Genomic DNA, 112,846 nt, shown 5'->3' with positions numbered 1-112,846 from the left:
CCCAGCTGGCTTGAGCTGCCTGTGAATTCCCAACAGCTGGGGGGATCCCCTTCCAGCCTGAACATTCAATGCTTTCTCCTTGTCACCGTGTCACTCTGAAAGCTTTACAGCTTTCCGGGGTGAACGGATTTTAATTTACCGGTAAACAAGGAATATCCACCCTCTGACAGTCAAACCTCTGTGTGCTGACAGGCACCATCCGCATTTGAAACACTGATTTGCATCTTTTTGTAAATGAGTTTGCTGAGGCTAGGCTTGTGCAGTGTGCTTTCAGTGTGGGAGGAAGCTTTACCTGAATATAAAAATATTTGGTGCAAATGAGTTTCAGAGATGCATGTTGCTCTGCTTACAGAAACCAATTTTAATGTGACCCTTCAGCAGTCACAGCAGGATCTGAAAAATGCTGAAATACAGTATTTTTTAAATAAAAAAATTTCATGGGGTATGTAATCAAAACTTTAAAACTGACCATTTTCTGTCAGGCTCAAGATAGGGTTATTAAAAAAAATAAACCAACCTAAAACCAAACCCTAAAAGAAAAACAAACAAACAAATAAAAAACCCTTGTCCTTAATATCTCTGTTCTAACAAACTTTTGAGACTGCATGTTTTGAGACATCAATAGTTTTCACTAAAATGAATAACAGCAAGTCTGTGGGCTCTGGGTGGTTCTGTTTCCTTGACTCTATTTGCATGCTTATCCAGTCAGGGAAGACAAACAATTGCTCATGACAGGTCTGACCCATCACCACCAAACACCTCAGTTGCAAGGCTGAATGTTAACTACTGCCTGTTTACAGGGAATGCAGCAGCAGTCTCGGGAGCTTGGATCGCTCCAAAGGGTGACAGAGCCCTCGGCAGAAGAGTGGGTGTGAATAAATTCCCACTAAGGAGCTCTTTTTGCTTTGGTCCTGCTGCTAACAGCTGAGCCTTGGGTTGCCATTACACATGTGCTGGGAGCAGGGTAAAGCAAGATCCTTGCTAGACTCCTAGATTTAAAATCGTGCCTCAGACTTTTCTGAGAGTTTTCTGAGATTTCATAAACACCATTCAACCCCACACATCTCCCAGCTCATTTATCTCACGCTCTGTGCCTTGGGGCCTGGCTTGGTACCATGTAAAACACACTGGAGAGACTCTGCACAGCCCTGTCTTTAGTTTATCTTCAGCCACTGACATTTTCACTCTGAAATTCAGCTGCAGCAAGAAACTGTGGTAAAGAGGTCCCGAGTCCAGTTCTGGTATGGATCTCCCTATCCAACATCTGCTCAGGAATCTTGTGTTCAAGAGGCACTAGGAAAAAAACCAATTATGCAGGTCAAGCTTTAGTCCCACATGTCATCACCTGTCTGTCCTTTGTGCTTTGAAGGCTTCCCATTCCCTCCCTGCACCTCCCTTCCTCATCAGGAGCACTGCAAAGGCCTCTTAAAAGTGTGGAAGAAGGAAAAGGAAGGAAGGGACCCTGGCAAACACCGTCATGGCACAGCAACACAAAAAGACCATTCTCCTTTCTTTAGTAGTGAAAAATGCCTTGTAATTCCAAAATTTTTTCACTACAGCAGCTGAGACATCAGTATTGTTTCACTGGGTTTCTCTGCCCAGGGTCCTGACAACATTCAGAAATTTGCCTGGAAGCAATAAACTGAGCCAAAAAAATTGCAGCACAAGTGAAAGGCACAATTGAAAGTCACATCCAAACAGGCAAGGCACAGTGCCAAAGCAGTCAGCAGCTCGGTGGATATTTCAGGCTATTTAATCCTTCCAATATGTGCCAAATATCTACCTGCAAGTCCTCAGCAGGCAGCTTTGCTTCAGTGAGGGGTTCACTCCAAAAGAAGGTAAATGTTGGCGCCTTCCTTTCACTGGAGCTTCTAATAACATCAAGTTAAATAATTGTTTAATACTAATAATTGCAATACAACACAAATAATTGGATCCCTAACAATCCTGTTTTGGGGAGGCTGGAACAGCACGTAGTCCCCCATCCATGAAGCTGAATTACTTTGTGAGGAAGTCGCCTGTGTTTGAGGTCTGCTCCTGGGGGCTGGGGCACGACGGTGGTGATGGCACAGGGGGAAGAGAGGCGGTTTGTCCACATGCCATGAATAAAATTCACTCTCAGGGGAAGGATCCCTCCACAAGGCTTTTGCCTTGGCTGAGCAAGAGGGACCCAGCATTTTGCACGCTCTATTTTCTTTCCAGCCCAGAGCAGGACTTGGGGCACAGATGTCAATCTGAGCTGCTTTTCGCCTTCCTTGCGAATCTTTATCTGCTCCATTGTCCTTCTGCCGGGCAGCTGACCGCAGAGAGGTGCTGGTGCAGAGCACAGCCCGTAAGGACAGAGCTCTCCTTGCGTTCCTCAAGTGCAGCAGCGGCGCAGGGCCGAGCCCTCGGCAGTGCCCCGGGGGAACACGCACCCACCACCCGCAGGCTGCTCACGGTAATACAGAGGAGGATTTGTCTCCCCGTTTTGGTCGCAGCCGCAGGGTTTCGCGGCGATGTTTTCTTCTGATCTCTGCTGCCCTCTGGTGACGCGCAGCCGAGGCAGAGAAAAGCGATCAGAGGAACCAAAGCCTCCGTCTTTTGCAGCAAAATCTCGCTCTCCCCCTCATTAAAACCCCAACATGGGCACAGCTGGTTTGATTCTTACTTGTTCCCAACACAAAACCTTAGGTCATTCGATGAAGGATTTCTTTATAACAGCATCACGAGGAATTCACTGAGAAGTTAATTCATCCTTATTTCCTCACGTCAGATAAATACTGGTTTAATCAATTTACAGACTTCAGTATTAATTAAAAAAAAAAAAAGGTAGGATGAGGGTTAAAGATACTTGAATTTCTCTCTGCATCAGGAGCCGTTCTGAGAAACTTAGCCCTGCCCCATCCACTGCTACTTACAACCCCACATTTAGATCAGGCATCTATTTTTTCCATCAGCAACTCAGAGAAGGGGCTGCCTCTCACAGGCTCTTGCCCAGACTCTGTGCAGAGCTCTGGGGAAAACCCAGGATAGGATATTCTCTAATCTCTGCCTGATGTGTTTTCCGAATAAGTTAAGACAACATCTGCCTTTCTTATAGAAATGAACGCTGTGACAAGCAAGCAGGGATGGACTCAGACTGCTGCATATTCCAACAGGCTTCATTTTCTCCTGAACGCTGTTCCCATCACCTGCTGCAAAACAGATTTTTAAACCACGCACAGACTGCTCTGCCTCTGCTGCATGTGCAGAGACCAGTAGAGAGGAGAGAAACACAAAAACCACTAGCCAGGCTCCTGGCTGAAGAGGCAGACCCGCTTCCAGCCTGCTCCTCCGCTGCCTCTCGGCTGCCTCCTGGACAATCTCCATGGCTCAGCGCTGCTCCGCGGGGCCCAGAGGGAAATGCTTCCCTAAAGCACCCGCCAGAGAGCTGAAAACTGCCAGCAGGCTCTTCCTATGCCACTGCACTTGGTCACGGTAGGGAGGCAATGCAGCCCTATGGATCGCACACCGACCCAGAGATCCAGACCCTTGTTTCTCTGCTCCATCTCTAGGAACGACCGCTCCATTCCTCGATGCTTGAATTTCTGCCTCTGCAAAGGGAGGGCATCATTCCCACTGTAAAGCAGCGTGCGAGCTGTTGGTAACAAGATTTATGATTATTGAGGGGTTATTTAGTGCAGCTTTCAGATCCTGCTCCATTGATTTTGCTTCACAGACTCTGTGGCTCCTGCCGCTATTACCGGTTAACTCACACCGGCCCTCTGGTACCTTCTGGCTGGGGTGTTTCTGGAGGAGGATCCTGGCACTCAGAGCTGCACAGAGAGCCATGATCACCAGGGGATTTACTGTCTAAATTAGAGCTTGAATATAACCTTGTTTCTTTGCGTTAGCCCCTTGGAGCAGGTGCTTGCAACAAGCATAAACCACAACCACCTGTGTCATATTTAACCCATGTGATAATTAAGAGGGTGAAGCAGCTTTCTCTGATAAGCCTTGTGAAAAGTAAGCTGTGAATATAGATCTTAAAGCAGGTTATTCCTCATCAGTCCTGTTGCTTCCATGGCTTAGGACCAGTTCAACACCTCTTGTGAACTCTGCAGTCCCAGGGAAGTGATGGGCTGTGCAGTGGAGGGTTTCTCTGAGCTGATGCATATTTTGATCCATAATGAGTCATTTTAAACAACTGTGCTGCAGGGCAAAGGGAGGTGCCTTGTCCAGGTTATGGTGTTTGGGTTGAGGTGAGGAGTGAGGTTAATAGCAGTTAAATGCACCTTTCGCTTCCAAGACTGTTCCAGGCTGCATTATTTGGATAGCAACAAGCAATTTCCCCCTTCAGTAAAGTCTATACCATTTGGCTCAGTGGGATTAACAACTAATAATTAAAAAAAATAAAATAAAAGAAGCAAGCCAATGTGGCAGAAGCAGACTGCCTGAACATCCTTTGTGTGTGGATGTGTCTGAGCACAGAAGGGACCAAGGGCCTGAGTCACTGAAGGGGAAGGTCTCGGGAAACCCATGTCAACATCAAATCATTCAGCAGCACTTCTGCTTTGTTTAGGCAGTTGTCATTTGGCCTCAGTCACAAAACTAAGTCTCCCTTCAAGTAGCTGAGCTGCCAGTTTGTGGTCCACTATGAAACAGCACAAACTCAGGGTCAGTGCTCCCTGTGCTTTGCCTCCCTGGTCCCCCATATCGGAATTTAACTGGGTAAGTTGGGGGGCAGTGTTGCAGGATTTTCCATTTCCTAATCCTAGCAGAGACAGCAAGCCAGCCCCAAACACATCATCCTACCCTACATTGACTTTTAAACGCAAATCAAAACCCAAACTGGAGGTCAGTGCCCCAAAAGCCACGTTTCCATTCAAACACTTTTGTTTTACTCCAGATCCCATTCAAAAAGCCGTGTTGGACAGACAGTGTCTGCAGACAGGAGACATGAAAATACCTTCTCAGTGTGGGGAGTTTGTGGACATTGGAGCCTCTCTACAGCACCACTGGGCCCTTTGCTGTTCAGGGTGCAAATAATCATTACTGAACTGCACTGACAGATTCGGATTTTCATTTACTTGGAGAGAATGGCCAGTTCTTAATAAGGTAATTAAAGGTGCTCTCTAATAAACCAGCGCAAGACATTTTATATCTCCCAGCTAGTGCTCAATGTAGCTGAAGTTCAGATAAACACACTGACAAAGAAACATCCATTTTACCTAATGTTTATTGACCAGACTTTAAAAGCAGTAGGCTGCTGCAGGAATCCTCCTGAGAGCTCACTGTTGCTGTGCTGCTGGGGGCTGGCTCCACGTTTTGGCTCGCTCTGCTCTGCCGGCATCCGGAGAGCGCCTTCACAGCCTCCCATCTCTCCAGTGAGAGATCAGAGCTTCTCCAGCTTTCTCTTCACAGCCTCCCATCTCTCCAGTGAGAGATCAGAGCTTCTCCAGCTTTCTCTTCACAGCCTCCCATCTCTCCAGTGAGAGATCAGAGCTTCTCCAGCTTTCCACCTTCCGCTTCCATCCCTTACTGCGACAGGGGCTAAGGGCTCAGTGTGAGCCAGCTTGCCTGGAAACGCACAGAAAGGCTCGGCTTATCGCCGCTGAAACAGCGCTCTGCGCTCCTCGTTAGGGTGCTGCACTAATTAATATATCAGAGGGGGCTGTGGGCAGCACACGCTGATTAACTGTGAGCCCGGTGGAGAGGGGCTGGGGGAAGTGTGATACTGAAGCTGGTTTCTTTATTTAACTCCAGATCTTTTTGCCTCCCTTCAGCAGCAGCTTTCTGCCTGCGCTTCTCTAACGCTCTCTGTCACAGCCCCAGGCATCACAACAACTTTGATTTCGTAAAGACAGACACAAATTATATTTGTACTGAATTATTTTTACCCACCGACATCACAGATGTGAAGACAGTACAAGAAGTGAGAGTGTCTTAACAAAACCAACCTGTCACACTCAGCTCCAGCACTTCAAGATGCTTGTGAATAATCTGGAGATTTCAGGTCAACCAAAAGGCTGTTAAATTATATCCACGAGGATCTCTTTCTGAATTTCTGGTGTAGCTGGATGGCAAAAGTGCCGTGGCCTCTCTCCTGCTGTCATTTTTGTTGGAAAACCGTCTCTCAGTTTCTGCTACCTGCTGTCATCCTTCTTTTAGCTTTGCTTTATCCCTCATGCACTGCCTCACCACAACAACTGAAATCTATTTCATCTGCCTTCTTTCACCTCTTTTCTGCATCTCTACGTCTCCAAGCCTGCACCTCATCCTGGCTTCCCCTTCCTGGACAGGCACCATGCTGGTTTTCTCCTCCACTCTAAGAGGTGTTTCTACTACATCACTTCCAGCTCTGTATGCTTCTCCCTCTTGCATCTGCCTCTTCAACCCCATGGAATATCTTCATTTTTTGGCCCTGCTTTTACTAAAACAGGCAATATTCCCACACTGGAGGAAGTGCTCAGCACAGTTCTTGGGCACGGTTTTGAATTGCCATTGCTCACAGAGTCTCCTTCAGTTATCCAAAAGAGAGCTCAGCAGATAAGGTTTCAGCTGCCAGAGAGCAAAAGTCCTCAGGAGGATTCTCTATTTCTGTCAAGAGCTTCTCCATTGCTGCCACCACATACCCAGATCATATATCCTAATATTTTTCCATGGGAAAAGACAAGTCAGCCAGAACCTTGTGACTTTGAAAAAGCAATCACTGATTATCTCACAGTTGCAACCAGGAATGCCTCGAGGAAACTTGTACTTCTGAATGCAGCCAGGGCACACGCAAAGATTTCTTGTTGGCAGGATTAAAATCTGCACTTGTGCTGCCAAAATGCAAATGTCACTGTGGGCCAGCTGAGAGCACACGGCTAGTTCCAACCTTTTAAATAATCCAGATGTGTGATTGATTGGCATTGCTCACTTTGTGTGTTGGGTTTACACCTGCAGTTCAGACCAGCAGGATGCACCTGGAGCTTGTGTCAACACCAACCTACACATGTTTAGCAGGGGCTGATGGCACACAGGAGGAAGCTGGTTTGACAATTGCCACCACGTGGTATTCCTGAAAAGTCAAGTACCACATACTGCACTTCCTTTGGGGAGTTTAAAATCTCTGATCCTTACAGCTCCACAGAGCCTTGGGAGCTGGGGAAGGGAAAGCACAGAGCGCAGAAAAACCACCCATCACTGCTTTTGTAAGGTGCTCCATGCAGTTTGGCCTGCAGCTCTTCTTTCCTAGCTCTGGGTTTGACCATGCTCTGCAGACAAGAGGAAGCACAATGCTCCAAGGCCAGAAAATCAGCACAAAGTGAAATGATCGTGGCTTCGTGCTTCCAAGGAAGCTCAAGACTCCCACCTTTGTAAGGGTGGTGGCTCCTAAAGGTCTGTGCTCTGTGGGACCAGACCAGCTCCATCACAGGGCTCAAAGCTGGTTAGATTTGGCCCCTCCTGCTCTCACTTGCTGCAATTGCCAAGATCTGTCTCCATTTTGTGCCAGCACTGGAGGACGAGGACACACAGCTTTGGGAACTCAAGTCACCCCTGTGGCCAGCACGGTGCAGGCGAGAGGCTGGAGTGGGTGGCAGCGTGGCAAACCACACACAAGGACTTGGTGAGCTGTGACAGCACAGTAACTTCAGCTGGAAATTGCAGCATTGCCTTCCAGTGGAAGGAGATCTGCCATGAGCATTTGCCAGAGCCCTGGATCTCTGCTCTTCTGCACTAACACCTGCTCCAGCGAGTGCAGTAAAGTCAATGTTACCACAGAGGAAGGTGCATCTTTGCAATCACCCCCATATGCCTGAGCTTCACCTCCCTTTAAGGGAAGGTGTGATCCCAAGGGTGACAAGGATAACAGACATCTCAAAACTGCCTGGGTTGGATCAGGCTCTGTTTGCTCAACTACATACCTTGAAAATGTACTAAGAAAATCCCTTCTCGAGATTGGCTGCAAACTGCCATATACATAATCTCCATTTACATATGCGTATAAAAGCTTAATATATATATAAACTATATTTACATACAAACATATGTTAAAGCCTTTGGTAGGGTTGAATGATCCCTACAGGCTGAGCTATTTGAATTTCTCAGGCAAAGACTTAGGCTGCACTAGGGATGTTCAGCTTATGATATTTATATGAAAAAATAATCATTCTTTTCAATAGTTGAAATTCTTAAGGCCTTAATCAGGTTAGAGGGATTTAGAAGTTAGATCAATATCTCATCACACGGAATATAGAACTGGCTTCTTTCTAACTGCCTACAATAATGATTTGAAAAGGAAAGAAAATCCTACCATTTTAGCAGACTTCTCCAAGTCCACACAAGGCACACTCTGGCAGCTGTGTGCCATCCTTCTGGTTTCCAAGGGCTCTGTGGCATTCCAAGGCATTACTGCAGAAAACAGATGTATTTTTATGGTAATCGTTTTAACACCTTTGACATTGTTTTGTAACTACCTTGGATCCCAGTATGCTTCACAAAGCTGCAGAGAGAGGTGAGGGCTGACGAATCTAAATTTAAGGAGCAGGAAACCTGACTCACTGCTGGCACTGCCACCGGCTCCCTGCAGGAATGGGTAAATCACCCAGGGTGTCTGTGCAGCACCTCAGCCTCCCCCAGGAGCTCTTGTCCTCTCAGCCGTCAGCTTCAGGAGACATTTCCAGGGGGCAGGTGAGGATGAGAAAGCTGGTAGCATTCCTGAATGTCTCCATCACCTGCTGCAGTGTGTCCTCACCCACCTTCCATTGCCACACAAGGAACTGTCATCTTTTGGTCAGGCTGACAAAAGATCAGTGTGACAATGTTGTGTGGGCAGGCCAAACCTAAACTTGGTGCTTTGCTTTAGGCAGTCAGTTCTAAATAATAGTGAAAACTAACCCTTCAAAACAAGCAAATAGCCTTTTCAAGCACAATTAAAAATCTGGGAGTATTCTTAATTTCGGCACCACGTATTCTGCATTTCTAATGGTAAACTAGGAAAGGGGAGAGTATATAGAGACACCTAGGTTTTGATAAAAAGTCGTATTTAATTTTCAGAGAACCGGGTGTTTGTTTAGTAACCTCTGAAAACGCACTGCTATTGAAAATGGAAACATTTGAATGATCATTTTTAAAAGACCATGAAAAATCTAGAGATGCCTTTCCTCTGTCCCTGCCCTCAGCTGGGACAGTCCCTGACTGCCTGGGAGAGTTGTGGAGCATCACCCTACAAGCAGGCACATAGCCTCTGGGTCATTGTATGTCCCAGTGGCAGTGTTTGTATCTGACAAATTCCATGAGATCCACATGTCATGGTGATCCTTTTCTACGCTAAGAGCAATAATCAGAGAAGCCTTTCTGGAGGGAGGAAACTGGTGGTGAGGGAAGGATAACATCTGCAAGGTGACGTTGCTGTTCTAGGATTTCTGCACTGTGACTTCTGCCACATCCAGAGCCAGCAGGGCTCCTTGGAGACAGACTCCTCCAAAGCCATCTGCCTGTGAGGGTGATACACCTCACACACCTCAGAGGGAACAAACAGAAATCCACCACAGCTCCCCTGCCCCCCTGGCTGACAACCCAGGGCCAATAAAGGCTAAGCCCAGCCAAGGAATTAAATATCATGCTGGAAGGCCAAAGCTCTCACTCCCCTGAAACAGAAGGTAAATATCTCTAGTATTTACAGTACCAAAGTTATATTGGAGAATGCTCCCACAGAGACACTGATTCAAAGGAAAATGTTGTCAGGGTTTTGGCTGGCACGTGGATTTAGTCCCAGCTGCAAAGCCATGAGAACAGGAGGGCCTGGGACAGCCAGGTTCATACAGCCCCCTGGCTGAGGAGCTGCAGAACATTAGGAAGAGCTGGAGGGGAAAATAAAAGAGAAGGACAAAAAAAAAAAAAAAAGCGCAAATTCCATCTTGTCATTAATATATTAAAGAAAAAAACCCCAAACAAACAAAAGCCAAACTAAAACAAACAAACAGAGCCCCCAAAAAACACTCAACCACCATTTTGTCCTTAGTAAAACAAGACCAGGTTATACTTTGGGGGTGCATCCTTGCTCCATCAACTCCACCCCTCTCCTGCTGCCAAATCCTTGACATACTGGAATAGCCCCGAGGCATGGGGCCTTGCCACCCCAGTACAGGGATTTCCTTGGGAACATCAGTTTTGCTCCACAAACAGGGGGATGGCTAGTTTGGATTCACACTTCTTGCTGTCAGTAATCCAGGTCTGTCCCACGGCTTGGCTGAACATTGGACATGGAAGCAGGAATAATCTGAGGCTGAAATGATGCTGCTGGTAACAGAGAGAAAAGCAATGATTTTGCCCTCACTAGCTACATCCTCAGTCCTCTGCTACCCTGATTTGCTGTAGCTCCAGGCCCTGTGATGGTTTAAACCCCTGTGGGCTACAATGGAGCTGCAGGCACTGAGCATCAGATCAGTTTTTCCCAGAGTGCTCCTGACTCAGTCTCAAGATGCAGCACCAGGCAGACAGAAGCTGCCTTGCCCAGCATTGCGAGCTGCCTTCCCTAGGAACCTTCTCCTAAATGACGCAATTCCTGAATCTCTTCAAATTATCAAACTTCAGGAGGAAAGCGAGAAAGAAATGCCTTGTGGGATTCATTTTGTTTCTGGGGAAATCAAAGGCAGCGAGGCACCAACAAGACAAATCCCCTTCGTGTTAGCACAGAACTCTGCTCCGCACGCAGAGTCCTTCCCACAGCACAGCTCATCCCCGGTGACTCGGGAGCAGCTGAGGTTGTGCCGCCTGTCCTGAGACAGCTCCCTTCCACGCACAAAGCATCCTGCCCTCCCCAGTGCCACAGCAGTTTCTTTCACCCCTTAGAATGTAGCTGAATGTTTTCAGCTGCCTGTTTCACGGCAGTTCTCCAAAATCCTGTCTGCAGATCTCGACAGCTCCATCCTCCTCTAGGGTAGGGACTGCCTGCTGTTGCCAGCACTGTATCTGCACTGTTTCTGGGTTTCAGCCCTGGAAGAGGCACAGGACAGTCTGAACCCAGGGGAGTTCTCCCACCAAACACTGGGAGCAACAGCCACAGAGTCTGTTTGTATCCCCAGTGCTGGAACAGAGTGCAATCTCTTCTCCATCCTCTTTTGCCCTGGAATGCTGGCTGCAGGAGTAGGGCTGCAAGGGTGGTGGTGAAGTAGCATGGCAGGGGGAGGTCCTCAGGGCAGTCACCAGAATAGCCTTCCCATCAATGTGAGCAGAGAAAGAAAGGGAAAATACCTTTTTTCATTCTGATGTACAAACAAAGCCTTCCTAGATTTAGAGCTTCTTGACCCATTTCGCTCCTTGGACCCACTCCAGAGCTTTCAGCCTGTCTTTGAGAGTTGGAATTCAGCTCAGCCCACCTCCAATAGCCCTCATTTTTGATGGCTTCTAATCATGTCCCAGCTACCAGTTCATCCTACACTGGGTGGAAAGCAGTGGATCCCTTGACATATACACACACACTCCACCCCCAGCTCTGCCTTCCCCTTCTGCTACTCAGCACATCTGGTCAGCAAAGGAACCCTTTGAGTTTCCCTACTTGGTGTGGAAGAACTTGATTTGTGTCTCATTTTTCTGCAGAACTGAGCGTAGGTGCTTTCTCATTGCCATCCACCCCCTCAGCCTTCCCAAGGGGATATTCCTGTCCCCTGAGCCTGCTCTGTGCAGTGAGCCCTCAGACACCAGCAGCAGCCTGAGCATTTGTCATTAATAACATGATTTCCTGGGGATTGGAGAGGGAAGGTAACCCAGAGCACCATATGAATAAACACAGCTCTGAAACGATGAATCAGAAAAGCAGGCACTCATTAAACATCTCAGTTCCTGCTCTAACAGCCTCCTTTAAATCAAAAAACAGCTCTTAGAAACTATACCTGGCCTTCCTGTCCATCCATAGAGAGCCAAGGAGCCTACAAGTACTGACCAGGGCTAGATTTAGAAAAATGGAAGAATTTGTCTTAAAAGCCACCCCTTTTATGGTCTTCAGTTGTATTTCAGTCTACAGTATTTTGGCCCAGAGCTGTCTGACCACCAAGACTTGCAACAGTCTCTGAACCTGACCTCCCTTCCCTAGACTGAATATATGCCTCAGGCAGATAGAGATGCTGAGGAGACAGAAGCTGCAGCAAAACCAGAAATGTTGCACTGCTTGAAAAAAATTCAACTTCCAATAACTCACCAAAAGCAGCTAGATCACCACTAAAACCATTCATTTCCCTCGCTCTTCCCTAAGTATCAGTGAATAGCTGCATTTGATGTTTTGTAGTTGCTCCCAGCCTGAAAGCCCACTTTGCAAATTCCAACCCAGAGAGAATTTCCACTGCTGAGTAACGAACCCTGAAATTGGACAGCAGGACTTGTGACTGTGATAGAAACAATGGCACTGCCTCGACTCAAAGGGAACAGGACCAGAGCTCATAAATACCTTCAAGGTGACAGTACATGAGAAAGCTGGAAATTATTCATCACTTTAGCAGAGCTGGAGACAGAACATTCACTTGCAGGTAGTAATGAAGGAAAATACCTTCCCTTGTGGGAAGTTTTTTGGCAGGAAAGCTGTAAAGAGCTCAACAATGTGAAAAACTCATTGGAGAGAAAGAAACTCTGCCTGGCTCAAGCACAGTCTACATTCCCTGGGCCTGTTTCCCCTCACTCAGCTGATATACAGGATGGCCATAAGTAATGAGGTCAGATCCCTTGTGGCCACACCAGAGCTCAGACTTATAACCCAGCAAAGCTAAATTAGAAAAGAGGGCCACGAGCTGCCCAAACCTCTTCACAAATGCCATTAACTTTGTTCAGCTTCTGACTAAAGGTATCAATACCTGTGACCAGTAGAAGTTTGTTTTTTCTCCTCCATGCAGAGCAGCAAAAACGCATCTCTAGCCATTTCCAGCACATGAAGAAACTGGAGGGGCGGGAGACTGAATGGCTGCTGCTAATTTATTACAGTCAAGTGAACAGCATCCCAATCTGCCATTGCATTTGCAGGCTGCTGGAAGAACAGGAGAATAAAGGAGAGTTATCAGACATTTCCTTGGTGAGCTCTGCACCACCTCCCTGCTGCTGTCAAACATTCTGACCTATGCAAACCTTCCTCAGCCCACAAACGTGTGACCCACTCATGTTGTGAAGCGCTGGCACCTCCCTGCCTCTGGGAAAACACTGGAAAAGATCACATTCCCTTTTTGTGACTTAACAGGTTCCTTCTATTTCTTTGCAGCTTCTTCAGTTTGCAGCTGCAACAACAGCCTTCAGCAGCAGCACAGCAGCCTCCGGGCCCAGTTCAAATCTCTGATTTCCTTCAGAATTTTCCACAGCAATGCTTCCCGCTGTCAGTTTGTGTCTGCATCCCCATCAGGATGCACTGGGCAGGAGAGAACGGCTGGGACAATATTTCCAGCCGCCCTTGGCTTCCTAAGGAGCTCTGAGACTGCTTATTTCAGTGCTGCTTCAATGTTTCTCTCCTGTTTGAGAGTCTCAATACATGATGCTCTACTTTGGGTAATTAATTTTTAAAGAAGCTGTGTATATTAATGCAAATTCTATTAGCGATGCCTCTTGGCAGCCTGGGTATTAAATACAATGCCAGTAGCATGACAACACTTGACAGTCTCCACAGTGGTAAATTACATATATTATTATTTTATGCCACTTTTTATGCTTTTAAGACACATCCTTAAAATAAACTGGAATTGTTAGTATGCTTGTACTAAAGCACAAAAATATTCCTTCTTAATTTAGCCAAGCGTATGTTCCTATTAGAGCTGGAGATGCCAGATAAGAGCTGGCACACACCATGTGTGGTGTGAAGTGGTGGAGCTGTGTTGCCTTCTGAGGGACTGAAGAGGCTGATACCAATGAAGGCTCTGACTTGCGGTTCCTTTGGAGCCATAACGTGATATTCCACACTGGATGATTACCATCAAGGGACAATCACAGCAAGCCCAACTGCTCTGCAAACTGTTTTGGTGATGGAAATTCATAGATCCCTGCTGGTGTGCTGGCCACTAGAGAGGGACAGAGGAAGATGCTTTGCAAGTGCAAATCCCTGCTTGGAAGAGTTTATAATGCAGAGTGCAGTGGCAGCACTGTCTGTGTTGGATTCAGCCTTTCCACGAGGAAGGAGAAAAATCTGCTGACAGGTTATATTCCATAGCAAATAAATTGTGCTGACTGCTCACAACTGAGCAGGAGTTTGCCACAGGAAGGGCACTGTGCAGGATACAAGCAAAGCTGGGTCTTGCACAGCACAAGGTATGATGGAGAGAAGAGAGAACTAACCAGGCCACCACGTGCCTGACACTTCACTGCTCTACTAGTCCATGAAGCAAAATAAAGCTAATCAGAAGCCCCAAGTGGGTGCTAAATGCAATGCCACAAAACAGGACAGATGGATTTCTGGTTCTTTCCCCCCCCCCCCCACTTTTTTTTTTTTTTTTTCCCCAAAAGCAGCACACAGAAGACATGGAAGCAGTTAAGCTCTCAAAAGCTGGGATGCAGCAGAAGCAAGACTGCACAAATAACCTGAACTCAACATTATAACGAAACCTGGAGCTGACCAGTTGCACTCTGATCTTGTTCACAGCTTCACTTCACTGTGCAGGAGGGGTAACATGGCAGGAGCTGAAGTTCTGCTCCAGAAAATACTGTTTTCCTTCTCCTACCTTTGGCTCCATAACCTCAGCATCCTTCAAATGCAAGGGACACATCCACTGATAAGGTCAGGCTGCTCTCTGCCCCCAAGGTATTTACTGCTGCTCGGCTGAGTTCACCTGGCTAGCTGCACAGAAGGGAAAAGGTGCTGGCTGACAGAACCCAGTCAAAAGGCACCAAGAGCCCTCATGGAAAGGATCTGTGATGGGATAGCATTTTGCCTGTGTCAGGAGCCAGCAAGGCAAAATAGGTCAGATGGGTTTTGTGGCCAAGTCGTGCTACAGATGGGACCTTGTGAAGATGTTGCTGCCTGCAGACATTTTGGGCTCTGCACGTGGTGCTTTTGTTTCCCTCTGCAGTGCGTCAGCTGGGACAAGGCACGTCTGCAAACACCAGGATGCACCGGTCAGTGCACGCACACTGTGCCCCCATGGGGGTAGCTGATCTTGCAGCAGGGAGGCTGCTGGGAATGGCCACTTCTGTCCACCCTCACCTGCACATTCTCCAGCCCCTGCCTCACTGAGAAAGTAAAACAAAACACACGCTTTGATATGGAATTAGGCAGCAGCACCAATGTCCTTCTTCACTGATGACTACCAGAAGATGAGCACCAAGAGGCCTTGTCACTGCCTGCTGGAAAACATCATTGGAAAATCCCAGTACTCCTTAAAGTCCGCCAGTGCCTCCTCTTGTGTGGGCCGTGAAAGAGGCACTGAACATCTCTTGGAGTAAACCTAACACAGCACCACCAGTGCTCCAGTGATGCTGGGAGAGCCCCATGGGCTCAGGCAGCTGCTTGTAGTCCCCTTAAAGAAGGGTCTTTTCAGATTCTTATTTCCATCAACGGAAGGCTCAAAGCAGCTTGGAGGTAGTGGTCACTAAAGGAAAGGATGAGGAGGGTGCAAGGGAGCACTTAGGGCTTGGGCATGGTTCTTTAAGCCTCAGATCCCAATTCTTTAAATGAGATATTTTGTTCAAGGTCAAAAGCCTTGTTCAACCCCAGACAGCTTTCCTCACATCCTTCCTCACCCGTGCCTTCATTCCTCCAGAAAACAGACGGAAAGGAGCAGGGAAAAAAAAAGCATTGGCACAGCTCTGCCTTGGACTACCATATGGTCCTCTGAATCGCCTCTTGTCCTCTGAATAACCAGTTTCTGCTCTCTCCACTCTCTCACAAGCAGATGCAAACATCCATGCTTTCCTCAGCCATATCACCTGATGTTTGAAAAGCCAGCCCCTGGCCCTTCCCTCACCCCGCTGGCACAGACCACATTTCTCTTCCCCACTCACTGAGATTTGGTTGGTGGTGACGAGAGACTTTGGCAAAACATCCTATTCCAAAGCACACGGCACCATATGAGAGATCAGTGGCAATCATCCCATCCATAATGTCAGAATCTAAAGAGAGATTTAATCCTATGATATTCAAAGACTTCACAAGAACAAGTCTCCTTTTTTTTTTAATGCGACTGGGATTTCCTGTGACAGAAATAACGATCTTCAAATTATCCTTTCCTGTTGAAAGGAAAGTTTTGCCATACAAAACATAGAGCAAGGCCTCAAAGCAGTTCTCATCTCCTAGGAACAAAAGGTCAACACAAGAAAAAGTGCAGGAAGCAGAAATTGCACATTGCAAGGATCAAATATAGGTCAGCTCGGGCCTGCTTTGAATTTTTTTTTTCCTCTGCACTGAACAAAGAGGTTAATTCCACCCCAGGCCAGACCACTCTGGGAGGGAGAGTGGGTCTCCTCCACCTCTCAGCTCCTCCCTAGGCTGCAGTTCAAGCCAGTCCCAAGAATCAGGAGTGTAACAGAAATGTTTATAAGATTATGGGAGTCTTGCTGGAATTTTTATAGGAGGCAGAGTAGGTTTGTTCTCAATGATAGTAGTGCCATTCTCATATATTAACTGGAGCTAACTGGGACACCAGAGCTCTGGTTAAAATTCACACGTTATCCTGCAGGTATCAATTCCCCCTGCAAAGCCAGCTCTAACCTCAGTGCACTGAACTGGCCTTCTGCAGACTTTGCCCCATCCCTGCAATGAAACGAGCTTTTGGCACTGCAGCGAAGGACCCCAGGGACTCACTGAAGGCAACTTCTGCTCGTCCATACAGAGAGAGATAAGGCTTTAGCAGCTGCAGTCAGGAACACTTGCCAACAGCCCATCCACAAGCCCCATGAAGCAGGGGAGAAGCTTTCACCAGCACTGAAGACAGCCAGTGTCAACTCTGATTTGCTAAAAAGCAGGTGAGCCTTGAAGCCTCAACAGTGGTGTATGGGGAGAGTAGTCAAGAGGGCTGAGCCAATCATCCACTTTGTGAAACCACCTTGTACAAAGAGCATAGCAAACCACAGCTCCAACGGTGCAGAAGCAATTTGTTCTCTCACAAAAGGCAGGAGGGAAAACAAAAACCAACAGGGGGAGGGAAAGAACAGAAGACTTCAACAAGCTCAGCTTAAAATCCAAAGAGAATTATAGGAAACTCTCTATAAACGAAAGCAAAGGAAAACGCATTCCTGGATGCCAGACGTGACTTCATGGCAGGGAGACTTGTGATTTTCCAAGACGGAAAGGATTTTACCTTGGCAGGACAGATCTAAGGACAAAGCAATCCAACTTTTTGTGATAGCTCACCCTGCCATTGGTTCCACCCTGCAGGTGCCCAACACCCTCTCTGCAGTTAACCTTGGTGCCAGTCACTCCAGGGGGATGAGTCTGTTCCTACCAAACCACAGGTGGGAAAGTCTCCACACACCTTGTTCATCACCAGAGATGACAAAAGGGGCAGAGGGAGGAGGCAACTTCCTCTTCAGATCAAAACCTGAGTGTGTAAAGGCAGAACTTCCTCCGTGGAACGATCACATTCGGAACACGACTCCCATAAAACAGAGTTCCATTTGGGTATCACCAAGTTGTACCCCAAGGTACCATGCCCTAACCTTTCATGCACCTCAGAAGGTTGTGTTGGCACCTGCCTGCCACAGCCCCCAGCCATCCTGCAAGGCCTTTCCCCGCTCCTCTTGCACTCTCTGTGGCACACAAACACGGGGGCTGCAGCAGAACCCCAACACTCAAAGTGCTGATGGACAGAGAGGGAAAACCCCTCCTCCAGCTGCTTTGAATTTATTGCACCAAGGAAGACGAGGCAACTTTCCTCATTCTGCCAGTGCCCTCTGTGCTCAAACCTCACTGAGCCTTCCCGGGTGTCTGTCAGCAGACAAGGAAATTTTTCTTGAAGTGCAGCTTACAGATTGCTGCACAAAAATAGTTTATTTGCTTACAGTGCCCGGGATGCAGCATTAGGGATGCTCTCAAGTCACTCCAAGCATAGTATGACTACAATACAAGCTACTGGAGCAGAAAGCCTGGAAGGGGGAAGGGAGGCCAAGGAAAAGAAAAATATTTTTTCAGGCTGTCTTGAATGCTATAAGCTTTGCTTTTTTGGTTTTGGTTTTTTGCTTTGGTTTTTTTTCCTTGCCTAATGTGACACAGAAAGCTGCTTGGCAGACCAGAGAAACAAACAATTCCTATATGGCCCACTTTAATGAAGTATTGATTAAGGCAAAATTAAAACTGCATTTGTAAAGCCCAAATAATAAATGCTGCATTGCATTTATAGCACAAACCTCAAGCTCAAAGATCTTTCATGGATGTCTTAGTCACTTGCAAAATGGCTTTTGAGGAAGGTTCTAGACGCTATGTGAAGCCCCAGATCATCACGAATTAGGGCTGCCTACAAGGTAAAATTATGCTCATCAACTGAGTCAGCACTGGAACAAGTTTAGCAATAACAACACTTGATAGACAATAACAAGACAAATTTAAGGTACTGCAAAAAGTTTATTACAATGTAGATGTTCTGTGCAATGGCTGTCACTAGAAAAATTACTACAGTACGTAGCTAATAGCTAATTTTCAAAAACGTTTTGCAGCAACTTTGAGCATTCAAATAAAAAGGGGGTGTTGTGAAAGTGAAAGCATTTTAAGCCAAATTTTGCTCTTAGATCTGCTGTTATTGCAACTCCTAATGAGATTTCATCTTATAGCCAAGACTGAGAACAGTAACATGCAATTATTTGTTTGTTTGGTTTTTTTTTTTACTGAAATAATGTTGCTTCAGAGCTTGGTGAAGGAGTCTAGTTATTTAAAGGTTCTAGAATTTTTAATTTATTTTTTTTACACCTATATATTTGCAGCAGCTAGGCTTTCATGAAATAAAACTGAGGTTAAATTGAGCAGTACCTCTTTCCCTAAGTGACCCCCTGCATCACTTCCTCCCCCACTTGCCATTCAGCTCCTTTCTCCAAAGCTGCTCCATGCTTTGGTAGTATTTTAATCCAAGTTTAGCCATATCCTGTGTGGCCACTGACAATCAGTTCCCCAGACTTCTCCTGGCAGAGCTAAATACATTTGTGCTATAGGAAAAAACAACACCATATGGCAGTTGTTTGATCTCTAAGCAGAAGCTGTTTTTTTGAAAGCTGATGAGCTCCACCTGTCTAGAAAGTTTCATTTCCCTCACAGACACTGCAAAAAACTTCCTTGCACACTGCACATGTCCCCAGCATCCAGGATAAAGAAACTTTAGAGAACTCTTTTGGACTGTCTAGATTAGGAGTAATACCTGACAATCTGCAGTGTCACTATTGTCTTCAGAGATGACCAGAGACTGGATTTTCCCCACCAGGGACACTGCCAATCTTTGATACTCTGACATTGGCAGCTGATGGGAATTCCCTGTGCATTTCCTGGGGTGATGAGCCCAGCTGCAGCCCCTACATTTGCACATAACCTCAGGTACATGTATGCAGTTACATAAGGCTGACACACCACGTCATCAGCCTGCCTTGAAGAGCCTCTGACATTATCTTGGATTAATTCCGCAGGCCAGTAATTCTTCAATGTATCTGTGACATTTATATCTACTCTCAAAGCACTTCAGGACATAAAATGGGTTCAGCCTTTCATGGGACACAAAGTCTTCACTCTGACCTGCAACTGATGCCGATTAGAGAGCAACAAATACCTAGTTTGGCACATTCCATTGTGCCATGATGTGGCCTGGATGCATCCATAGGTAAAAAAAAACCCCACAAAAACAACAAACCAACAAAAACCAAAAACAAACAAACAAACCCAAAAAAACCCAACAACAACAACAACAACAACAACAAAAAAGCCCCCCAAAGCCCTAGGAAAGAGGTATGAAGAAGGGGAGAATAAGCATCATCTCCCCATGCAAGATGCTGGCTCTGCTTTCTTTCTTCATGCTGTGAAACTATTTGCTAAAGGAAATAATTTCACTCCACTTCCTTCGTGAAATTACTCTATAAGTGCTGATTCTCCATCTGGTGCACAGCTCCAGATTTTGAAAGATATTTAGGGATCTAGCTCCCAATTTCAAAGAGATGTCTAACATGTTTTAAAAATCAAATTTCTATCTTTACACGCAACAATACACAAGTGTAACCCTTAATTTTTAAGCTGGGGGAAACGAATTGTAAGAGGAGAGTGAATTAAGAAAACCACACTTGACCTTGAAGCAAGATGCAAACTTTGATGTGAAAAGAAGGTTATGGACCACATCTGGGTCTCACACACAACAAAACCAACCATGTGCTACACCAAAGAGTTGACTGGTTCGCAACAGTCTCTCGAGTGCGAAAATAAAAGTTAAACTTTCTTCACATCACACACACTTCAGTAAAGGGCTCACTTTACACTCACTTACCACTAACATCTGACTCCCAGGGCGCTTGGCAGGGAGCCCTGCATGAGGTGCCCGCTCCCACACCGTCTCACCAATGCCTGCTCCACGGAGGGGAAATGGAAAAGAGCCTTGCTTAGGAGTTTTGTTCCTGTAGGGAGCTGCCTCTCCAAGCTCCAGGGAGCCAGCCATCACACTTGGGGGTCAGACACAGCACCACCAGGCAGGGCAGAAAGCAGCATTCTGATCCTCAACATGGCTCCTACACATCCACCAGCCAACCCCACCCACCCCACATCCACTTCAGCCCCCTGACACATCTGCATGCCACAGACAAGGAAGATTCCTTCACAATAAGAGTTCCCTTGATAAGCCTGAGCTGCTGGCTGCTTGCACATTTTCTCCTTGTTGGTAACTTGAAAACTTTGCTAATAATTTTTCCAGACTGTTAATTCTTAACTAGGCTTTTTTTATATATATCCATACACTCATACCACACTGAAATACACATTTGCCTTTTTTAAGAATCCTTCTGATTTTCTCATTCAAAGGAAGTTATTTTAAAGAGACTCAAAAAAGGAAATTTTTTGAGTCATCCATCCCTAAAATGTTTTCACTATCATGAGTCTATCCACCAAGGACTCCAAGTGACACCAAACCCAAAATGTACAGTTATCCTAAACCACTTTTGAATTATAAGCAATAATTGCAGACCAACCCGATTTTTTTCAGTCTAGGAAAAAATGCTGTATAACTGATTTGAAATGTGAGCCAGTCTCCCAATAGATGAAGGCTTCAAACAGCGTTTTTGGTTTTCAGATAAAGACTAAGCCAGGATATCATGGCAAAGATAATGTGTTTAACACAAGACATGTAACAAATCAGTTTAAGTCAGTCATATATTCTACTCTTACTGTCACTATGGGATCTTCCAGAAAATCGTAGTCTGGCTGGAAAGCCTTGCTTGGTGCTTCATTTCTTATTGCAGTGCCAACAAATAGCCAGGCAGGTGATATGTGAGGGCTGCAAATCCTCCACTGAAGTCAGTGGCATGACACCAACTCAAAGCAAAGGTAAGTCAAGCCCATCTTTCACGCTGTTTAAAAATTAAGGCTCAGCACACTGCCAAGTCTCCTTCTTAGACACACTGATGTCTGAGAAGTTTGCTTCGAGAAACAATTAAGTGTCCCATTCATCCTGAAAGCTGTTCATTCAGGAACCAAATGACTGCCCTCCTTTGTATTAGCCAAGATTCCTGCTCTCACATCTCAGGATAGCACTCTGCAGCAGCCTGAAGAACCACTTAAAATGATGTATTCATTATTCATTTCCAGAGTTCATTAAATAATCTTTCATATTTGTTTTCTTTGTACTTTTGCCACAACAGAGTGCAAATAAGCTAACTGCTGGGTCTCAGAGGAGAAGATCAAGGATGCTGATTACCTCAACATACAGCCTGTGTTGTGCTGGAGCTTACAGAAGAGCTTTGCTGCTCCTGGAAGCCCCAGAGCACACCCTGGGTAAGCAGCAGTCACTGCCTGCAGTCCACATCACCTGGGCACATCACCAGTCTGGGAAGGGCTCTGACAGCCCTCACCAGGGCTCTGGCAAGAGTGGAGCATAAGCCAGAAATCAGCAATTTCCCTTAGAAACAAGCAGCAGGCAAAAGCAATCCTTAGGGAAGGCAGAGAACCAAAAATCCACCCATGGGAGACCATCCCCAGAGAGCAAAGAGTACAACTTCCATCCCAAGCACCAGGCAGATGTCTTCCTGAAAGCAGTACAGAACTGATTGATGCAGAAATCCTGCTGAGGTAGAACCACTGCTATTGGAAATAGTCAAAGTATTAGGTAAAAAGATTATCCCTATCTAGACTGATTTTCATTCAGAAAGAGATCCTCGCTCTTCTCCTCACACCCACTTCTGTCACAAGATGGATGAATTTTGCAAACCAGGAGAAATACATTCCCCCTTACTGGCATTTGAGGCAGGACCAGGCAGTTTCCAACCAAGCTGGAGCCTGCTGGCCACTGTGTGAGCTGCTTTTATCCTGCTGTCCTCAGAAGCCTTTACACAGTCACTGCATCTGCTCCCTGGGGCTCTGGGGGAGGAATAAGCAGCATCAGTGGCCTGAGGGACTCCCACAGTTGTTTTGCAGAAGCTCAGACTGTTATTTAACTACTGCATCCTCAGATGATAGACTGAGGTTATGGCAAGCACTAGAGACTCCCAGTTGCCAGAAGGGCAGCGCTGCAGGAAAAGCAGCCTTGACTTTGACAGGCTGGAAGGGGAAGGAGAGGGCTGAGGCTGCAGTGAACTGGCCTGGGAACCCTCTCCCAGGTCAGTGCCTCACAGGATTAGCTCCTTCCTGAGAAATTCTGCACTTTGGAGAGAATCAGAAAATCCCTAAGGACAGGTAGCACCTCCCAATAGGTGGTGTTTAAAGAGAGCTCTTCCTCCCCCTCCAGCTGCTCATACCTCCCCCTCAGCACTAGGAAAATAGACTTAATCAAATGGCCACTGCTGAACACAGCACTGGATCAAAGAGTACAAAGGAGCACTGGAACCTGTGCCAAGCCAGGGCAGCAGCAGATGCTGCCACATGGCAGAGATGTGTTGATCCTGCTGCTGTGTGGGTTTCCCACCCATAGCAGCACCAGCTCTGCTGATATTTATCGTGTTTTCTCCATGGGGCCCCTGGTTAGTAGAGCTTTAATTTTTTGTTTTTTAACTTGTTAATGTGATTGCTCAGTGAGGTGAAATACAGAGGTCCTGAATGTATCTGTTCAGATGAGTTTTGTTAGCAGGGTACACTGCTCCTCTCATCAGCTGCCTCCCACCTCATTTCCTTCCCCCGCACAACATCCCCTGCTCTTTAGGCACTAATGAAGGCAACAAAATAGTTATAGGACTCTGGGGATCCGGTATCAGGAATTCTGCACCTATGTTAAAGGCCTGCTTTATTCACAAATGTAAGGATTTCTCTCCTAAGGATACTCCTCAGAAACTAATCCACTTGAGAGAAGGGAGAACATGCAAGTGAAAAGTAAAGTGCTGTCTTTTTGCTGAATTACCTCAAAGAGATAATCAATATTTACCTGCAAACTTTCTCACCACCCTAGAGGACAGCTGCTCCAACACAAGGGCAGAAATGAGTGTAAAAGAAGGGAAAATATTGCTAAATCCACTCCCATCCCCTTAAGAGGGCAAATGCAACTATTGAAAAGGCAAAAGGGACACTCTTTAATAAGTGCAGTTGTAGACAGGTGCCACATTCACCATGTACCTGTGCCCAGGTGAGCAGAGCAGGGGCACTGCTGAGCTTCACCCTCAGACCATCACTTGGAGCAGCATGAAGTTGCTTTTGGTAAAGCATCTTGTAGACACTTAAGGAATTTACTATGAGAGTAGCCTTTGGCACTGTGCTCCCTGTAGGAGAGTCAGATCCTCAGAATGTGGGTAACTTCAGGAGACAGCAGTTATACCCACGGACATATACCAGGATTTTGAGATCCTCTGCCAAACTGGACCCAGGACTAGACACAGCTGTCTGGAAGATTTAAGGCCCCAGCTGGCTGGAAAGCTCAGCCTCACAGCCCACCATGCCTGGGGGTTTGGTTGCCTCAGGCCCAGAGGAAGCTGCAGGTTTATCAGCCTTGTCCTCTGAAAGAGACAGATGTCAAACATTGGATACTATCACTCTGCTGGTTCTCAAGACTGATTCGGTCTGATCTAGAGGCAAAGATCTGGTTCAGCAAGAGGAGACTGGAGTTCAGCTGTGTGTAAGCAAACACAAGGCCTGGTTAGCCTACACAGCACAGGGGCCTTCAGCATCTCTTCTGACACAGATGAAGAGCCAAGCTACCAAGTGCCTTTGCCCAGAGACATGATACAAGCCACCTTCATTGCCACCTGTGCAGCTCCTCTTAAGCCAGCAGAAACTATCCCAGCATATTCATTCCTCTTTTCAGTAGGACACTAATATTCCAGACCTTCTATGCCATCATAATGTGGGGGTGTTCTGTAAAGGAAACAGATGTTGAAAGGAGTTGGTAGCAGGAGTGGGATCATTCACCTGTGACAACATTCCAGCTGTCCAAGGTCACTGATGAAATTATCTGAAGGTAATTGAGACATTCACGCCACAGAAAGATTCATCACCAGCCTTGGCTGGCTCTGGGAGAGGCTTAGAGCTAAAGGGGACTCTCCTCACTTTATGGCTTCAGAAGGACTAGGGTAAAACATGTTGGCAGAGAACAATGACAAAGAATCCAACACCACATCCCTCCCTCAGGAAGGTGGCCATTCCCTTCCTAGGCATCTTTTTGTCAGTCTATATCCCACTCCACATCATCTGAAGGATTAAAGAGCTTCTCTTGCTCGAAGAGGGAACAAAGCAATGGGCTTGTTCAGACCATGCTGCTTCCAAAGACTCTGCAACTGAAGTAATCCATGTGGGCTGCTCCACTGGACCCTAGGGAACACAGACACCTCTGTTGGCTACACCAGGAGCACTTCAGAGACAGACACGAACGAATAGGAAACTGCCAAGAATAGAAGTCACGGAAAGAGATGCTGTTGTGATGGCTCTTCCCCAGAAAGAAAACTTAAGAGTGATTCTGTCCCAATACCAGCTAGAAACTGCCAATAATAATATCAGTCCCTTCATACTGGGTTGAAACCTGCCATTAAGGATTCATTCAGGGTCAGATCTCTAATTAGTTTCTCTCATGTGATATACCCTGGGAACCACAGAGGACTCTGGAAAAATAATGCTGGAGGAGGAGTCACTTGGGTTGTTTCCTGTTGTGGCAAGAGGTGCAAGGGAAGAGAAGGAGGAAAAATACTTGCTCTGCCATTAGAAGAAGAGATCTTAAGGGTGTTATACTCCATATTGACTGGATTTGCTTTCTGAAATTCGACTTAATAAAACTAGGCTCTCTGAAGCAGCCAGCTGCTGCCTGCCTTCTCCCCCACACCTGTACAAAAGCAATACAGAGTGGGCTAAGTTACTGCAGCATCTTCTCTTGCTTTGTTTTATTTTTAACTCTGTGTCTTCCTCCAGTTCTCAGAACAGCTCCTGCACAGCCCTGTCATTTCAGACTCATTTCCCCCAGTGGATTTCAGACTCTTGCGATATTTCAAGTATCCATAGATGAGATGTCAGGACAGATTTTTTTTGTTGATCTCACTACCCCTTTCATTATTTATTTTCACTAGGCTTCTGAAAAGTAGTTGTTTTTCTGAAAAAAATGGGGCCAGCAGGGCCTTGTACACACAGTCCTGTTCCTTCTGACCTGAGTTTTGGTGCTTGTTAGGCCATGCTGCTACAGCACAAGTTAAACCAAAGTCAATCCCTTAACACAAGCCAACAAATCAGTCTTGGCCCACATGCTCCAAGAATGGCAAAGATAACATGTTTGGACTTCTTCCATCAAATAAATAATGCCTTGGAATCGAAGATAATGGGGCAAGTTACAATTTTTAGCTCACTTGCACCTGGGATTTTTTTATCCCATTATCTACTGTTTATATCATTTCTCATTAGAGCACCCTTGTGTCTTATGAAGAAGTCAGCATGTCCCCTGAGGCAGGCTTCAAGGTATATTCAATGTAATATTCCTAGTTGGTTTTGACTCATGGAAGAGCAAAAGGCACCACCTGAAAAACAATAAGCCTGCCACCAAGCAACCTCTGCTCTCATAACCATCACTGCTGTGTCTCACACTTTTCCCTGGAGCACTGTAGGAGATGTGCCACAGTCCCTATCAAACACCAGGCTTCAAAGCCTGGGGGAAAATGACAAGGAAAGACAACAGCAGTACCCACAAGTACCAGGCTATGCAGTGTTTTGCCTTTTAACCATACTGTGTCTCACAGGAGAGGAACAGCTGTAACAACTCACCACAAATACATCCTTTGAATCTCTCCAGCCTCCTGCTGAGACAAGATGAGACCATTACTGTACAAGTTCTCCTTTTCATGGAGGAAATAGCAACCTCTGCCCAAGCAAGACAGTCCCTGTCACAGTGCTGTCTGATAAGGCAGCTCAGAGAATTCCTCTTCTCGCTGATTTTTCTGTCTCAAAAGTTCATTAAACTGGTGGAAGATGAGGACTTAATCCCAGGTTGCCATCAAAAAAGTAGTGAGTTCAGATGGAAAATATCCTCTCATGAGTTACTGTCTTCCTCTAGAAAAAAAAGCAGTGATTTTTACCTATTTTTAATGTATAATCAAGCCAAACTAAGCTATTTGTTCTGAACAATCTTTGCCTCCACTTTTGAGGAGTAACACCCAAGCACACCCCCTTCCCCCAACTCCTCCCCTCCATCAATGCATCATTGCTGTTTTTTCTTTAGATCCAAGGATTCCACAATATCAAGACACATTTTTTTGCCCGACCTCTAATGAAGTCTATGAAGACAAAACTGAGCATGTTCCTGCTTTGCCTGCTCTCTCCCAGACCCCAGAACTTTTCTGTAGAAAAATAACCAGATGTGAACATCCAGTTTCCTACTCAGAAAGACCAGAGGATACTGCCACATCCCCACTGAAAGTCTTCACGTTTCACTTTTTATGATACACTTCTGTTCTCCACCTATTTTACATTTCCTGATATCTTGCAGTATGTCAAGAGCTCTCATCTTTTGCTGCACAGAGAACCCAGCTCAAACTTTTTAAAAATTAAAAACAAAATAATTGCTGTGTCCACTGAATCCAGGAGTCCTGGGAGAACAAAATTGAAAACTTTGCAGTGCACAGGCGAATTCCCCAAACCAGAGCTCTGAATTTCAATTGCACACAATGATCAGGTATTTCATCTTCAGTCAAGATGTGCAAAATAATGAAAACAAAGGCTTTAGATCTCAAGAGAGAAATCTAATCACTATTTCTCAGATGACAAAAGGTAATCCACATGTAGAGAGATTTACCTGCAAAGCCTGTTGCAGCAGCACTGGAATCTCATCACCTCATTTCTCCCATTGCCTTGCAGTTTCCACAGGGAATGAAGGCAGTTTGGAGCCCAATCCTGACCTGTTTCACTGCTCCAGGAAAGGAGTCATCAGAAAGAGTTTGTACTTTATTGGTCTCAGTAACCACTGAGAATTCAGGGGGTTCATTTACATGGTTTGACTACGCAGCACCTATAGAGGCTCAAGTGAAAACTGCCAGATCTAACAATGAAAAATATTACAAGATTAGGGAAAAAAAATGTTATGTAAGTGAATCACAGTTTGTCCTGCCAAACCAGGTTCTTGAAAATTGCTTTGAGAACTGTGAATGAATCTCATGCCTTTGTTAGCATGGACTTTTCCTACAAAAAATCTTGCCCAGTTTGGATATTGTTTTCCCTTCCTTCGCCTCACCTACACTGAGCTATTGATACTTGCACATATCCACGCAGAGCCAAACCCCAGTGATCCATGTAAGCAGCCTTTTGGAGCACCTGAGTTCATAGCAAAATTGCTAATGGCTCTTGGAGCAGGCCTCCCAGTCTGCACATTGGCTCTGAGCTGCCACAGCAAAGTACTGTCACTCCACACGTTTGGGCTCTGAAGCCCACAGGACAGTCTTCGTTAAATCTGACATTTTTAAGTGCAAGGGCCATTAGGAGATTCCCCAGTGTTTCTCTTCATGGTGTTTATTGGGTGACCTGAGCTATTGCTCACCACAAAACTGCTTCTGATTGCTGTTTTATGCCCTATTCTGATGTGCTGCTGCATCTTAACCCAAGGGGCTGCCTGGGTCCTGGCTGGTGCCTGCACTGTCCTGTTATGTGTGCCCATGACAGGACACCTATCCATACCACACTGGTGGCAGCCCTGCCCCAGATGCCAAGCAGGATCTGGAATGAGGAGATGTGCAGTGCTTTATCTTCCCATCATCTCCCCAGTTAGGCAGCTACAAGATTGTCTCAAGCAAAAAAAGAAAAAAAATCAAGATCAAAATCAATAATCTCTTCCACAGAGAGAGTCTGAATTATGATCTGAAGCATATCAGTTTAAATTTAAATACCTCCCAGGTCTTTGGATTAATCATAACCATTACCTTGCACAATCTTGGAGTTGTCAGCATACAGGGAAAACTTAGTGAAAGCAGAAAAGCAGAGAGGAGAAATGGCTATTTTCTACTGCCTTTTGCCAGTCTTGCCTGTTTTAGACCACAAACTCATTGGGGCATGAATATCTTCATCGTTATATAGTACAAGAGAGGACGGGATTGGCCTTGCTTTAGGCACTACTGTCATGTTAATTTAAAATTGACAGGGTTATATTCAAATTATGATGCACCCACCGCTCCCAAAAGCCCTTCTTGGAAAAGGCTATATACCAGGAAAAGAAAAAAAAATATTTCTATAGAATGTTTTAAAAAATGAACTTATAAAACTCAGTAGCTGAACTGTAATGCTAAGATTCAGATAATGGCCTGCTAATTCAGATGCTGTCCCACAAGCACTGCAAAACTACAGTTTAGCTCTACAGAATGGGTTTAGAGAAAAAAAAAAAATACACCAAAGAGAAAATAAGAGGCTTCTAGCACAAGTTCTTCGCTGCAGTCTGATTTCCAGTGCAGGCAGGTGGAGCTGAGGGCTCCAGCCAGCACGCAGTATTCTGCTGGCTGGGGATGCAGCAGTCTGCACAGTGATTGCTCAGTGTGCAGAGATGCTGGCAGATCGGTTCTGAAAGATCTTTAATACAACCAAAAGGAGAGAATTCATTTACCCAGAAAAGGTAGAAAAGACCTTTTGCAATAATATCAATAAAATCTCACTCAATCCCTGTTCCCCAAAATCCTCACTGCAAATTTAAAACTGATATATCATCAGCTGGCTGAGACGAGCAATTAAAACAGAACATTAGAAGAGACTTAGGTGAATTCGGCACCGTGTGTGGATATGTGGCAATAAATCTGTTCCCTGGCAGTGTGTGGGAGAATTCCTCCCTGCTGTGGATTCATATCCAGTATCAGGCAAGGCCTCACTTGCTTATTGCCAAATAAGCACTGGGACTGGTGCATAGGATGGCAGCATCCCAAGCTCTGTATGCGGGAAGAAAACAGTGCCAGGGCTGACTCTTTATACAGGTAAGCCACATTTCCACAAGGAAATGTCATGCCAGCTATTAATTCACGCAGGTTGCTCCCTCCTTCAGCCTGTGCTGTGTTATTATCTGTTTATGGAGGAAGGTAAAAACAACAGATTGTACAGAACCTTAACCCTCCCCCCAGCAAAACCAATCAATGTCACCGAGCAGATCAATTGAAAGAGAAAAGCTCCAGTACCTTTATCACACCCAGAAGTTTCTCCAGCTTTCAATGTGAATAAGGCTGTGTTATGAATGGCCATCTATGTAATAGAGTAGTAACAGCTGGGAGTTTTGGATAGCCCCTACAGCAACACAAGAGGGCACAGAAATGCTGCCCTATCCATGCAGGGCCACATTCCGGCTCCTATCAGGAGCACATGTGTGGGGAGCAGGGAAAAAATGGAAAATTGCTGGGAGGAGCCTCCAAAGCTTAGGAGGCAGCATATGATCCAACTCCCCCGACAGCAGCCGGGCAGCTCCTACTCTGCCAAGCTCTGCACTGTGACTATCTTTGGTCCATTTTCTACCAGCTGTGGCTGGAGGTGTAAGTGCTGGAAGCACAGCTTTCAAGTAGCTGAAAGCTAGAAAGCAAATATGTACTCCAAAGGGATTATTTTTAATTTCCTTGAGTACCACTTATTTGGGGCTGGACTCCCAATGAATTCAAGTAGCTGAGGCTACCAACAAGCCAGTGCTCCTAAAACCACCCAAATGAAGAGCTCCTACCTTGAAAGGACCTTGGCTCCAGCACAAAGCTATTTCTGTCTTAGCATGATCAATTCTGGGCTTTTTGTGCAGGAGAGCTCAGATCAGCCAGAGGGTTCCTTCTGCAGAGAAGCTCCGGTGCTGACACAGAGAACATCACCCTGTGAGGCATCAGGGCCACGTGCCAGGTGACTCACAGGAGCAAGGGACATTCAGAAACCAAATCAAATCACAGAACCACAGGGTTTTCTGGGTTGGAAGGGACCCACAAAGATCAAAGCCCAACTCCTGGCTCCTCACAGGACATGCCCAAGAATGCCATCATGTGCCTGAGGGTGTTATCCAAATGCTCCTTGAACTCCGGCAGCCTTGGTGCTCTGACCACTTCTCTGGGGAGTCTGTTCAGTCCCCCAATCACCTTCTGGGTGAAGAGGCTTGAGAGTGAAGAGCTTAACCAGCCTCTGTGGGCCTTCCCTGCAGACCTTTCCTACTCCATGAAAGCTGCTTTCCAAGGGTCCTGCCTGCTGGGAACAGGAGCAGCTCTGCTCCCTGCTGTTCTGCCAGCCAGAGGCTCTGCACCACGCTGGGGAAAAGCTGGGGAGGCAGGAGGAGCATCCTGACCATTGAGGAATACAGTCAGGGCAGGTAGCTCAGGGTGCAGCTGCAGACTGGGCTGAGGGGCACAGGGGCCCAAGGGAAGAGGCCTTAAGAGGCTGATCCATCCAGAGCTCAATCTACAGCGTCACCATGAGCTACCTGCCCTGAATCAACCTGCCTGTGCCCCTCAGCACTGGCATAACAGGCACAAAAGACAAGTTGTAACAAAGCTGTTTGTTTTTATGTCCAGACTCATCTTGCATGTGGCTCTGGATATTGCTCACCTGCTTCTGGGGCAGGCAGAAGCTTCTCCTTTTCCTTGAACTATTGAAAACAAGAGTCAGATGTAAACCTCAGCACATCTTGATCCTGTTTGCATGCTGTGTGATTGAAACCACCCCAGGAATAATTTACTCCCATAAAATACTTGGATGGCTGCTTGGGATGCTCTGACAGGTAAGTGCTCACAAAGTTTGGGGCAAGGGTAAGGCAAAAGCCAACACTGGAGCACATCAAGTGAGGCAGAATTAGCACCCCAGGTGAAGCCCCTGAGCAGGTAACACACACAACTCCCAGCCCAACCACTGTGTCATGGCAAAGACCGCAAGAATTTGCTTGACTGGGTGTTCTTTGCAATCAGATCTCAAAGCTTCAACTCAGTCGCTCATACAGGGCTCTGCTCCACCCTCAATCCTTCACCTCTTCCTGCCTCTCCTCAAATGCTCCCCTGCACAAACCTCAGCCTGATACCAGCAGCAAAGTCCCAGCAGCCTGTACTCGGAAGCCAAGAGTTAGCCTAGACATTAAACCTTCATTTTAACCTTCCCTGAGCTTCCTGAGGGAAAAAATAACTGGTCACCAGTCACACTGCAAAGGGTTAACCTCCATCCTCCAGGTGCAGGAAAAGTCAAACAGCAAACCATGACTGCAGACTGGGGTGGGACAGAAGCCACCACAGAGGGGACATCAGCTCCATTTTCCTTGTGCCTTTGCTTCCACCAAAGCTCACGTTGCCTGCAGAGAAGAACACAAGGAGCTCCCATCTCCTGTGCTCAGCCTCAGCCAAACCAACAGCCCAGCTCCCAGCAGAGCAATCCCCAGCATCCCTCGAGACCATAACAGCAAAGAGAATGCCAGAGGCAACGGCCTATTTTAATCTCCCTGTTATCTGGATCATCCTGGTTATGAGGAACATTACATTGTTTCAGCTGTAGCAGCCACACTAAATTACAAGATAATAAACAATTAAAATAGATTATTATTTCACTTGTCATATTTTAAATCCATCCCTTCACCCCGGAAAGGTTCTGGGACCTCATGAGTAACACCAAGTCTCTGGACATCTTTCAAAAGCATTTTTGATGAGTCAGAGACAAAAAATGCCACAGGCCTGCTCTGAGGCCCACAGCAAGAAAGGAAGCACTGCTGTAGGCACTGACAGGATCTGGAAAGGCAGTTGAGCCTGATAAGGGCTGTAATGGGCTTAACAGAGGTCCCAGGGTAGGCTTCATCCTCACCTGGGGGTGCTCAGCTGTGGTCTGGGCTGGCTCTGAGAGATTCCTTAATAAAGGGTCTCTTTTTTTGGCAAGTGTTAGAGCTACTGTCTGACTGGTGGGTGGGTTGCTCAGACAGTCTTCAAGTAATGAGGATGTTTTGCTGCATAAGAGAGAATCTCTAGGGAACTATTTATAAGTGATCCAACAGGAATCCATGTTATCCTTCAGCCCAAAGCTGTCTGCAGACCTGCATTAAAGCCCACAGGAAATTTTGGATCAGGTCTCCAGATTCTCCACTCCTTCCCTTTCATTTTCTTACACTGCAAGAGCACACCCTGAGGAGGCAACAGGAAAGCAGCTCCTCAGCATGGCAACACACCCAGGCCTGACCCACAACACCTCCTGCCACACCAGCACCAGGCTTCACAGCAGTGCAGGTGGTCAAGTGTTATCACACTCCAGTGTTTGAGACTCGGATGAAAAATGGAGATTCAGCAGTAAACTGACACCTCAGATTCAGCTTCATATTATGCATATACCTCATCTGAGAAAAAGGCTCACTAATTACTCAGGAGAAGCCCATAATCTTGCATATTTTAGAAATAGGCAGGTCAAAAAACTCTCCCTAAACTACCTTAAAAACACCAAGAATTAGGCTGAGAGAAGGAGAATTTTCTACAGAGCAGCACTGGTTTCTCAAAATATTTTGAACATTTGTAATTTAAGGAAGAAAAAACAACACTCCACTTTCAGAAGCTGGGGAGCCCTTGACAGATTTGTTTCCCTCACTTGTAATTTTCAGCAAGTTTATCAATTTAAAAAAAATATAAATTATCTGCAGAACACTAGGAGGGGAAATTGAAATAACTCCCAGGAAGGTACCAGGACAGTTTTTACTCTCATTTTAGAGATATATGAAGACATTGACCCATAAATCCTCAGAGAGTGTATTCCTGATAGATTAAGGATGCATTAGACTTCTTTTTGCCTCAAACAAGGCTGAGGAATACTGCCAGGAGCAATTTTAACCTACTGCAATGTGTATGGAATCTGAGGAACAAAAAGGGTTAACACCTTCAGCTACATATTTGTCTGGTCTATCTTAAAACTCAGTCCTGTTGTATAGGATGGTCACCTGAATTATCCCAGATGCACATTCCGTGTGACAAAGTTGACATCACAGCCCAGATGAACACTGGCCACTTCCCCTGGAGTGGGTTCCCTGTCTGATGTAGTCCCTTTTTGGGCAGAGATTAAACAGACACCTCCAGCTTTCCCAAGAGCCCTTAGGGACAGAAATGGGTCTCCAAAACGATCAGCAAGCTTCTGCCTTGCCTTTACCTACAAACACAAACCTCCTCTCCAGGCAGTTGCCCTGGTGGCTTTCCGGGCTCTCCTTGGAGAGGTAAATTGCAGAGGCAGCACCAAGTCCCACTGGGAAGATGTCTACTAAACACTATGTGAATGGAAATATTTACATCCTTAACAGGGAGGAAGAATCAACAGGAAGAAAGGCAGATTCAACCCCAGTTTCAACAGGGAAAGAGCAGCATGTTCAGAAAAACCAAGGACTGTGCCAGGCATTGCTCATGGGGGGCTGATGCTTTTGTAGCTCAGCCCAAAATACCAATTTTCAAGGTGGGAGTGACTTTTTCTAGAAAGGCAAAGCTACTGAATATCCAGGCTAGGAGCAAACCCCAGGTCCCTGCCCTTCCTCTAGAGCTTGGTCTCTTCCTCCACTCTGCACAGCAAATAACAAGAGAATTTACTGAGGTGAGAGAACGTTTTCTTGCTCAGCACAGTGAAAACTGCAACAAAAGGCATTACCCAAAAGTCAAAACTGAACCCCTGCAACAATAATCTTGTGATGGACATTAAGACTGATAGGCTCTATAAGGAACAGCAAACCCACCTGTCTGACATACTCCATATTAATTATCTATGTTGTGGAGAAGCTAATGGTGAGCAGTACAGTCCTAGGGTCTGTAAATCCTGGATCTCAAACCAAAACACAGACAGAATGTTATGCCTGTCCATAAAAGGCCTCAGCTACTGAGTCTCCTAATCCTGGAAGTCCTCTAACACCACACCTGGAACCAGACTCCAACTCCCTCCTAAGAGAACCACTTGACTTAGCAAACAGTTTTTCATTGAAAGCAGCAGATAACGGCCCTGACAAAATGAGGCCCTGGGGGCAAAAGAATCCCTGGGCCTGCCCCAACATTAAAAAAATGTAGAATTGTATGCTTGACTGGACTGCACATCTCTAGTTTTGTCTAACTGAGGGTGAGCTGAAGTCCTGTTGTGTTGCAGGCAGCTCACAGATGGAGACTTAATGAGTGAGGAAGCCTTTCTTTTTTTCTGAATCAATCCTATGGATGCCCAAGGTTATTGCAAGTTATTGCATCAACACTGAATCACTCCCTCTTTGGCATATTTAATTCATTTAATTCATCCCCTTCATAAATTTTTTTCATTCCACTGAACTAAAAAAAAAAAAAGTGTGAAAGGGAGAGGAAAAAGCCCAATACACTGACTTTCAGCATCCCAAGTCACTTAGCCTCAACTTGAATTTTAGCTATACAACCAGACAGCAGCACTAGTTGTTACATCAGGAGTTTGGAAGCAAAGGGAAAGGAGCAGGTGAAGCAAGCCCAGGAGATATCCAAAAGGAAAATATCTTTAAAGCTCCACTGAATTAGTGACACTTACCTGTTTGTTCCATTTTGTGCCTCTGGGTTTCTCTGAAATAGAGAAAAGCAATTATGAAGTGACCCATTTTCCTCCTGTTTAGAGTAAGGAGGAAACAGAGGGAAGGGAAAGAAGGGGAGGAGAGGGAGAGTTGCAGAAAGATAATATCAAAGGGTAGAGAAGGAAAAAAACCCCAAACCCTTACAGCAGGTAGGAGGGTAAATTGTGATGACCCAGTTTAAAGGAAGACCAGGAACTAGACCTACCAACAGTCAACACCTTCCCACGCACTCTAAGGAGAGGAAACAGCAAGGGAGAAGAAAAAACTTGGTGCTTACAGCTCCTCTTTGAGCTACAAATTCACTCCTCTGGGTTAAAGTTCATGCAAGGGAAGTCTCATGCCAAAAGAGACTATCACTCACCAGCCCTTTTACCTGTGTAAGAGATGGGTGGAACTACAGCCACATCCTGGTTGGGATGGAGCAAATCAGGGCCAGGTGCAAAAAATTAAGGTGAAAAGAGCTCAGCCAGTTTGCATTAGCTGAAGCTGCCTCACAGGTGAGGGTGGGAGACACATCAAGTTGCCAGGGAAATGGTCGATGTTTCTCCTTGTAAAAGAGCCAAGAAGTGGCATGACATGCTGAAGTCAGAGGAAGTCACCATGATGGCATGGTCTGAGGTCACCATGATGGCAGCTCTAGTCTTCACTCTGGGGTGGGCCAGCAGCTTCAGGAGATCCTCACGTGCTGTGGCTTTCACCATTTGCTGTGACAGCTGGTGGCCCTGAACCAACACCTCTGTGGGGGACCCTAAGGGCTGTCTATCTTATGGACAGAAACCAGTATCTGGGAGAGAAGGAATGTTCTGGTTTGCTTTATGTTTTTGTCTTTTGCTTCAATATTAGTGAGGTTTCTGTTTCCCTTCTTAAGTCCCATTTACTCACTCAGTATAATCAGACACAAGTGGAATGAAGTTAGTACTCATGCACCACTTCATAGCATTCAAAAATGATTCAATAAATACTTTAACAAAAACACGTTTTGTGCAGTTGGCAATTATAACCATAAAGGAAGGAGCAGCCATACCCTGATCTCCAGGTGGATTATTAAAAATCACAATTCAGCTTGTTGAACTCATCACAGCTCCACTGATTTCAAAGCCTCTGCACACAAAAAGAATTGCACTTCTCAGTTCCAAAAGTCCCAGTTTTAAATAGTCTGTGTTTCCTGTAAACAAGCAATAGCCCCTAAAAGCATGGCCTTGTTAAAAGTGTGGATTAAAACCAGGACTTTAATTTGCACTCAAAGATTAGTTGTCAGAGTATATGGCTAAAATCATATAGGGAAGTGCAAGTAAATGACATTGTGTGCTAATATATTGGTGTGTGCCACTGTGGTTTCGTGCTCACCGAAAAGTTAGGCAAAAGAAACAGGAGACTGCAGCACCAAACAGCAGTTCACATCTCTCAGTTAAGCCTGTGTCCTGCTTTGTGGGACCTCTGTCCTTTCCTAATTCAGCTTTCAGGTGGGTTTTTGAAATGGTTCCCAAATGAAGGTCACACACGCAGGAGGAGAATTAAAGTCCGGTGATGGTTTGGTTTACTAAATCAGGATTGCTTTAAATTAAAAACTGGAGTTTGATCCTTACCTGCTGTCCCTCTCACAGGAACATAGAGAAAGGTGTTTCTCTATCTTCTTTCCTCTATGTAATATAGATCAAGTGGCTGTAGCCCTTCTTCCTCTGTGTCCAATACCTCTGTGACTTTCTTGGGCAGAGTTTTCTTCTCACAAAAGCTGATCTGGGCTTAAAATTCCCATTGACAACCTTTCTGGAGACCTCAGAGCAGTCCTACCCTCCATACCAGATGATAATCCTCAGAGATGTGGTTATGTTGACTACTTCTCATTTGCATATGGGATAATAAATGCTAAAGTCTGCATTGCAGGAAATGACACAGTTATAGTGTAGCTGTGAGAAGGACTCAGCCAAGGCAGGAGGAGGTGGAGGCAACAGTGGAACCCAGACTCACCAAATATTTAAGCCCTGGTTGCTTTTTAAGCAACTAGTCAGGAATCAGGTACAAAAACACCCTTGGAGATCTGGCTATGCACATCTAAAAGAGTGATCAGGAAATCGGTGAGGACTCATTTCCAAGGGTTTTTGTTACAATCATTTTTTAAATCTCTCTATTTTTGAGCATAAGCCTCAGAGGAATCTTGGCTTGGCCTAAACTGGAGCACCCGATCACAGACAGGTCCTTAAAAAAGCCCACAGCTTTTTTTCAGGATCTAGAGATCCTGAAAATGCAGAGAAAAATTAGGCCCAGTCATTCCCTCAGATTTAATCAGAAGCAGCCTGGGGCACATAGATGTTGATGGTCAAAATTCAGAGTTACATAAAGAGCAGTGAATGGCAGAAGGTAATTAGGAGTTCTGCATAAAGGGCTCCATCCTCAAACTGTTCTTATTTCCCAGCCTGTATCAGATTGGGTCATGCCTTGGTATCTCAGCCTGGGCAGAGGGAGAAATCAGAGAGGCTGGGAATTGTTCAGTGCCAAAGCAAGTACATTTTCCCTCTTATTTGTTTTATGCTTAGTTCAATTTCTTGAGCCGCATTTGGATAAACAAGATATTTCCCTCTCTGCTGAAAAAAGAAAAAAAAAAAAAAGGAAATGTCTGAGGAAGGTGCAGAGAATCAAGGCATTCTTTGTGTTACAAGTGGGTCTAAGAGAGCCCAGGAAATAACATCCAGGATCTGGTGGCACTGTCAGCCTTTTGGTGCTTCCCTCACTTGGCTGCCTCACAGCCCAGCTTTGCAGCACACAGGGGTGCGAGTTGGAGGCTGAAGGTGATGCTGTGAGCACTCAGGAAGCTTCCACTGCCCACAGATTTCAAAGCACAGATAAAACAGGGGTTGTTCTCTCCCCTCTTAACCTGCTGCAGGCTCTGCCTGTTCTGCCCCTCTCTGACTCTTGGCCAGCAATGTGGGAACACACATCATGCTGCTCTCATGCAGGAGAGCATGTTCCCTGCCTCATTATTCATGGGCTGTGCCCACAGGTACTGCTTGTTAAGCCTGCTGAATATTTCCCTGAATAATTAAGAAGGAGCTGAATCATTCTTAGACCAAATTCCGGTTTTCTCTCTCCTCCTGCTTCATTTATAGGTTTCTCTTCTCACATATCCCCTATACACAGTGTGAAATGAATGTTCAAATACTACCAGACAGAGTCAATAAACCTCCCCATGTTCTTTTTTTTTTTTTTTTTTTTTTTTTTTTTCAATTATCCTTAAAAGATGCTGAAGGATCAGTTACAATTGCTAAATCGCACTTATTGCGACAGAAATCCCGGTGCTGCGGTGCCAAAGCCTGCCCCCCTCTGCCTCTCCCAGGATAGAGGCATCCATAGTCCTGAACAGCACAGGATCCATCCCTTCCCTCACTCATTTGCAGAATAACTGTGTGAAAGGTAGTTGTTCCTACTAAGCTTATTGGGCAGTGTTTGTGATCTATTTCATGATTCTGCCCTCTGTTGTTTTATTAAACTACGTGATTTCTGCTGCAGCAGAGCTGGAAAATGAATCTTAAATCGAACCTAGTTTTCTCACTGGAAAACTACCTCTTATCCTCCTCCCACTCCCTCTCTGCTTTCTCTTCCTTTTACCATTCCTTACATCTCTCTCCCCAAGTTATGCTGCATTTTATTTTGCCTTCACTGCATTTTCCTCCCCGACTTTTGATGCAAGGAGCCAAATTCGTCCCTGCTGGTATCCAATGGACTGAAATTCTTCTCCGAGGCGTTATTGGGCTGAATCCAAACCCAGCCAGCATTTTGCAGTGCTGATGGCTTAGCCAAAACAACAGTTTCTAATCTCTCTTTTCCTTCCCTTATCTACCGTTAATATGAATTATTAATAAGTACTAGTATTGCTCTCCCGAAAATCATACTTATTTCTGAAGCACCTATCAGCCAAGCTGTCTGACTGAGAATTCCTTTTTAACTTTCCGTGTGTGCTAGGAAGTTGCACGATGCATGCACACGGACAGCCTGAATTCCAGAGCAGGGCTCACGCTGGGATTCCTCCTGCCATCCGCAGTGCACACCTAACCCGAGTGCTGGGCACGATTAACCCCTGCGGGAACCGGCCCGTAAAGGTTTGTTTTGCCAAACTGCCGTTTAGGACGCTAAATGCGTTTCCCAATCCGGCTGCTGTTCCGGATCCCTCACCTGGAGGGGGGGAGTGTCTGCACAGTGTTAATCTCAGGCTGTGTTTACAGCCCGGGAACATGACGGGTTCTCTCCTTCCCTGCGGTTTCCGTGTGCACAGCTCATTAGATGCTCTAATGCAGCAGGAAGCCCCTCTCGGCTGAGAATTCCTTCTCGTATATTTAGCAAACTTTTGACGGCTTCCTTTCAAAAGAGACTGAAGGACATATTTTCGTAGGAAGAGGGTGAGACTCACAAAGCACGATCTACAGTCACGTTTTTCTGTGGGGAACTACAGAGCAGGGGAGGAGGAATCACCCGCAATTCTCTCTCCTTCTCCCCCGCGCCTCCCTCCCCTCCCCTCCCCGTCCCTCCCCCACGCCCATACAACCATAACACGAGATGAACGCGCTCCAAAATACAGCTGCATCGCCTTCCCTCTCTTCCGGTTTTCTTCGCCTTGGCAAAAGGGGGGGGGGGGGGGCAAGAAGAGAGGATGAGGATGGAATTATGGCTAATGTGGGAACTGGTATTTTGACTCGGCCCTCCGCAGACTGTTCAGAAAAGCCTGCACGCACGGTGTCCGAGTTACACCCGGCCAGGGCTCACTGAGCAGGAGAGGCTCAGACAGGGAAGAGGGAGGCACCGCTGCTCATCTCCTGGTCTGGATGGTTCCATAAATGAAAGCGCTAAGGCTTGTGGAGTGAAAGGGAAAGGATGACTGAAGTTACGAAAGAGAGCATCGCACTTCTACTGCAAACCCCAACCTTCATTAAGATCCCCACGAAGAAATAAATTTTACAAACATACACCGTTTTGTATGAAATGAAAGGATTTCCTCCCCATTAGAAATCATACTGGAGACAGCTCCATTTGCTCCAAATTAGGTACTCTCAGAATAACTATTTTAATTAATTCATGATAAATAAGCCAGGCACTTTCCTCGAATAGAGTTACCGTTTCCTCCCTCGGCAGCAGTGGGATGTGCTCACTGTGTTCTGTGTGTGTTCACGTACTTGTCCAGGCTTTGTTTTTGATTTCTCTCTTTCATTTTTGAACTGTCCCTCAAATGATCAGTTACAACACGCGTCCTTAACCACGGATTTCCTCATGTTTGGCAGCTCCGATTTACGAGAGGGGAGGGAGGAGAGGGAGAATAAACAGATTAACACACCCAGACCCCTGGCAGGATGTTCTGAGAAATAAAAAGAGGGGAGAGAAGGAAGAATTCACACATAAAAATAGAAGCCCACGTAGGTTGGCCATATATGGAGTACCGGGGACTTCAGAGGGATACCCTCTTCGGACCACCCCTTTGGCGGAGGAAATCGCTGCTGCGGGAGGGCCCCTGCCCCCCTGCCCCCCTGCCCGCCCGCAGCCGCCCTCAGCCCCCTGCCCCGACCCCGGCCCCGGGGCGGCGGGAGGCGGCGGGCGGCGGCGGGAGGCGGCGGGGCGGCGGAGCAGCGGTGCGGCGGCGATGACTCAAAGCCGCCCGGCCCGCTCTGCCCCCTCCCGCTCCCCCCGCCGGGGAGGGCTATTAAAAGCTGCTGACGTAGGAGCGGACGGCCATCTTTGATGAGGGCACGGCTCCCGATCCATTGAAGAAGGAGACCCGCGGAGGTCAGCAGCCTCCTGTCCTTGCCTCCCATCCAGCTGCGGCACCGACCCATCGACCCCGCCGCGCCGCGCTTCGCCAGCCCAGGTAAAGGTGGGAGACCACCGCGGGCACCGGCTCAGCGGGGGGAGACGGGGTATTGACGATAATGAAATGGGAAAAAGGATATATTTAAAGTGGGACCCGTTCGGCTTTTTGTCTCCAGCCTCTGGGCTGCTGCGGGGACAGAGAAACGCAGGGAGAAGGGGGTGATTTCTCCGCCAGCCTCATCCCCGGCGGGAGCCAGGGGAGACAGCCGGGCCGTGCCTCTCGGCAGTGCGGGCGGCAGGAGGCCGACGGAGAACGGAAGGTCGGAGGAGAAGGGGAACCAGCGCCATTCCCAGCTCCGAGCGGGAGAAGGGTCTACGGGCGTTCTGCGCCGCTGGGCCGGACCGGGCTGTGCCGCCCGAGGCACTGCAGCAGCCGCACCGCGCCGGGCTGCGGCGGAGCATCAGCACCGCGGAGAGCGCCAGGCCCGAGCGGGACGGGGAGGGGACGCGTGTGTGTCTGTGTGTCTGTCCGTGTGTCCGTGTGCGTGTTCAGAACCGCGGACAGCGCCGGGGCCCGCGCCGGGACCGGGGAGTGCGGGGCGTCTGTGTGTGTCTGTGCGTGTCTGTGTCCGTGTGTCTGTGTGTGTCCGTGTGTCTGTGTCCGTGTGTCTGTGCGTGCTCAGCACCGCGGCCGCGGCAGCCGTGGCGGTGCCCCCGCGGCGGCAGCGGAGGCGGCCGTGCTGCAGCGCCCTGCGGCTCCGCGCCCCCCGCCCCGGGGCTGCCCCCCCGGACACGGGACTGGGGAGCGATTCCCGACTGGCAAGCGCCGGTGCTCCCTCATTCCGGGACAGGACCGCGGGCAAGAGCAGTTGTGGCTGTGCAGCTCACAGTGAGAAGAAAGGAGAAATAAAATTTTTAAAAAGCCTAAACAAACAAACAACAACAAAAAAGGCAAATAGCATCACTTCCTGCAATTAATCGGCGCTTGGCACTTCGGCCCCTCTCCTGGAGAGGTGTTCGTGCAGGGAAGGCGGGGGTTACATAACGCCAGCCCGCTGGGTCTCCCCGGGGCCGGTCAGCGCCCGTAAGGACCGCCGGCAGCCCCCGGGGCTTCCCCGCGGCCGCGCTCCATCCCCCGGCGGGGCGGTCCACGGGCGCCGCGGTGCCGTGACACGGCGGGGCTCAGCCCGTGCGGCCCCCCCGCCCCGCTCTCCGCGCTGCGGAGCGGTGCGGAGCCGCCGCCTTATGTAACGCGGGCTGCCCCGTCACGGCTCCTGGCCCCGGCTCTCCCGACGCCGGCGGTGTTCCCTCCGCCCGTCCTTTCCGCTTCCCGGCACCCCAACCCCCCAAACCCTTCGGTGCCGTTCCAAGTTGGTAACTTCGCTGGTGTTTTTTTTTTTTTTTTTTTTTTTTTTTTTTTCTGCGAGGCGAATAAACAAGGGGAGAAAGGGGGATTGGGCTGCGTGTCCAGACACTGCGCTGCGTAGCTGCGTCAAACCGGAGCCGCGGGATCTGCCAGATTTACGTGCTTGGCTTGAATAATTGCTGCTGGTTTCGTTCCCAGCTGAAGACCGGGGGTGGGGGGGGTAAGTGGGGGGCCGGTCTGCAGCGCTGCCCGGGGGTGGCAGAGCAGCCCCTTAACCCAGACCCGTCTGCTTCCAGCCCTGGCAGCAGCATCTGCAAGGACATGCCTGTCCCACACCCCCACCTCATCCTAGCTGTGCGCATGGAGCAACTCCCCCATCGATCGGCACGGGGATGGTGTGGGGCAGCCACCCCTCTGCGTGGCAAGGGAAGGGACGGAGCCATCTGGGAGATGAGTGCTCCAGCCACCTGCACATCCCTGCAAAGAAGCCAGTCTAGGAAAAAGCAGCGGTGGTTTTCCATTGCTGCTGCATCGCGCAGAAAGGGTCAGCCAGGAGGTGACCACGGAAGAGTTTGGTTCCTAGGATGAGTGCCAAAAAGATAACAAAGTGACCAAAGCAAAGATGCAGGCAGGCCTGATTGACAAAAGCAAAAGCTTGAGGCTGCCTCTAAAGTCAAGAGGAGTTGCAGAAACTCAGCACGTTACAGAACCGAATGCAGCTAGACAGCAACCCCCAAATAAATGCAGCTTAACTTTCTTTCCACAGCTAACTGGAAAATGAGAGTGGCATTTACAAGAGCTCTCGGGACCAGGCTGTGTGTCCATTGAACTCATGGGGGCAGTGAAAGAAACAGCAGAATCCAGCCAGTATGAACCCTCGAAATACATCTAATGAGATGCAGCTCCACTTCCCAGATTTATTGCACTGGAGGTGGGAGCTGCTTTTCAGGTCAAGGGAAAGCTTTTCATTTTTCTCCCTATGCTTTAGGTATGGCAACAAATAGCAAGATTAAAGTGCTAAGACAAATAAAGCACGGTCTCTACCTAGTGCTTGCACAGAACACTTTTCCTGTCAGTGTGAACAACTTCAGCGATTTTTATGTCTGTGTGTCACAAGGCTACAGCTGCTGCATTTGTAGCAACCCTCAGGGAAAAATAGAAAGTATATGGCACGGTGTAGGGCTCAGTTTGGTAATGATTTCTTCTCTCAGGAGCGAAGAGCAGAAGCTGTTTTCCCTTTACCTTGGCTTGTTGTCATAACGCTGACTCTTTTTCTTGCTGTTTTTTTCTCCCCAAATCTCTACCATAACGTTTTATAACATAAGGAGAGTACTTTCATCTGTACCAGTTTATACCCCCCCACACACTGATTTCAGACATTTCTAGGGCTCTAAGCTGGGTAAGACCACAACAGAAGCAGGCTGACTTTGCAGCATTCATTGTGCAGAGTGCGTTTTCCTGTCTGTGGAGTTTCATGCCCTGCTACCAATGCAGTCACCTTTGGGCTGGGCCGGTGCCAGGTAATCTGTAACGACAGGCTTGTTGAAGCATTTCAGAGCTTTACAGTCTAAGGCAGACAAGAATAATGTGTTGCTGGAGAGCTGCTGCAGGATGCACTTCTCAGGCAGATCATGATTACCTCTAGGAACCTGGGCTTTGGAGAGGGCATAGGGCTTGTCTATCGACTCCTGGGAATGCTGGATTATAGTTTGTCAAGGCTGTGAGTTGTCAAGGAAGAGTTTATTTTTTTAGCTTATTATTTTCGGGCCTCCAATGGTGTCTTTTTGCTTAGTTTCAATAAACTCTGACCTTGCAGATTCAGCTTGCTGCATTGTATTGCAACAAGCACTTTCTCCAAAACACGCAAGTTATATTCCTAGTTCTTGTCTGTCGCCCCTTTGTTACTTCCTCCACAAATGCTCAGACACACACAAACTCCCACCAGCAAAATCTGCCTCTTATCTGATCACGATTTTCAATATGCTGTTCCACATCCCACTAACTTTTCTAGGACTTTCCACCAAGCACAACTACATAGGTTCACAATTGTTCTTTCATGCTTTGTGATGGCCTCAAGGCTGACATTTCAAGACTCGAAAGTGGATCTGAATGGCCTAGAGGAAATATTTGAACCACTTGCCCTGCTATTTTAGAAGGAAATTCAGCTTTGTTCTTCTATCTTTCATCTTGTTCACTTGCTATTTCATCATCACCTCATGCTCACCTAAAATCCTCATTTGATTCCTACTAAAGATCACCAGGATGAAAGAAACACATCAGGGGCATTAGGACCCTGATGTGAAGGGTGATGAGTGTTGCCTTCTGATTTTGATTACTCCAGCAGGTCAAATCCAAAGTCAGTTGGAATCAAGGAAAATACTTCCCTGTACATCATTCTGTGGCACTTGTAAAAGAATATTTAGCAGTTTAGGTTCTTCAAAGGAAAACAAACGCTGTGTATGTATTCCCTTTGAAATATACTGGCACCCTGCAATTCTAACGAGAATGTAATATTGCATTATAACCTTTTTCCGTTTTTTATCCTTCTATTCTTTTCTTATTTTTGTTTTAATAATAAGAGACATGGCATCTTATCTTACCCACTGGAGAAAGCTGAATTTTACTACAGGCACAGGGAGGAGAAGAGGGAAACACTAAGTAATTAATCATGGCTGTTCCTGGCCTTTTAGAGCTGAATGTTAGTGCTGACCAGTATGTGCTCTGTCTGGCTATTTAAGAGATTTGATTTTATTTTTTTTTCTTTAGAGCCAGCAGTGCTCTATTTCACTTTTTGAATGGGATTTAATTTAATTTATTAGGCCCCATTCATAGGTAGTGTGAACTGGCACACCTGAGTGCTGTGCTACTCTACAGGCCGATAATCTTTCAAGCTGGGACTCCTCGTTGGTCTTTTAAACCAGAAGTGAGTCTATTTGCTGAAGGAGCAGCTCTTCTAACAACAGAACTCATTTGAAATGCTGCCCTTACAAACCCCATCCCTGTTTTTTACTGGCCTGGTCTCATTGTCACAGACCCTCGTAGCCAGGCTGCCTCAGGAATGGTGACAGGGAGCAGCATGAAGCAGCAGAGGAGGAATCCTGCATGTTACGCCTCTATTTCAGCTTGGGTTCTGCTGCACTCTGCTGGTGCACAACACCAGCAGAACTTGGATATGGTGTAAAACCCAGGGTGCAGCTGAATTTCTCCTAAAGGTACAGTTGTGTGCAGAAAAAGTCAGAAATTCCTAGCGGTAGCCATTCATTTTTCTTTCAGGCTGGGAACTAGTGGGAAGTTTTCCTGCATTCCAGTAAGTGCACAGCAAAACTATGCTTCTTCCATCAAGTCTTTTAAGGCAATATTCTTAATGGCTGAGATATTGCCTTTGTAAAGTTGAAATATGAAAGAACAGAGGCAAAGGCAAGTCTCACTGACAAGTGACTAAAACTGAATGAGAGAAACTGGTTTTTATGTGGTTTTATGTGTTTTCATTATAATTATAGTTTTCTTCATGCTTTTGATATGACCAAGTTCTTGTGCCAGCCTTTAGGTAGAATCTGTGAGCAAAATGAGTTATCACAGACTATGGCAGTGCTAAGAACTAAAGTTTGTACCCTAGACATTACAAAAGGATGTCTCATGTAGGTGATTTGTGAAATTAATACAAGATTTGCTATTTCTTCCTCAAAACCTACAAGTTATCAGGGAGTTACACATACATGGCACTGCAGTCCTTGGTAGGGAATGTTTGTAATTTTGCGTTGATCTCTTCCATCTTTCACATTTTCTCAGTGGCATTCGCTTGCTAAAAATCCCAGCAGATTCCCTTGCTAAAAATCCCAGCAAATCTCCAAAGAATTTCACTGTCACTTGTCTGTCAAGGAGACTAGCAGTTTAGATTGAAAACTAAAGCTCTGATCACTTCACAGCTTGGTGCTTGTCATGCTGTGTTTATTTGTTACAATTACTCTCCACCCAAAGGAGAGGAATTCTGTTCCTGAATTGCAACATAGTCGTGGGAGAAGTAGTAATTGTATTTTTCCTTTTGTATAAAACAGTTATTTGGAAGATGTGCCAAGCTCTGCTTTGGTTACTTTTTCCACTCCTGGAAATTCTAGCTCCCAGTGGAACCGTGCAGATGCCAGTTCCTTGATCTGCCTTACAGAGGTAAATATATTTCCTGCAGCTACTCTAAAAATTTTCATTAAACAAAAGTATACTTCTTCAGAAGAGCTCATCTGTCAAAATAGTGTTTTACCATTCACTGATTCTTTTTTTAATCAGGAACAGAAGTCTCCCATGCATATTTAAGCATTTTTTAAAATAAAAGGTACTAAAATTAGCTTCACTATGCTTTAGATGGAAGTTAAAGTTTTCTTTCTCCTCCCTGTGCTAGTATTTTTTTTTTGTTCAGCCTGCTCCCATTCACATCCATCGGCAGCTCACCATTCACCTCGGAGGGATTTAGCCAAGCCTGCATTTCTGCAGGCATCAGGGAATTGCTGTTTGGTCCAGCCCAGAGCTTGCTACTGCCTGGAGCCTCTGCACCCTGCACACACAGCTCAGGGCTGTGCCCTGCAGTGCTGACCCTGCCAGACACTGACATCGTTAGGAGAGAAATTTCTGTTCCCTGTTTATTAGGCACAGACATCTCACAGGGATAATTTGCTCCTGCAGAAAGAAGGAAGAAGGCGCTGGCAATTAATTGGACTAGAGATGTTCAGTAACATCTGAACTTTAGTTACTGGGGGTTAGGGATTAAAGCACCGGGACTGCACATGGAATATTGGGATTCAGGTGCAAGTATCACACATTAAATAAATGTAACCTTTGCCAAGGGCCTCAATTGCCTCCATCCATAAAAGAAAAAGCTGAGATTAAAACAACTTGCAGTTTGCAGCCCTCAGCTCCAGATGTAGGACAAGCACCCCCTACCTTTGAAAAAATATTTTTATGAATATTAGGGCATAGCAGTTTCCGCTGCCTGGGAGTGGTGACCTAAACATATAAATGCCATATAAATCCAGATTATTACTATTGCATCCATGATAGTAAGAGAGGAACGCGATCTCATACCAGAGGCTGGAGGAAACATTCATGCATTTGCTTATACATTACACAGGACCAGGATCTGCCAGAGCTCTGTGTTCCTCCAGAGCTGCACTGAGCTACAGGGGAGAGTGGGACTGAGCCCTCTCCCTTCAGCAGCAGCAATTGTAAACCAGTAACACAACAGCTGAACATACAGCCCAGGTATGTTCTGTGAACATTGGAGTATTTCAGCCGAACATTTGCTTTACCACAGAGCATTCACCTAAGTGACACCAAAGGATGTGAAAAGCCCTTAAGAAACAAACCAAAGTATGCAAACCCAATTAAACTGGAATTCACTGGACTTCCAACAGCCAGTTCTCCCCAGAGAAGTGTTTGTTGTGATTTGCTTAGCTGTATGAAGACAGGTACTGCTTGCAGAGCTGACAGAAGGCTTTCCTGCAGCTTTTCTGCCATTAAAAATGTGTCCTTGGGACACAGAATTTGCAGTTCCTGAAAATGTAGGTCTTTCATTATACCAACACTAGAGGCAAGAGGCAGAAAGGCCAAGAGCAGCAGAGGGGTTTAAGATGGCACTGGCTGAGTGCAGGGAGGGGATTATGTGGCATGGCTGGTGGTGGTCACAGGAGACTGGACTTGCTAAGGCAGCGAGTCTCTTCAAGTCTGATGTTCCTAAGAGGTTTTCTTATTTAACAGAAGAAAAGAGAGGAGAGGGGGAAAAAGGCCTGGATGGTTCTTTGCTGTCAGTTCAGTTCATTTTAGAGATGAGCACGTCAAGAGACAGTGGAAAAACCCCTCGAGGCGGCAGGAATGCACTAAATATAATTGAAAATTCTCTAGACCGCCTTTGTAATGCAACAGCAGGGCCATCTGCAGGCTTTAGATTTTTAATATTAGCACGGTATTTTTAAATCATTGTGTTGTCTCATTCCTTTTTTCTTAATTAACCGTTTTAAATAGTACAAAATAGGCTGCTCCTGAAGCCACTTGCAGGCTCTGAGGATCGTTTTCAAAGCCTGGTAAACAAGAACAGGTACTTGTAACAGGCTGACAAATAGGAATGCAAGAGAGCTGCCAACGTCACACAAAAGGTCCCCAATTTCCAGATTAATGCCCAGGGCACTTAAGGTTACCGTATTAAGCAGGCTGATAGAGGGTAGCATGTGACAGAAGAGCTGAGCAGCATCTCTCATCCTCTGGAGGCCTCAATAGCTGTGCTGCCTTTTTTATTTTTCTTGGAGTTTGGGGAGTCCTCCCAGTCCTTGCTCAACTTCTGCAGCCTCAGCCCTTTGCTCTCATCATGTTCCCCAAATGCCCTGAGGGAAACTACCCTCTCAAGAGAAGGAGATGCAGAGAAAGACTCCTTTCAGCCCCATTTAGGACAGGGGGTTTGGTATGGACAGGCAAGGTGCACTCAGATCACAGAGGAACAACAGGGAAAGCGTAGGAAGAGAGGAACACGGTACAGGGGGAGATGAAGAGCTAACTCTCAGCTACAAGGACCCCACTACTTCCCTCTCCTTTGACTGGGCCATTGAGTAAGAGGGCAGAAGATGTTACCCATCAGTGAACTGAACCCCCTACAAAACAGGACATCCCACAGGCTGCAGGACTTCTCTATCTTAACTGTTCCTCCAGCTGTACAACATTCCAGTTTTGCTTTCAAAAACTGCCTGCAGTGAAGAATGTGACAATATATGGTTTTTAGTTGAACAGTGAAATCCAATAAATTCTTTATTGTGGATGCAAGCATTTATCTGCAAAGTTATTAAACTGCTATTCAGACTGATGAGCAGCTCTGCTGCTGCCATACTGTGGTTTTCCTATGGTTACCCCATTCCTTTATGGAGCAACACTTGCTTTCCTCTTTTAAGTTCATATTCTCAACAGCTCCATTCTTTCCCAGTAAGGACCCCATATTTCTGTCCTTTCCTTGCCTGCAGAAAGCCTTTACTTGCACCTAGAAGTTTACTCACAAAACTTTTAAAAGGCTTTCCAGCCTGGCAGGTGAAGAGATAAGACACTGATCCAAAGGCCAGGACAGACTCCATGATATTGGAAATTAGATGTTTAAGCACAGAATGTGAGATTCCAAAGCTGTTTAAAGATTTCAATTTATTTACCTTCTTTTTATATTCTGTTTTTGTGTTGAGATTTCCAAGAAATGTGTTATACACTCAGCTGTTCTCCAGACAGAGTTCTTCCATTCATGCCTGCAGTCAGAATTTATTTCTCAAAACAATCAACTTCCTGCAGCAGGGAAGTCAGACACCTTTCAAAATTTAACCAGGCTCTCCGATATTGTCAAGTGCAGTAGGCCAGTTCCTGGGCTTAGAAGAGTTACTTTATCTTAACCAAAAAATGATCCACTGTAGCAATAAGGATGAAGAAGTGGACAAGAAGATAAAAAAGAGAATGAATAACTAGGGGAATGAAAAAAAAACCCCAACAAAGCACAAGCCCAAACACACACAAAAAAGACAAAGGCCAGCAGACTCAAGAGAAAGGACAAGATGGGCTTTTCATTTAATTCTCTTTCTTGCTGTTCTTTCCCTACGAGCACACCATTAACAATTACCTAGACTTAAAAAGTAAACATCAATCCCCAAGTTTTTGATAGAATCATTTTAAAGGTGTCCTGAAGTGTTAGGTTATAAAATGCTCTCACTCTTAATGCCCAGTCTGCATCCCCTTAGCAGCCACAACCTTCTGTTCCATCTATGCATTTCACAATGCAGAGGAGGTGCAGAGGTGCATCTTTACTCCTAATCTCAGTTTTATAGGCACACATAAACAGCAGGCTGGCAGGATCTGTGAGACATGCCCCCTGTAGTTGGTGTCTCAGAGACAAACAGCAGAGCAAAAGGATAACAACTGCTACCCACTCACTGCGGTACTGGAGATGTGCACTTGCTCTGCAGAACTTACATTGAAAATAAGAGCAAACCAGTGTTTGTGATATCACAGGGCAGAGCCCAGACATTTTCCCTTTTGCTAGAAAGCCTAAAAAAGGCCCTCTTTTCGAGTGTGTTAGAAATAGAAGCCTGTTTCAGAAGAGACATGAAGTTACCAGTGCAAATTAATAGCGCCAGATGGGGGGTTAAATTGCTGCCTCACAGCTGAAGACATGTGAGTGAATGAAAGCGGTAGACTATAAAAAGGGGATCATCAGAAGTGATGAGATCCTACTGCGAGGTGGGATTTGTGAATGTCGTGCCTGTGCTTGTAAGCATTGCTCAGATGAATGGTTTTATGGGCTGGAGCCAGGGGGAGAAGGGAACAAAGTCACGGTCATTTTAGAGATCATGTCTCATAGTGATGATTTTACTGCTTTGTTCAGGACAAGCTGTCCAGCAGGACAAGCTACAGTTGAGTATCCTGGAGCTTGGTCTCCTGAGCTGGCACACAGGAGACAGGGAGCTCACCAGAGCAATCAGAGAAACGTGGCTGCCTACTGGGTCTGTGTGGCAAGGTTTTGGGGGGATATAAGGGGCAAATTGGGTGAGAAGCTGCCAGAAACATCCCCTGGGTTCAGCCAGTGCCAGCTGGCTCTAAGATGGACCTGCCCCTGGCCAAGGCTGAGCCTGTGAGCGATGGTGGCAGCACCTCTGGGATAACAGATTTAAGAAGAAGGGGGGAAAAAACCTTCACAAGAGCAACTGCAGCCAGAGAGGGGAGTGAGAAAATGTAGGAGGAACAGCTCTGCAGGCACCAAGGCCAGTGAAGGGGTGGGAGGAGGTGCTCCAGGTGCTGGAACAGAGATTTCCCCACAGCCTGTGGTGCAGACCATGGTGAGCCAGCTGTGCCCCTGCAGCCCACGGAGGTCCACAGGGGAGCAGAGATCCACCTTCAGCCCATGGAGGAGACCTGTGCCAGAGCAGGGGCAGGCCCTTAGGAGCAGCCTGTTCCTGAAGGCCTGCACCCTATGGAAGGGGCCCGTGCTGGAATAGTTCAGGAAGAACTGCAGCCCATGGGAAGGACCCAGCTGCAGAATTTAATGGAGTTCTGAGAGGAACCCCATGCTGGAGCACAGGAAGTGTGTGAGGATTCTCCCCCGGGAGATGAAGGAGCAGAAGAATCAATGTGTGATGAACTGATCACAGTCCCCATTCCCTGCTGGCAGGAGAAGGTAGAGAATCAGGAGTTAAGTTGTGCTGAGAAGGGAGGGAGGGGGTAGGAAGAAGGTGTTCTAAGATCTGGGTTTATTTCTCATTGTCATACTCTAATTTAATTGGTAACAAATTCAGTAACTTTCCCAGGTTGGGTCTGTTTCGCCTGTGAGAGGAATTTCTGCATCACCTCCCTGTCCTTATCTCGACCCACAAGCCTTTTCTTGTATTTTCTCCTCCCTGTCCTGCAGAGGTTGTGGCTTTGGTGGACACCTGGCATCCAGCCATGGCCAACCCACCAGAGGCTGTTGAGCTGGGATAGCACTAGCTGGGTCAGCTTCCAGAGCAACAGGGAGCTTTGTCAGGAGTACTCCAGGTTTAAGGCTGTTGTTACTGAACAAATGGCTGTTTTTACATTAAGAGAGCAGCTCTTTAACATAGGTATTTCTCAAAACGTTTCAGTGGGAGAAAAAGATCCGTTTGGCCATAATTAAGCCCTTTTTAATTCTCTGGACACAGCAACAAAGGAGCCGGTTCACAAAGCAAACGTCTGGAGTTCAAATACTTCAATAATGCATAGCTGCATTACACAGAGGACAAGGCGTGGAGCTGCTCCTCCTTTCCACTGGAAGTGCAGTGGGCAGCTGGAGCACACAGTGCTCAACAGAGGCTCTGGAAGCCTTGAACACCATTCTTTACATGCCCCAAGAAAACAGGGCTGCAGCTGTGCTCTTTTACTCAACACAAAAACCAACAGCACCACCCCTCCCTGAATCTCAGAGCTCACAATGACTTCATTCTGACTGAGAAACCCGGCAGCGAGTTACATATGTATAAACACACTGTGGTTTGTACAAGGCAGGGATGTATTGTGTTCTGTAAAACCCTGAATCAGTTGAGCACAATAGGTATTTTGCTGTGAGTCACCCTCTGTCTAAAGGAGAACGTGGTCAGGTCCTCTCTCCAGCACTGCAGAGTAGAACTGACTCACCTCTACTGGATCTGTTCTTTAAGTCCAAAACAGAGGCAAGGCTGAGAAAAGTGGCTCCTCAGCACCTCAGGAACCACGTGGCCGAGATACGCTCAAGGTATGACGCACTTGAAGAAATCAGAGAGCAATTTGCAGCAAACTAATTATATAGTGAAATCCCCATCATTTTCTGTGTTCTGGGGATGCTCACCACGAATTTTGATTTTCCTTGGCTTCCTCTTCATCTAAAATGATTTGATGAGTCATTTTTTCAGAAAAAAAACTCTGGATCTTCAGACTGATCACTGCACACATTCAAGGTGTGACCTGTACTGCATTCCTTCAGTATTGTGCCAAGGGCTTCCTGCTCCCTTATTGAGTGTGCAAAGCCTGCAGATGTGGGAAGGTGTGAGAACAGTGAAAAGCTTGTGTTTCAAATCCAGAATTTGCTCACTATGAATATTCCTAATTAAGTATTTCAAAATATGTTATTTTGGCAAGCATTTATTTTTTTCCTGTAACTTTATCCACAAGATTTTTGACATAAATCTTGACAGAGGCATGTGAAATAACTTTGTTTTGAGGCTATTAAAATGCAGAACTGCAGCTGCATGTATGCTGGTCCCATTTCCCCAGCTGAGCTATCACGTTCACCTCTGCAGAAATAGCAACTGTCACAGCAACAGTCACAAGAGATGCAGCCCTCAGAGAATCACACTGAGCAAAGAAAAATATCTAGGACAGTGATTTAGCTTGTCTGGATTAAAATGTTCCTCATAGATGCTTCAGCGTTGTTGAAAGTCATCCTAAAGGAAGACGACAGGCTGTTCAGGCCTGCCATGAGTAACACAGAGGAACAAACAGTTATTGCAGGAAGGCCAACACAGTTTTATGCATAGAAAATTCTAAGCAAGTTCCTGGGAAGGCCAGAACAAGAACATTCGACCTGAATTTCAGAAAAATCCCTTTCTGTGCTATCGTATATTGGAGTACAGGGAAAACTCATGAAACTCACTTTGAATATACCTGTGAGGTATAAAAAGGTTTTGTTCTGGGTGACAGCCTCATTTTCACAAACTCATGGTCACTCTGAGAGGGGAAACCTAGCAAACAAGGTGCAGGGGATCAAAAAAAGTGTCCATCTCAGGACAGGAGTGGATTATTTTGAGTGGAGATAGAGACGTGATTATTTTAAAAATTTTAACAGAACTGCCAGGACCTGTCTCTCTTCAAAGGAAGATGAATGCCTGTGGACTTGTGAGGGTCAGCAGCAATCTGGCATTCTTTGGGCAAATGATACACACTGCGGGACTGCCAAATACAGATGGGCTAAAGGGAAATGTCCAGATGTAACTGCAGATGTCATAGGAAATTAAGCCGCTCACTTGTGCTTGTGATTCAAGAAGTTCCATTTCTAGGTCAGATGACAGCTTAGTTGGCCATTATTGCAAACATCTCTGACTTTTCTTGAAGTATTCTGCCTAGAACCCATAAAAAAAGCAAAGGACAAGTGCCATTTTTATGGGAAGCACATTGTAAGGCCATGTGAAGAATTAACTTTAGGAAGGTTAACAATGAACTAAGGAAGTCAGTTGTTAAAGGATGAGGTTCTTTTGTACCCAATAAAAAAAAGATACACTGACGAAAAGAGCTGCAAATATTTGTTGTCACTGTGAAAGCCAGTATTACCAGCTTTGCATATGTAAAAATGTAAATATTTGTTCTGGTAAACACAAATGTTACTGTTTGTGATCAATTAGGTTTTTGACTAAACTAACCAGTAAAGTTTATTCGTCTACTCTGTTGTAGTGTCCTGTTGAATGATGTCCTGGTAGAGTTGTGAAATATGGGTCACTGAGAGATTAATTGTTCGTTTAATAAATCAGACCAGCAAAGAATATGGAAATACTGTTTAATCAATGCTGCCCAAATGAATTTGTTTCAGATTTCAATCACCTCACTCTGGATAAATGTCTCCATTACTGCTTAAACTAATTAGTATTTCTCACATGAGGACATTTCAATTATATGGTAAAATCTGAAAGCAGAAAATGCAAAATACTGGGGGAAATGTAGTATTTTAGAACAGAGATGTTATGCATTTTGTACCTATTCCAATTCCTGAGAGAACAGTCCTTCCCTCCAGAAGTAACATAACCTATCGCCTCTGTTTTAGTAGCTGGCTGACTAAATGTGTGTGCAGAATTTGTGACAAGGTAGTCAGATCCCCAGGCAGTGAAAACAGAACCTTGATTTGCTGGAGGAGAGAAAAGGAATCAATTCACTCAAAGCTTTGAAAAAGATGACAGTAATTTTTTAGAAATAAATACTTACACTTTTTTTTTTTTTTTCATTTTCTGCAATGCTTCTTCCATTTACGTAAGAAATGAAGAATTTTAATCTTCTTAGGAAGCGCTCTGATCGTTATTTGATTAGTTTATAAAATGAGCATATTGCACATTTCCAATGAAATGGGAAACTTTTTACTGTTTCTTTGCTTACTTGTGTCAGTCTCTCTGTCTGGCATGAGCCTCATTCAGCTCCTGCCAAAGAGTCTCTGCTGATGAATGACATTTGTTCTATTGTTTAGTCCCAAACCCCCCAACACACTTACACTGATTATAGACTTCAGAGCCAAGAAATACTGACATACAATCAGAACTGGGGAGAGAAGGGAACAAAGTTTTTTTGTTTGTGGTTTGAAGATGGGAAAAAAGCTTTCTCAGCCTCAAAACTTTGGTGACAGGAATGTAATGGAAGTGGGATATGTTTACATCTCATTTTTGGATGAGATGAAGCAGATGAGGAGCAGTTTGGGCTTCTCAAAGTCCTGCCATTTCTGGAGACATTGCATCAGATGTCTGGGATAATACGGAAACGGTGTTTGGTAGGCTGTGATGCAGGTTTCTGTCTCTTCTGGAAATAGTATTAAACAAGATATATAGCCCTGAAATTTAGATAGTTTGGAATAGCAGGTGCAGTGCCATGGGTCAGAAAGAAGGATCTCTTTTAAATCAACAAATGGCTGGAAAAATAACATTTTAACACCAGGGTCCTACTGAATTCCATATTTTTACCACAGCATACACACGTGATGGATCCCTTGTGGTACCCTCTGGGCACCTTCTCAATTCTCAGGCTCTGCAAAACGGCCCACCAGAACAGCTGGAAAAGCTGAACACAATTCTCCTTTCCCTGGCTTTGCCCACACTCCATGCCTCTTCTGCCTGTGGGCCTCGGAGTGTCTTAAAAGAAAACAAGCTGATAGGAGCTGCTGTTCCTTTGTGGCCTTGGCTGGGGCCACCAAGGGCCTGAGGTTACCTGCTATCCTGGGAAGGTTGCCAAGGCACCTGCTGGGAGGTGACTTTGGGGACACACGGAAGGCTCGTTTTCTGTGATCGCCTTCTGTCTAACCTTTGATTTGGTGGTGTTTAGAGGCTGCCCTTGCCCTGGGGGTGGATGACCACTGAGGGGCAGAGGACAGCTGTCCACTCTCATTCCTGGTCTCTGTGAGCAGTTGTTGATGCCGCGAACCTCTGGTGCTTTGCCCATAGACCTTCAGTGTGGGACTCCTTCTGCTCCTCAGTGGTTATGGCCTTCATGTCCAGAGGAGCAGGCAGATCCCCGTGGTGGGAAGGCAGGGAAGGACAGAGTGCACCTGACAACTCATCATTTCTCTTCTTAAATGGCCATAAGCACCACAACACTGGGTTTGGATTTTTGCGTTTGGTAACTCTTCGGGCTCTGTTAATAATTTGAGGAGCCAGACTGTGCTGACAGGCCATCTTCACATCTCACCATTGCTGCCTCTGTTAACCACGAGCAAGAGTTAACGAGCAGTGGAAGGAAGGAGCCTTCTCAGCAGCCCAAACGTGGCACATGCCTTACCTAGTCAGGCTTCACTGCCTCCATGACATTAATTTGCTCCTGACCTAACGCTCCCAGCGCTACAGTTCAACGTGTTTATTAATTCTAGGAACGAGCTTTCAGATGAATTTTATTGTTGCATTGAGACACAACGAGGTGAAGATATGTGGGTTCTATTCCATTTTCCATATCTATGCCATAAAATGTTGCATTTGTGCTGCCTGTATTATTTGTGAGCTTGTATTAGTGCTTAGCTTAAGGCCTATTGAAATGTCCTGGAAATAAAATAGCTTCATTAAGCTTTGGCGTAGATTTTTAAATCCTTGTTCATTTTTCAAGTCGAGGAGGTTGAAGCAGCAAGGCTTGCCAAAGAACTAGGATCCCTATGTCATGAAAAGTGTCAGTAGTCTGGCTCAGACATATAAAACTGCTGGGAGAAATTTCCCAGTGGATGATCACTCCAGACATTCATTGACTTCTAACAGGATTCATGGGTTGGTCTACTGTTTTCCATCTCAGGGAATTTGACACATTCCTTAGAAGACAGCACGGGTTATTATGGAAACAGGTGCCTGGACTGAGTGGAGTCATTTTGGGATGTAGAATAGGAAGTGCCACATTTCAGTAGCAGAGAAATTCCTTCTACTTGATATTGACCAGCAGAGGAAAGCTCTGCTTTCAAAGAACGATTCTTAAATACGAATAAATATTGATTTTTCATTACGAATAAAAATCTGCAATCAGACAAGTTAGTCAATATGAGCTACTTTGAAATTAGCCTTGTGAGCTAAACTTTGCTACCCCGGGTTCATAAGGAAGATTCCATTGCTTCAGTATGAGAGAGATTAATGCCCCTGAGAAAGACTGTGCAGGAGTTTTCTTTCTCGCCTTTGCCTGACAGGAAGAAGGATTTTTATAGTTCATTAAAGAGAGTGACCTGTTCCAGGCTCTTAGGCCAAGCCCTCAGAAAAGACAGATTTTAAATCCTTCCCTCAATGAACTCAGCACTAGTTTAGCTCACCCAGCCCAAGGCACTTCACTGCTTCTCAGCAGTGAAGAAAAAGAGGCATTTAGAGCCCTCTCTCACAAGCTGGTGGTTTTTTTTCTTAAAATACAGACTTAATGTAAAATAAATTTCCTACATTTGCCAGTTTCAGCTACAGCTACAGTTATTTCCTTACACCAGGACAAAGTTTTAAGGATCTGTATTTTGGGGTTCGTGAAATGCAGATGGGAGCTAATTTTGCTTCCCAGACTGCTGGCAGCTGTCTGCTGGGCACTGATGATGGTTTGTGTTCATCCAGGGCCTGTCTGAAGTTTCAGACAGTGATTACCCTTAACGTCTAATGAAACCTGAGGAATTAATTAGTCTTTTTTGTGACTCTGCTATCCTGAATTACTTAACCTGGATTCCAGGCAGCCTCATGGGGAGGAGCGGGGAATGCAGGGAAAAGGGACAGAAATAAGGTTGTTGTCGTGCCTCCCTTCACCTGGGTTTAAACAAACGCAGGGCAGAGCACAAAGCCTTGCCAAAACCTGCGCTCCCCCCGAGGCTGCCAAAGCTGAGCCCTCTCCTCACGCAGCAGCCCGGGGAGCTGCCAGGGTCTGTTCAGCAGGGCTCACTGCTGGATTCTGCACACGCTGCAGCAGCTGACAGCCAATCTCCGGGGCATCAAACAGAACAGCGGGCTGGACACTGCAGCACCCCTCCCCTGCTCCGCTCCTGCTGGAATTTAACACCCAGCAAAGCTCCTGCTCAGCATCTGCACCGCAACCTTGGAAGGAGCGCTGGCAGCAGCGGCTCACTGCGGAGACTGCAGTGCCTCTGGCTTGCAGGAACTGGGGGTGCTGCAAGGAGGTGACACCCTGGGAAAGGAGGATTTATGGGTCTGGTTACAGGCTGTGGGAGAGGGGGAAAGGCATCCCACTGCTGCTGGAGCAGAGGAATCCAGTGAGGACAGGCAGGCGCTGCAGAAAACCTAATGGCTCGCAGCACCCCTCTGAGGAGGGGAGCACTCCTTTCTCTCCGGCAGCCACCCATATCCAAAGTGTAATAAACCCACAACATTGATTATTTTTCTTTAAAAATAGACCATGCCCCCCCCCCCCCCCCCCCGGCTCCTTAAATAAATGTCTTGCCCCTGTTCTCTGCAGCTGAAGGTCACCTGAAAGCGCAGCCCTCTCACTACAGCACTGGTGTTTCAGCACGAGTGCGGAGAGCAGCGAGCCCCGGGGCTGTGGCCACAGATGTGCTCCCTGACTTTGCCCATCGCAGGCTGCAGCTGGGCTAAGCCTGGGGAGGTTTTGGACAACAGTTTGGCTGTCAGTCACAGGGCTCCGAGATTACAAGAGCTGAAGTACAGTTACAAAGCTTTCTTAAGCCATTAACTGATGTAAATGGCATAAATATCCCCCTTTTCCCTCAACAATGGGTGTTTTTTTTTTAAATTTGCTTGAGCAAGGGGCTTTTAGTCTACCAGATGGGTCCAGGCTGTATGTCCTCGAGATCTGCTCCTTGGATGAATTTTCAAAGCTGACAAGGGTAACTTCATTTAAATCTGTGGCCTTCAATCTACCCTTGGGTGAAGTGTGAAGACAGCAGCTGCACTCCAAGATCTCTCACACCACATGGATTTTCTGCTGTCTCTGCCACTGGGGCTTCAGGAAGGAAGGCATCATCTCCCTCTCTTTATTCACTTACTGAAAAATTTGTCAGCATGGTGAAAGCAGTTCAGTCTGAAATATCTGAAATGGGCAATATTGCTTATAGAAAACAAATGCTGTTTTAGACACAGAATTGTTCCCACATTATTCTTAGGTCAAGAATGAAGAACCATGGGTTCTTCAGGAATTTAAATTACATAAAACACACAAGCAAACAGTGATTACTTTAGATTTAAATTGGATTACATTCAAATGAAGTTCATGCCCCATCCTGCTGTCTTTACTTACAGGAGTAGTATTTATAAATGTATAGTAAAGCATGTCAATATTCTTGATTGGAACTTATCTTACTAACAAATGACTTCGTTAGCAAGTATTGTTCTTGACTTCAAAATGTTTCCATTTCTAAAAATCCTCATACATTTGCAGGAGGGGTAGAAGTGATGAGAAAGCTTTCCAAAACTAAAACCAGCTGAAAAAAAGAAGGGATTTTGGCTGATACTGAAAGACTTCTACCCAAACCTGAAAAGATGGCTCTCTACTGGTGGATCTCAGAGAAGAGACACATTTACTGTTCCCTGAACAGCCGCAGCAAAACCCTTGGGTGCACCATCAGCTTGAGACACCTCACATTGAACACTGCCTGCTTGGCCACCTGTAAAAACACCTAAAAAACCCCTAAAAACACCTAAATCCCTGTAAAAACCTGCAAAAAGCTGTAAAAACAGCTTTTGGGGTATTTTCTAATGCTTGATCTCACAAGCATTCCCTTAACTCCCCGCTGGGGACATTCCCAGAAGACACCTACCACTGCTGAACACGCCTTTTGGGAAGTGTGCCCCTTGTTCAGACATTTCCTGTGTGTCACAGGCTGTGCAGGGCCAGCTCGGTGCCACCAGGGGCTGAGCCCTGTGCCCCTTGTCACACTGCAGCTCCGAGCCGTGGTGTTCCCAGCCTGGGTGAGGCATCCCTGCCACGCTCTGGAGGCAGCACCGCTGAAGGTCGCTGTCCTTGGGACAAGCTGCGCTCTCCTACCGAGGACTGGAAAAGCAGCTGATACCCAGAAACTCTCTGGATTTATGCTCAGGTGAATGAATGCAGATGTGCCTAAAAAAATGATAGTCTTATGAAGGTGGAGAGGTTGGAAGGCAAATCCTGTTTTTCTGATGCAACCAAGCACTGTTTTAATGTTTAGAAGAATCAGATTGGCTGTCACTATTCATCCACTGCAAGGAATAATTTATTCCTTCCTTTTGGCATGGCTTTTTATAAAGCCTCTGGTCTTAAAGACCCAAAGTCACCTCATATGGGTCCCAGCAAAGGCAGAAAAAGGTTTGGGGATTTAAATGAAAATAGAATTGGAGCTTTCATTGCCAAGTAGTGAGGCAAAATCCCTCTGCCCTCAGCTGTGTGCACACACTTTGTTTGAAATCTGAAGCAGTAGGATATTGACAGCAAAACTGTGGGAATATCCAGGCACAGTTCTGGGAAAATCCTCTATTTGCTGAGTTCTGTGACTTTTTTTGTGACCAGACTGTGATTGCTGTCAAATGTCAGCTATTAATTTTTTTTGCTGAGTTTGCCCTTGCTGTGTCTGTTGTTAGTATGTGAATTGCTCTTGTCCCAGCTCACTGCTGTGGTTCATCATCCAGCAGCTGAGTGAGGAGGTTGGTTTTGTTTCAACACCTGCTAGGGCCAAAGAAACCTCTCAGCCATGTTATGTGTGGACCTTCACACTTGATCCTCAATCTCTGCAGCTCCAGGTGTGCTTTTATGTTTTAGATGGCTGTAAGGCAACCTGGTTTTCTGCTCTGTTTCAGGGTATTTTGTGTGCTGTTTTCTTCATTTCTACAGCACTAAATACACCCTCTTGCCCCCAGCAGTAATTGTACCTTCATAGCCTAGAGATCTGAACATTGAATATTAGGGATTTCAGCAGGAGCCCACACATATCTCTGTTGCTTCCCAGGAGCCAGACTGCTGTGGCTAAGAAAGAGTTAATTGTTGCTTATTTTAATTACATGATCAAATTTAATCTCTTGTACTGTTCAGCAGAGCTCTATGAATCTCATGTGACCCCACAAGACTTACCTAGCTCCCCAATTTCCCAAACCTTTCTCCTGCAGATTTTATCACAGCCTGTTTCAACCTATCCATCCTCCTTAGTGAGAACAAGAACAGCAGCAGAGAAAAGGGGGAGCTCTTTCAAAATGTTTTAAATTCCATCCTTTCAGGGCCAGCATCTGTGGGTTGATGAGATTCAACCAATAATGATGCAACTGTAGGACTTGTGGAAGGCACAACATTCCCACAATGAACAGGAAAACTTTTTACTCCCAAACACAAATTGAAAGGTAAAGGTTAGAAGCCAAACCAGACCATCTTGCATGCCCTTGCAGGCCTTAATTCCTTCACAAACATGTGCAAACTCAATAAAAAGAACTAGCTAAATAAAAATCCCCACGCAGAGAGAAAGATTTTGATCCTCTGTTAAAACAGTTTGAGCGGAAAGGATTTTGCAGCCTCTCTGTTAATCTGCTGATCACGTGGTTGAAAGCGATGCCCTTGAGGCACTATCAAGCCTGTTGTTGAATTGATTGGTCAATAAAAAAAGAAAGGAGAAAAAAAAAAAAGGGAATAGAAGTTGTGCTCTTGTATTAGTACAGCTAAATCCTTGCCTGCAAGTCTGGGTAATCTTCACTGGGCGAATGCGCTGGGGTTTTTCTCATCAGCCTGTGAAGGCTGACATGGACTTCTGAAGAAAGAGAGGTTTCTAAATCACCCTTCTTCGAATTTGTATTACTGATTCCTGGAAAATGTGTAGCAGCCAGGAATTAGTTGTAGGTGTGAATCAGAAAGCAGCAGTGGCCTTTCAAAACAAGTGAATAAGTTTTGCATGTCTGTGGGCTGCTGTTATTCATTCCTATGGCTAACAGAGTTTGTTACTTAGCCTAAAAATGGCAGATGCTTTCAATATTTGACTTGTACCATTCTAAGTGCAGTTACTGTATCCACCTGACACAGTCGTTCCCATTTATTGGTTTTGGTATAAATATTCATCAGTAGAGAATGGTGGATATGACGCAAGGATCTTCCCATTTAATCTTCCAGTTGTACCCTGTGAAGGAAGCAGCCAGATCTTCTCCCTTCTCTGAACAGCATTTGCAGTGCTACAGGGTTTTGGGAATGGGTCTGGACTGGTCAAGGGTCCAGCTTCCCTTCAGGGAGATGAGCTGTCTAACGGCAGCAGGACTTTTGTTATTGTGAATCTGTAAAAGAGCCTGGAAATAATAAAATTTAAACCTGTAAAAGGTTTAGTGGTTTAAAATTGGGTTCCCAGTCCTTTTCATTACATAAAGTGCCTTTAAAAAAAGATACTCTGCTGTGTCCTTAAATTGTGCCTGCTGCATTTTATGTACTCACACGTCTATCTGTGTGTCACCTGTGTATAAACAGAGAAGGAGGGGAGTTAAAAACTAAGTAGGGTCCTTTCTTTTTATAACATGGCTGTAGCTATTTCTTTTTTTCTTGAAAGGAGGTAAGCTTTTCAAAGTTCATGAACTCTTCTTCAGCTTTAAATCCTGCTTCCACAGTTTAAGTTCCTAGCAGAGACCACGACACAAAGTAGAGGAGAGAGGAGCCAGGGGTAGGAAGTGGCAGAAAGTGAGCCCTGAGCCAAGACCATGGCAAAGCACGAGACATCCTTGGGGGATACTCAGAGCACCCTCAGAAAGGTCAACCTTTGTCTTTTTGTTTTGCTTGTTCATTTTTAAAGCTCCTTTGCCCCAGAGAGAACCCACTGGCCGTAGTGAGGAGATCCAGGAAGATTCATTTTGCATAGCAGTTCCTCGAGGGGATGGGCTTTGACTCAGGCCTGCAACTTTGCTATTTTACTGATGGTGTTGCATCTTGACGTGACAGTGCCCTCACCACAGATGGCTGCATGCACAAGGAAAAAAACCCAAGCTGGGAAGTTTCCTTCCTTCTTACTACTTGCTTCAGATACTATATAACAAACAGAAGGCTGGGTAGACAGAGCATGAATAATCAGCGATAACCAAGAATCTCAAAGACAATGAGATAATTTCTTAAATATCTCCTTTTGCTGTCCCTCATAGCTGAAAAAATTCTTCCTTCAGTTAAAAATCCAATCCGACAAATAACATCATCAGCCCAGTTTCATAATGCTTATATTTTGTCAGCTGCTGATTTGACTCTGACGACTTAGTTAAAGAAGATTTCTGCTAAAAATATATCAGCCTACTGCTTGAAATGCTTTTACCACCAGGCAAAAATGAAAGGAAAGGATGTGTATTATAAATATAATGAATAGCTTTGTTTACCACAAATACATGTCAAGAGGGGAAATGTTGTCTATTTACATTCCTGATGCCCTCACGATTGCAGTGTATTTTACTCACCTATTAAAATATTTATATTTAGTAAGAGCTGCATTAATTGAATTTTCTTCATTTCTGTTGAAGGTTCTTACTGGTGTTACACAGCTCAGGGGCAGGGGCAGGTGTGAGCCCTGGGCTGCAGAGAAATCTTGCAAATGCAAACTGAGCAGAAAGAAGTGAAATGTCAGCTGAGTGTGCTGACAGCCCATAACAAACCAACCATCAGGGGAACACCTTATTCCTGTCTATCACTTTGAAATCAAAGTTTTGACAACATTGATGACTACAGGGTTAACTATGTCTCTGCCAATCTTTTACATTAAATACAGAGTTGTTCTTTTGCCACAAAATGCTTTTCTATATTTTTTTCTATCAAAATCAGCAACCATTCCACACTAAGCTTGTAAGTGTGCTACTTAAACTCACATCTTTGTTCATCCAGTCCTAGAAGTATCAGGACTAGTGAAGATGGGATAACACCCATTTTTAACATACAAATTAAGAGCTTCACATCTGTTTTAACTGTGAAGTTATTCATTGTTACGTTCAATTAACTTAAAAAATCACTTTCAAATTAAATAAAGTTACCACAAAATTTCCTCCTGACTTGCAGACTTCCAAAAACTGCAAAAGAAATTAGCTCTGCTTTGTAACAGGCCAATGCAAATGTGCTCTCTTTTCTTACTGTAATACTCATGGGTTTCCTTTCTATCATCCATTTAACCTAAAAATACCTTTTTGCAGTTTGTGGGTTTCCTTTTCATCATCCATTTAGCCTAAAAAAAAAATTTTCTTTCTTCAGTTTGCGAGTTTCCTTTCTATCATCCATTTAGCCTAAAATAATCCTTCTTCAATTTGTGGGTTTCCTTTTCATCCTGCATGTAGCCTAAAAATGTCTTTCTTCAGTTGTCAGGCTGCCTTCTTGGATCATTATAAGAAATTTGAGGATGATCTCTACTGGTTTGCATTTGCTGTCATTGATTTGATCTGCGTGTAATACAAGAGTGTGGAACTCTTCTGACGTTTTGCACTGACTTTGCAGAGGCAGAGAAGACGTAGGAAAGGCTGAGGCAGTGTGGAATGAGGTCTTTTGAACGACTACTCATTTAATGCTCTCTTGCAGAAGCTCAGCTCTCTTTCTCTGCTCTCACTGGGGCTGCTCCTCTTGGTTTGTGAAGGCACAGAAGACTCTTCACCCATGGATCATTATGGTTTGGAATGCTGAGGGGTAATGATTAACTTAAAGCAGGAGATGTGGAAGAGGTTTGGATGTGTATATGGAGTGGGGGCAGCTCCAGGAGCTCTGGCATTCTTGAGACGACTGTGCACAGGGAACAATTTCTCTCTACTGACCTAGGAACATGGAGCCTGGTGGGAATGCCCCAGGAAAATCAGCCATGCAGTTTTCTTATTCCTTGCTGTGTCTTGAATCCTTTGAGAAATGTTTTGTATTACTTTCAGTTCATATTTCTATTCTATCTCAGAGAAACAGAAGGGAGCAAGGCAGACCCCCAGGAAAATCTGGCAGAAAAGTATTTAAGATGCCAAGCACTTCTGTTTGGTGTTTCCACACTCACATCTGCCCCTCCACACACTGCTGGCCTCTCCCAGCACCATCGTCACTGGCTCGTAGCTCCACCTGCAAATCTGACCCCACTAATGGCAGTGGTGACACTTCCTCCAACTTGAAACGGGGCGTGACTTTCACCAGTAGCTTCTAAAATTGGCCGTTAATCAGATTTAGTGGCTTAGGAGCAGTGTAAAGAAACCCAGGTTGAAATCAGATTGAAGAGAAGTTGACTGCTCGTCATTGCTGCAGTGATGGCCAGTGAATATTTTGAAGACTTGAGTGTATTTAGGGTTTGAGTTCTACTGGAAATCATGACAGAGTCAGAAATCTAATCCTCCAGCTAGGCAGATGACTCTAGTTTTTCTCCAAGATTCCAGCCTCAGAATGCAAACAGCTTTGTCACAAGTCAAGACGTTTTCTTTAATCCTCGCCACTAATACCTGGATTTCTTGTTCTGAGCCATCAGGAGCCAGCTATGCGAATGGCAAGTGAGGCTGCCGGGTATTTTGGAGCAGGTATCTCCTGGAAGGACAGGGAAGCACTAAGCCCTTCGAGCAAAGCTCATACCCTCATTTAAGATACCCTGTGAAATGCCAGCCACCCTTTTCCAGAGAAGACTGATTCAAATGGAACTGGCATAACCAACAGCTGGTAGGATGACAGTCTGCCTACCAGGAAAGGACTAACACATCTCATCTTTCACATCATAGGAAATGCTGGGGAAGGTTACAAGTCCTGTTTCTGTACCTCAGAGACAGAGAGAAGGAGAGAGCAGGGAAGAAGAGAAACTATTTAAGCCACAAGACACCAGCACAGGAACAAGCTGCTGTTTCCTAGCTGGAAATCAATTTGTGCTAGAAGTAAAACGCTTTCCAGGTATTGGAGAAGAAATGGTCTGGACTCAGAACTAGTGGGAACACAATAAGCTTAGTGATTCATAGGACATAGCTTGTTAAATTATAAATGAAGCTACATGAGACAGGGAGCTGCAATAACAGGGAATTTGATTCACAGAAGCCTGTTCTGTCCAGGTCTCTGCTCTGTGCTGCTGGCAGAGGTGGTACTCACTCCCCCTAAGTAGGTTTCTTTCTTTATCCTCCACCTCTCTGGTTGGTTGCTCTCCCAGATGAATAGAACAAACATTTTTGTCTTGAATGTTTTTCTGTTTCCTTGGGAATTAAAAAAAAAAATAAAAAAAAAAAAAAAAAAAAAAAAGAAGGAAAAATGTGTGGGTACATAGGTGTAAAAATGACTGCAAAAAGATAACACATTGAGAGATCTGTTTTCTTTCAGCAGTAAAAGGGATAGAAAGTCAAGTTTTTATTACTCTGGGATGACATTGTTGCAAAAAGGCTGGTCTGTGCTTTTATTTGTGTGGTGGGGGAGCCTGGTGAAGCCGCTGGCACAGCTGGAGGAGCCTCCTGGAGCAGCCGTGTTGTTGGGCAGCTGACAGGACAACCCTGACCTGCCCTGTGTTGGGGTGGGGTGGCAGGGGCGCAGTGTGACAATGTGACAGAATGCTCACCAGCATTTATCCGGAAGTCCCAAGTGTCCTGGACCCCAGACAAGGTGCTGGTCCATGCCCTGAAACACCTGCAATTTAAGTAGGACAAAAGAAGGGCAAGATAGGATGGAAGAGAAGGATTTTATCTGTGCTGTGGAGATGGGAGATAGATTCAGTTGTTAAACATGGAGAAGCAGTCCCATCAGGGGTATCCAAGACACCTGCACGGTGCTGATGGATAGAGCTAGCAGCAGGAAACCAAACACCTGCAGCATCTCACACGGCTCTAGAGATCTCTCTTCAGGCAAGGCAAGCAAGCTCGGAGAGTAAAATAAGTTGCCTAAGGTGATGCAGGATGACAGGAACAAATTGGGAATTACCCACCTTTCCTGAATTCAGACTTGCAGGATCTCAGTGCCTGTCTTGTCCAAAGTCACTCACTCCCTGACAAGCTCTCACCAGTAGGCATTACTCTTTACTGAATATCAAGCAAGAATTCAGAATGAAATTGGTTATTATTACTGTACTCTGTCAGCCTGGGCTGTGGAAGTGGGCCCAAAGGCTTGAAGCAAAATGCTGTGCTACAGCAGCAGGAGGGAGATGAGGTGTCTGTACCTTGGGTTAAGGCTGGCAGACTCTACAGAAACACAGTTCCAGCTTTTTGGCTTACTCTGTAACACAAATGTCTAAAAGGTGTTTCTTTGGAAATGAGAATTTTGCTGAAAATGTTGTGGATAAATTAGATCCATGCAATAGGATGTGCTGCAGAATTGAGGTGAACAGCAGACTTTCCTCAAGACTTTATTTCAAATAAAGTTTAGAAATCTGTTTAGAAATGAAATCTGTTTAGAAATGAAATCTAAATAACAATTCCAACTAAATTTTCATCGTCACATTTTATGCCAAAGTGTAAAATGTTTAAATAGGATTTTTGCTTAAAAAATTATCTGATTTCTTCTCCCAGTGCTTTCAGATCAGTCAAAATACAGAAAGAGCAAAAGCAAGGTATGTTTAGTTATAGATGGTATGAATTGTGGAAAGCTCTGTGTCGAAGAAGATGGAGAATGACAGAAGTCAGAAAAGCTGGAGCTTGTGAAGGCCATTGCTGAGAGCCCACAATCTATAAAAACCATGTTTCCATCTCCCTTCCATTTCTCACCAGCTGTTGCCTGTCTCACTAGCTGTGCGCAGCACACACGTGACTCTCCTGGCTTTCTGCTGGGATCTGCCTTCCAACGCTCCAGTCCTGAACACAGCTTCAGGGGGAACCTGCTGGTGTCAGGAACACACACCGCTAATGGTTTCTAAGCGTCCTTTTGCAGCAGGTTCACACTTTTCATATCATTTCACTCCCTGCTGCTGTTATCAGGCAGTTCCTGGTCTAGACTGGGTTTTGAGGTTAATGCCAGTGCATTTCCAATAATCCAGCTGCCAGGAGCCCCTGTAGGGAAGGTTTGTGAAGGTGTTGAAAGACACGGCCAATGTGCTGGACAGGTGAGCTGTAGAGAGCTCCCCACTGGGCAGTGGTAGCTTTGAGGGAGTCCAGCAGGATAAAGGATGCATCCTGTGACAGGAGGATCCTACATAAACCCAGAGCTGCCTTCTGCCTGACCCCATACAGGCTAAACACCCTCTGGATGGCACATGGGAAGCCAAATGAGGGGCAACACTGGGGGAGCAAGGATGACCTCCTTCATCTGTAGGTGCACTTCATCTCCCCCTTTGGCAGTGTTTCTTCTTCTACCAACAGCCAGACAACAGCAGCAACCCGAATTCCACCTTTAAATGGCCCAACATCCATCCTGAGACACTTGACTCAAAGTCTCTCCTCGGGTTTTTTTGTGGCTCTATGAACACCACACCACCATGGTAATGCTTTCAATCCTACAAGATAAAGGGACAAAGAGTGGGATTGACCAACTCCAACTTTTTTAGTAAAACACGCCAATGCAGTCATCTTCTGGCTGCAAATATCCATGGGAAGAGTAGATGTGTCCTTTAATAACAGGGAGAGTGCTTAAAAAAGAACATTTTATTGCTGTGTTGCCTTCATCCCAGTAAATTGCAGCATTTTCATTTTCCTGTATTTATTGCATTGAAGTGTTTATATCACTGTGAAGCAAATATTTGCTTTCAAAGGTCACTCACTGTATCTCACTTCCTCTGGGGATAGACGTAGGTCTCTCTGAGCCTTCAGTATTACTCCATATGGATTATATAATGTTCTTCTTGGCACTACTGAAATGGCAGATGCAGAATTCAAAGTATAATAGGCAATGCCTTTCCATTAGCCAGTCTCTCTTTGTATTTCTCCCTAACATTGTCTGTTGTGCTTCTGTACGAACACTGGCTTAAGGTACGAGACCATCTGCAGGGAATTTGATGTAAATGACCCAAGTGCTTAGAGTTGCTTGTGTAGAAGACACAAAGCACAGCCTGGAACATGGAGTATGCAGTATTTTGTAGCCATGTTTGGGCTTTTTTCTGCTTTACTTTTTCCAAAATGGAAAACCCAAGGTCCTTGTGAAAATTTGAGGCTGAATTTGTATAGCAATTACTGCAAGTCTAGACACAAATTCGGTGAAGTAGGGTCTGAATCTTCTGTAACAACCTACTTTTTTAAATTTAATCCAATTTTTAGATCAAAAGAGCTTAACATATTACATCCCAAACTTTGGTTTTCTGGTCTGTCATCTCTGCAGGGACTGTAGATACAATAAAATGTAGTTTAAGTTAAAAGTACAGAGTATGGTTTGGAGAGTTTATTGCAGTTATAATAGAGGCTCCTAAGGCAATTGTAGGATTTTGATATTTGGTTCAAATTAACTTGAATGAGAACAGAATGCAAAATCTCAACTAGTACCAAATATATAAATTCTGCAAGGAATTTATTACTCCAAGCCCTCAATACTATCTTAGGCCTGTTTCTCTTCTGCTAAAACAAGAGCAGGTTTCAGCGGGCCTGAGTCAGACCTTATGCTTTTGAAAGTCTGTCTAGTATCAGTAAGAGCAAATTCATCATGGTTTAACTTTTCTTGACCAGTCCTGAAATCATTCATTTTCAATGCTTTAAAACATTGGGAATTAAATAAAAGCTTTTTATAGGTGTTCCTAAGAAACACTACAGAGGGAGAACTGTTAATTTGTACTGTAACATAATTCTTCTCTCTAGAAGATTCTCATTGATAACAGGGTTTGATGTTGGAAATTCATGACACTGGAATGGCATTTCAGCCTAAACAGGACTTTTAAAAGAAAATTCTCTCTCTAATCTGTCCTATTCCGCACTATAAATAGCAAATTCTGAAAAAAATTTAAACTCATTCCCTGCCATCTACAAAATTTATGTAGTTTATCATACTGAGTGCAAACCAGTAACCTTTATTGATTCTTGGGCATGGTTTTCTATTAAATGAAGTTAAATCAGCACAGCTGCGGGGCACTTCTGTTTATGACTAAAACTTGATGAAAAATGATTTGTCTGGAAGAATGCTTTTTGCTGTTTCTCAATCCATTCTAAGTGCTTTACAAATACCAAACAATCTCAATAAACCTGTCAAGTTCGATCAGTTGCTGCACAACATCTCTCTGGTTACAAGCTCTGACACTTTTTTTAGCTTGATGCAAAATAAGACGTGTCTGTCACTAAGATGCCATCTGATGGCTCTAACAAACCAGGAAGGGTAACTAAAAAAAAAAACCCACAAGAGCATGGAGTGACAGGACAAGGGACAATGGCTTCAAGCCGACAGGCAGTAGGTTTAGATTAAATGTGAGGAAGAAATTATTGCCTCTGAGGATGGTGAGTCACTGGAACAGGTTGTCCAAAGAAGCTGTAGGTGCTTATCCCTGGAAGTGTTCAAGGTTTGGTTGGATGGAATTTTGAGCAACCTGATCTAGAGAAAGGTGACCCTGTCGGTGGCAGGGGGGTGGGATGAGATGATCTTTAAGGAACCATTCTGTGCTTCTGAGAAAGTCTCCCTGCAGTGTTTCTTTTCTTTTTATATTTTTTTTTAACCACCCATCACCACCACTGGCTCATGATCAAAAAAATTGTAAGGAAAACATCAAAAGTCAGGCTGGAATCTACCTGATAATGGAATTGTCTGTGCAGTTTTTTTAATCTGCAGAGACTGACCAACAGTCAATAAATAAATTGCAGTTGTCAGTAGAAGCCCTCATGTCACCTCCCCTCACTTACAGGTCTGTAATTATTCAGCTGACACTGAATATGCTTAGAAAATGAACCAAATTCCCTGTTAGCATCCCACTCTCTCACTGATGTATCACCTCCCACTTTACAGCTAGTGAGAAGATACCAACAGACACAGCACAGAACCACTTTCCTGCCCCATAACATTTATATGTATTTACCAATTAGATCAGCCCCAAAGCCCTGAGCAAATTGTCCTGATTTTTGCTAAAGCTATGTGCTGCTATTCTGCCAGCATAAGTGCAGTGAGGGGTCTAGGCAGAGGAGAATATTTTAACTAGATGCTCAATTAGTAAGTCCACAGACTTAATCTTGATGTTCTGGTACAGAGGCTATACGAGAAATATTTCAGCTCTGGGTTATGCCTCAATCTGAGAAAAACACTCAGTTTTTGAAGCAGTGACCAGTGCTAGAGCCAGCCTTTGCCAAGTGGGATGGGAGTTTGGAGCATGATTCTTTACTGAAATAACTTCTTTTTATCCCACCTGAGCATGCTCCATTTTCTGGCCAGGAGCAGTGTCTTCCTGGAGCTGTGTGCCATGAAGGGCACCACCAGCACAGCAGAAGGGTGGGGTGGCCTCGAGAGTATCCCCAAACTTTCATGTCTCCTTCCAGAAGAGTGGTTTATCTTCTCCTCCTAAATATCCAAGTGCCCCAGTTTTTGTAAAGCTCATTTCCTGCTGTTTGAGAGCATCCTTGAAGTGTCCAATATCAGCCTGAGTATTAACCACGAAATTAAGCTCTGCCTCTGCATCAGCCAGGGCTGCAGATGAGTTGCCTAAGCTTGGTCCTTCACACTGCTGTGACCACACAGCTGGCAGGACCAGGTGGCCTCCTTCTCCAGCAGACTTTTGGGCTCCTACACATGGTGTGACCCATCACAAAATGTCAGCCTCCCTCTGACAAGGATGTGGCAATGTGCTCAGTGATGAAAGTAGAATGTTGTGCCAGTAGCTGCAGGGCTGACTCCTCAAGGTAGATTTCTTCCTGCTGTAGCTTCAAAGAGGAAAAGCAACCATGAGTGAGGGCACAGCTAATGTGAAGGCATGAAGGTCACATATTCCCTCTTAGATAAGAAAAACAGCAAATCTTTCTGAAGCTGCAGAGGAAATGCAAAGAAGCTGCCTGCTTTCCTTACACCTTTCTAAGCAAACAGGGTGTGATCCAGGAAATATCACTGCCACCCAGCTGTACCTGCTCGGTCCATACCCCTGACATCCTGATGGAGAGCACCATCCAAGAGAGGAATGGTTTAATCTCCAATATATAGTAACTTCCATTTAAACAGAGTTGTTGTTGCTAAAATTTTAGAGCCAAGCTCTGCCCTGACTTATCTTGTTTCATAAAGGCTGCACATATCGCAAAGACAGGACAGAAAACAGCCCCCGGGATCCTGCCTTCTTTAGAGCAGCTTTGCTGAAAGGGGCTGCTTTTGTCCTCTTGCTGTAATTGAGCACGATGGCATCTGCTTTATGGCTGTTTACTTGCAGTCCCCCACAACTTCCCCACCTCCTCTGCACCTGCAATTAGGTTTTCCTGCAATGAACAAATCTAACATTCAGTGAGCAGTAATTTGCAGTGTGCCATGCTTGAATCAAGCAAAGAAATAAGCCAGTGTTGTTGTTATAAAGATCTGACAGATGGTAGGAGGGCCCGCCTTTCTTAATCAAGTCATGCTCAGTAATCAGAGCTAGCTTGAATTTGTAACAAAAAAGAAACCCTACCAAAACAAGGATTAATGAGCTGCATCCTGACCTCTGGTTAGGACTAGCTCAGGGGTGTCCTTCTATATCAGGAGGGATAACAAAGATCACAATCTGACCCACTTTGTGGAGAAGTTGAAAATACCAGTTAGGTCCTACTGCCACTTCCCCCAAAATGAAGGATTCTTCCACGTAGACTTCTCCCAGTCTAGCTGTAAATATTATTTCATAGTCTGAACTATGGCACAGTGAACAAGTCATTAGCCAATGAAAATCTGCAAAGTTCCATAGACTTTAATTTAATTGCAAATGTGTTAGCTGAGCATCCAGCCCTCCAAGCAATGCAGCTGAAACACAGGACATGAGGGGCATGGGTTTGACCCCCTTCACATTAAGCCTTTTAATCCTAGAGAAGAATGAATGGGTTTCAAGATCGTTTCTGGCAGCAAATGACATCTCCTGAGTGTCCAGCTTTGGTATGAATTGCATTTGAAAGGTTAAGAAAAAAGAATGGATTTGCTCTCTACTATGTAGGAATTACAGTTACTATCCAGAATGAGAGTTTGGGTGAGGACACTGATATAATAAAAGCACTTTTGTGGGATTGGCATTTAAGCACGGCTTCTAACCACACTGTTTCTCTTCCTTTTCGCTGTCTTCCAGGCTCAGAAAGCAGCTGAGTGCAAATCCTGATCTGCAGCGTCCCCAAACTCCCCCACAGCTAAGATGGCAGAAGACGCGGATATGCGCAATGAGTTGGAAGAAATGCAGCGGCGTGCCGACCAGCTCGCTGATGAGGTGAGACCAGTAGCTAAAACTGGGAACCTGGGGCTGGGCTTGGTGTGAAACACACAGACAGAAATAGGAGCTGATCTGCCAGAGGATTTTTAGAGCTCTTTTCCATCAGCTTTACACTGAGAGCGGAATTGGAAATTAAATGAGCTGGGGTAAAAGTTAATGTTGTGTTTAGTCTAGATTAGGGCATTTATTGATTGTGAGTTTGGTTGAAGTATCAGATTGTGCATCAGTTTGACTGGCCTCAGAGCACAAGGCAGCAATTTAATATTTTCTGAGGATTCCTTTGATTTGTCAAGCCTATTACATATTAGAAGTCACCAATTGGGTTTCTGAAGAGTCTTACTGAAAACCACAGGCTTTATTTTTAACGTGGAGCACCTGTGGTTCTGAGCAGCATCGCCGCAGTGCGTGAGCAAGGGGAGCACAAGCCTTGGAGACTGCAGCTGCCTCAGGGTGTGCTGAGAACTGCTGCATTAGCCATCCACAGAGCTGGAGATGGAGAGATCACCAGTGCCCTGCTGGCAGCCTGATTTGGAGGGGAGGGAAAGAGTGCAGGAAAAACATCCTGTCAGCATGAGCCTGCATATTAGAGTTGGAAAGCCTAACTTGCCCAATCTGTGTTTTTTCCTGTTTTTTTCCAGTCCCTTGAGAGCACCCGTCGAATGCTGCAGCTTGTTGAAGAGGTAAGGACGTGCATTTCATTTGCACTTCCATTGTGAGCAAAAATGATAGACAGCCTGATACTGGAAGTTTTTTTAAAACTCACATCACTAGGGCCTGACCATGGCTTTATGTGCCACTGTCCCAGCTCATCCCTACCCCTCACTAGGCCCATGCAAGACCCTGTTCCCTGGTTGCCAAAGCACCAGGCATACCTGAGGATCCACTGAGACAGGATTCTGGAGCTAAATGAAGGAAAAAGCCTCTGAAGGTGACCTGGAGTCAGGGACAAGTGGCTGAATTTGCTGCAGTGCTCTGGGAGCCTCGTACCAGCACCACTCTGGTGTCCATGGCATAATACTGCAAGAGGGGAAGGTGAGAAGGGCCCTTGATCCGTTTTCCCAGTCTGTTTTAAATACTTCCCTCTCCATAAACACTTGCAGCTATTTATAGAACATTGGTCAGCACAGCATTTAAATGCTATTTCTTTATGTGTCTCTGAAATATTTATCAGGATTTCAAGGCTCACAAGATGTCCTAGACTGACCACTTTGGAACTGGGAGTTCTCTGATTTTCCATGGTGCTAAAGAAGGGGGCCCCGGCTTGGTCTCCACAGCTAATACCTGCCTGGAAGGAAAAAACCAATTCAGACAGGCCATATTTCACCCTCTCCACAATAAAGGGTTTTAAAAGTTGGAAAATCTCAACTCAGTTTAGTTTTGAGTGTTTAGCCATCAGGTGGTGGAAAACTTTGCTGCTGCCTGACAGGATGTATTATTTTCAGACACCATGAAAGCCTTGGTGCTGGAGTTGGTGACATTTTTAATCAGGGTCATCAGCACTGACAGTCCTAGTACTCCTGACAACCAGAGGAGTCTCCAGCAGAGAAAAAGGGAAGAAAATTACATCAGGTCTCATGTTCAGGAACAAGCACAACCCCAGCCCTAGGCTTTATGGCCGTGAAATCAATCACCACTGTGAAGATCAATGGAGTCCAGTGGAGACAAAATTAAATTTCCATGTACAGACAGACAGATGGGTCACTGAGCATAGTCAGCATCACTTCTCCTCCACAAACACTTTAGATCAGGGCCCCTTACAGCCAAAACACACTCTTGTCTCACGAGCAATCTGTCCCTTTTTGCTGCTCAGTTCCTCGGACACGCCATTCCTAACCACCACTTTATGTCAACTCTGTGCTGCATGCAGCTCCTGCTGAAATAAATTCAACAACATGGAAGAGCACCCTCACAGCACAAGGCAGGAGAGCCTGCTGCCCTAAAACGCCTGGGATCCAAACAGACAAGGCAGATGATGAGTGGGAAGAAGGAGAGGCGCAGGAAAGGGAAGTGATTTGCTCGGGGCCAAGCCATCAGTAAATATCAGCCCTGCCTCTCCTGAGCTGTATTTGTGCGGCCTGTGCACTGCTTGAGTCTTCCTAACATATTGAACCAGCATATTGTGAATGCCACTGGAATTTCAGTATTAAATCACAGCAAATGGCAAAGTGGGAGGAGAACTGGGACTGCTGAATTTACCAATGAATTTATGTAGGTCTGTAGCGCTTCTTGGAAGAGCTCAGCATCTCTGGACCTGGCATTTATTCAGATGCCACAATATCTTCCTGTCCAAATAGAAAAGTTGCTAAAACTAGCACTGAGTAGTCAAGGGAGTTCTTCTAAAATGAGCTGAATATTATTTTCACTAATAGTGACTACAGGAGACCTTTAAAATTCTTTTGTGGCCTAAACAGCTGGCTGATTATTCCAATCCCCTTCTGTAGGTACTTTAAAAAAAAATGCAGCATTCAGGGAGTGAGAGATTTGATACCAAAAAGACAAATGGTGAGAGTATTTGAAATTGAGCTTGCACTGCTCTGATTTAAACCCCAAAAATAATAAACCCCAAAAATCCAATTAGACTTCCTCACTTAGCAGAACCTGTCTAGTGGATAGAGATAGGAAATACTCAGGCAGAGAATGATTTTTACACTGTCCTCTTGATAGAGCAAATCTGTTATTCCTTTCTAAGGAAAAGGATGCCTGTATGTTTAAGCATAATTACTGTGTACATTTGTATGGATTGCTGTCACGATACTGGGGAAATACAGCATAAACAGAGTGACTGGACTCCATCCTAAAGACACAAGAGTGCTGTCCATCCAAGGAAGCCCTGTGGCCATGTAAGCCCTACTTGCAGATCATAGCCTGGGGACATGTCCCCAAAGGACACGCCCTGCTTGCCCCAGAAGGCTGTTCAGGCTTTGGAGACTGAGCCCTAATGCTATTCCCAAGGAAAACCAAGGATGTTATTGTTTCTTGGCTTTATAGCCCAGCTTTGCAAGAAGCTGATTTTTTCAGTCCTGGCACAACAAGGGAAGCAAGAAGCAGCCATGGCTTTGCCCCAAGGCACCTCCATACTGGAATGGCAGATTCCAAACCCCAGTTTGCTCCATGGGGCCCGTCGTGCCCAGGCAATGCAGTTAATCTGCATTGACCAGTGCTGTTTCGAGCCACTCAGTGCTATAAATACCTGGATTTTATGATGATGCTGTGCAATGTTCAGGTCAAAACATAAAGTAAAAATGAAGTGAGGCAGAACAAGTGAGACTAAATATGGTTTGTAGCTGACCTTCTTTTCATGTTCACGCTTTCTACCTCTGAGGCAACATTATGCAATGCAGAATATCACATGAGAAAAGCTAGGAGTTTGCTCCCATCTCCCAGTGCCACCACCATGGCCTTTAAGGAAAATCAGCTGTGGTATGTGGTAGTATGGGAGGAAAAAGATGTTTTGTAGCTATGAAGCAGCAAGGAAAAAAACCCCAAATCAGTAGTGGTAAAAGCTCCGAAGAAAGCACTTAGGAATGTACAGACAAAAGGGCTAGTTTGTACATTTAAATCCAGACAGGACTATTTTCTCTCATGTGAGGCGACAGTGAAGTATCAAAGGTGAAATGTTGAGCTATAAATGTTGGCTAACTGATGCTGCCCTATGCAGGATACTGAATGCACAGAATGCCATTTTACCAGCTGTGAGTTTACCCTGACATTTATTATCACAACCAAATGCCCCTTAGTCTGAAAAACAGAAGAAAAAGTGCTCTATTAATTTAAAGCTTGACCCAAACCTTGTCAAAGCTGATTTGAAAAAAACCCTTTTGATATCATTAGACCATTGGAACTATCGAACTATCGGGAGAGTTCTCCTCAGAAAACTGTTTTAACCAGTGCACTTCCACAAATCTGGCACAAGGGAATGTGATCCATAATTCTGTTCTTACTTCCTCCAGTGCAGGATTAGACCCCCTTGTGTGTGTTAACCAGGGGGCTGGCAGATCCATGTGGGCTGAGGATCTGATTTAGCAGGGCTCTTTAATCAGGGACACATCGGAGCGTTAACAGGGAGACAGGGAACCTGGAGCAGGAGCTGAGCAAATTCATTACTACGGATGACTAAAAAATGTTTCTTTGACCACAATTTTGTCTTTAGGGTGTTGACAGTTCTCTTTAGTGTCTGTGGGAACTGCTAGCAATGTCAGCCTGTCCTGGTACATAATTGTCTGTATTAATTTACTCAAAACAAACTCTATAATTTTTGATTAAAGCAAAATTCTTCATCCAAGTGGAAGTTTATGTGTTCTTCACATAACTGAGAGTATATATATATTTTTCAGGATATCTCCTGAAATGTGGGGAAACTGATTTCCAGAATTTGGACTCTCCATCTGATACATCATCCCCTTATAGTGTTAGGAAAATTTTCCCTCAGGCTAAACCAAAATTTGAGTAGCTGCCTTTGGTAGGATAGGACCCAACACCCTGTGTTCCTGAAGGGACTGATGAGCCCTTTGAGAACTCATTCCAATTGTCTTCCCACTTTTATTTCTGTCTTGGGAAATTAAGTTCTGTAACAGCAATAACAAGAAATGATACAGTAATACAATTCCCCTCCAAAGTGCTGGGCAAATTTGAGTGAATGTTTTATTGCTGACTTGCTTTGAATGAAACCCTCACAGAAAAACCCAACCAACCAAAAAACTCAAACCAAAAGCAACCAAAAAGTTTCAAAAAGCTATTGGAGAAAACTAAGGATAATGTCTATTAGAGCCTCTAAAAGGATTCCCAGTTATGCTGTTAAACTGGCTTCACTGAAGCACTGACAAACTAAAGTATCTCTGAGTTGAATTAAGCCTGGATTCAAAATCATATATTCTGGTTCTTTGATTATTAACTTTGCCAGTGGCCAAACGGAGAACCTGGGCATATGCTTCATATAAATGATGCAGAACCCAAATCAGTACTGCTTGTTCATTTGCTTTTATTCAAGCATTAGAGCCAGGATGAAAGATTGAAGGACATAAACTTCCCTAAAATGTATGGGGTCTGTTTCACCTAAGGTGATACATTTTCAAGTTGGAAGTGTTGGCCTCCTGCCCTGAAAGGGTCATCTCATATGCAAAATTATGATATATATTATATATTTTACCATCTCCAGAATACCTGCATTATGAATAAACAGAGGAACTCCAGGGCTGCCAGTTTAATGCCTCAACATAAGCAATTAATGCTGTGCTATTTTATTCTAAGAGACAAGAATGTGAGAGGTTGGCTATGCCACAGCAAAATCCAGCGGTCCGAATTCTCCTCTCAAGTACAATGAGAAGACGAGGAGAGCCAGAAGTTGTTCTCAAAAGAGATGGCTGTTACAGATTAAAGAGCTGGATGAAAATGGCGTGTGCTCTATGAACTCTGTAGGGTCCTGAAAAGTGAAAGATGCATTTTTCATCTCTCTGGCCTGACCTACCCTAAGCATTTCACTTTCTTGAGAATCCTTACGTTGCTGCAAACTGAACAGTATTGCCTGTACAGGGACTGCAGGGTCTGAAGACATTCCTCCATTGCACGGGAAGGAAGAAATCCTCTAATCCTTGTCAAGGTGGAACTTTAGCACACAATTTCATACCATGACGGACCCTGTGCGTTCTACCCATTCATGGCTTCCCACGCAGGATATCACAGATATTGGTGGATGTGTGTGGGAATCCTTCCTGAGCCCTCAGAAAAACCCAAGCACAGTCACTGGGCCCATGGTGAGGAGAGTCTGTCACCAAGGATTCAGGGGCAGAGGTTGTAAAACCTGTCCTTCTGGACTGGCACTTCACAGGAGAGCTTTCATCACCTCCTTTTACACCTTGTCCCAGCAACCAGCTCCAGTGGCACCTGCTCCACTGAAACCAAAGGGAGTTCCTGTGATACTTCTAGTGCAGTGTCTGTCTTTGCCCCCTGAACACATTTGTTGGGCACATTTTTTCCTCTATATTCTGTTAATCATCTTTCCAGAGATGCCTCAGTCTGTTGTCACTGGGGGTCAGTCACCAAGTGTTTCTCTCCTGCTTAGACATCTGGATGATGAACACATTTTTAGAATAGTTCTGTCTTACAGACAGGTTTGGATTTGATGGAAATAATGGAAATAGTAATGGAAATACTGAGCTTTTCTAAAAGTCTGGACCTATTTTAAATGCATGAATGTGATTTATTTTTTATTGACTTTACACATTTAATTCCTTTTGTGGAAAAGCTGAAAATTAATGCTTAATAGAAATTTGGAACAGAAGGAGATTGTCACTTGATGTCTGAATCACATCTCATCCTTTTCAGTCACCACCTCTTTATTAGCTTCAATATGCTTTGGATTAGGCCACAGATGCAGACAATTTTATTCATTGCACACCCTTTAATATTTTCAGATTTGTGTTAATGCTGTGGCAGGCCGTTTGTAAGAGATACAGTATTGTCTGATAAAATTAAATGGCACTGATGATCAGGTAAATAACAGAAAAATTCACCTCTTTCACTCTGTGTAAGGATTTGATATGAAATACAAACCATAGGGTCTAACTGAGTTCATCTCTCAGCACATCTTGTATAGAGGTGGTTTGCTTAGATGCTAAACACATCAGGAAAATAAGGTCAGAGGGTTAAAGAGCAGTAAATATTTCTCAGCTCATCTATGATTTACCAAAAGCCAACAACTATCACAGCACCAACTAAATGTTTCTGAGTTCAATATTTGTAGGGGTTCCATGTCAGACTACAACATATTTACTGGAGCACAAGGTGACTCAAGACTCAAGCAGCCTTCTTGTGTTTGCATGACTATGTCTGTTCAAATCTAGGGGGGTAAAACTTCCCTGAGTACCAAGAGTACAGAAAGAGCCAATAAAAAACTGTTGTACAAGCAGTGCTTAGCAGACCTGCCCAACAGAAAATGTAAGGTAATTAAAGGTGGTTTCTTTATTCTAAACTGACAAACCTAAGATAACCCTTGGACCCTAAGTTTCTAAAGGCTGCACAAATAAAAGCTGGCTGGGATCCAAGTAAATGCAGTGTGAACTTGAAGAGAGAGAGAGCAGCAGTGGGTGCCTGGTAGATGGCTGACCTGAGGGTAGCAGGGTGCAGCAGACCATGGGGAGAGGCAGGAGGCCTCTTCTGTCCATCTGGCAACTCACACAGGGACTTTTTAAAAAGAGAGAGCAAACCAGCCTGCACACATGTGGTGTTTTTCCCAGTTTCTGCAGTGATGTAGACATTATAGACAAGAATGGGAGTGCAGGGAGAGGCAGAGAAAGCACAACAGGGAGTACCTCAGGTCTCTCTTGAGCCAAGCAGGGTCCTCTGGAGGCACAGCAGAGAAGCACCAGCTGCAAGAGGCAAACAGCCCTGAGCATGGCAGGGTTGGGTTTGTGGCTGAGCCAGCGTGGGCTGTGGGAGCCTGGGAGTGCCCTGGAGTGTGGATAGGGCAGCTGATGGCCAGATATACTTCTCTGCTCCCACAGAGAACTGATCAGCAGTGAGCAGGGCAGCTGGCAGGAAAGATAACATGAAGTCTTTGATTTGCCTCCAGGAATGGGAGGGTGGCTTGAGAAGCAAGAGGAGTGGTCAGGACTTTAGTTTTCTGTTCCTGATGTAGCTGTGCAACCGAAGGCATCTCCCTGCCCTCTGCAAAATTGACACCACCACCACCTTTATGTGTTTCACAGGAGCATGGATAGCTTTATGTTCATGGCAACAAGTAAATTACTGCTGCACATGTCCAGGTAGCTCTGCTGTCAAGCTGTCAGGCCACAGAGGACTTACTTCATCTATTATTGACATGCAACAGTCGGGAGATCATTCAGGCCATTAATTATTCACAGATGTTATCACTGCTCCAAGCAGAATGGAGCTAGTTCCCCCTTGTAATTAAAAAAGAGATAATTTGATGTGTGATATAGCTCGGTACCAGAGCACCCAGGAACCAGAGACACCTGATCACACCCCAGAATAACACATAATAAAAACTGTACTTGTCACAGGTGTCCTACCACTGGCTTAGGCAGGTGGGAGGTGTGAGTGGCTCAGCTTTGCTCCAACCCTGTATCCAGCAAAGGCAGTGGTAAGATTCCAACTGAGCTGAGGGAGCAGAGGCAGATTCAGTGTGTAGGTGTTTTGAAAATCCTACCTTCAAGCTTAATTCAAAGTCCATTAATGCTAAAGGTGTCTGTTGACTGTATTAAAACTTGGCTCAAACCCATATCTATTAGATCACTGAGCCAAAAAATATGGCTTAATCCTATTAAATATTAGCCTGCTTTAAACTGGATTTCCTAAGTAGGTAAGCTTTCTGACTTCTGTCAGCAGCAAGGGCTGTACACAAACCACTCTGCCACCTTCCCAAACACGTTTGTGACATACCTGTTTTCCCTGGGAATTCCTCCTGAGAAATTAAAATCCACCTCCAACATCAACACCCCCGTCCTCCCTTCTCCTGCTTCATTTAACTTGGAGGTGAACCTTCTCTTTTTGGAAATTACTCTTGTGTAAAATGATTATTTTAATCTCAAGGTTCATGGCTTTGTGCTTTCTGCAGAAGTTCAGTATTCCAAATGCATCCAGGGTTGATGGTAAAATGGAGAGTACCCAGTTACTTACACAGTGTCCAGGCACATAAGGCCTTTGGACTGTGCCATCAGCCCCTTGTCATTCCTTTCACTGTTTTTCTTGTGTCTTCCTATGTCCCCTACCAAGGGCTGAGTGTTCCCTCACTGATCTCTCTTTCTCTCTCTCTCTTCTCCCCCTCTCTCTCCTTACCTTGCTACCACTATTGGGATGTAGAGTAAAGATGCTGGTATCAGGACTTTGGTTATGTTGGATGAGCAAGGAGGTAAGTTCAGATTGCTTCAGTAAGGAAGTATAACCCTTCTCAAAGTGCTGTACTGACTGTGTGCAACCCTGGAAATGAGGGACAGAAAATACGTGTGGTTGTGCATGAGAACCCCCAAACCTCTTTGCCTTTAGCTTTGTTGTCCAACAGAGAAAACAGCTGCCTAAGAGTCTGTGCTCCTTTTGATCTGCTTCCCATTAATGTCAAAGAGAGCTGCAGGCCGAACTCACCCAAATCACCATTTGATTTCAGCAAGCTTTGGGTCAAGATCCAGCTACATGATGAGAAGATTTGCCTCTAGAAGTGTAAAATCTAGCATTATTTATGCAGGTGCCATGTAATTTTCCCACTTAAATCACAAGTGAAAGACATGCGAGAAATGCATCCCAAGAGAAGGTAAAATGGGTTTAGTTTGTGTAAGATTCAGTTACTTTTTGTGCAGTAGTGAGACAGTGAGAATGACAGAATTTTAACATTAAAAGTGTTACACAATCAGCTCATTACAATTGTCCATATAGGAGGTGCCAGACTTAGACTACCTGTCTGTGGATGACAATGACAAAGACAGAGCCTGATATATTCAATACTTATCAGGAAATTACATTTTTGCCCTTCATAATATTACAAAGAAAAGGTAGCTTTCTCTCCCTCTGAATAAAACTAATAAGTCTTCATTTGCTGTTGATCCACAGCCCCAGCAAAATGGTGTCTCCAATAAATTAACAGAGTAGAAATTTTCTCCTACTCTCTATCAGACCAGCCCCCCAAAGGCCCTTGTTATTATTTACTATATGGCATGACACAAAATTATTATTAGGAAATGCTTTCTGCAGAGGTAATGCTGTTCTACTCATGAAACCTGGACATTGATAATGAACAAGGGTACAGAAACAGAATGTTGGGAAATGGACTGCAGAATGCAACAGGCCCTTTCCAGTTTTGATGTCCCTGCCTCTCTGACACTATAATGAATGAAAAGTAATAACAGGACCTAAATGGAAAGTATTTTCTTCTATTTCCTTTTTTTATGTATGTCTCATTGCTTTCCCCCCACATCCCCCCTTTAGGGAAAAGAATTTAACTCAACCAAATTTTGTCACATCCATTTGTCTTGACAGGAAAAATATTACAGAGAACATTTTGTTGTCTTCAAAAAATAATGGCAGTAGAAGAACTACCACTGAATACAGAAAAACAGAAATTACTTAGGTTGAAACAGATATGGCACCTGTCTAAATAATGTGTTTTGTTTCAGCAGTGGATTATACAGTTGTAATAAATCACAAATATTTTCAAAGAAAGTATGTTAATACCCAGGTATGACTTGCAATGTAATCCACAGGCAGAGCACCAGAAACTTTTGTGGCTCCTGGGAATGTATATTTCTTGTTCTTTTATTGCTGTGTTTCCACAGATTGCTAGGGAGGTTTATTTTGATTTTAATCTTGAATTTTTTCGGTTTTTTAAATTATTATTTTGGAATTCTAATATTGTTAAACTCTTGTATTCAAAAGTCTTCTGACTGATTCGCTCTGTAGCCACGACAGGAAGGACAATCTGGGTGAGCCAGGGAGCTGAGAGTGGCCACACACCTCTCTGGAGTCCAGAGAGCTCAGAATCAAACCCTTATCGACAGTGAAACCTGAAATGCTTGTTGTACAGTCAGAGATGCAGTTAGTCAATACTTGCAGGAAAGAATCAGAAGGTTTCGAAGCCTCTTTAAATTGGTTATGGTCATGCCTTAAGTGGTTCAGTAAATTTAGCTTATGACTACACAGTGTGGGTTCTTCAAGGAAAACAGCCAAATAATGTTGCCAACCCTGATTTTATTGCAACCCTGTACTATGTTAAATGTTTAATTAAGTTTTCTCCATTTTAACCATATGTAGGTGTAATCACTGCTAATTTTTTTATTTCATTTTAGCTATAAAGGACTTGCACTACTGGGCAAAATACGCTAATGATGACTTTGAACCCTCTGTAATTAGTGCAATGTGTGCAGCTCACGGATGTCTCAGCAGATTATCAGATTAAGGAAATCATTTGCTAACACTGTCATGTGATCTCTTTGCAGCTGACTGCACAAGTCACTTAAGATTATTAGGTGTTAAATATACAGAAAACATGACATTGATCTTTCCAGTGGGCGGCAAGCAGAAGATCTAATCTCTGCACTTGCTTGGAGCTCTATTTCTAGGCTTCCTTACAAAATTGCTTGTTTTGAAGTTAAACAGACCTTACATGGAAAAAACCTTTCTGAGCCGATTCAACCCAAATATTGCAAAGCAGAACTGATTTTCTCATATCAGTAAGCAGAAGTCCCTGGGATTGTAAAAGGCAGTAAGTCAAGGTAATTTCACAGTGCCAGGTATTTGTACAACAAAGCCAGCTGGATAGCTGCTGTTGCCCAAAGGTTTAGCACAGCTGGCTGCACAGCAGGTTACAGAGTCTGTCATGACCTGCAGAGACCTGGAGCTTCACAAGAGCTCTCTGTTTCACGGAGAATGGCACTCCCATAAAAACTAGAGGCCTCCTCCAGTGTCCTTTGAAGAGTGGGAACCTGAGTAGCCCCTCTTTAATATCAAGAGTTAGCATTTTTTTGGGTGTTATTGTCACCCAAACCAGTTCAACACAGCTCTTCCCCCAAGGAGGCCACAGAAAGGAGCTAGGAGTATAGATTTTCCTTGTTGGGCTTTTTTCTATCACTAAGAAAGTCTTTCCCAGACCACATGTGGATCCATAATGCTTACATTTGTTTAATCTGGCCTTGAGTCAAGCTCCTTTAATTGGTGATTTAAACATAAATATGTATATAACTCTTTAAACTAAAATACTTTTACATTAAAAAAATGCTGCAAAGGATTATTGATTCCTCTGCTTCTTTAAAACATGCTGACTTAGAAAAAAGTTGATATTTGGATGCATTTTGGTTAAAAGCAGACAGTAGGAATGAAATTAACAGTACAAAGTGAAGATTTGAAGGTAAACCTAAAGTGTTAACACAGAAAAGGCCCCAGACTGGTAACTCTATTCATCCAAAGGAAACTCCCATCACCTGTACATATTAGCAGGGTTAAAGATTTGGACCTTCAAGGACATATTTTGTGTGATGATGTCCTCATGAAGTTTATTACAGAAGAATTTTGTTCCAGTATTCCAAATGAGGTGAAGTGGAGAAACTTTTCCAATAACAACAGTAGCAGAACAGTCATTTTTCACCCAAGACAAGATAGAGGAATAGCCACAACTTTGATAAAATACCAAGAAATTGTCGGTGCAATTGGAATTTTCTCCTTGCATCAGGAATGCACGACCAGCAATGCCAGTGAACATGGGGAGCAGATTAATTTACCCAGCAGATCGTACTCCAGATCAAGCTTATAAAGGAGATAAAACTTGGAAATAAGTGGGCAATCCCACAAACAAGGATTTTTTGACCTCCACTGCTTTTGCAGGAGTTGTGAGTTTGGCAGTTTTGTATGTTATGGCTAATTAGCAAAATAGAAGGGGGCTAACAACTACTCCAGTTTTCAAAGGCAAGATGGTATTAATTATGCTGAAAACGTAGCACAGAACAAAAGACAAACGAACCCACACAAAGCAGGTTGTGCCTTTGTCTCCTGTTATTTTTAGCACAGCTGCATGTGGGCTCCCAGCTCTCCCCTCCAGCTTTCTTCCATTGGTACCTGTGCCCAGCAGTGCCTTTCAGAGCACAGCTAGGTCAGAGCTCAGCATTTCTGAAAACACTGTCCCAGAAACATATTATGCTCCAATATGATTCTCCTTTATGGAAAAATGGGATGATGGTGTAGTATTGGAAATAGTTAATCTGCTGAGTCTCAAATTAAAACTCTTGTATGCAATCATGATTACAATGTGTTATTAAGATGTCCTTTTTCTTTTCTTCCTTTTTTCTCTGATTAAAATTGTCCTTGGGGGAAAGTGCCTCACTACACAATACTCTAGGCAGAGGAGCAAGTTCCAGTCTCCACAGACATTTAACTGACATTCAAGCACAGGCCCCAGATCCTGGACATCAGTCAGGGAACCTCAGTTATAAATGACAGATGGGGATGCAAGGACGAAGCAACACCACACTTGCTCTGGTGTGCTGGTGTTGCTTCCAACGCCTTCTAAGATGCTTTTGTGGCTGTTTTTGCTCAAGACACCACAGGAGCAGCTGAGGGATGTCCTTGCTGCAGCTTCCCTGCCCCAGTCACTTACCCAGATCAGTCACAGGATGGGGAATTGCCAGGATTTTATGGAAGATCCTGGCAAAGACCCACTGGAAAATGGCCACAATGCTATGATAAAACTAACAGGACTAGCTTATGTTCCCTCAGATACCTTACAGAAGTAATTCACCAGTATAAAGATACAGGTAAAAAACTATTCCTTTTTGTGCCTTAAGATAAGCCATTACTTTGCTGTAAGACCTGGAAGAAGATTTATGGTCACTACCTTGAAATGAAAGTGATGTTCTCAGAAATCAATTTACAAAAAGGGTTGCAGAGTTTTCCAGAGGGAAAAAAATGAAGGAAATCAAAATGAAACGTATCTCTGATGTGTATTCTGCTTCCAGACAGCACCAATTCTCTTAGGTATATATCATGTATTATACATAAACATATAGATGAATTTTATTCAAATAATATTGCAACAAACTGTCAAATGTTCAAACTCTGACCTTGAAGGGCTTCTCTAAATGGAAGACAAAAGACATTATCTCTTGTAGGTGTGAATTTGCGTAGGTTCATGGCAGTATATGCCAACAAACTGTCTTCCCTAAAACCTTTAATACAGCACAGAACATTGGAATGGGGAAGATCTGTGGAAACAGACATTAAATTAACCTCTCCATAGCCATCTGATTTCCTACTGGAGGAGATTCATCCTGGGCCACATTTTAATAGCAGTTATACCTGAACAAATCCAGCGTAACCCCATTAAGTTAATTCCACTATAATATTTATGCCTCAGTAATTGCGGTTAGACTCATGAATCTATTTCCTTGCCTGTGGGACCAGATCTCTGACAGGTATAAAGTGGCACTGCTCCACAAAGCCAGCATAACTATGCTGATTCAAACCAGTTAACAATCCAGCCCACGACACTAACAACTAGCAAGTAGTTTTAGGACCAGCAGACAGCTGTCTACACTTCTGGGCTACAAATATGACAAGAGTTTTTTCACCCTGATGAGGTTTCCTTTAATGGAAGATAAATTAGTCATGGCTCCCTTTCTTATTCAGCAATAGCCTGGGCATCAAACACAAATCCTGAAGAAGGATAAATAAAGTCAGGATTCTAGAGAGGGCTGTAATTTAAATGGAAGTCTTTGAGTTGTGTCAAATATACTCTTCAATAACCACTCGTTTATTTGGGCAGAACAGAAAACAGGTAAAGAAAGTTCAAAAGGACTATTACATACATGGCTTTAGAGAATGTGCATCTGGGCGAGGAGAATTGCTTCCACTGAAAGCCCCCAGCTTCCCAGATCTAGGACTGACTCATGCAGTGTTAACCTGGCTTTTACTACTGGACAGACATGGTTAGAGAAGCACAAGCAGCAAAATCAGTGGAAGAAAGATTAGAAAGATCAGATCTCATCCCTCCCCCCAAGTATCAAAATGCATGTGTGGGCACAGCCATCTTTTAACTGAAAAGGGGCTCTGCAAACACTTGGAAGTGCTTGGAAGCAGGAGCTGGGAGCCTGTGACAGAAGTGCAGCAAATCCCGTCCTGCTGCATGAACCAGCATCAAAGCCAGCCCACACTCCCACAGCTGCTCCCCAGAGCGAGAGCAAGCGTTGCCCAACCACACAGGAGCAGGCAGGAGCTGGGCTTAGCAAGGAGCAGGAGCACAGAGAGGAGCGTCCCCTTCTACCACAGACTCACATTTCTGATGAGAATGACAATCTGTTCCTGCAGACACGAACCAAAGCTTCTGCTGAAGCCTAAATCACAACGCGCATTAAGACAATCCAACCTTGCATTCCTGGTTCTTGGCTCAGCAGTTTATCCGGCAGAACCATGTGCAGTCCCTCTCTCAGGTTTCCTTCTTGGTTTCCCAATCCTTTGTTTACACAGCGTGTGCCCCTTTTAGAGGGCAATGCCAGGTAACTCTGATCCTCTAAATATATCCTTGGATTTGGGATCAATAATTCCCGTGATATCAGGAGAGAGGTCCATCCAGCTGAGGAGAATGAGGACTGACTGCAGAAAAGCAAATGAGCCTCACCATACCAACATGGCACCTCTCCTTCTCAAAGCCCAGTGTCATGCAAGAATTAAACAAAGAGCACAAGATCAATACTTGAATTATTCCAGCTTGAATAATTTAGCCCATGATTTTCTAGGCCCTTGAGCAGTGAGGTTCCTGTTTCCCATTAAAATTAATTAAATAAAACTAATTTTAATGGGAACTGGGTATCTAAATCACCCAGAAAGCTTTGAAAAGCTAAACCTCAATTGTTATTAGAAACCCAAGTAAGAAATTAGGCTTCTTCATGTTCTCGAAGAAGTTAAGAGGAGCTTTTCTACTGACGTCAATATGCATATGATTTTTCTTCTAAAATTTTCCTCTTTTTTTTTTTTTTTTTTTTTTTCTGGATAGGACTCAGTTAATGTCAGGGATGACATTAAATTCCTTCCATAACCAGTGCTTTTAGTTCCTTCCTCTACATTCTAATTCAGTGGTTTTCTATTCCATATGGGGAATAGGGACATATTTGTGCCTTACTGGGATTGCTTTACTTCTCATCGTTAGGTACAGTCACAATTTTTAATGGATTGAAATTCCACTCCAAGTAAGTTTCTGATTCTGGGTAGTATCTGAGTCCATCCTTTGGGAAAAAATGGTGTAAAATGTAAATTCCACGTAAAATGCTGCCCCTACTGCAGACTCCACACAAGACCTTTGATCCCATTGGATCCATATCTGTTCACCTCAGAGGAGAATCTGTTCCTACACTTTTATGTCATGGCATTCTGTTCCTCTAGGACATTTTACCCAGCATTAAAAGTGAAAAAAATTAACACATTAAGTTATTCTGAACCACCAAGTCACTTAGAAAACCAAGTCACTAAGAACCATCAGCCTTAGGTGGAAATATGCCAAATTCTGTTTAATGCCAGCAGAGAGACAGGGTCTATACGTGGCTGGTTTCTGGGCCTGGTGCTTCTTAACTTGCCCTGGAGCAAAGCAGAAGTGACTCCACTGAAAACATGAGTCTTCACCCAATGCCTGTTTCCATAGGGTTGCTTGGGGCCAGAGACATGGAAGGCCACAGCTGGTGACATTCTCTCTCCCAGAGAGACCACCAGGCTCCTGGAGTGGTTTCAGTTTTTCCATGTCCACTGAGGTTAGTCCTGATTTGCAGCACCCACCCGGGGAAGAAAACCAGCCCTGAGGCCACACTCAGACTAGAGATCAGTATCCAACGCCAGTCAAAGTGTCAGGTCTCAGGTTCCTCAGCCTCTGGAAGAAAGGGTTCTGACACAAGCCCTTAACAGCTCCCTCCATCACCACTACCATTGGCTACCTGCTCTCTCACTCACTAACCAAAGCAATTGTGCTGCCCAAACCCACCTAATTCCAAGGCATTTGTAAGTGTAAGTAACTGAGGTGTTTTCCATGGAAGGACATCTTTTCTCTAATATTAACATACATAAATGGAAAATAATAACACTATCTTTCTTTCTCCTGGATGTCACTGTGTCTTAGTAAGTTGATGTATTGTATTATGTTTCTGGACCTTGAACTTTATAACCCTTCCTTTCTACATCATTACATCTTGTTTATATTAATATATTTCAAATAAATTTCTCCTTTGTTTTTACTCTTCCCATACTAATAAAAAAAAATCTTCAGCATCCAATGCAGCATACATCCTCTCAGCAATGCATCAGCTCAGATTAATGCATTGTAATGTCATTATTAACTCAGTTCTACATGGTCATTTTTCATGTTCTGTTGAAGACAAAATCAAACAAACAAAAATACAATTCATTCCACACTGTCATCCCTTTGTCCTGACCAGAACAACTCGATCGTGTTGAAGAAGGCATGAACCATATCAACCAAGACATGAAGGAGGCCGAGAAAAATTTAAAAGATTTAGGGAAATGCTGTGGCCTTTTCATATGTCCTTGTAACAAGTAGGTACTGGGTACCGGCTCTGCTATGTGGTGTCCAGTTTTTTGTCACAGTGAATGTCTGAAGTTTTTGTCTTTTTTTTCTTTGTCCTTTTCCATCTGCTTCATTCTGTGGGGATAAAATACTTGTGTTTAATCAGAACAACTGGAACGCATCGAAGAGGGAATGGACCAAATCAATAAGGACATGAAAGAAGCAGAAAAGAATTTGACGGACCTAGGAAAATTCTGTGGTCTTTGTGTCTGTCCATGTAACAAGTAGGTGCTGCCTGCCTCATCTCTTTGAGCACTTAAGGCTGATCCCAAAGGCCTTGTGAAGCTCATCCTTGCTAGGCACATGGACAGGATGAGCATGTGGCATGCAGAAAGAACGATTCTGGTTCAAATGCATTCATTTCATAGCATAGACAACTGACTGAGAATTACTGTAGATGCATTAAAATCAGGCATACTGCAGTGAAAGCTTCACTGTTGACACCTTTTAATGGTACAAGTTTCAACATTTTACACAAAGTGTACTGAGTGGTTCCATTTTCCAGTGAACAAAAACACAGGGGCTACCTTATTCCTGGACACTCTAAATTTTGAAACATATTTTCATGGACAAGTTTCAGAAACAAAAGAGCTGAAAAAATGAAGAAGAGGTCATACAAAACATTGCTCAAAATTGTGGATGAAAATCATACATTTTCTCATTGTTCAACAGAAATAGTCCTTGATGAGATCTTGAAAGAGATGTGACGTTTTGTAATTGGAATCCAACTTGAAAAGGTTTTCATCCTGCCACAGGCAAAAAATTTGAGAAAACCTCACTCAACATGCCAAATTTCTCTCGTTTGGGTAGCACGTACACTAAGCAGAAATGTTGAAATGTATGGAATTTGCTTGCATGCCATCACACTTGAACGAAACCGTCCTCCAAGTAATGCCAAGCTTGTTTTAAATGCCAAATGAAAATGTGATGTGCGGTTATGTGGGTGTAGGAAATCGGGGACCAACCCCAAGTACTTGAGGAATGGCAAATCCAGCATGCAGTGAGTAGGCATAAAACCAGGTTGCAGTGAAAACATTCCTAAATGGTTGGCCGGAGATTGTGCAGGAAACAAAGCATAGAGTAGTGTTGCTGCAGTATTAAATTCCCTTTCTATATGAACTTTTTTCACAGCTAAAGCTTGATCCTGCCCTGATTATCAAGACCAAAGGAAAGAGAACTCTCATGGAGTTCAAGGCGTATTTTGCCAAAAATCAGAAGAGCAGGACTAGGGTTTTGCCTTATCAGTCACATTTATTTTGAAGTTAATTCCCTTGGGACACAATGCAGATATCACCTCAGTTTTTTTAAAAAATATATTTTGCTTCTTGGTACCAAGCTCTGAATACTTTTTTGGGGTAAACATTTTGCCCAGAATTATGACTGCCTCGATGTGCAATAGGAGAGGGAGCAGGAGGAATGGGAAGAGTTGCATACACCCCTTTTGCAAAGGGTATGAGCTCTGACAGGCTGTAGCCCTTGCTGCCCTGAGCCAGAAGAACTGGTGTACAAGAGCTGCAGGTACAAATGTAGCAGAAACTTTACATCTCCCACACTGTACAAAAGGTCTGGCTGTCAGTTCTGAGCTTTTACACTTCTGTAAAGGCTCAGAACTGGCAGCCAGACATGTGACAGCGATGGGATTAGCATGTGGCACTAAAACATTTGCCACTTTGCTATGGCTGCAGTGTCATGCTGCAAGAACAGAATGATTCTGCAGGTGATGTAGGGAGCATCAATTTGTAAAGGTGCCTCTTCTTTAAGGCATTCTGACTGTCAGTCTGCAGCCATATTTCAGAGAGCAGCATTGCTAACCAGTGCTCAGAGGATGGAGGAAGAATGGTTTTAGAGACTGCTCCCTGAGTCACTAAGCCAGGACTCCACTGGTACAGATAAGATAATGTTCTGAGGAGTGGAGTGTGGGAGAGAGAGAAATCCATACAGTTCTGGGCATCAGAATCACCATGATCCCCTAATGCTCTTCCAGCTGGTGGGAGATGAATGGCACATATTTATAAAAAGATTACCCACTTCACATGTAACTCTACCCTGATATACAGTGAAAGTACTCTGAGCTTTAAAAATACGTGAAGTTTGATCCAAATTCTTAGGCGACCCAAAATGCCCACACCATGGAACTTTGACCAGGCTGCATTCAAAAGGACAACTGCTATATACCATGAGCAGACCCAAGCTCCACCTGTTGACTTTGATTGGAAGTCCACAAGAAAACAAGCCATCAGATTCTGGGTGTAGAAAATCATTTACCTCAAACACAGAAACTGTCTCACAGAGTTGCACAAGTCTAAAGAACAGAAAAAACCCTGTAATGTATCTGCAGCAAGAGAATTACTTTCAGGTATTTCAAGAAATGCCAAAGCTGATGTAAAGTTTCAGAGAACTAAAATTAAACAAGCCAACCATCGTATTTTTAAGTCTTCACAAACTTTAATAGGAAATAAGCAACAGAACAGATGAGTAGGAAAGATCCTCTTTTAGTCTATATTTTAATTCTATATTGGATCATACAACACATCTTCAGGCTCATTTAAAACTGAGCTGCTTCAGGGGGCATGGAGAGAACATAACACCAGAGATGGGTTTGTTATGTCCTTTCCCAGATCTCCCAGAAGCACCTTCAGTTCCTCCCCCAAAATCCAAGCCACAGGGCTGTTTATAGGACTGATTGGAGCTGATCAAGGAACAGGGAAACCACAGAGATTTGCAGTCCCCAGTGGTTTTGTCAGAAATGGCCCCATTTCTGGAATAAAATCAAGAACTTACACCTTTGGACCCCAAACCTTTACGCTCCACTGTTAAAATGTTCAGTCTTTTCTGGTGACCCCAATGACAGCAGCCCTAAATAGGCAGCACATGTCAATCTGCCACTGTAGGGGCGCCTGGATTTTAATTTTCTATCCACGGCAGCTCAGTCAAAAATGGCTCTCTGAAGGTTAATGTAACTGTCACAAAATATAGATATAAAAAGTTCCTAGGCTATTTTTGAAGTCCTGTGGTTTAAAACTCCTGAAGGAAGTGATGATCCATTTTTGCCTGTGTCTTGCTTATTGTGAAGGCTGTTACTGCTGATGCATTGAGGGTATGATGAACTATTGGGGCAACTGTGCTGAGTGAGAATGCTTTACTTCTTATTCATGCCTGTAGCTGGTGCATGAAGAAAAATGTAGAAAAATTTCCCTTTCTGATGCTAGATTGCTTGTATTTTTTATTTTCTCCTGCACTCATTTCACTTCTGCCTATTTTACTTTTTGTCTCTGTGGACAAAGGTTTGTACATCAACTGTCGATGTATGATTACTATTTTCAAGTACCGATATATTATTTGAAAAACGTAATGAACTCTATGATAAAATCATCCCCAAATCATCTTGGGAAAGGTCAGTGGCTTTAAATGCCTATTATGCCACATACATACTGAAAAAATATCATCAGAAGCCCAATATTTTGCATGGTAAAATGTTAAATTGTAGCCAAATCTGGTTTTCTCTAAGAGGGTGTGTTGCTGTGATGTGATGTACACACTATACTTGGCAGTTCTGTTTTTATGTCTGTCTGCCAGTACGTCCTCTGTGTTTGATGTCAAAACAAATGTGTCACTAAAATGAAACAATGTTTTCTATTTATCTGTATTTCTTCTCTTCTTTTTCCTTTTTTTTTTTTTTTTTTTTTTTTTTTTTTTTTTTTTTTTTTATTATTATTTTTATTTTCCTTCTTTCTGGAAACTAAGTCAACATCCAAAAACCTGTGTGCAATGTTGTAGACTTGACAATTGCAATTCACCCTATTGGAAACTAAACTTCTGACCATCACTGTTGTGGCAGTAAAGAAAAAAAAAAAAAAAAAAGCAAAAAACCCACCCCCTCCTTTTATTCAGGGTTATGATATATCGGTATACAACCAATGACCCTCTATCTGAAAACTCATTTGCTTGATTCAGCTTTTAGCTTGGAGAGGCACAGAGTTTTGCGTTTGTCCTTGTGCACTTGGTGCTTCGTTACTCATCATCTTTTTCGCATAGGCTTAAATCAAGTGATGCTTACAAAAAGGCCTGGGGCAATAATCAGGATGGTGTTGTAGCCAGCCAGCCTGCACGTGTCGTAGATGAACGGGAGCAGATGGCCATCAGTGGTGGCTTTATCCGCAGGTGAGCCTATTTATCCACAGTTTTCTCTCTGTTCTCCTTGTCACTGATATATTTAGATTTCTTCCATATGGTCATGAGTTCTGTGGTGCTCATTAACTCCTTCAGAGGTGCTGGGTAATGTGATGGAGCCAGGGCTTTCCACCAAGTGGTGTTCGGATTCAGGGTGACAGTGATTAAGACACATCCTAAAGGTTTACTGCATCCAGGGACTTCTCCTGGTCCTGAGGGTCACCTGAGCTCTGGTGCAAAGGATGGTGACCTTGCTGGAAATCCTGGAAGTAAGGGTCTTGGCCCTGAGAACCAGATGTTTGAAAACACAAACCCAAACCTTTTTTTTTTTTTTTTTTTTTTTTTTTGAGACTGCTCAAATTTGGGCAATAATAAACTAGAAATAAAGTCTACTTAGTTATTTCACAGCAGCACTATGAGTGTGCAGACAACCACAGCCAGCCTTGTCCTTGGCACTCCAGCTCCCTGTGTGAACACTTTTCCTGGGGGCCTTGGTATGGGTCTCGCTAATGACACTTTTCCTGGGGGCCTTGGTATGGGTCTCACTAATGACACTTGTCAAACGCCTTAGAAATGAAGTGTCAGATAAATGCCAGTTTATTGCCATTTTATCTCAAGGCATGTAGTGCCCATTATCCATCCTTGCCAGAAGATGTACCAAAGCATCCAGCAGCCCTCCCTTTCTTTTCAACAACAACAAAAAATCCTCAGGCTTCCTGCCAAAGCACCGAGCTGAGTGCAGAGCTTGAAGAACACTTTAAACCAGAGGTGCACCCCTCCCCTGCTGGTGAGTATCCGCAAAACCTCACTGCATGGGGAATGATGCCCCACTCCTCAGGTGCTGGGAAGCCACAGCTATGGAGGAGCAAAGTGGGAATCTCTGGGCTCTCAAATCAAAGCCAGTTTGGTGCACACAGCTGTATTAAAGGCAACCCCACTGCAAACTCCTGACGGTACACAGGGATCCAGCACAAAGTACCTACTGATCACAGAGCTTATGGGGCACGTATTTAGATGACAATGCTATCAGCATGGATAACGGCATACCAGTAGGCAAAGCTTTGATCTCTGAAGATTAAGGACACTAGATTAATAAGTAATTATCTTTCCAAAAACTATTATCCACTTATTTTTTTGGCTGCTGTGATAAAGGGAAATCAGTGTGATAAAAACAATGCTGTCATGCAATCTGGAGTGTGGGATGGAGTTGCCATTTAAGTTTGATGGGTCTGCCATTTGCTTTTTTAAAAATTATTTCTGGATGGCAGCCCCACCAAAATGAAGGCTGGGGCATGATAATACAATAGTAGTGAAGGAAGTAATGCTGCACCATAATTGTTCTGCAAATAGCTTGGAGCACCCTTTGGGCACCTACAAGAACACAAATTGCATAAGAGCCTCAAAGTAGGAATTTTCTGAGTGGGATCCATGGACTTTGCTTTTCCCAGCATCATTCACCACCTGCCTCTTCAGTCACTAGAGAGTTGAACTGGGCCTTGGCTCAAGCACTAGTTTTTCCTTCCAAAAAGCAAGCAGCTGCAAAAGATGGTGCTAAGAACGACAGATAAATGATCTTTACTAAAGCCAGTAAATCTGAGAGAAGCTGCTTCTGTCTTTCACCAGAAATACAGTTAATTAAATAGGATGTTAGGTCAGGATTTTCACAGCTCAATCACTTCTTGCCCATTATCTCTGTGAGCCCCAAACATACAAGGACTGGACAGTATTCATTAGCTATCTGTAGCTCAAGGAGGAGAGTTGCTATCACTGTAATTCCACCACCTTCCAGCACTTTCCATGAACACTAACCACACAAGGATTTTAATGGAGCATCCTTTCATTCTTTGGGAAAAATGATCACTGCAGAGAGGCGCAGAATGTGGTATAGGCAAGCTCAGACAACAACACCTTTACTAACAGCAGACATAAGCAATACAAACAGAGCACTGATAACCCAGACAATTGAGCCCAACATCCAAAAAGCAAGCATGTAATATTTTTCAGGTTATCTACTCATTAATCCCTTTTGTTCAAAGCTGAGCACAGCAGCCTGCTCCTCAGGTGACAAGCGACAGAGGATGCAGTGGAGGTTTCAGTTAAATCACAGTTTCTGGCGAAATCTCCTGTCTCTGCTTTAAAGAATTGTTTTTTTGCTCCCAGGGTAACAAATGATGCCCGGGAAAATGAAATGGATGAGAACCTCGAGCAGGTCAGCGGCATCATTGGCAACTTACGTCACATGGCCTTGGACATGGGCAACGAGATCGACACACAGAACCGCCAGATTGACAGGATCATGGAGAAGGTAAGAGCTGCCATTTCCATGAGCACCTCTGAAGGGGTTCTGTTTTCCCTTCTCCAAGCACAGGCCTGGAAAGGACAAGGGACAGAAATAGCTCCTCTCTTCTCCCTCCAAATCCTTGGGCCAGTGCAGACCTTGCTGCTGTGAATCTGCACCTTCAAGTGCAGGCTGGGCTGAACCCTTGCTGTTGAGTTTGCCACACAACTGCAAGGGGATCCCTTAGCAGGCATCAAAGCTCCTTCTGCAATAGCTCTGAAAAAGGACAGGTCCCCTGAGCTATGCTGAACTGTGGCGCTTGGATCTGACTGCCCTGGCACTTCCTGCAAAGTTTTAAATCCTCCTGGGCTTTTCCTTCCACGGAAACTCCATGAGCAGCTCAAGATTAGATCACCTGCTTGGAGGACCAGTCTCCAAAGAAGGATGGAGATTCATTAAGCAAAACTTTTCCATATGGTAACAGTGCAGCCAGTTTTGTTATGCTGCTTATAATAACATTAGGACAGAGATCTACCTGCTCTCTTGTAGGAGGCTGTGTATATCTATATATATACACACATATTTATTTATACATAATTGGGCTCCACACGCCCCAGTGGAATACCAAAGGTCAGGATTAGTTCCACAAAATTACCATCTTAAAAGGCAGAGAGCACCGTTCCAGTGCCAGACCTGCACTGCAGATTTCTGAAGCAGAGAGCAGCCCCCTCCAAGCCTGGCTGGGAGCTCACTGCCATCCTCAGATCCCAAGATCTGCAAGCCATCTGCATTGGTACTGGCAGAGCTCCAGGCACAGGCACAGGCAGGCTGAAGTGACATAAGAGGCTAGATCTTCATCTGGTGTAAAATCAACACAACGCTCCACTTCCGCTGAGATTTACACAACCTGAGGATCTAACCCAAGGACTTACATGTGGTGCTTAGAGTTATTTCTGACCTCAAGAGGCAGAGCTGGTGCTCTTGAGCCTTCTTACACACACACGCCTCCTCACACAAGCAGGATGCCCATGCCTGTTTTTCGTGTCAGTTAATCATATCAGAGCCCAGTAATAAAAAATTAAGGAACATGCTGCTCTGAGGGATTCACTCCAAGAGGTTTCCTTATTGGAGGTAGATTCCAGAGAGAACTGGGTGAAGTATACATTGTCTGGAGGGCGGGAAGATTGTTCCTGACAGAGAGGCAGCCACCTGGCACTGTAGAGCACATGGCTTTGCGTTGGTCAAAAGTCTTCCTTTAGAAAGCTGCATGTGTTTGTTTGCCTGTATTAGGAAATGCACAGTATTACTGGGATGCCACTAGGCACCATTTCATATTTCTGGGAAAACGAGGAGCATTGGGAGAATGATTTACTGCCACTATTCATATGCAAAGAACTAGAAAGCAGCCCATCTCTCTATGGTTTGAGAAGGGACAGGGAGTTTATACAGGCTACACCATGAGTATCTTTAAATAAGAAGCCTATGACATGCATTATTTTCTCAAAGTAATGAGGATGTGCACTGTTGTGTTCCCTGCTCATGTCACAGTGGCAGGAGACGTGCCCTGCGGGTGGAAATCAGTGGTATCCTACCAGTGCCTGCAGGATCCTATCCCAAAATACAGCAAGCCCAACAAGTCACTGTTCTTCTACCAGCTCAGGCTTGCAAACATCTGGATTTTGAAAACATTGACCAGGCCCTCTGTGCACACAAAGCACATGGGCCAAACATCTAACTGTGCATGCTGAGAGCAATGAGCTCTGGCCTTCCACAGCTATGTGGTCTTCTTACAGACTTTGGCATTTCGTATAGCAATGGCAAAATAACATTGGCAGCTAATGGATTTATGAAATCACCCAGGGCCTTGGCTAAGGAACAGTGACGCATTTGTGAAAGATGGATTTGCATCATACACAGAGGAGTCGTCATGAGAGCAGTGCAAACATAAGACAGTCTTCAGTCTTAGTGAAAAATAAGCCAAATTTCTCAGAGTAAGGACTGAGACAGTAATGAGGTACCAGAAAAAGGAACACAGTGTATTTAGTAAAACCCTCTATAAAAGACAGAAATTATGGTTAGCTGGATAACAGCAAAACCACAATTGCACACACATCCAGTCTGCAATGAAATGTGCCGACAGCCCCTCGTCTCCCTCACAGCATTACCAGGGTTGTCTTCCTGACCAGCTGGAGCCCTGTGCTTTGGGTCAGTCATGATCATTAGAAAGACCTTTTGGCTGGCACAGTTTGCAAAACTTGGGGTGCCTCACAATGCTAACCCAAAGTACTCTGCAATGCATCAGAAATGCTCCTAAAGGATTGATGTTACACTGCATGCATGCGCCCAAACCAGAGCAATCTCCTAACGCAGCGATGTAATCTGAGCTATCCACAGCAATCAGGACAGCAATGAATAAAAGGCTTTATTTATCCTTTCCTCAGATCAGAGAGAAAGGGACAAAACCCAAAATGACAATGTGATGAGTAGGTCAAATGGCACCATCACTAGAAGAGTCTAGCCCTAAAATCTACCATAAAAAGGAGACTGGGAGGAAAGTAGAGGGGGCTCAAAGCTTCTGTCTTAAGTGGGAAGGTCAGCACAAAGAATCTCACTGCCTTCAATGCAACTTCACCCACCAGATACTGATGTCTAAACATCATCAGGAACATGATGCTTCACCATTGCTCAATGGGTATTCATGCATTTCTTGACAAAAGTAACTGCTTTCAAACCCATTGACTTTTTAGGTAGCCTTTTGGCAAAAGCACACAAAATTGTACTGAAGTAGACAAGGTCAAACTCACGGCTAAAATAAAGGAGTGTGACTTATAATGAGTAGTTTTGCTGATTTATGCTTGTTGAGGAGCTGGCACATGCTACTGCACTAAAAATACACATCTACACAGCATTTTCCAAAACAGTTATGGAGAAAAGCCCAAGATATTTCAGAAGGATTTATTGCACATCAGTACAAACATTCTTAAAGGATTTTTAAATGCATGTGGGAAAGTCGCTTCACCGTTCTGTCTTTGCAAATTGGAGATTTAAAATAAATCTGTACAATTTGGATACACCCCAGAGACGTGGGAACAATCATCAAAGCTAACAAAATGCAGCCATCAAACCACAAAAAGAGTTTGCTATTGGAGCCCATGCTTTTAAAGCAGCAACACAATTCTCACCTTTCCCACAGGTCTGATTTTAAAAATTGAAAGCATTTTCTATGTAGTCCCTCTGCTAGAATAAGTCGGCATGGCAACATGGGGTTGAGTGGAGTTTTGCCAGTTTTTGTCAGCTAAAACAGTGTCTTTAGTCTCCAGAACTAACTTCTGCAGAGCTACAGAAAGTCATGGTCGAAGCGTCTTCCTACTCAGAGAGAACTCCTGAACCTCCCAAGTAGTGCCATTTTATTAATGGCATTTTATAATCATGGCAGGTGTTACCCCAGGGAAAACAGTGCAGTTAATGGCTCAATCTATGCTGGACTGAATTGCAGTTTGATTGCTTCAAATCACAGTAGAATCTCTGCCTTTTCTTAGCTCCTGTTCATGCTGCTGCCTAATGAAAGAGGCTACTCTGTCTTGCAACTACACTGGTGAACTTTGGAGTAGTGGCATCTCTCCCACCTGTTCCCATCCTTTCACATGCAGAGCAAAAATATCCAGGCTGATCTTTTCAAAGAAATTTATCTTTGCCAGCATTCCCTACATCAGATGATCCAGTTTCTCTGCTCCAGGAGTCTCCACACTGACCAAAATTTTAGTTTTGACTAGTACCTGATGATCTCAATTAGACCACAGTCCAAGTCCACTGAATCTTAGAGCGCTCTGAAGCTTTTCCCCAGCAAATGCAGATGCACACCAGCAGTTCTCATGCTGTCATCCATTACCATCGGTACCACCAAGGGCTGTTGACAGCACCAGCTACAGATCTGGCACAGCGTTTACAGGAGTTCAGTGGAGCTGACCACAAACAGAAAAGCTCTGCCCAAAGGCGACATGAAGTAAAACCAGAAAATGTAACCTCCTTTTGTGTACCTAATACCACTATAAAAAGGAGCTCTCCAGTATACTCAAGCTTCATTTTTCTGTGAGCTAGCCAAAATTATGGAAGTACCCACAAAGCATTGTCTTTCTTCCCTGTACTCCTTTTCTCTCTCGTACACTCTTCCCTGTACTCATCCCTTTCTTTCCTTTGTGTTTCCCCAGGCTGATTCCAACAAAACCAGGATTGATGAAGCCAACCAGCGTGCAACAAAGATGCTGGGCAGCGGTTAAATGCAGAGAAGTGCATTTCCTTTTAATGCTGCCCAGCAGGGCAGCACCTTCATGCTTTTATCATGGTATTTATCTACTAGGTTTGCACACATGCACATATCAGCCCCATTGTAAATGTTGTCCTGTGTAGTTTGTCAGCTTTCCAAAAATGATACTTGTAATTATTTTTTTCTAGATATCTTTCTTTCCAAAGGTTGTACATAGTGCTGATTTGATGGCTATAGCTCACTATGATGTTTTTTGGGGTTCTTCCTTTCCTTTCCTTGTTTCCATTTTTGGATTCCTTTCCTTTTTTTCCCCTCTCCTCATTTTTCTTTTTTTTTTTTAATGATGTTTGCTGAATGACAACACTGTTGGAATGCTAAACGTGCTGTTAACCTTTAAATATACAGTATTGTTCTTGTAAAACTGTGACATTCCACAGAGCTACTGCCATGCTCCTGTCTTTGGGTATCATGATGTTTAAGCACTTAAACCTGCTGTCTTCAGTTCTTCATTGCCATTATCTGTTGTTATGATTTCATGATTAGACAATGTGGAATTATATTACTATAACAAGCATTGCACTAAAAAGTGATGTGATTTATGCATTTATGCATGAGGAATAAATAGACTTTTAGACTCCTACTTAAACAAGAATTTTCCCATGGCAGTAGCACACCAACAATGACAACAAAAGCATGCTCAGTATTCGGACTCTTTTGGGACTATGTTATACCAGCAAGTTTGCAGTTGTGCCACTTTTTTCTTGTTGATATATATATAGTTATTAATCATGATCATTTTTTTTAATTATGAAAAAAAGAGGGATTTGGCACTTACCATTTTAGCCATTGCCAGCAAAATAAAAAGCTTGGCTGAAAATATGTCAAAGACAAAAAGAAATAAGTGTAATATATTGGGTTTGTCTGCTGCTTTTGAAGACTATCTTTTGGAGGAAACAACTACCATATGAAATGGTGCAAAGAAATGTAATTTTTATAAGGCTCTCTCTTACTAGTCGCTATCCCCATGTGGTTTGTTATCAGTACAGTTCTCTGTTGCTTACCTAGAGCTATGCACACCAAATCGCTGAGATGTTTAGTAGCTGACAATTAAAAAATAATTAAAAAACCTAAATGAATGAACTCTAGATAAACTGTGAGATAAATATCATTTACAGCATGTAATATGAAAATTCCTTATGTCTCCTGTCAGTTTGTGAAGTGATTGACATTTTGTAGCTAGTTTAAAGATTATTAAAAATTATAGATCTCAGAATCCATGCTTGCTTTATCCATTTGTTTCCCTACGTGTCAGTGACAACTTCTTATTTGCCACTTACCTGGGAGAAGAAGTGCAAAGTCTAAAGACTCTTTACAAGAGCTTTTGTATTGTATTTTGTGGGAAACTAAAAGATTTTGGTTTGCAATACTGTAGAAAAGGAACTGCACTAAAAAGTACACTTGGTACATTCCAAGTGGCTGTTATTTTAAATAACCTGGCTCAAATTGCCAAACAGCGGATCAAAATATTTTTCTCTTGTTCAAGGGAAAGAAGAAATGAAATAAATGTTATGGTACAGAAGGACACAGTTCCTTAGTAAATAAAATCCATTCCTGTAGTGGATTTAGTCATGTGCTAATACACCTCTGTTTAAGGAAGGCTTTGACCTACAGAATTTGGATAGTCTGCTAACAATAATTTTCACAAATGACCAACAACAACTAGGGTTTTGCTGCCAATGAAAAGCGTTATCATATTTTCCCAGGGATTTTTCCCCTATATGGACAAATTAGAATTAATTCTGCATGAGTGACATTCACTCATGTGTCTCACATGGCCGTAAGTCCAAATACACAACACGAATGCTTGCATAATTAAAACTGCACAATAATGCAGACGAGCTACATTTTCTTTAGCAACTTTTTATTTTTGGTATCTATTAAAAATTCATTTATGCAAATATTTCCCCCCATTACTTCAAACCAAAGAATAAACTTCAGGCAAACACTTTTAATCTGCTGACCATTTCTAATCCTGTCTGGTTGGGTATTCCAGCATTTGTGACAGCACAATCATTCTGCAATGTCAAAGGCTGCTGGGGGAGGGCAATAATCATATTGGAAAATGCGCCGGAATGGGAACACGCAAATACAAGGACATTTGCAAAGGGTGAGAAATAGATAAAAATGTAATGAAGATGTTAATGGAGGTAATTATTTTTTGTATTTGACAAGAATGCATCCTATCTGAAGAAACTCATATTTCCAAAAGCCATTAAAGCTGATCAAAAATATAACTGTTGCTGTGAAAGAATATGTTTTGACATCTGTTTTCCTGTTGAACCAAGATCAAACCCCAAACTAATGGGTCTTTTTGCCAAATGGGAAGCTTAAAGGACAGAAACTTTGAAGTGTTTCATTGTATCCTCCTCCACGGCATGCAGGGTCTTCTACCAGCTGGCTGAAAATCAATCACTTCAGTATTTACGTTTAATACATTGAATTTCTCTGATATGTTTGGAAATTGACTTTTCTAGGATTAATTCTTCTTGAAAGAATGCAAGGAAAGGCTCAAACTCATGTCGTTTATCACTACAGCAATCTGCTTTTGTTCGTGGAGTTTTGTGCACCCCAAATCCCTGATGCAGCTGACTCCACAGGGGGGAAACCCCAGCCTGGAATGTGACATCTCCCTTTTTGTCCCCTCTCTCCCTCTGGTTGGTGCCTGTGTCCCTGAGGCACTGCAGCCTCTCGCTGAGGCTGGACAGGCACAGTGCAGAGTTACGTGCTGGAGGGCAAGGCTCACGAGAAGGAAAGGGACACAGCAAGGAGCTGGAATTACAACTCCCCCAAGATAAAATGGCCGTATTGAAAGGTATAAAGTTTGATAAACTATCACTTGTTTTTAGACTTTTAATGCCATTTCATCAGCTGTTTCTAGGATGGCAAGGTCCTCATGTTGGTGTCGGTTTGAGGTGGTCATAGGGAAAAGGTTTTTTAGTATTCTCAAGTGGCATACTGAATAAACCACTCAGCTGGATAAGTCAAACAAACAATGTCTGCTGAGCTCTAAAAATCCACAATTAAAAACTTCTTTCAGTTTGTGCACTCTCCTCCTTTCCTAGCCCAGGTGAGAAATGCCAATATTAAAAAAAAACCCAAGGAAGAATATTTGAATGTTATTGCTCAACAGGAAAATAAATCCATAAGTAGTGTAATAACTCATGAAAAAGAAAAAAAAAATAACCCTTCATCAAATATCTGACCTGATTTCAGCTGGGAGAAACTAAGAAAGAAAATTGAAAAAGGTAAGTAAAAATCAAAGTGGGTTGCCTCTAAGAAACCTTCAAACTTTCAGGATGTTAATGATTCCCAGCCTTAGCATAAACCCAGATCTTTTGAACTCAAGAGTGTTAGTTTTCTGTGGTGATACCAATGCAAGAAAATAAACTATGGATAATATTCAGCATCTTGTGGTTTGACAGAGCACGTTATGAAAAATGAATGGATTTGATGCAAAAGTGAGGTGAAAAATAACTATTATTCTTGAAGATTTGGTGATGTTACTGTATATAAATGAAAACTATAACTGAAAAAAATAATGTTGCTTGATTTTAATTTGTTTTCAGGAAATGTAAATTATATTAGCTTACATGGACAAAATACATTCTTCATTTCTGAAGGAAAATCATATGCTAGAGTTTGCACAGCAAACTGTAAAGTGCCTCCTCAGAGAGATGCCTGTGCCACGTGACACACTTATTATAGATATAGTTTTAATCCAGAAATAGAGATGATAATTATTCTCCAAAATATTCTGTGTGCCCCTCTATCTGCTATCCTCCACAGGCTTTGGGTCTGGCCCTGAACGTGCAGAGATCACCAAAGATTTTTTATTTAAGGGATCTGGATGCAGATAAACCGATCCACACAATTTTTTCCCCCCCCTCCTTCTCCCTTCTCCCGTGTTTACATGTGCACATACATCTATTTTATTTTAAAGGCATTGGAAAGGGAGGAGATGAGTACTTGGTAATAAGGAAAATTACGTGTGTTAGAGACAGCTTAAGTATCTGCACGGCTGCTGTGTGCACCTGTGGGCGTAGGCGTGTAGGATGTGACTGCTGTCTGTTGAGCCATTTAGTTGCCTTTCTAGAGAGAGGACAGTTTGTTTGGAAGTTAGTGGAACACAGAGTATTTTTAAACCTGCAAAGAGCGACAAGAAATGCAGACAGAGGAGAGAAGCCCCGCTGAGAAGTTTGGGCGTTGGGCTGGTTGGATGGGGTTGGGGGGACAGGTTCCATATGATTTACTTTGCCAGTTTGGATCCCTCTGTAAAGTATTGAGAGAGACTATGTTTGTGTTGTAAAATACCAAAGAGTTTTGAATGTTAGCTTGTAAATACAAAATATCCTCTCCTCCTTCAAAAAAAGAAAACATGAAAAAAGTTTTTAAAAATCAAACCGCATAAGATGGTGGTGAGAATCAAAATAAACCATATATATTATATATATATTATTGTGGGATCTTGCTGATTCCCACACATTTGGGATCTATTCCAGGTTCACTGCTGCCCATGCAAATTCTGCTCATAATGGGTAACCAATTTGGCCAAGCAGTGGGTAGCAGATGGAGGGGTGCTCATTCTCCTGGTGTGCTTCCCAGCTCCTTGCTGAATGGGAAAAGTGGTGGCTGTGGGATCAGGGCTCCCTCCTTGCCTTGCCAACACAGAGCTGGGGGCAGTTGTTCTCTGCTCACTCCTCGCCTTGCACTGCCTTTGCTCTTGCCTTCCAGACCACAGCTCCCTCCACACTGCTCCTGCTCCAGTGCACCCCACACCTCTGTTCTTCTCCCCTGGCTTCTCCTGGCTCTCCCCACTCCCTCCTGCTCCCCTCAGCTCCCACCCAGCTGCGTGTTCCCTTCTTGTTCTTCCCGTGCTGAATTCACCTGCCTCCACTGTTGTCCCTCATTCTGCTCGCTTCTCATCCCCCTGCCTTGTGTTGTTTACCTCTGGGCTTTCAGTCAGGCTCTCTCCTCCAAGATTTCAGCAGGAGAAGCTCCAGAGAAACAAACAGCCTGTGGTTTTTCACTCCACAGCTGAACGCCACGCCAGTGTCACGCTGGAGGACACCTGCAAGGCAGTCTTGGCTCAGCCCCGACAGTCCCAGAAGCCAGAAAATGCTTGCTGCCAAGGGAGTTTTTTAGATAGTCTATCCGAAAAAGTCTAAAAAGTTTCCATAGGCTGATGCAAACAAAGATGTTTGGATAGCTGAGAACAGACAAGGAAGAAATGGGAAGATATTTCACAGAAGGGCAAGAAATGACAGCCCCTTCAGCTGCTAAATTTCATATCTCTGGTCCACAGCACAAGTAGTGCTTTTCCATGACACAGCTGGAGAATCTTTCCTAACAGAAGCAAAACAATTCCCTTTCCCTTCTTCCACAAATTTAATTTATTAAGACTACAAAGACTTCAATTTTGGTTGATTTTTTGTTGGTTTTCCTTAGGGCGTTTGTTTGTTTGTTTGGCTTTGGTTTTTTGCTTTTTTTAAACTTTATTTTACTGGTGCTTTTAAAACCTGTGCTTTTAAAGATAGAGGAAGTAGATTCCCCTCACTTCCACCAAGAATAACTATCCAGTGCTGGGTTTATTTAAGCTAAATCCAGAACATGTCAAGTTAGCAAAAAAAACCCCATTACTTCAGAAATTACTTAGTACACTTTGCTATAGGCAATCCTAAATTAATTTGATAAATGTTACCTTAAATACCTTCTACTTACAACACAAGTAGGCTTTCTCTCCAAATTCTGGTCAAAATGTCATTAAATAGGATTACAGCCATTCACTTTCACTTTCACGAGGGGTTGATGAGAGTTCCGAAGCATGACCACAAATCCCACTGCACTAAGGGGATCTTTGGGCATCAAAACCAGCAGGAGACAAACTTGAGCAAAATGTTTTTAAGAAACCTTGCCTATTTTAACTTTCCTCTACAGGATTCCCAGACTTTACCACATCAACAATAATAAATCCAGCTGATGACAGGAACCCAAAAGCCTGGGTTGCTTTAGAGTCAGATTATAAAAACTCCATGAAAACACATGCCGATAAGTTAATTTTGAAGAAACAGAAGCTATAATTCTGACATTCAGCCTTAAGGCTTTATCTTAAACCATATTTTCAGTGCCTACTGCACATTTCTGTTTCTTGGATTAAATTAAATTATGAGGAGAAATTAATCAGAAACATGAAATTTAATGAACTGCTACTTTTTTCAGGCGATCCCTACAGCCTTGCCCTCAGAAGCCAACCCATTTTCGTTGACTTTCTTGGCCTTGAGGTTAAAAAGAAAGTCTATTTGCCCTCCAACTCATGTATAATTAAGTTTTAAAGTCCTGAACACCCACAAGAAGCACTGGTAAGTCAGAGAGCTGAAGAAGAGGAAAGGGCTGGGGCTGGAGGAGGGTGCAGAGGAGGAGAAATCCAAGCTGAAAATGGACACAGTAAACCCCAGAGTTTTACTGGGTTTTACTGTAAAAAAGCAGAGCTGCTGCTGCGGCTGCGAGGACTCAGAGGGAACCCAAGGCACAGCCCTGTGACATCGCTCTGCTCTGCAGTGACCTCGTTTAATGGCACAGAGAGCAAACAGCAAGGACTGGACAGCAGGGACCACTGTAAACACAGAATAATGTAATGGCTTGGGTTGGAAGGGGCCTTAAACACCCCCTAGTTCCAATCCCCTGCCATGGACAGGGACATCACGCAGTAGAAGGTCACATACAGTTGCTGTAGTGAGCAAAGACTTGAGCAAGATCAGGGTCTCAGTTGATGATGAGTTCGAAACCCGTAGACTGTACATTACTGAATTATGACATAACTCTCTAATTACTTCTGACTATGCTCAATAGTAAAAAATAAGCTAAGAAAAGCAGTCTGGGGGAAGGAGAAAACTAGCAAAGTATCTCAGTAATTTATCCAAAATACTTGCTTCTAACTCCCTTTAGAATATTCCTGTTTAAAGAGAAACAGGAGAACTAAAAAGCCTTAACTTCAGTCAGTAGCAGTTTATTGCAGGGAAGGGCCTGAGGTGCCAGCCAGATGTTCTCCCTGCCCATCAAACGCTCTGCAGGGCAGCGCCGGTGTCACAGCAGCAGCCCCAGGCTGCTCCTGGGTCAGCACTCCCTGCTACAGGCACATGAGCTTCAGCCGGGCGTGGTGCAGCTGGGGAAAAGGAAAAGAAGCTGAAGTGCCACGGGAATATCTTCTTTCAGCCATCTCTTAACCATAAAGGTTCATCTTAGTTGAGTCTGGCTGGCAAATGTGTTGACAGGGCAGAAGCCTGAGTGAACGCAGTTCTTTTTTCATGGCTGCCTCGAGACTTTGCAGCGATACAAGTCATCCCACGCCTAACAAAATCCACCTGCTATTTATGGTCAAACACACACACACACTGTTTCTGCAGAGTTTTAAAACTGAGAATGGCTGCTGAGAATTGAGCTTGTTATTGAAGGAGTAACATACATAAAACTATATCATTGCTGTGTACTGGCTTTGATTTTCATTCCTTATTTAACCGTCCAAAACAAGTAAGAACGTTGTTAGTAATTTGGATTTCCAGTCTGATAAAACACTAAGAAAAGCCTGAGAAATGATGGGTGGGATTTCAGCCATTGCAAAATATTTGAAGTGTACTCTGCCTCTTGCTGGTCCCTCTCAGCACTGCCTGGAAATGCTCAGTTCTGTAGGTCTTGCCTAAGATGAACACCTGAAGCTGTGAATCGCCTGAACACAACTGCAAAATTATTTCCACAAGTCCTTTGAAACACAGAAAATCTTTTTAATGTACACAAAGTGTAAGATGAGGGTGAAGATACCAGAGGTTTTATGGCGTTTGTGAAATTGTGACAGAGGGCTTTGCTTCCTGAGTCTTCTCTCAGAGACTGCTGGGCAAGTATTCAAAACTGAGCCAGCATAGCAAACTAGGTAATTTCAATATTACATTTGAAATTCCAGTTTTGAAGCAGAAATTGGATCACTCAATCCACTAACTAGGATACATGACTTCAGTCAATGCAATGTACAGGTAACAGCAAAATTAATCTGAAAAGCAAAGAAGGTGCAGGTCCACACCAACATATTTTCAAATAAAAATTCTAAAGGACTGTCACTATCCTGGGAAAACTCTCTAGAATTAGGAATCTAATGCATAACCCTGATACAACCAGCTCTTTGTGAAGTTGTGATTCCCAAAGCACACAAAGCCATCGCATCACGCAGGTCACGGGAATTAAATAGGACGGAAATGTGCAAGTGGTTGAGCGATATGCTAGGACAGTGACTTGCTGCCAGTGAGTTACACAAACTTGGGGAATGGTAATGATTGAGGCAAGGCAAAAAATAAAAGACAAAAGGCCAGGTGAGGAAGAGATGGCTCTCTAACCCAAGCCCTGTCCATCTCTTCACTGAGATGTTGCTGGCAGAACTTCAGCCTGAATTAAATACTGGAGCGACAACACAAAACCTCCAAATCTCTTGGGTTTGGTATAGTCTGAATTTGGCCCATCTCTTACAGAATATCCTTGATATCCTTGTAGATATTTATATTCCACTGACATGAGTGGTACTTTCTATAAAGTCTCTTTCTACTCACTTGAATGACCAGCCACATTAAATTCATTTCTACACTAAAGAAATTAATTTCTTTGAGTTATTTTTTTCTTCTTGAAAGAAGTATCTCCCCATGAAGAATTTTTATTGCTCTATTAAAACAAACAAAACCCAAACCCAACAGTTTATTTAGACAAGCCTGAAACAAAGTCTAGTAATTTCAAAACTTGAAAGTACCACCCTTGGTTTTTGTTCTTTTGTCTGAGCTGAATTTTAGAGCTGACAGAGGATTTAATGCTGTGTTGGCACAGTCATAAGTAATAGGAAGTAACTGTGGGATAAAAAAAAAAGCTTGTGCTCAGGGAGAAAAGGGGGAACCAGTGTGGGAATGCAGTGGTGGTGAAGGAATGGGGAATGAAGAATAAAAGCAAGCAACCAAGCAAGCAAAAATCCTCTAACATCAGCCAAACAAACCCCTTCTAAAACCAGAAGCCCAACAAAGTCCCAGATCCAGTAGGTGCCAAAAAGACCTGGATACAACTACTATGCAACAAAAAAAAGCAGCATTTCTGGGTCAAATACTGTTGTGGGGCTTTTCCCCCTGTAAATTCTATCTCAGGTTATAGGTGAACTAATTTTATTTTTTTAAATTCAAATTTTGGAATGCTGGGCAGGAAAAAAAAAAAACTTTCTTTTTTACAGCATCCCTCCATTTTTTAACCACCTCCATCTCTTTCAAGAAACTGCCAACACCTGCAAAGGCATATAGCGCACAATCTGATTCACACAGCCGAGAGTAACTCTAGCAAAGAAGTTGTTTTGCAGCTCAGAGTAAAGAAAATAAGCTGTCAAGACAAACTACAGCTGTTTAAATCATTCCTCTGTGAAGTGCTGGTTTCCCACAGGGAGAAGTCCCTAAAGTGTATTTGTGCATCTGCAAATGCCTTCGCTGCTCCTCTGCCCAGCACAGCGTGGAGAAAGCCGAGAAGATGAAGTCATGCTTCCACAGCTTGTGGCTTGCCTTGTTTGTTGTTGCTGCTCTTTGAACAAATACTTCAGAAGAGGAAAAAACATTCCTCTCTGTCTGAAGCGTCCTCAATAAAATCGGTGTATTTTAAGTGGCATTAAGTGTTTGAATACAGCCCAGACTCTCTGGCTGTCAATGTGTTTCTGATGTTGACCCCCACAAGCTGCAGCGTATCACAACCATATGGATGTAAGGATAACTAACAGCAACACTGAGAAAATGCTCAGGGATATTCCAGCTAGTTTTGCTCCAAGGGACTTGGGGGACTGGACAGGGAATACCTTCTGGAGATCTGTATGGCTCTGGGCCAAATCCTATTCAAAAATGCCCTGAACTGACCTGGAGCTGCTCCTGACAGCAGATAGTGTAGGGCAGGGATTGCTTCTGCACATCCTTATCCATGGCATGGCTTTATGCCAGGCTGTGCTCTCTTGACTCTGGAGACATAAGATCACAGATTGGATTGGAAGAGGCCTTAAAATCATCTCATTTCAACTTCTCTACCATGGGCAGGGACACCTTCCAGGGTGCTGAGAGCCCTATTCAGCCTTATATACTTCCAGGGACAGGGCATCCACAGCCTCACTGGGCAGAATGTTCCAGTGCCTCACTGTCCTCATAGCACCATCATCTCCATCAGAGCAGTCCCAAGACAAAAATCAGACCCAAAACATCTGTACTTGCCAAAAGAGAAAAGTTAGAAGAAATTTTTTGCTTGTTTGTTTTTAGTTTTTTTGTCAGGCAGGGCCAGGACATAGTCTTTACCAGGAAAGTATGGACACGAAGAAAAGAACAATTCAGTCAGGAATAAGGACTGAGGGGTACATTAAGAAAGAAAACACACTCAGGTCTGTAATTTTCAAGGAAGAGGTGCTAACTCCTCTCTGTAACAGGGAAGCTACAGCTGGAAATCCAAGAGTTACAGTGGGAGTACAGCTGAGCCCTCATCTTGGAGCAGGTGTTCAGGTGTCCACTGCCACTCAGGAAACCACCCTTTGTCTGGCATCTCCTGAAAGCACAGGTATGAAGAGACATCAAAAAGCAAACAAAAATCTCCTCACCTTTCACCCCCTGCCCCTAAACGATACGTTTCCAATTAGCAGAAATTACTGCAATCAGAGAAACAAGCAGGAGCTCTGGTCAGGGCTTGGATTTGGCTGTGCAGGGACACAAGGACACAGCAGGCACTGCAGCCTGCACTCCCCCAGAGACATGCTCGTCAGGATTTGTTTTAGAAGTCACTGATGCAGACCAGGGCTCTGCCTGTCTTGGCACATCAGCTCTTGGCTGTCAGGGCCGGCTCTCCCAGGCACCTTGAGCTGCTGGAGCCTGCCCTGACAGAGGGATGAGGAGCATGTCCAGCGCTTCCAGCCCTGGGGGGCTGCAGGCACCAGGGAGGGATGGGGACTGATGGCTCTGCACTCCCCAGCCTGGCCTCCTGCAAGCTCTGGGCTGTGTCCAGAGGAGCCAGAGCTGTCCAGGGCTGAGCTGGAAAGCTGAAGAAACACTTGTTAATGCAGCTCTTCAGGAAAGTGCTGGATTAGCCCGGATTAGCAGCGGGCATTGTGGCTGCACATAATGAATTATGTAAAATGGGCCTGTTAGTGTAAAGCAGATGTGCGGCCACATGACTTCAGCTGCAGGCACAGCCAGGAATAAAACAGAGTGGATTCAGTTAAGGAAGGATAAAAAAAGGGTGGATTTCATATATTTCCCAACATGCACTGTGTTCTACTGCTTTTGCAGTGATTTGTAAAAACAACACAATACAGTGACTCCAGCACAGGAAGTAAGACTGAGTTCCCCACTTACAATTAGGGGAAACCAATTTTCCTCTGCCTCTCCATTCACAGTTACACAACTCAGGAAACACCATCGGAGCCTCCAGGAACAGCAATCAGCTACAGCCACTCCTTAAGAGATACTGAAGATACAGTCTAATCATTTTCCATTTAAACAAAAACGCTTTCACCTAATAGGATTAGCCTCTGCATTTTGATAACATGCTTCCCTTCAGAGTTCAGTTTTCTATCAACTTAAATGAACCCAGCTGTCAATTAAACAACTAGCACAGAGATAGTCACAAGCCAGCAAGGATAAATATGGGGAAATTAACCACTGGGAAGAAGAAAAGACAGGACACCTAACGTTTTCAAAACAAATATAAATGAGATTAATTTAGGTTGAAATGTGGTCAACATCCCCTTTAGATAATACACATGAAAATGCTAATTTTGGAGAATATGACCCACAGCCCAGTGATATCAGACTTTTATTTCCACAGGCAAACTTCACACCAGCAAGTGCGAACTGATGTGAAAACACATAATGAATAATTTGTCTGCAGTGAGTTGGTAAAATGGCAAACACAGACGGATACTCTGTACAGACAGGTAAAATCATGTGATTTGAGCATTCAGAGAAGACCCTTTTCCTTCTAACTGTCAGTTTTGGTAGATGGACGGGTCAC

The 112,846-nt window shown here is 44.3% G+C and overlaps 1 protein-coding gene and 1 long non-coding RNA gene across 4 annotated transcripts; one reads left to right on the top strand and one right to left on the bottom strand.

Moving 5' to 3' along the window:
• Positions 1-5,435: 5,435 nt before the first annotated feature.
• On the bottom strand, positions 5,436-35,319 carry LOC136358514 (uncharacterized). 2 transcript variants are annotated; one of them, XR_010743137.1, is made up of 4 exons: positions 35,248-35,319; positions 34,931-34,962; positions 8,261-8,358; positions 5,436-7,024 (listed from the first exon to the last, which is right to left on the bottom strand). It is a non-coding gene; the product is annotated as an uncharacterized lncRNA (long non-coding RNA). The 2 variants fall into 2 exon arrangements; XR_010743138.1 differs by having other exon boundaries at positions 5,436-5,541.
• Positions 35,320-40,653: 5,334 nt separating this feature from the next.
• Positions 40,654-103,038, top strand: SNAP25 (synaptosome associated protein 25). 2 transcript variants are annotated; one of them, XM_066316534.1, is made up of 8 exons: positions 40,654-40,818; positions 72,839-72,973; positions 73,615-73,656; positions 81,794-81,842; positions 89,884-90,001; positions 94,068-94,193; positions 96,363-96,507; positions 100,689-103,038. In XM_066316534.1, the coding sequence occupies exons 2-8, from the start codon at positions 72,902-72,904 to the stop codon at positions 100,755-100,757; spliced, it is 621 nt and encodes a 206-aa protein (XP_066172631.1). In that variant the 5' UTR covers positions 40,654-40,818; positions 72,839-72,901; the 3' UTR covers positions 100,758-103,038. The 2 variants fall into 2 exon arrangements, with proteins under 2 accessions (XP_066172631.1, XP_066172630.1); XM_066316533.1 differs by lacking the exon at positions 89,884-90,001 and adding an exon at positions 90,139-90,256 and having other exon boundaries at positions 40,661-40,818; positions 100,689-102,017.
• The last annotated feature ends 9,808 nt before the right edge of the window (positions 103,039-112,846 follow it).

This window comes from Sylvia atricapilla, chromosome 3 (assembly GCF_009819655.1).
Source record: "Sylvia atricapilla isolate bSylAtr1 chromosome 3, bSylAtr1.pri, whole genome shotgun sequence".
NCBI lineage: Eukaryota > Metazoa > Chordata > Aves > Passeriformes > Sylviidae > Sylvia > Sylvia atricapilla.
Note: the sequence above shows the minus strand (reverse complement) of the source record. Positions and strands in the feature narration are given on the sequence as shown.

Excerpts from the sequence above, each read along its gene's own strand:
- SNAP25 (XM_066316534.1), top strand. The coding sequence starts at position 72,902 with ATGGCAGAAGACGCGGATATGCGCAATGAGTTGGAAGAAATGCAGCGG. Across the intron at positions 72,974-73,614 it reads CCGACCAGCTCGCTGATGAG|TCCCTTGAGAGCACCCGTCG; the intron begins GTGAGACCAGTA and ends GTTTTTTTCCAG. Across the intron at positions 81,843-89,883 it reads TATGTTGGATGAGCAAGGAG|AACAACTCGATCGTGTTGAA; the intron begins GTAAGTTCAGAT and ends TGTCCTGACCAG.